At 32.8% G+C, this 143,585-nt stretch overlaps 1 protein-coding gene and 1 long non-coding RNA gene across 4 annotated transcripts; both read left to right on the top strand.

Annotated features, from left to right (window-relative positions):
* The first annotated feature begins 16,997 nt into the window (after positions 1–16,997).
* LOC146999525 (uncharacterized) lies at positions 16,998–19,122 on the top strand. Its single transcript, XR_015044124.1, has 2 exons — positions 16,998–17,199; positions 18,879–19,122. It is a non-coding gene; the product is annotated as an uncharacterized LOC146999525 (long non-coding RNA).
* A 3,017-nt stretch (positions 19,123–22,139) lies between these two features.
* On the top strand, positions 22,140–130,889 carry ohgt (E3 ubiquitin ligase component cereblon). 3 transcript variants are annotated; one of them, XM_035359469.2, is made up of 9 exons: positions 22,140–22,577; positions 49,335–49,432; positions 63,600–63,802; positions 76,500–76,664; positions 83,532–83,697; positions 84,503–84,568; positions 102,988–103,188; positions 105,768–105,961; positions 117,409–130,889. In XM_035359469.2, the coding sequence occupies exons 1-9, from the start codon at positions 22,451–22,453 to the stop codon at positions 117,569–117,571; spliced, it is 1,383 nt and encodes a 460-aa protein (XP_035215360.1). In that variant the 5' UTR covers positions 22,140–22,450; the 3' UTR covers positions 117,572–130,889. The 3 variants fall into 3 exon arrangements, with proteins under 3 accessions (XP_035215360.1, XP_035215361.1, XP_085683263.1); XM_035359470.2 differs by having other exon boundaries at positions 22,140–23,106; XM_085827137.1 differs by lacking the exon at positions 49,335–49,432.
* Positions 130,890–143,585: the final 12,696 nt, after the last annotated feature.

The raw sequence follows: 143,585 nt of genomic DNA, 5'->3' as shown, positions 1-143,585 counted from the left end.
AAGGTCAATTCTTTTGTGAAAAGGAATAATTCACAGACAGCGCTTGAAAAATTACCTCCTATTGGGATCCATTGAATTTGTTTGAAGATGCTATTGTTAAAGAGAATAAAATTATTGAATAGCACGCTCGACAGAAAAAGTTGCCATTTTTCGTAATCAATTATTGTCGAAATCTGTGGAATAATATCTGGTAGAGCAAGTAAGCTGGTATAAATTTCTTCAAGTGGTAAGGTAGTATAAAGGTTCTCGAAATCGTAGCATTGTATATGGTCTACTTGAAGTGAATTAATTGTCTTAATCACGAGCTCGTTACTTGAAATCATCCAGTTGCAATGCAGATCCTTAAAATCATAGTTATTAATCAAGTCACGTATTAAACGAAGTTTTTTTGCAAAAAGATAATCTTTTTTTTTAAGATAACTTTTGGTACTATTGGCTATGAACCTGAATTTAATATGAGACTTATGAAATTTTGGAAGCGCATAGAGATTTGCAAATCTGTTATTATAGTTCCGGGGATGTATCTTAAGTCTTTTATGTAGTGCGTTAAATTTATTGATAAGAATTTTGGTGTTGGTAGTCATTTTTTGGTAAGTGCAATTACTGTTTAGTTCTTTGTGCAGAAGGTCGAAGTAAAACTTTTTTTCAAATAACACTAAAATTGTTGCTAGCTTTGTCAATTTTTGTAATGATAAAATTATCTTGTTGTTTTTTAATTAGATTATAGAGTTGTTTCTTATTGTGCAAAGAGTTGAAAGAAGGTGTCTTGAAAAGTAAATGTTGAAATTCTTTAATCAGTGCAGCTTTCCATTCAAGAAAAGGAGTAGTAGGTAAATTGGATTTATTACTAAGATGATAAATTTATCAAGATCTTGATTGAATTATTTGAGTCAAAAATGTTTATTGATACTGAAAGTAGGACGAAATTTGGTTCCAAGTTGTAAAAGGGCTCGCAATTCTAAGTCTTCAATGATGTTAAGATCTCCGGTTATAACATGTTTGTGGAAAGGATCGACATATTTTTGGTAAAGAGGTAGTTGGCAATTACACTTGCTATTTTCTTGTACCTCGTGGTGGTTGATAACAAGTTGATCTAAGGTCTTTTCAAATTTAAAGCAGGGCTTAATTTGTAGTTGTTGGTCAGGAAGCAAGTGTTGATATTTTTTAAAAATGCTAGGTATTTTTAGTTGATCGTAAGAAGGGTGTTTGAATTGTACAGTACAAAGCAGTTTTTTGTGAAAAAAATTGCTATTTTTTAGTTTAAATTTGCAGATGTCAATAATTAAGTCTTTAATGATTTGTAAACATTGAAAATGTTGATCCATTACTCTAATCAGATTCCATAAAGTAGTATTCTTAAATGTATGTAGAAGTTTAATGGCATTCTTAGCAAATTCTTTATGTTCAAGGTAGGAATGAAGATTTTTAATTATTAATTTCAGATCTTGTGTAGAAAAAAATTTTTTTTGTTTGGAATCACTTCCTCTGGTTCTTCTGGTCGTTATATTGCTAAAAAATCTGAATTGTCCATATATTGAGACTTCTGTTTGTTTATTGGTGGTATGACTTAGATATGCATTCAGTCCGTAAGGATAAAGTGACTTTTTTTGAAGTATGTAGATGGACTCCTTAAACAGTTTAAGTTTAGTGTTCGGTACAATATCAAGCACAGTAATTTCTCTGTTATCAAAATTATGCATATTATAATGTTCTAGAATTGCAGTATGCTGACTACTTTTTGTGAGATTATTGCTGTTATTTTTAAATTTTTTAATATGGGATCTATGGTTATTAATTCTGAGGTTGAGAGGGCTTTTTGTTTGACCTATATATGTGAGAGAACATTCTTTACAGGTGATTTGGTAGATACCATTGTGTGTCTTTCATAGTGATTGTGTCTTATTAGTTTTAGTAGGAAGTGGAGTAGCATTAGCCTTACAGGTTTTTCAAAGCATGTTGCTTGTAAAACTGTATAAATGTATTAACAGATGCAGTGAAAGAAATTGCAGTACATATATATTTATACCCTTTTTAAATTGATCCCACCAGCGGCTGGTAAAATCGCTGAACACTAGGAGTTCGGTCCAAGGTTGGAATCCCGCGAACGGGCTGGTTGCATGGAAAACCACGAAAACATCCATGCATTTGTTTTCGTTTTTTATACGAGCTAGTTTTCCTTAGAATCTCCTTCACGAAGGCTACCATCGCTTTAGGCAGATAGCCTTCGAGGCTTTGCCGTAATTACATAAAACCAAAACTAAGCACTTTTTTGATCTGAATAAATATACACAAAACTGATGTAATATCTAAAAGTAGACCACATTAAAAAATCTGATAACTAATTATAAATCTTGCATTATAATATTGACAAGAATTTAATCGAAAATTATACAGGAATTTAACTTGTTTTATACAAGAGATTCTAGAAACTATTGGAAATTGACATTGATATCGGTACAGTTAAAACTACTTAAATAAATTTTTTAACTCAAAGCAATTTAATGTAAATGTTGAATTTAGGATGTGCATAGTGTGAATTATATACTGCATATTCTTAAATGCATGTCTAATGTATTACATTTTTATACACTACAAATTCAAATAAAAGTAGAATGAAATACGTTATAATTTAAAACATAAAATTTATAAATTTATAAATTACTCATCAAAACATGAAGTTAAGTACATTGATATATACATTATCAATGTACTTAACAATGTACTTACAATTTTAAATTAAAAGTATGCACCCCTTCTTTATATGTGAAATAGGAAAATACCAAATATATTACTTTTACTAAAATTTAATTAAGGCATTGGTAATGTAGAATAGATAAATAATGTAGCATCAAATGTGTTATTTCTATGGCGAAATACTCGAGTTTTTCACAAATCTTAAGAAATTAAAATATCTATTACGTACACTTTCAAAAACAATCCGTGACCTCCGCCGTCCTCAGTTTAGCTCTAAAACGACAGTCAGAAACTTAAACGGCAGCTGTACAGCTGACGGAAAAATTTCCGAAGCGTCGATCTCACACACACACACACACACACACACACACATACACACAGATCGTATTTTATTCTCGAGTGTCAAGATGTAGAAAAAATCTTTTTACTCGACTTCTGATAAAGAGCGGGTGGGGGTAGAAAGAGAAGGGGGAAAGGAGTGTGGGAGGCGGATGAAAGAGAGTGTGGTCCGCACTAGCGGCGGCAAAAAAAGGGGGGGTGTCAACTTCAGTGTCGTTATAAGATGTTGCTGCGGGTGGTAAGTTTGCAGAGTCAGTTTTGCGCAAGGAGGTTAGAATAGAAGGAGGGAGGGTTCGCAGTTTCCTCCACTATCGGAGAATGAAACTCCACGGAACAAGCGGCGTCCATGTTTGTTACTTCAAAACATTGCAATACGGTAGTGAAACGTACGTGTTTGTAAGCTGTTCTATGCATGAATTTTCCAGTAAAAATATGTTAAATTTATAATGAAATGCTTCGCTATTGTTAGTTTTTTGTTTTAAAGTTATAAAAGTGATATCTGTAATTTACTAAGTACAGAAAATCATTAAGAAATATTTCGAAATCTAAATGCATGTGCATAACATTAAAGCCTTTACAAATTATGTTTCTGCATAATATCAAAAATTTGTTTAGGTTTTATTAGCAACTTCTCTGGTATACTTTCCAATTGTTTCTTTAAGAAGTGATATTTCTGATTTATTCGCAATATTATTATAATTTATTAAAGAATAATTTTTACCTGAAATTAATAGCAGATAATTATCTAAAAAAATGGTAACATGTTGCTTTTTTTTTTTTAAATGAAAGTTTTAAATAAATTCTTTTCACAATCAACAACCTTATATCATCAAGAAAATAAATCTTAATAAAATAAAACAGATTTATGTGAATTCAATGATTTCAGTTTATGCGCGTTTCATATTTATGAATCTCAAAGAAATTACCTTGAATTAAACTGAATTACAGAAATATACCTATATAAATTTTTGGATATATCTTTTCACATGTTCAATTGTGTAAATATTTTACTTACGTTTATCACTATACTGCCCAGAAATTTGTAAGCTTATGCAAAAACATTTTAACAACAGAACAGTTTATCTTGATCAAATGCACAAATTATATTCGTAACAGTTCACAAAACTTAAGAATGAATAATAATTAATACATAAGGAAAAGCGTTGCTTTATTTAACACCTTTACAATTCATAAAAATAGTAACAATTGATTTCTTACTTTTCATGAAAATTATAAAACGAATTATCTAAGCGTTCAAATTATACAGCAAGCATATAATCCTAGCATATATCATTGTATGTTAAGGAACGAAGATACCAGCTGTAAGAAAAAGCATTAAAATGTATTGTATTTAACATGTTTCGATTATTATTAAGTCTTTTTTGTCACATCTGGAAAGAAAACAACATGACATTGTGACATTTTTTTAACATATTTATGAAATTACATAAAAAAAAGAAAATACTTACGAGTGAACAGTAATGCCAGGAATATTTTTCGAAAATCTATTTGTGCATCCATATGCAATATAAGCAGACATGCTTCAAAAAGAAAAGGGAAAAAAAAGTTACAATTACAGACTTCCTTGCACAAGTCACAGTGATAACAGTAACATGGCCGCCAAGCTTCACCGTTTGAGTTGAACCTTCCCTCCTTCTATTCTAACCTCCTTGGTTTTGCGTGAATGAATCAGTTAAGGTTGTGATTCTTATGTGGGAAGGATGTCACAAGGGTAGCGATGTTTTTCTCTGGGACACGGGGAGTGTCTGAGAGTGCTAATAAGGCTATTACTGTGGGTTCGTACTGAATAAAAGAAGTTGACCGCTAATCGTTTAATATACTCTTGAATAAGTTCCATTCGAAGGTCTTTGTGAATATAGATGTTGGAAATATACCAAGGAGCATTGATAATTTCTCGTAGAATTTTATTTTGTAGAATTTGTAATTGTTTAATATTGTTTTTAGCTACATGTCCCCAGATCGGTGCTGCATAAAGAAGAGCTGGGCGCAGTATGGAGCGATATAGAATTAATTTGTTTGTAGTAGATAAGTTGCTTTTTCTACCAAGAAGAGGTCGCATAGTAGCTGTGGTGATTTAAAATTTTTGTACTACGGACCGGAAATGGGTTCTGAAGGTAAGTTTTTGGTCAAGGGTGACTCCAAGGTATTTGGTTTCATTAATCCAGTCTATTTCTTCGTCAAATATTTCAGTGGGTGGAGGATAGTATTTCATGTTTCCTTTACGGAAAATTATTGCCTTAGTTTTATCAGTGTTAATTTTAATCCTCCAAAGGGTAAGCCATTTTTCCAGTTTTATGAGATAGCTTTGGAGTGGGTTTCTTACGGCGATAACTGTGCAGGCTTTAGTAAGTATGGCGGTGTCATCGGCAAAGAGTGAAAGATGAACAGAAGACCCTTCTGTTCATCTTTCATGTTTCTTTTGTCTTTAGGGATGTCTTGTGTATAAATATTAAAAAGGTACGGCGAAAGTGCCGACCCCTGTGGGACACCAGCATTGATTACTCTGATGGTAGAGTAAGCAGTACCGATTTTGATTCTGAATGTTCTGTTGCTGAGAAAAGATGCTATTAAGCGAATAAAATGATCTGGAAAATTGAGAGTGATTAGTTTGTAAATAAGGCCTCGATGCCATACCCTGCCAAAAGCTTTCGCGATATCGAGAAATACAGCACCGGTCGGAAGCTTGCAGTTGTAGCCTTCAGTGATAATGTTGATAACCCTAAGAAGTTGGTGGCAAGTGCTATGATGATTACGAAAACCGAATTGTTTTTCTGGGAGAAAATTCATGGAAGGGTGAATTTTTTGGATGTGGAAAAGTAGGATTTTCTCAGTAACTTTAGACAGGTAGCTAAGTAAACTGATAGGGCGATAGTTCTGTGGGAGAGTTTGATTTTGTTGCGGTTTAGCAAAAACAATTATTATAGCTTGCTTCCATGAGTTAGGAAAATGAGCGAATTTGATAATGTTGTTGATTATCTTAGGCAGGTAAGAGCGTTGATCTGATATGATCTTAGGCAGGTAAGATGCTTCAGTGCTTTGGTCGAGATGCCATCGTGCCCTGGGGCTTTCTTCGTTTGTAAGGCGCTGATGGTGTTGGCAACGATTGTTGGGATAGTCAGGAAAGTTAAGTTGTACGGAGCAGGGGTATTAAGGAAGTTATTGACCACCTGGTTGGCCCGTTCAATATGGTTATTGTCGTGCGGAGTGGGATTAAGAATTAATGTATCTTTTATATAGTCCGCAAAAGATTTAGCTTTATCTTCTTCTGTATATGAAGTTCGACTAGGTCCATGGATAGGTGGAATAGGTTTATAAGGTTCCTTGAATTTGCGGGAAATGTCAAATAGCGAATTGTCCTCTATAGCTAGGTTATTTAGGAAATTGGTCCATTTTTGGTTTTTGAAGTTCTTGATTCTTCTGCTGATTTCTTTTTGCATAGAGTTTAGTTCGTGTTTGAGTTGTGGATCCCTGGTGGTTTGTCATCTTTTACGGATCCGGTTTTTCTCTTTAATCCTATTTCTTATATCGGCAGGCAGGGGAAGGAAAGGCTTGTTCACATAAAAAGTATTTGTGGCTTCCTTTAAAGCAGTATTGATGCTGTTGGTAAATTTTGAGACTTCGTGTTCTAACTCTTCTGTATTGTTGATGCATGGGTTACCTTGTATGGAGTTATTCAGAATTTCAGAGTATTTGATCCACTTTGTAACTCCTATACTTCTATCAAGTGAGGGGAGGTATTTATTAATGGGGATTTCAAATACAATGGCGTTGTGGTCGGAAGACAGGGCTGAAATTACAGAGATATTGCATCTGTTAGTAATGTTATTTGAGATGAAGGAGTCAATTGTGGTGGTGCTATTGTACCCGTAATGAGTGGGCTCGTCTGGAGCATGAATTATAATTATTTGATTGAATGAGTTTAAATATGTCCTTTCCTTTTTTGTTAGCAGGTCCTCGGTTCCAACAGGGGTGTTTGGCGTTGAAGTCCCCTCCGACAATGATAGAAGTATTAGAATTAAGGAGGTGAATCAATTCTTGTGCGGTGGGATTATATTTGGTGGGATGTATATATTCGAAATTTTGAATTTTTTATCTTCTATTACAATTTCTACTGTGTTACTTTCGAAAGTGGTGCTGGGATTAGGAATTTGAGCGTGTTTTATGCTCCTTTTAACAAATGTGATAATGCCACAGCCTCTTCCTGTCTCACGATCCGTACGGTAGGTGTTATAATTAGCATAAAGTACTTTGAGTGCTTGTTTAAGGTGAGTCTCTTGTATGAGTATTACGTCAGGTTCAATTTCAATAATGAGGTTGGATAATTCATCTTTTTTATGGTAAAGACCGTTAGCGTTCCAAGAGAGGATTTTTACGTTGCATCTGTTCTTGAATTTATTAGCATTAAAGATGATTTCCTGTTTTTTAATGATTTCAACTACTGCGATTATTTTATTAAGAGGTGATTTCTTGGTTTTAATGTTTTTGAGTCCTTGTATCACTATTGTCCAGATTGTTTTTAGCGAAGAGAAGCCAAAGAGGTCTGACAGGGAGGATTCTGCGGTGCTGGTAGTTTCTTCTGTTAGAATTTCGTTTTGAATGGAGGTTTGAGCGATATTTTCGTTACTGTTTGATGTCAGCGGAGGAAAAGTCTTGTCTTCTGTTAGTCCAGGGATTGGTTGCTGGTGGAGGACTGGGTTGGAACTGAACTTGTTTGTTTTTTGGTCTGGCCGGGCACTTTGAGAAGTTGGCAGGATGAGGACCTTTGCAGTGATAACATATGGCTGGCTGGTTACGACTACGGGTGCATTCTATAGGTTTGTGATTGCCTCCGCCACGGACGCATACCCAGTCTCTGGTGCAGAGCAGGGAACTGTGAAAAAATCCCTGGCATCTATAGCATTGTGGAGGGCCAAGTTTCTTGCGTAATGATTCTATTGTTACGTTCATATAACCTATGCGTTTGATTTTGAATACTTCCTTATTTTCTTCTGATTTTGGTATATGTACTAAGAAAAGCGGTATTGGTTTATTTTCTTTTCTGTTTCTTAATAGTGTAATAAAGTTAACCTTAAATCCTTTGTCAAGAAGTTCTTGAGTGATGGTTTGGGGATCTGTGGTGATGGGTAAGCCTCTTATTATGACTTTTAAAACTTTATCTTCGGGCAATAAGTAGGTGTGGGCTTTAAGCTTAATTTCTTCGACTATTTTGCGAATGAATCAGTCAGAGTCTGCAGGCTGTGTTTCAAGGCGGCGTCCTTTTAAGGTGCCAGTTATCTCTTTTCCGGTTTGCTTGTTTAAGTTTTTTAAGAATTCATCCGCTTTTGGTACGTCATCTACGACAATAATTGGCACTTTATCAATTCTGCTTGTTTGGGGGCTGGAGTTTGGTTTTTCTATTTGCGGGAATGGTGTCACCTTTGTTTGGTTGGTCTTTTGGGGTGGTAGTGAACTGAGCGGCTGATTCATCTTCGTTGTCAAAATGCATGTCGTCTATTTGGTTCTCTAATTATTTATATCGATTGCTGGTTTTGAGGGAAGGCTCCTCATTGGGGTCAGAATCCGTTTGTCTATGGCGCAATTTTCTTTTTCTTTGTTCTTTGAAACCACTAGTGGATTGAAGTATGTCGCAGAAGTTTTTAATCTCTTCAAATTGTTTAGCGAGCTTTTCGTTAGAGGTTTGTAATCCGTTTATTTTTGCATTGGCCATCTCATTTTCCTGCATACGCAGTTGATTAATGGCTTTTACAAGGAGAAAGTTTAGTTCTTTTTGACCACTAGCGGTCATAATCACATTTGGGTCGTTACGGATATCTTGGATATCTTCCACCAAGGATCTGGTAGTTTCGACGTCATTGGATAAAGTAATTTTGTGACTTAATATTTGGAGAACGTTGGGTTCATCATTGAGATGTCTCATGTGAGGATTTTCTGAGTTTGGAGGTGAATTTTCCATGTTTATGTTATTTTTAGTTACAGTTATGTTTGTTGTGCCATATTGATTAATCATGTGAGGCAAATAAGTTGGAAAAAGGACTAACAATAGGCCGTACCCAAAGGTACACTTATCAGCACGGTGCATAAAGAAAATCAGAAGAAAGAATAAAATACGACCTGCTTTATCCAGCGAAGGGTGCAGCAGTGGAGTTAAGGCGATGCTTTTGCGAGGCGAAAGCCAAAGAAGAAACAACCCAGAGCCCATGAGGAGAGGTCGATGAACTCGGTGCAGTAGCGGGGGTGGCAGCAACGCAAGGAAACGGAGAGCGAAGCGATAAGACGTCTATTGTTTGAGTAAGACCAGCTACAACTCAACACTGTTTAAGTTTTATGTTTTGAAAATAAGTTCTATCGTTTCTGTAAGAATAACTGCTTCTAAATTTTTTGGAAATATCTGCAATTAAAGTGTTTTTCATATTAAATCCATAGTTATTTTCGAATCGTTTAAAATATTGGAGTCCGTGGATCAGGACTATGGATAATTTAAAACGGGAAAGAACACAATTACGGCGATATTTCACAACTCCTAAGTAAGTAAGATTGACTTGATATCCGTATTTAATATATTTAATGATAAAGCTGACAGATTGTTTCAGTTAGATAAAAAAGTTAAAGTAAAATGGCTAGAAATGGAAAATTTTAATGAAGATGAATTTTCTAATGATATGGATTTAACGGAAGGCTATCGAAATCAGTGGGTTGCTATGAAAACGAAAGTTGATTTAATGTTATCAATCACTGAAAGAAAGGGCGATATTTCCAGTGTAGTAAATGAAACCAAGCGAAATTTCCGTCTTCCTAAGTTAGAATTGAAACGTTTTGATGGTAATATTAAAAACTGGCTAGGATTTTGGGGGCAATTTAAAAAGATTCATGATGATGATAGCATTGATGCAGATGATAAATTTCAGTATCTTTTACAAGCAACTGAAGAAGGTTTATCGGCTAGAGATTTAGTTGCAAGTTTTCCACCATTTGGAGGAAACTATTACAATGCTATAGAACAGCTGAAATCTCGTTTTGCTAAAGATGAACTATTAATTCAAATCTATGTTCGTGAACTTTTAAATCTAGTTTTAACGCAAGCGAAAAGTGGCGAAAATTTTACTTTGCGGATTCTTTATGATAAATTGGAGACTCAGCTGCGAGCATTAGAGACTTTAGAGGTAACGTCTGAAAAATATGAAGCAATGTTATATCCTTTAGTAGAATCAGCTCTGCCAGAAGCTCTTATCAAGGAGTGGGAACGCACACATAACCGTGTAGAAAATAAAGACAAGATGAACATGTTAGGAAATTTATTAGAATTTCTTCGTTTGGAAGTCGAAAGTGATGAGCGATTACAACTTGCTCGATCAGGGTTTGCGAATGATCAATTTGAAAAATTTAAAACGAAAGAAAAAATTCCTACTGCAGCTTGTATTGTATCTAATGAAAAGCAAAGAGCTGAGAAAAATGACAAACATAGTTTATTTTGTAATAAGTCGTTTCATAATACCTCAGAATGTTTTAAGGCTGCCGAGATGTCATTGGAGGCGAAAAGGGAAACATTGAAGAAAAGGGGAGCTTGTTTCGTCTGTTTGAAACCAGGACACAATTCTAAGATCTGCAAAGCTTATTTAAAGTGTATTATATGTAAGAAAAAACACCATAGCATTATGTGTCCAAATATAAATCAATCAAAACAAGACAAACAATCTGAATCGGATGCACAGGTTCTTTTGTCACCAAAAAAAATCTCCAACGTTATTGTTAACTGTATTGGTGAAAATCATCAATGGTGACAAGTCCGGAATCGTTCGTGGATTATATGATACTGGTGCTCAGAGATCTTTCATACGAAAAGATATTGCGGAGAAACTAGGATTGAAACCTGTAGATCAAGAAACGATGAGTCATGGACTTTTTGGAGGCAGTGAAACTAAACAAGAGTCCCATAATGTCTACAATATTACATTACAAAGCTTGTGTTCAAATTCCAAGTACACTATTTCAGTTTTGGACGAAAAGAAGATATGTGGTGCGATTCCACGTGTATCCAATTTTGAAAAAGAAATATATACGCTTAAGTGATACAGGAGAATATGTGCCTGAAATAGGTTTATTAATAGGAGCTGATTATGTTGGCGCATTATTGACTGGGAGAATTGAGCCCATTGATAATAATTTGGTAGCTATTAAAACAAAACTTGGATGGACGCTTCAAGGTAAACAAAGAAACTACTCAAAATCTTTGGAGAGTATTGTATATGCTAATAATTTGGATTTGAGGGAATTACAGAGCCTAGATGTCATCGGTATAAGATATCCTGCAGAAGTAAAGTCAAAGCAGGTAACCGATGAAGAAACGGTAGATTTTTTCCGTAAAACTATTAAAAGATATGAAGTATGTTTGCCATGGGAAAGTGGACGTCCAGAATTAGAAACGAATAAGGAATTAGCCACTAAACGGTTAATGTCAACTATGAAAAATCTCATGCAATCTGGACATTTAAGAGAATACGATGATGTGTTTAATGAGTGGGTTCGGGATGGAATTATTGAAATTGTAGATAAAGACGAAAAAAAGGGACACTATTTACCACATCATCCTGTGATAAAAACTGGTGCAACAACAACAAAAATTCGTCCGGTTTTTGATGCGTCGACGAAAGATTCCAAAGGAAATTCCTTGAATAATTGTTTAGAAAAGAGGCCAAATTTATTAGAACTGGTACCCAAATTGATAATGCAGTTTCGGAAAAACGCAATTGGCGTAACGTCAGACATCAAAAAAGCATTTGTACAAATCAGTTGAAAATGCCTCTACGAATATTCCTCTACGCCCTGCAGCTAATGCTTCAGATTCCAGTGAAGATGATGATTCATCACCCAAAATCCCAGGTTTTGTTACTAGAGCTGGTCGACGTTCCCAATAAATAAATAATTCGACGTTCCCAATAATAAAATTCCCAATAGACTTGATTTATAACTTTTGTTGCAATTTATAGGTATCCTACAAATTGCAAGGTGGGATGTTGTTTGAGTAAGACCAGCTACAACTCAACTCTGTTTAAGTTTTATGTTTTGAAAATAAGTTCTATCGTTTCTGTAAGAATAACTGCTTCCAAAATTTTTGGAAATATCTGCAATTAAAGTGTTTTTTCATATTAAATCCATAGTTATCTTCGAATCCTTTAAAATCTATCTCGAACGCTGTCCCACCTCGGAATGAGTCGATCTCTGTAATGATCGAGACGATGACACCAGACTCGCTCTCTGTCGAGTAGATCGCAAAAAGCGACCCGTTCTTCTATCTCGACGGTGTCTAGACTAGGTCCCATCATCGCTCCACTACAACCGACGGAACGGACAATACAGAACCGTACGGTCCCTGGCGAGCGTGAAACAACCATCGCCAGTGATGACTCCAGTCCTACGAAGACTGATTTTAATCACCCGTGGCCAAGACTGCCAAGGTACAGAACCTAATCAGTAGCTTCCCAGGTTTTACCCTAAGTCGACCCCCGGAGGGGTGTTCAAAGAATTTTGCTGTTCAGACAGGCAGCGATACGAACTGCTTGTTTTAATAATTGCCTGGCGCCTTTTCGAATCGGCGTGTCGTGACCTATTGGTCACGACCTTACACCTATTGTCGGCGCGAGCCTGACTATCAGAGCGCTGTCAAGCGAGCTTCTGAATGTAAACAAAAAACACCCCATCTGGTGACCGAAGCTTCGGAACAGTGCATCACTTCTAGTGCCGCCCGATTCGGTCCATGATCCTCGTACGAGTAGGTTGCGTGTCATGAGCGCTCCGACGGAAACGAGTACCCCAGCCGAAAATGGTGCACGGATGGATATCAGCGATTCATCAGAGGCGACAACTACTACTGAGAGCTGCGTTGGTCTTCCCGCGCAAACTCAGATAGACGAAACCAATATGGATTATTACCGCGAAAAATTAATGGATTTGGAAAAAGAAATCGACGGACTTAAGACTGCGATGAAAGCGTGACAACGTCTTCGACCAGTATCGGATCCAGACACCATCACGGATATTATGAAGAAAAATCTGCAAACTCTCCAGGCTCAAGCGGCGGATATTAGAAGTAAGTGCGATTTTTCTTGTTTCTCAGGCATTGTCCCCCCAGTCAACCCTAACCTTAAACGGAAAAAATTTGAAAATAAAAGGAAAAATAGTGGTAACTCAATTATTACTGATAGTGATGGATTTAAAATTCCCAGTAAGACTGCTAAGCAGCAAAAACTTGAAAAAATTCCTGTTGTTATGGAAAGTACGAACAGATTTAATGTACTCAATGAAAATGTTGATGTTGATAATGTAAATATTATTGCTACCCCAGATGAGCAGGCAGTGCAGCAGCAGCCGATTAATAATCATACCCAAACTATCCCCCCAGTTATGGTTAACCCAGGAAAATTAACCCATGAGGTTTTTCTAAAAGAATTATCTTTAAAGACAGAGGCAAAATTCTTAGGAAAAGTGAACGGAGAACTCCTAAAAGTACTACCCAGGACAGCTGACGACCATCGGATGCTTACAGCCTTATTTTTGGAAAAGAAAGTGGAGCATTATATCATAAATGCAAACTACGCCAGACCTATAAAAGTGGTTATTAGGGGTTTATCCATAACCACAAGCACAGATGATATTGCCGGTGCCCTTACTGCCAAAGGATTTGGAATCAGCAAAGTAACGCAGCTCAGACGCCGACGAACTAAAGTCCCAATGCCTCTCTTTTTGGTACAGGTCATTAAAAATGAAATTGCAGAGGAAATATATAACGTTAGTGATTTATTATTTTTCGCGGTCACGGTGGAAAAATACATCTCCAAAAATCAGGTGCCACAATGTTATAATTGTCAAAAGTGGCACCACTCATCAGAAAATTGCCATTTCGCTCCACGTTGAGTGAAATGTTCACAAGAGCATAAAACTGCCCGACGAAAGGAAACATGGAAGAACCTAAATGTGCCAACTGCCTAAAAATCACGTGGCTTCCTACCGTGGCTGCGAAAAGTTTCCCAAAAACAGAATTAATCCCCCAAAAAAGGATAACACTGTCAAAAAAGGAATCTCTTTTGCAGATATGCTAAAAAACCAGGCGCATATGTTCAACGAAAATCCAAATATGTCAGGCCCAAAATCGGCTTCTGCTGCACAAAGTAAAAACTTTGAAAATATTAAGTTAACTGATCTCAGTAATGCATTAAAAAAACCTAAATATGTCTAATGTAAGCAAATCTAGTGAAAATGTCATAACTGATAACCAAGAGAAGCCACAAGGCTCCGAATTTTTGTATTTTATGAAAAATATCTCAGAATTCAATAATGTATTAGGAATTAACAATATCAGATTAATGAACAATGTGTTCAGAACATATTTACCAAAGTTAAAAGAATTAAGTGACCCTGTTGACAAATTATTTATGTTCTATGAAATAGTAAATGAAATTCACAATAACGTCTCAGCTCAACCATAATATGCATTTTACTTTTGTTACTTGGAACGCAAATGGACTGCTCCAAAAAGCTTACGAGCTTTAGGAGTTTTTACATGAAGTTTCCCATGATATTTTATTCCTACAAGAACATATGCTTGGCCCCCAAAACTACTTCAGAGCATGCAACTACGAGACGCATCGTTGGGACAGACTACAGAAGGCAGATATGCTCCAAGAGGCAACGCAAGAGGAGGGTTGCTTATATTAATCAAGCGCTCCATCCCTCATCATGTTACTACATTACCACAGCTTAGCAGTTGAAGCTATTACACTCACGCCAAACACCTCACGACCAATCACACTCATCTCCACATATTTTCCAATACACTCACCTACAAATTCTGTCAAGACAGATTTGCAAACCTTATTAAACACTAACAATCGAGTTATTATAGGTGAAGATTTTAACGCACACCACCGCGAGTGGAACTGCTGGGATTTTAACCAACACGGAAAAGTCATCCACACCATTGCCCAAGCGGCCAATATTCACCTCGCAGTTCCTGAAAAACCAACACACTATGGGATAGGTAGACCATCAGTCATGGATTTCTTTATCCTCAAAAACATCAATCCACCCAGTTATGTGGAAAGTCTGACTGAATTATCATCAGATCATAACCCTGTGATGATGGAAATTTCTACCGACTCCTATAGTACACCACACAAACGAACCCTTATTACGAATTGGGCAGGCTATGCCAAAGCTCTCAACAACACTCAGTACCCTATCCACACGATACAGTCGAGGGATGAGTTAGACGCCTTCACGGAAGAATTCACGGATGAACTTCACGATGCTCTTCTGAAAAACAGCAAAACTATGCGAGCAGATAAACGCTACAAGAACAAGATCATCAGAGAAATCATCAGACGCAGAAATCACACTCGTAAGCAGTGGCAGAGATTCAGATACCCTACGGACAAAGCACTATTAAATCAACTTAACCAGCAATTCAGGACTCTATTAAAAAAACATGCACAACTTGACTGGGCCAGACATTTAGAATCACTTTCCACGGACGATAATTCGCTATGGAACGCTGTTTCTAAATTTAAAAGACGCAACACTAAAATTCCGCCCATTAATGGCCCCAAAGGGATCGCATACACCGATTTTGAGAAAGCTGAGTCTATTGCAGATCACTATGCTTCTCAATTTCGCACTCACAACATTTCTAACCCCCAAACAGAACTCACAGTCGCATCACTCATCACACAATTTCAAACAAAAACACACACAAACAACACACCCTTAATTATGCCATCAGAGGTTATTAGTTATATCGAGAAGAGAAAAAAACCGAAAAAAGCCCTGGACTGGCTAAAATCAGTAATAAAATGCTTAAAGAGATGGGAGCGAAAATGATATGCAAATTCACAAAACTTCTGAACGCCATGCTCGGCCTCCAGTACTTTCCGACCAATTGGAAAACAGCCATCATCGCTCAAATTCTAAAACCAGGGAAGGATCCCACCCTGGCTACCTCATACAGACCGATTAGCTTGCTATCGACTCTAAGCAAAATTGCAGAAGCAGTCATCTTGAAGAGAGTGCAAGACTTCCTAACAGATAACAACGTCCTCATCCCACAGCAATATGGGTTCAGAAGTAAACATTCAACTACGCACCAACTCTACCGAGTTACTGAGATGATTGTAGATTGCTTCCAGAGGAGACAAATCACAGGAGCTCTCTTCCTCGATATTTCGAAAGTCTTTGACTATGTATGGTTACAGCGCCTCACGTACAAATTACTCACTCTGGGATTCCCAGATTACATCATAAACATCATTAATTCCTATCTCTACGATAGACACTTTGTCGTTCGCTATAACAATACTCAATCTTCACGGAAAGTAACTCTTGCGGGTTTACCTCAAGGAAGTTTACTTTCGCCCACATTATTTTCAATTTATACGAACGACATCCCTCACCACCCCCGCACTACACTCGCACTTTATGCAGACGATACTGCGATCCTATACCAAGATGCGTCCATGGCCGCAGTCGTACAAACATTACAAGAACACATCCATGCATTAGAGTCTTGGATGCTCAAATGGAAAATTAAAACGAACGTCGAAAAATCCGAAGCTGCTTACTTCACCAAAAAAAGAATCGTCGACCTGAGTATCACCCTCCAGATGTATGAAGTCAACATTCCCTGGGCTAAGCAAGTCAAATACCTTGGTGTCATTTTAGACCAAAAACTCACATGGGCCCCACACATCACACATATCCTGAATAAGTTTCGGGGAACTAAAGCATTACTCAATCCCCTAATTGCCCGAAACTCGGTTTTATCTATCCATAACAAACTTCATGTATTCAGATCCATGCTGCGACCAATTGTTACTTACGCGTCCCGTCTGGGGTAAGGCTCCTATATACCAGGCTGAATCATCAGGCATTCGCGATCCCAAGTGGGAGATTTAATGGCGGCTGTGTAGTTACGGTGCAACAATTTTTTGTGTTTTTTTGTGTAAAATGGGCTGATGTGCAGCTATTAATTGTTCAAATCATTCACGGAAAGGTCATACATTGGTAAAATTTCCTAAAAATGAAGAAAGGAGAAAAATATGGGTAAATAATTGCCGAAGAGACAATTGGAAACCTGGTCCAGGCGCTGAACTTTGCTTAGTAAGTATAATGTTAATTACGCCTTCATTTAGACTTTATATCTTCTCTGATGTTTATAATGTGCAAGTAAAGTGAAATTCTTGTGTACAATAACCTGAGTATCTGCTAATTTCTGTAATAATAGCTATAATTAAATTAGTCTAGGGTTAATGTACCCGTCGCCGAACATCGCCAATGTGGATGTTTTGAATGTGGAAAAGAAATTTCTCTTCTAATATAAAGCGCAGATTTTGTTTTCCTGTGCTAATTGTGGAATTTATACTAATGTAACATGAAAATCATTAGCATATTGAAATTTATTAAAAAATAAATAATAATTTGGAAAGTCAAGATAAAATCTGAATGTTTGCTAAAGATATATGTAACATTATACTATAGTTGCAATATCGTTGGAATGATATATAATTTTTTTCTTTATTTTATAATCACTGTTGTTAAAAAGTTAGATGAGTTGTTTATGCACGGTGCCCACTACTGTTTCTTGGTTAAAATAACTTCCAGAATTTTGACATTGACATCTGATGTCAGTAGAATAAATTGAATAGTATGAGACAAAATATATATAATCTAATCAATAATTGCAAGTACCATATAGTTATAATCCAGTATTATACAATTTGGCAATGGAGTAAAGATTTAGAAATGAATGCAGAACTTTCAAATAAGCACAGAAAACTTGTGAAACTGCATGTGTATTTTTCAAAAATAATTGTAGTGTTTTTAATGCATGTGTAGTGTTTTTAATGCATGTGTAGTGTTTAATGCATGCATAACAATCAAATAAATCTGCCTGTAATGATGAATTTCAAAGGCCAAGCCAAAATCCTTTCATGAATTTGATACTTCTAAAGAATGTGATCTCGTCAAATTAAATCCTCATGACATTGATAAACAGTTATTACTGATCTGTGTTACAAAACAGATTTTTATACATGATAAATAATATTTTCTGAAGCGTTATTTTGTGTTGTCATCTCTAAATAAAAAATTGCCTACAAATTCAGAAAGCTACTGAACTACGTTCTAGAGTTTTTAATAACTTTAATTGGATATGTCTGTGCCGGTGTAATTTAAAAAATTGTTGTTTAAACTGGCCTTGATGCTTTTTAAAATGCATGTTGGCACTGTGCTCCGAAATTAGGGCTATGTTTTGAATGATTAGAGAATTAAAAATTAAATATTTCAATTAGAGCAATAAACATTACTACAATTATAACAAGAATCATAGTCTGCTGTAATTATAAATGTATTTATCGGCCTAGTATCTTAAAAGTTGGGTGAAGTGAACTCTTATTTTCTTATCTATTGTAAGAGCACTATAGCAAGAAATATAAAGTTTTATTTTAGTTGTTTTTAATGTTATAGCAAAACACTACTTCATTTAATTTTTGGATAATGTTCTAAAGAACACTTTAAATTATAGGCAAAAAATAAATATTGGATAATTAAATTCTGCCCAAGCTTACAAGATGCTGCTGCTGATATGTTAGACATGGTTTGTTTATTGTTTCAGTTTTTTATAATACTGGGCCTAATTTAATTACCTGCATATTTATTTATTGCCTATACTTACTTACAGTTCATGCTTGCTGCCTTTGGCACAACCTCACTGTGTGGTTTGTTTTTTGTACTTTTATTTATTTTGTATACTTTTTTTTTATTACTTTATGTATTTACAGGATCATTTTGAGGAATCTCAATTTGAGTCACTATGCAAAGATAGAAAAAAACTAAGAAAAACTGCAGTACCAACACTCTTTAGCATTCCAAATCCACCACCATCTGTAACTGATGTCCGTGTGCATAAATTTTCCCATTGTGTTACTTCATTTTATCTAAATTTCAAGGATAATTCTTTTCATTTTTATATGGCATGTTATCAGTATAAAGGCTAGTGAAAATAAATTGGTATGTGTATATGTTTTTGAAGTGTAATGCTTAAATAAAAAGATAGTGCGTGTGTTTCTTCATTTAAACAAAATTTCAAGGATAGTATTTTTCAGCGTTGTACTGTTTGTTATTTCTCAATGTAAAGGGTAACAAGGGGAAAAAAACTGGTATGGTACATCTGTTTTTTAAGCATGATAATTTTATTTATTTCTTTAGTGATGCATATATAGAGAGAGAAGGTATTTGGTCCAACTGAAGTTATAATAAATCTAATTTTACTAGATCTCTTTCTCCCCTCAGGTGTAGAAAATTTTCAAATGCAGAAAGTTTATTTGCAGAATTAATTCATTTCTGATAAACTTATTATCATTAATTTTTTATATAACATGTTATTAAGTTACATGTTTGACTACTGTGTAATAAACTTGTATTTAGGGCAAAAAATTAACTATTTTGCAGCTGGTGACTAATATCATGCTTCTAAGAATATTACTTTTAACTTTTTTCATAATTTTTGTATTTCAGGAACATGAAACTGTTATTTTGATATACTTAAATAATAAAAGTGTGTATCTGAATCAATTAATGGATACAAATATTTTACAGTTATTTTTAGAAGATATTTGCTTCTAATAATTCATAAAGTATGTTAAAATATAGGTAAATAATTTGGTGCAGAATTCAAATTTAGGGTTTGAAATATAGTGAATCATGAGACTAAATGATTTTTATTGTCATAATTTGCCTGGGCTTAAGAATGTACTTTTCGCCCGGTGGAAATTGTCATCAAACTGTCCTGAACAGGCTTTTAGTTGATAATAACTTCCAGGCTTATCAGTACCTCCTTTTGAGTGGAGGGTATACAAATATAGTACCCAATTTAAATTACATTGTGATTGTAATAATATTGTGGTATTAAATAAGTGATTATAATTACAATTTAGATAATTGCATTGTAATTATATTACATTGTATCTGGGAACTCTTAATTTCATTACTTTATGCAATTATGTAAGTGCATAATCTAATTGCAATAATATAATCTATTCACAATTACAAAATAATTATAAATGCAGTTACATCTTAAATAGAGGCCATTTTAATACTTTTAAATTTTCGCAAGATAACTTCCCATTAAGGTTCATTTGGAGGAAACTATGCAAATACTAAAAAAGAAATTATGCTAAATTTACATATTTTGTACAGTAGTTTCTTGTTATAATGCTGTTCAATATATCTTCAATACTTTTGTAAATTTAACGACATTCTTTGCAATCACTGTGGTGCTTTAAAAAGAAGTTTCTTAGTTATGCTTTCTAATAATTATTAAATTAAAAATTAAGTATTATGTATAATAACTAGCAATTAAAAAACCTTGACTGCATGAAAATGCTGTTGCTGTGTAAAATAGAAAATAAGCTTTCTTTTATGCTTTGAAATGAATTACGTGGGGTTAAGTCGTCCTTTTACAATTTAAGAATGTGGTTAACACACATTCTTAAATTGGACAGGTTTTATCTAAATTATTAGTATAAAATATATAAACTATGACTTATTTTGTAACATAACTCAAATTACAAAATTCATTCTATATATGTTCAAATTTATTATCTTTTATGGAATAACTGTTTTTTAATTTAGGTAAAAATTGCATTTTTAGAAGTATTACAAATACAATGCAACACAAAGGTGATCTGATTGGAGAGGAAGGACTTTTTATTACGGTTTCTAGTTCGTATTTATATTACATTTGGTGAAAATCATCCAAAACACAGAATGCTGTACTTTCTTCTTCCATATATGTTATGAAATATTTCACACATTTAAAAGAAAGTGTTTCTTCAGAGTCTTGCACAATTATTTCCATATACCTCAGACTAAAATGACAACATATTCTTAAGTTATTTTTTTAGTATGAATTTACAGTGTTTTTATGGAAATTTTTGTTAAAATGTCATTAAGATAAATTTATTTGCACACTCTACGCTTTAACTATTTCCCTATTTGACACTATTGAAAGTTTTTATTCATATCTTATTTATTTTAGTCTGCTAACAAAACTAAAACATCTAAAGAATAAGTTATTTTGAATATGTTTACAAAATATACGCGAAATTTTTATTTAAGTGAAAACGTCTATATACTATTCGAGAATTAATAAATTATCCGAAAAGTTTATGTGCGCTCAATGCCGCGCGTCTATAAAATAAATCTTTAAAAAAACAGCAGACATTCAGCCAGTGTGTGCGATAAACGCGCCAAAATTGGTAGCGCGTTCCCTCCCTCGCCAAGAGAGAAAAGTTGGTGATTCAGCCTGGTTTAGAGGAGCCTTAGTCTGGGGGTATGTTTGTAAAACACACATGCAAAAAATCCAGCAATGCCAGAACATTACACTGAGAAGAATCTCTAAGAGCCCCTGGTACTTCAGAAACGAAGCCATCCATAACGAACTGAACATAGATAGCATCAGTATTTGTATTGCCAAAATCGCAAAGAATTTTTTCAACAATATTGAAAAAGTTAATAATAGTTCCATTCCCAGGCTGACCTACGACTATACGATTGAAGAAAATAAAAAGAGACCAGGAGCTGTACTCCGGCATTTATTGTAGTTGTACCCAAATTATAAATTAATTTCTAGCACCAAATTTCATAAAATTCAATTGTTTTGGCAATACTACTTCTATGGTATTCTAGGACACGCATAAGTGTCGCCATCTACATGCACTCCCACGGACAATTTTTATTCTTCGACTCTATATCCATATACTGTTACGACCATACATAATAGTTATTTAGGCCACTTATTATCTTAGCACATGATCCTTTCACTATTTTGCGTTCTCCCCATTTTAATTTCTAGTTATTATTTTATCCTTGCAAATAATTCCTAGTTCTGTCTTTAAAGTCAAATCCTCAATAAGATAGCCCCTCCCCCATCCAATGCCTGACAAGCAAGACTGTGCACTTTCTTTACAGATCGACCATTGGCGCACGTGACGAGTAGCAGTAGCATCACTTAGGTTTTTCTCGCAGCTCCTGCCATGAAGACGACTAACTCTCCGTGCTGTTTATGCGAAAGGCTCATCCATTGCTTATCACGTTCACCACTTATCACGAGGAACCTTCCTCTTCTAAGTAATATGCCATGATATGCCAGTAAAAAGATATGCCACCTCACACGTGATAGACACAGGATGTGCCTTTCCCAGCCGAGGCGCCTGAAGAAGTGCCCAGCACCTGAGCCTTCTAGTGCCGTTTGGCCACTCCCTCCTTTCTTACCTTCTATAGAAATTTCCTTATATACTTTCCACCAGGGAGCGCTGCTTGCAAGGGGGGGGGCGTAGAGAAGACATTTACAATGTATGGCAACAAATCTTTTGTTTTGGCCATTTCAAAACATTGCGACATGGACGATGTGATCGATTTGAGAATTCAGCGTATGGTAGATGGGGATGATGACAGTGACTCTTCAGAAAATTCTTCAGGTAATAATGCCAATTAGTTACTTTTCTACATGATTGCATTGCATTTACATTATGAATTTTTGTGGTTAGTTGCTACGGGCTCGGACATCTTCCGTCTTGAACGTGAACGGTAATCCTAAATCTTCGTTTCATATCACCAGTTGCCTGGATACTAATTTTAAGTATAGAAATTCAAGATGATATTTGCCACATATTGAACGTAAAAAATTCAAGTTATCAACTATCAGAAGTTGAAACAAGTGAGCGTTGAAGTTTGACAATACATTGTTTGCCATTACAGACTAAGATTGTGTGACATAAATATAATTTTATGAGAAAGCAGATTAATGGTTAGTTTCATCCTGAAATCAAGTTGTTACTTATCACAAATTGCATACAATAATTCATGTTATCGGCTCAGAGAAGTGAGCATTGACATTATTATGCCAATAGATAACATTGCAGACTAGAATTTGTGTGACATAAATATAACCTTAAGAAAACAGATTTATGGCTAGTTTCATCGCAAAAATCATCAAAAAGAAAAAAGGTACGTTACACTGGTTTTTTTATGTCTATGTTCATGGGTGTTCTTGCATGAATCTCAATGTAATGTAAACAGTTCCTTTATATACTAAATATTCAGAATTCCCAACTTTTGTTTCTGATTTTTGATTTCTGTTCGCTTTGGAGAACTGTACTAAAATTAATTTTTAATTGCAAGATTTTAATAGGTTAAATATAATATGCACATTAATTAATGCTTACTGTTTTAAAACAATAAATAATAGATTATAGTAAATAGAATAGAAATTTTAATTTTCCGTAAGTAGAAATTTTATATAATATCTAAAATCATTGATTACCTTTGAAACTGTGTCATAGCCTTATGAGGCCGAACGTATTATGATAGTTTCCAAGTATGCCATTTTGTTAAACTATTTTGAGCCGATATGATTTTAACATTTTGTATTAGGTTATATTAAAATGCCATTAGTTCATCTTGTATTTATTTTGTTTAATACAACAAAAAATGTGAAAAGATAAAAAAGTGCCCATTTATTTGTGTTTAACAGTATTTCTAATTAAGATGCTTTGTTCCCCCGTATTATTAATACTATTTAATATATTATATATATTATATACTGTGATTATGCACCAGTTATTAATGCACTTGTATAGGAGAGTAAGAATATTAGAAAGTAATGTGTATATTAAATAGTGAATCAAAACTAATTATTTATGCAAAAACTATAGCATATATGCAGTATATCCATACAAAGCATAACATTGAAAATTATCAGAATTTTTTAAATATGTGTAGAAGTCTGAAAGAAAAACAAAATAGAGCAATTTTATGTCATTATTTGCTTTCAAGAATATTGTTATGACATTTTATAGAAAATGATTGGAATGAAAAATCCTTCAATTTTTGCTACTTATGTATTACTGCAACCATCTTTGTTATGACGTTTTATAGAAAATGATTGGAATGAAAATCCTTCAATTTTTGGTACTTATGTATTACTGCAACCATCTTGGTAGAAACTGCCAAACTCTGGCAATTGTGCCTGTGACAGCTGTTTAAGTAACCATATTTATTATAGGTTGCAATATAAAAATTCTCAGGATCACTTTTTTCTTCCATAAAAGATCGCCAATCTGCGCAGCTGTGGTTGCGCTAACACGCAAGTATCAAATTTTCTTTCAAATGAAAGATTTTAATTTTTTTAACTCTTTTTTTTTGGGGGGGAGGGGGGAATTTTTTATCTATATATATGAAATAAGAAGAAACTGGTAATCATTATTAACAGCTTTTCAAATTATGCCTGTATTTCACTTCTTGAAATTTTTATGCGAAGATATTCTACTTTCTTTTTAATAAAGCAAACTGTAATAAAAGTGATAACTTTTGAAGTAAATCTTGAGGCAAAGTCTTGAAACTCCACGGTGCCATATTACTATCTAAATTTTTTGTGTACATTTCGAACTTTAAGCCTAAAATGTTTGCAAAAACGTGGTTTTCGCACGTGCAAAGACCACGTTTTTTTTTTAACACAGAATTTACGGCAAAAATCTGAAACAAAAACAAAAAAATTTAGAGAGCAAAAACATAAAGTTTCTAACCAAAAATATTTGACAAGAACCCATGTTCACTGTGATCTGTTTTAACTTAAAAAAACATCAGAGAGATGCACAATCTATGTAGCATAGGAATTACGCACACCTCGCTAAAATAAACTAACATAACAACAGTAAATTTACCATGTATGCAGCATTCCGTTTTAACTTAAAAGTTACTATTCTGTTTTGAGGGCCGTATAAAAGTTGCAGCGAAAATGTATGCGCAAAAGCGCCAAATCTAGCAAACGTGCCCATTTAACAGCGCGCCAAATCTAGCGTACGCACTGATTTCAGATTGCGTAGGTTTATATAGTTCTATATTTCGGTTGATCTTTAGATTATGGTAACTTGGCGAAAATTTGGCGACCGACTCTCCTACAGCAACCCTCTATTTTTTTTTCCCGCCGCCATTTTGTCTTCACGAAGTAAAGACATGTTTCTTTTCTTTTTATCTACTGAACACTTCTTCCAACAATCTACTAGCCGAATTACACTTATACAGAAGAAGCTAGAAATTTCATCTAACAAAACTGCTTAATCATGAAAAATATTCACTGCAAAATTGGGAAAAAGTACACAATACCATACTCCTTACGCGTTTTTCAAAATAACACATACACATAAACCATGTACACGTCGACTTATTTTTACTTAAAAAAAATCCCAGAATTACACAAAAATGGCATTGCGCACACTCTTCACTATATCCATGTACACTGCTTTTTTCTCATAAATTAGAAAAATTTCATGAAAATACATGACAATTTTCTGAATCTTTAAACCCGGTAAAAAGAACATATATGAAATTACCTGATCGCGAAAAAGTATATACCCTTTCCAAATATGAACATTTCCACATATAAAATAAATAAAATATCCAAAAACTTTTACCTCTAAATCATCTATTATATTATAAACGTCACTAACGAATTCATACCGCAAGCATTACAAATACTTAGTGTCAAATATTTAAATTATTTCCATGCACGTTTACTTCAACTAAAATGTATACCAAATTCCTACAAACATAAAATTCACAAAATAACTATCATTTAATTAAAATATCACTAAACCATGTACACGTCAACTTATTTTTACTTAAAAAAAAAAAATCCCAGAATTGCACAAAAATGGTATTGCGCACGCTCTTCACCATATCCATGTACACTGCTTTTTTTCTCATAAATTAGAAAAATTTCACAAAAATGCATGACAATTTTCTGAATCTTTAAACCCGTTAAAAAGAACATATATGAAATTACCTAATAACGAAAAAGTATATACCCTTTCCAAATATGAACATTTCCACGTATAAAATAAATAAAATATCCAAAAACTTTTACCTCTAAATTATCTATTATATTATAAACGTCACCAACGAATTCATACCGCAAACATTACAAATACTTAGTGTCAAATATTTTAATTATTTCCATGCACGTTTACTTCAACTAAAACGTATACCAAATTCCTACAAACATAAAATTCACAAAATAACTATCATTTAATTAAAATATAATTAAATTCAAAAACACTACTTAAAATATAAATAAGCACATATGTTAAATTAATAAAAATTAGCTTACAATCCTAATTACTTTAAACTAAATCATTGCTAATAACAGTTTTCCCAATAATACCAAATTACTTTGCTTCCAGCTAACATTTAGAACAATGCATAAAAATAATATCCTCAAATAATTAAAAATACTAACTTACCTAATCTTCTTCAGAATCTTGCTTACATGGTGGATACACTTTTATTATGGATTCAATAAAATCATTGAACGATTTTTTCTGCGAATTATTCCTCCACACTTCCTCTGCTAAATAAAAAGCAAAATTCTCTTTATCACAATGCCTCGGAATGGCGCTTTTTATAGCACTCCACATGCCCTCTATTGTATTGGTATGTGCACCTGTTTCAGGATCTTTAAAATAATATTTGTGGTTCACAGCAAGATGTTTAAAACCTTCATCTTCCAAACATTCATACGATTTCCAGCAATCTGAAATAATTATAGTACCCGGTAGAATATATTCTTTTATAAAACTTAATAAACAATCTTTACTTCTATCTCGCACAACCTTAAAAAACATTTATTACTACCCCTTTCAATCCCACCAAACACCCATTTTCCTTCCACTCTCCTACCTCTCTGATACTTCCGCTTCCCAAACTTACTCTCATCAATTTCCACAATAACATTCATACCACCAAGCATACCCATATCATTTTTGCAAAATTCCACGCACACTTCCCTACAAAAAGAATTCCAATCAGCTGCAGTCCTACTGCTAATTTCTAAATCTGAAATCCAATAGTCAACTGGCAATCTATTCACCCAATAATAAGAAATCAATAAAATCTCACCCATACTCAAACGACTTTCAGCAAACCACGTACCCTTCCTTACACTCCGTTTCACAAAATGTCCATTTTCACCAGATTTCTTGCACCGCCATTCAAACTTATCAGTAATATCCTTCCTTTCACACAATCTTATTTCATTCCCACATTTTGGACATTCATACTTATCCGCAATTAAACCTACACTCATGCACCATTCAACCAATTCTTTTGAATTATCACACAAACGCATTAAAAATCTAGAATTCACTTTAGACAGCGCCATACAATCCCAAAATTATTCAACCCTACTTCACACAACACACAATGAAGCTTAATACAAAATAATATACAGCCACAGATATTTTTCCAAATTCCCCCCTTTTCCGATTAAAGAACCGTAATTCGTCCATTAATATCACATGACATATCCCATGATCTCTCATTTCCCTCACACAAAATAATGCATAATCGGAACTGAGTACTACTCACATTATTACCAAAGTCCCAGGTAGTAACCTTTATCGCCTCCAAAATGTTGCCAAACTACCAGTTACCATATTCTAAAGATCAGCCTATATTTCTTAAGACACCATTGAAATACTAGTTTAATTTTTAAATCCTTTTTTGATTTAAGTTTTTTTTTTTTTTTTGATATCCTATAGATTTAACAATCTGGGAATTGCCCATGATGAAAAGTCGGCAATATAATTTTGGGTAAAGTGCAGAATCATGCTTGAATCTAATTTTGGGTAAAGTGCAGAATCATGCAGAAGTGCTTGACTCGTTTTTAAGAACTGCACATACTCGATATCCATGTGCACATCGACCTATTTTCACTTAAAAAACAATTCTAGAATCGCACAAAAATGGCACTGTGCACACCCTTGACTTTATCTATTTACACATAGAGCTATTTTCACTTAAAAAATAAAAGAAAATTGACAAAATCCGATTGTTTTTACCCTTGTAAAAAGTGGTGAACAAATAAGTGAATGATTCTGCACTTTACCGAGAATATTTTCAAAGAAAAGACATCATTCATTATAGAAAATTACATTTGAACAACCAACGAGATGAAATTATGCTTTAGTGATAAGTCGGTAGTGAAATAGCGATGCAGGCATCCATTCAGGTATGTTTAGCAATTTTTATATAAATTATAATAATGATCTGAAAAAGTTATTTACTCTTTTGCTCCCATTCAATCATGTTTAGCCTTTTTTATATAAATTATAATAATAAAAAAGTATTATATGAAATTAACCTTTCATCTAAATTAAAACATCAATCTTAGATAGTTGGCTAATCTTTCGAATATGGTAACAGGTAGTTTGGCGACATTTTGTAAGGCGATAAAGGTTACTAGCTAGGACTTTAGCAGTGCACATGGATAAAGTCAAGAGTGTGCGCAATTCCATTTTTGTGCAATTCTGGGATTTCTTTCAAGTAAAAATAGGTCAACGTGTACATGGATACCGTGTATGTGCAATTCTTAAAAGCGCGGTAAGCAGTGGGCGATTCTGCACCACTTTCTCCCAGTTTCGCACCTAATCTTTGTCAAGATTAAGCACTTTTGTTCCATAAAAGTTCTAGCATAAGCGTTATTCGGCTAGCAGATTGTTGGAAAAAAATGTTCAGGAAAAAAAAAAAAAAAAACTAGCAAGTTGCTGTAGCAGGGTTGGTCACCAAATTTTCGCCAAAAAATCGCCAAGTTACCATAATCTAAAGATTAACCAGTTATTTACTATTATACTTCCTCTTTTGCCGCAATTATTTGGCGATTTTTTATGGCCCTCGAAACCGAATAGTACCAAAAAAAATTAGCGAATTGCACAATCTAAGTATTGCGCACAAATCAACAAAATAAACTTAAATAAATTACAAACAATTGAAAAACAACAATAATGACAGAAATTTATAGGGGGGGGAAACAATGAACATTCTACAAAATAAGAACAGCAATAAAATAAAATTCACTATCAGCAAAACTCGTCAATTTCGACCGCTTTATCCTTCCTTCTGAGACACCGAGTGTACAAAGCCCAGCATACATTCGTGAATAAAATCCACATAAACACACCCGTGAACAAAAGACTCATTAACAACTCCAACATCATACCTTTTAATACTAAATTCACCTTGCACACAATCCAAAATAGGTGACTGAAATTTTGCCACCATGCCTTTCATTGCAACATAAGCCATTTCAAAAGGCCCACCAAACCACCCAACCACTCCAGCAATAAAAGTTTCAACGTGAAAAGGGTTGCCATACAAACAACATCACGTCAAAACCATTGTAGAAAACACAGTAACGTCAAAAACCAGCGCAGAATACATATCGGCACATTTGGAGACGCCATACATGTGAGTGCATATATAAGAGTAGTACTGTTAAACATTTCCATGGAAACATTTGGGCAGCCCTCGGAGATTTTTACCTGTCTGCATTGAAATTTTTTTTTCTTATTGAAAAAATAATAGGCAAAGTGCACCCACTGCTTTGTGCATTTCTCAAAACCGCCAACTTGAAAATAACAAGTCAAAGAATTGCACAAACTCGGTATCCATGTACACCGAGTTTCACTTAAAATAAAAAATCAGGGAATTGCACAAACTTGCACACTTTCTTGACTTTGTCTGTGTACACGTCCATATGTTCCATGTAAGTAGGCAATTCTGCATTAACTTGAAAATAACAAGTCAAAGAATTGCACAAACTCGGTATCCATGTACACATCAACTTATTTTCACTTAAAAAAACATCAGAGAATTGCACAAACTTGGCATAATACACTCCCCTGGCTTTGTTCATGTGCTTATCAATATGAACCATACAAGTCGGCGATTCTGCACTTTAACCAAAATAATACTAAAATTTTGTGTTACATTTTTTATACTGTTCTGTTATCGGGTTGGGATTCAGAAATATGTGTATGTATGCAAGTATGGATGGATATATGTGTTCATGTATGCATGTATGTGTGTGTGTATACACCTGCATACATACATACATTTCTGAATCCGGTCCCGATAACAGAAGAGTACCATATATTTTATGCTACTGCCATAATTTTAGGATCTAGAATTCATAGTTTTGTCTGTGAAGGTTGGCAACATGGGAGTGTGGTTACATTTATCATTTGTCTCATATTTTTTTAAGCCTCTAAGGGCGTTAGTTCGAAAAGGCTATTTATTTCGTTTTGGTATTTTGCATTGGTTCACTATAAAAGTCTGAATTATTTTTCAAATTGTTGTCACCAATTATTACAGCAATGCATTATATTTAAAGAAATTAAATAATGAAGAATATGCATGAATGTATGTATGTTTCGTGCACTGTGAAAAAATAACGGTACCTAGAGACATCAAATTTTGAATAATGTAGTCCTCCACGCGAATATGGGCATCTGGAAGTCCAAATTTGGAATTTGTTTTATTATGTATTTCATATTTTGTAAAACTTTTTTAACAGATTTTTTAATAATCTCAAAAATTTCAAAGTGTTTCATTAACATCTCAGGCATCTTTAAGTGCTAATATTTTATGTGTGAGGTTTCTTTACATTTCTTACTAGTATTATGTTGGTAGCTTAGCAACGCAAAGACATTACAATGTCGAATGACTTTGAATGTCAGTTTCTTTTTTCAAGTCCTGTTTTGAATCGCCATGGGAAAAAAAAAAAAAAAAAAAAAAAGCTCCTTTGGGCATAATATAAAATCTGAAAGCTTTCAGATTTTATGTTTTTTTTTTTTTTTTTTTTAAATTATTTTTTTTAAAGTGGACAGAGTACTTATAGCAGAGAGAGGGTTGCAATAATTCTACAAGTGCCAAATGTAGCAAACATTATAAAAGGAATTCATAGATATCTTCTCTGGAGTGCACTTTGCTTCCCTATTTGTTTAAACTTGTCTCTGTGAGCCCCCCCCCCCCCCCGAAAAAAAAAGGCTGAGAAACACTACTGTTCTAGTTTATTAATGGTCACATGGATAAGGCTGCTGAATAACTTTCATTTGCTCTCTGCTAGATTGTTTGGCTGTATGGGGTTTTCATGAATTTTTCTTGTGTGAATGTGAGGCTGTTTTCCTTAGAAAGTCTTTTTCTAAAGAGCTATCCCTTGTAATGTATAATGTTATATGCTTTTTGATGATCTGTTAACTAACTGATTGTATCTATATATGCAGTTTTACTTTCATGGTGAAATAATTACTGTTTACAAAAGCTTGTTGCGCTGGTAAAAATCTTTTCTGCATTTCAGATATCAACTTGTTTTACTTATGTTTTTAATTTTTCACTAGAATCCTTTAAATAACTACAAATTTTAATTTTGAAATCTGTTATCAGTCTAAATTAATATATAATAATGTATAAATGTTTTCATGTATTTAATTATTATTATAAAAGGAATAGTAATAATGCTTTTAATCCAGTTTTCCGTAACTGTTTATGTGTTGTTTTCCCATTGCTATGTATTACTTTCCAGAGATAATGAAGTATCTTTTTTGAGTAAGATCAGGAATAAAATGACTTGATTTTGATGACTATGGTATGCTTTTAATGTATGGGCTTTGAAAATAGTAATGAATTATGTCTCTAAAAATTTTTTAAATGTAGTATCAACTTTTATATTTTCATCAGTACTTTATTTTCTAAATATCATATTTGAACTGAGTTTTCCAGTTCTAGTTATCTAAAGTAGACCTTTTGGGAATGGCACTTGCAGCTTACATAGATGCCTTCTTCTGCTGTCTTGTCCAACTATTAGAGATCAGTGTTGCCAAATCATGCCACTTTTCACAAATTTGTTACTTTTGACAAACCTGTGATACTAAAATTTGTGTCTTTTCAACTTCATGAATTTTCTGGTATTCCATTATTTGCCTTTGCTACTCTCTTCTACCTTAAAAAAAAATTTTGATTTGTCATAAAATACATTCACGCGATGTATTGATTAAAATTAATTTATAATAAAAATAATACAATTGTACAAAGACTGAAATCTGCACGTCCAATCCAGAATGATACATATCCAGGCCAGTGGCCCCCTACTCCAAAATAAATAAAATAAGAAATAGCAATAATAAAAATTTTTTTAATTCTAGGAAGGGAGACTATAATACTTAAGATTCCTGCACGTCTGCTGTAGTGTTGATGTTGGCCAGTATCACACTTTCGCTCCTTGAATGGTTGTGGAGGGTTAGCATTTCTCTATGTGATCTAAGCAATAAGTGAAGCCTCAGTGTTGCCATGTCCACATGCCATTTTATTAGATTTAAACTGAAGATCTAAAATCCAGATTTAAGGAGACTGGGGGGGGGGGAGGGTAAAAGTATATTTATGGATACCCCTTCGTGAAAACTGGGGATTTTTGGTGGTACATGGATACTGAGTTTGTGAAATTCTTTGACTTGTTATTTTGGCTTTGTGTAGCGGCAATTTTAGTGCCAAAAATCGCCGCTACACGAATACTAAATAACAAGGCAAAGAATTGCACAAACTAGGTATCCATGTACATATTGACCTATTTTCACTTGAAAAAAATCCACAGAATTGCACAAACTAGGCATTGCGCGCACCCTCGACTTTATCCATGTACACGTCGACCTATTTTCACTTAAAAAAAAATCAGAGAATTGCACATTCTCTTTACTTGGCGATAAATGTGTGTGATTATGGCAAAGCCTCAAGGGCTATCTGCCTAAGGGGAGGGATGGCTTCGTGGAGGACTTTCTAAGGGAAACTGGCTCATATGCACGTTACACTTGGGGAAAACCACAAAAACGCCCATGCAGCCAGCCCGTTTGCAGGATTCAAACCTCGGACCGAACTACCAGTGTTCATCGATTTTACCACTTTGCCGCTAATGGGCCTTGGCAATAAATGAAATGAGAACTTTGCGATAATACAAGGGGTACCCTTCAGTGTACTCTAACCGACCCTGTGTATTCTGGATCTCAGATTTGTACTCTAATTTAATTAGACTTAAACAAAAGCTGCAAATAGAAATCCTATGATTATAGCCAATGAGCATATGTGTCAGCAGTTTACGAGGGCATTTCGAAAAGTAAAGATACACCGTATCTTATATATCGTATATCACCGTATCAGAGGAAAAGAAAAGTTTTGGTGAGAAAGTTGGCAACACAGGTGTTAATGTTGAACCGTTAGCTTTCTCCTCACGGTCGTTCGGCATTTCAACATTGATTCTGGTTGGAGTAGGTCATGTTTAACATGGCTGTGCCGATTTAGTATCCCACCAAATGCGAAGTGCGCTCCGTCATACGTTTTCTTCATGCAAAATGTCAGCGACCAGCAGATATTCACAAAGAAATTTTTTTTGTTTATGGGAACATTTTGAATCAACAAAGAGTAATGAAATGGTGTTGTCATTTCTCTGAAGGTAGGACCGATGTTCATGACGAACAAAGAACAGGTCGGCCATCTGTGATCTCTGATGCCCTTCTTCAGAGAACAGAAGAAGCAATTCGTGCGAATAGATGTCTCAAATTGAAAGAATTGCATCAGATCATACCAGAAGTGTCAATGACAACTCTTTATGAAGTTGTGACTGTCAAGTTAGGGTACAGGAAATTGTGTGCGCGCTGGGTTCCAACAGGTGGCAACCTTCTATGACTATGGGCTACAAAAGCTTGTGCACCGACTTAACAAATGTTTGGACAACGGGGGTGATTATGTCGAAAAATAATAAATAATCCAGTTAATAAGATGTAACTGACGTTTTCTAAATAAATGTTTTTAAGGAATGCGAACCATTGTATCTTTATTTTTCGAAATGCCCTCGTATTAACACAGTTGCTGGTGTTTTCCCTTGTTTAACATTTTAATGATCTTTCAGTAGGATTCTGAAGTTTAAGTTAGATTATAGCTGCTGTGTAAATTATGAAGTATGAGTAATGTGAAAAGTTTCAGCACCACCAAAATATTTTGCTTAAAATCAGCTTCATGCTTTGATTCAACCCTACCATTCAGGATGACCACCTGTGGCTTCAAATAGTTTTGTTCTTCAATAAAGCAGATCATTTTGGAAAGGTGACTTTCAGTCTAATTTTTGCTTATGTTTTCACAAATACCTATAACTTTTAGAGATGGTTAATCTGAGAGAGTTCCATGTATTCATTGTACTAATGCAATAGTACCCAACCTTTAATTGACGTGATCCAATTTAGATTTAAAAAAAAAAAATTGGTGATCCACAATTGTATATTGCACATTTAATATGTCAAAAATGTAAATAATATATAAATTATAAAAATGTGTGGTAAATATATTAAAGAAAAAGTGTAACTGTATTCCAGTGTTTTTCAACTGGATTTACTCCAAGGACCGGTAAAATATTTCAGTAGGTTCCCACGGACTGAAATGTTTAACACGTTGACGCTGGCTCGGATATTTGAGGTCCGTTCCGCGCAGTGACGCTTCAACTAGCAGCCTGCCCCATGGGGCGGCGTGACACCAATTTAATGCTTGCGCCCTAATACCCACTAACTGATTCAAATAGACCGAATTTCTAAAATTCTCACGTGGCCTGGCGTGGTCTGGCCTGCCGATAGGACCCATGGTGGCCAGTCGCATGAACTGGGAAAAACCCTAATTTTTTTTTTTTTTTTTTTTTTTTATGGCCATAAGCCTGGTTGAATGTTGTAAATTATGTTGAATGTTGTAAATTATTTTTGTGTGAGCGGCAATTTCATCAAACCTACGACTGACGATTTCCATTTGGCCAGGCACTGGAGGTCCCAATAGTGTTTGGTTTCCTGGGCCACTGACAAAAGATATATATTGCTGCGATGAGTGGCTGAGGACTGTCGTGTGATTTTCTAGAGATTGGTTTGGTTTTCCTTTGGAAAATCGCGGGCCTCGGAGTGGGCTTTGATTGGGTGAACATTGACCCGCCTCTGGATCTTCAGTGACACAATTAGAAGACAGGACCGCCCATGAATAGTGGAGAAAATCTGTGACTTTTTGGGAAATGAATACGCCCCAGTTGACACTTTTTGAATATATAGTGCGTGACCCAGTAATGAGGGACCATTATCGAACATTTAGACGATGACATGAGTTTTACTAAGTTTAGAGTTGACGGCAAGAGAGAAAGACTACTGTTAGTGTGCAAGTATTCTGTGTGAAGTGCCTGTGAGGTGCGAGGTCAGTAGAGTTCTGACATAACGAATTATCTGAGCACACATTTGTTCTGGTAAGTGTAATGGTAGTAAAAAGTTTCTTTCCTTCTAAAAAGGCGGTTAGCATTTTTCATTTTTAATTTTGCCCATCTGAATATTAGATACAATGGATATGGAAATCAGTGATTCGTCTGATGAATCTGTATCTGAAATCATGTGAAAGAGACGAAAAAGTAGAATACTTTCATCATCATCATCGTACACGGCAACTGATAGAAATACCACGGAGAAAGAAGTTTGGGAGTCTGATATATTTGACCAAGATGATGATGCAGAATGGCAGAAAATAGCAGAAAAATCTGCATCAGAGGAAGAGTATTTGGAAGAAGAAAAGCTACTGATCGAACAGACGGACTGCGACGATTCTGTTGCATTATATAAATTATTCTCCACGGACAAGGTATTTAGATCATCGTTGAAGAGCTACGCTGAACAGTGCATAGTGAATCCAGCATATGGCATGAGACAACAAGACAACATCAACAAGCATGGAACTCTTACAAAAAGTGAAATGAATACCTTTATTGGTATCTTGCTTATTATGGGTGTAGTGCAGGTACCCAAAATTCAACTATATTGGTCCAAAAAGGGAATATGTATGCGAATGGGCATATACAGAAAGCAATGAAACGCGATCGATTCTTAGCAATATTGAAATACTTGCACTTTTCCAATAATGAAACGGCTAGAACTGAGGATCGGTTACGTAAACTCCGAAATGTCGTTGATAAAATTCTTCGTACATTCAAAGATGCAGTAAAACCCAGTAAAAATATAGTAATTGACAAAAGCATGGTTCCATGGAAAGGACGCCTTAGTTTTCGTCAATATATACCAGGTAAACGGCATGAGTACGGAATAAAACTGTACAAATTCTGCCTTCAGGATGGATATACATACAATATGCATATTTATTCTGAAAAAAATTAAACAAGAATTGTAAAAACACATTCTAATGATGTAGTCATGAAATTGATAGAGGATGTATTATTCAAGGGCCGGATTTTATGTACCAACAATTTTTATGCAAGTATTCCTTTAGCCGAAGATCTTCTCACTAAAAGAACATATATTTGGGGTACAGGTACAGGTAGAAGATAGGCCAGCACCTCCGTAGTACCACAGGTAATTGAGGTATTGCTGAACCTAGCTAACTGTTAAACTTTCCACCCCAATTTTGAGCGAGGACACCCCGGGGGTGGTTCGAGGTTCTCCCGCCCCTCTTTTTTTACCATGAGTCAAAATAAATAGAAAATTTCTACTGCCGTAGGCAAAGCAAAAACAGAAACGAGGCGACATTATATCTCTTGAAAATCGGAGCAGCATGAAATTTTTAAAGTGGACCGACAAAAGGCCCCTGTGCATGCTAACCACTTCGAGATCTCACAATTACGCCATTATTTGTGAAAAAGATGATAAATTAAAACCAGATACCATTTTTTTCTTACAATAGCGCCAAAAAGGGAGTTGATATATCTGATCAAATGTGTTCCTATTATAAATGTTTACGGAAAATGGTAAAATGGTATCGAAAGTAGTCATGGAGCTAATATGCAGGACCTCTTTAGTAAATGCGTCGTACATCCACAAAAAGTGGGGAACCAAGCATTACCAAATTTTAAAATTTAAAGAAAAAATTATTGATTATCTATTGCAAAATGTTGAGAATCCCCCTAGTGAAGAATTAATAGTAAGTAGATGGAAAAAAACATTTTTTAAGTTCACACCAAGGATCTGCAAAGAAGATGAGGAAAAGATGAGAACACATGTTAAACAAGCTTAAAAGGTACACAGTATGCCATAAACAAAACAAAAGTAATGACCTTTTGTAGGAGTTGTCTGGGTAAGCTGGCACTTTGTTTAAAATGTTTTAAAAAATTGCATAGGTAACTTAAGTAGTTATATTTTGTTATATTTAATGTATTGATTAAATTATGAGTTATGTATTTTGTGTTAAATGTTTGGTTATAAGGTATAAATTTAATGTATAATGTTAAATCAATAAAATTACATTTTGTACTACATATTTTTTATATACAAAACGTGGCCCATCAGTGATGCATGCCGCCCCACGGAACAGTCTAGCATAGGCCACCGGTGGGTCAGGCCACCCCATGGAACAGACAAGCATGGGCCACCGGTGGGCCATGCCGGCGTCAACGTGTTAATAATTCGACCCATTAGCACGATTTTTTCACATAAATAAATCATCATCAATCATATTATTTTCTAAACTAGTAAACTATTGTTATTTGGTTTTCAGCCAATGACACTTTGGATTTTGGACAGATAGCTGGATATTGCGCGGACCGGCAAATATTTCTTGTGGACCAGTGGCGGTTTGCGGACCGGGGGTTGAGAAACACTGCTCTACATTGTATTACTATTTATTAAAAATTCAGTAAAATGCAATATGAATACAGGAAAAGCATATTTTAATGTCAAACCTGACACTGCACATCTTTTCAGGTTTATTGTACTCTGGTACGTATGATGTTAGGGCTACATGCTGTCATTTGCATGCTCATTTGTTATTTGACATGAATTTTGATTTTAACAAGTTCATTGTTGAAAAAACACTTTCACAATAGTGAGTTGATCCAAAGGAGGAATTTAACCCTTGAAACATTTTTTTTTAAGAGTGGATATTTTTTTCTCATCTACGAGCGCCCAAAAGTCTGTGATATTCTTTTTTTTAACTGTAGATTGGACTGAAAATCAATTTGAATTATACGAAAATCATGTAATCTATTTTTGAAATTATTTTTAAGATTGATGTGATTTTCAGAATATTTAATTGTTGCAGATTTCTTATATTTCTTGATATAGTTCTCCAAATTTTTAAAATAGCAAAAATTACATTCTGTTATAGTTTAAAGCTACATTTCTTTCAAATTTGGAAAATATATAATATTTTTAGTTAAATTTTGATTTCAGTGCATTAATACTTCATATATTCAATAATAGTTTTTTTCTTTTGCCTGAAGTTTAAGATTTAGTTTATTAATTTTTATTTGTATGACTGTAAGAAATGCTAAATATGATTACCTGCTGTGATCACTAAGTTCTTCATAAGTTTCCTTTCTGGTTTCTAAAAATTGCTTTATCTCTGGAAGTGTGGTTGTAGAACTTTTCCCTTACTAAGCCATCTAATTTCAAAATATAACATTAAAGTTCTGTACTCAGCATCAAATTCATCAGTCAGTCCATTGAACCATTCATTCTGAAGTGATCTGCAGTTATAGAATTTATAATTTTTCGAACAACTTTTGTCACATGTTCATAATATAAAATTCTTCGTACATAATGCCTGTTGCTGCTGATGTTGTGGTAGTTTGGAAAGTCAGAGCAATCTTTCATAGTGTGATGAAACCAACAGTATCCAATCTCGAAAGGTAATGCCGTCTATTGTTGTGGACATAAGTTTTTGAAGCGTTAGATTAATTTCATTGGTATGATTTTTAATAGCTTGGTATATATCCATTATGTGTGTTCAAATTAAATTACGTTTTTCATGTATCGAAAGCGTGACTTAGGATATATATTAGATTTATATATAGCATTGTTCTAACATAGGTATCTTGATAAAAAATGGGATTTTTTCTGAAGTCGCATACCAATTTTTTTCCATATTTCTATTCTACAATTCAAATTATGCATAAATATTAAATTTTGTAAAATTTAGTGTGAAATTTACGGAGAAATTCCCAAATTTATCGTGGGGTATTTTTTTCACTTTGCACCAAGAATAATTCACTTGGCGAACTTCTTAATATATAACAACCCATTTTCCTTTCCATTGTACAGGAGCGGAAAAAAAATATAATCGTTCCTACCATTTTACATTGTGCGTGAGTGGTAAAAAGTCACATCGTTTCTTCTTTAAAATAATTTTAACAAAGTGCATAAACCACATTTGATGTTATTATCGCTTTCAACAAATATACCAAATTTCAAAATGTGCCAATATATAAATTCACATATAGCTTCGGAACTTTTAAATAAAGAACTCTAATTTTTTGCACCTATGCTTAGAAATACATCTACTTTAAGATGATGGTAAAAATTGTATACATTATAATTCAAGTTTTTTTTTTTAATTTATAAAAATTATTTAATAATAGAAATTTTAAAAATAAATCATAAAAAATGGGTTTGGAATGAACCTAAATTTTGAAATGTGAGAAAAAGAATAAAATAAGTTTAATAAAAAAGAGATATTGATAAATATATATACCAAACTCAGTTAACACTGAGGAGCTAAAATTTTGAGAGCTAATTTTTTGAAAAAATACTCATGTGATTTTTTACAAAACTTGGCAGTTTGGCGTAATTTGTAAATGCGTGTTTAATGATTAACGGACAGTATAAACTAAGCTAAAATTATCTAATTCAGTTAATGTTGCAGATTGCGTTGTTCCTCAATCTTCGAATTGGATCCGGCTTATTATTTTTTGCAGACTGTTAGAGCAATTTTATAAAAGTAAGCTTGAACTTTCGATTATATCAAATAGAATTTCCGATATATATTTGCTAATATATAAAGGATCTAAAGCGAAAGTACATTTCGAAATCCGCAATCTGTTTATCAATTTCACGCTGCTCTGCGGGGTGGGGGGTGGGGCGCCAGCGCAATGAAATGGAAGTTGATCTGTCAGCACTATCCTTATCTTCAAGGCAGATGTTTTTATTTTATTTGGCTTATAATTCCTTACTAAATGTAGTATTTCATCTCGATGTACTCCGTCTTTGATATGATTTAAAACAAGTTCCTCGTCATTATAATTCACTTCCGATAGTGAAAAAAGTGACAGAGGTTATTGAAAACGAAAAAATTTTGATTGACAAATTAGTCGGTATTCTCGACATTATAGGACTTGAACAGCGGAACTTTGTAACTAAACAAGAAATTATGTCTGTTTAATAGAATTAAAGAGAAGTATTATCACATGAAAGGAAGCAACTTAAACAACTTACATTGAAAGAAATGTTTAATAAAGTAAACAAATAAATATTAAGCTTTTTCTTTTTGTAAATTTTGATACCCTTTAGATCATAATTGTTCTTTATTTCATAAATTACGGTTTCATATTTTTAATTTTGTAATTTCTGCATGCCATCTTACCAGATTTAAGCTGATGATCTATAGTCCGGAAAAATCGATAATCCGGAATTGCCGAAGTCCCGACGATTCCGGATTAACAACTTTTGACTGCATCATAAAATGTCACTGATGTTTTTGCCTGTGGCAACTGGCAAGCAAATCAATTATGATGCACACATTCTGCAATTATCATGCATACATCAAATAAGTGTATGCAAGGAATGGCATCGTATAAGGGTCTTAAAGGCTTAGGGGGCACTCGAATGCCTTGCTGAACTATATTTATATGTTTAAACTTAAAAGAAGATGGATGTATATAAGAGAATGCGGTACTGGGCATTGTAAACTTCACACCAGTTTTTGTTCCATTGTTCCAAAATTTCATACTAAAATTAATTTATTTACATATATCTCATGATAATGGTTAAAAATGAAAGAAACTTTTAATAACTTCTTCCTTTCTTTCTATTCGTATTTCCTACTTTCACAGTTTTTAACTTTTTTTTTTTTTTCAAGTTGTCAGACATGAATCTATAATAATAAAAGCAAGTGTAATGTGTCTGTCTGTCTGTCTGACCGAGCTCTCCAGCCAAATCTATCGCACGCAAGGATCTGGAATTTTTTATACAGAAGCACAAAGGGGCTGGCCACCAGACCTCGAAGCCCGATTTTCGATTTTTGAATTAGAAAAATTTTAAAAAAATTATTTATAATTAATTATCTGTCTGTCTGTCTGACCGAGCTCTCCAGCCAAATCTATCGCACGCAGGGACCTGGAATTTTTTATACGGAAGCACAAAGGGGCTGGCCACCAGACTTCGAAGCCCGATTTTCGATTTTTGAATTAGAAAAATTTAAAAAAAATTATTTATAATTAATTAATCACGGTTTTTTTGACTCAGTGATATTATTATTTGTTTTCAAATAACGTTCGATTGTAACAATTGATTTCTTTATTCTAGCGTTAGTTTGCTGTTTTGACGATACATTAAATCGATTAATTACAATTCATTTCTTTTTTGTAGCTTGTGGGGGGGGGAAGAGAGAGAGACAGTCTACATGTCCTACACTACTATTCCTGCGCTATTCACTTATCTGCATTTTCTAAATGCACGGGCAACGCCGGGCGGGTACATCTAGTAGTTTATAAACTCTTCTGATGCAAATTAATTTAAATACTAATTTTTGTATATATAATTTTAGGAAAAAATATCAAAGTCTCTTTACTTATTTAATTTTTTTAAACTGATAATGTAATCTTATTGGATACTGAAAAGAGGCTCTGATTCAAATGTCGGCCACCTTAACCCCTCAGACTTTGAGGATTGTTATTTTCTGATGACCTTCTCTGTTCAATGACATTGGCATTACTCACAAATATACGGTTTCATAAATTATTTCGTTTTCCTTAACAGTGGAATGTTAGCTCAGGGCAAAAATCCCTTCAGGGTGTTTCACATAATTAACTTACTGTCTAGAATTCTAAACTAATACTTCCATCTGAAAGAAGCAAAATGTAATGCAATACAATGAAAATACTATTCAAAAAAGCTTTTTTTTATTTTTAACTGAAGAATAAATTAAAAAAGAATACAGAATTTAAAAAAGAAAGCTATTATCACAAAAATGCAAGAAAGAAAAATGAACAGTAGTATGGTTTGAATGATGAAATATTTACTACAATACAAATGGAAAAAAATCAATATTTTTAAAAAATTAAATGAGACTATTAAAAAGAGTACTCAGAAAGAAAAAAAAAAAAAGATGCTGATATCACAGAAAGAGAAGGGGATTTGGTTAATATATATGTATACAGCTAAAATTATGATTCAATTTTTATAAAAAAATTAATATGAATTGCCAATTTGTCCGTGAAATAGCAACTTCTTGAGTTTCTCTGGATTAGAGTTAAAAGTCATCAGAAAAAAGAAAAAGTTCCTTTATGTTCCATAGTTTCTTATCTGAAAATTAACAAAGGCGACCCCTGAAAGGTTTTAAAATCATTAGTAATTTCATTTGCAATACAGCACAAAGGGGAGTGGAAGTGCATTTCTATTTCCCATCTCTTTACAATTTTTTAAGGTTAAGGAAGAAGGGGCATTTATAATCAAGAGAATTGTAAGTAGAAGGTCACTTAGATTCTAAAAAGCATTCGTTAGCTAGTGAATCTTTGCAAAGTTTGTTTGTGAAGGTATGGAAATTTTAATTTAATTTATAAAATACAATGTGTTATTTATCAATTAGACATTTGCCTCGATGCAATCCATATAAAAATTTATTAGTGTGTTTATTAGTTTTGCACAGGGAGGGTGTACATTTGCATAATATTATATAATTTATTTTAAGGAATTTTATGTTTGGATGTATATGCACAGAATCAATATGTAATAAAATAAGCCTGCTGAGATCTTTTAGAACATTCTCTGTTATGCAGTAAATAAATTAAAATTTTTATTTTCAAATTTTGTGAGAAACCTCTTCAATGAATTAAAATTAGATATTCAATCTGCTTTCAGTGCTGATAATTTTTACGACAGAAATTTGGGCAAATTTTTCTAAACAACTGGTTTTATTTATGTTACATAAGAAAGTTAAATATTCATGCCAGAATCAAACTCGGGGAGAAATTAGTAATTTTTAGCATTCATATTTTCTCAGCTATTAGTTATTATGTGTCTGCTGGTATATAAAGTAAATTGATTAAGCAAGACATGCATAAAAATTATTTAATTTTAATCTGCAGTAACAGGTGTTCAATACACATGAAATGATTCGTAATACTTTTAGTAAAATAAAATCTCAGCTACAAGAAACTGACATCATTACAGTAGATTTTATAATAATTATAAATATATTTCATAATAATTTATAAAAATTTTAATTAGTTATTTTGCTTTGCTGAACGTAGACTAATTCAATTACGAGTACAAGATGATTAAATAACAAGAAGCCTGAAAAAGGTATATTAATTTTAATTACAGTGGTATTTTATTTTTATGCAACTGTTTTGTATATTAATTTATTTCTATTAAATTCAGTATTATGATCGAATAATCAATAGACATATTTTTCAAAATATAAATCAAAAAGGTAACTAGTTACGATTCGGGTTCTTAATTTGGAATAAACTTTGCAAATTAAAAGAGAAATCTTGGTATGTTATTTGCAGTTCTGAATTATTAGAACATGTCGTGCAACATAAAATTTTTTTCATTTATTTAATCTGTTGCTACCATTTCCATTAAACCAAAATCCAAAAATTAATCTTAATATAAAACTGAAATTTATTAATATGAAGGATTCTTACAGTTTAATATAATGTGAATTGCATTGGTTCACTATAAACAGTGTATCACTTTTCAAATTGTTGCCCCCAACTATTATTGCCCTGTATTATTTTTAAATAAATTAAATGATGAGGAATCTGCATGTATGTTCCTCACATTGTGAAAAAGTGATGGTATATAGAGCCATCAAATTTTGAGTAACATAGTCCTCCATCAGAACGTGTGCCCGAATTTTAAATTTCCAATTTTTTTATTAATTTCATATTTTGTAAAACTTTAATGACATTTTGTAAAACTTTAATGACATTTTGATTAAGAAACTCCAAGATATGAAAGCCAACAGTGGCAACACTATTTGAAATAAAAACGTTTTGTTGTTATCCCCAGCCTGCGAGATTGTTGCCATTTGGAAAAATGTAAGATATTTATCTTTTTAATTAGCAAACTTGAATCTATAAAAGTGATGTGTGCCGAAAGTAAAATTCTTCTATCTTCCATGCTACAGCATGTTGCCTTTCATTAAAAACCTAAGCTATTTCAAATTCAATATGGAAGGTTACTAAAGAATAAACTAAGTGATTTAAAAGCAATGAGCAAAGTTCTTAAGATTATTTTTGTGTACTTTTTAATGTGATTGATTTAAATAAACATGTATTAAAGTCATGAGAAGTTTAAGTAGGAATATTCAATATTTTTATGAAATAACACTAGTTGGACTCATTAAAATCTTGATATATTTTTTCTTTTTTGTGGTAGCTATTTTAGGCAGAGCAGCAAGTTTGTAAAAGAATACTATAGGGAATATAAAAATGTGTATGGCAAACTCTAACGGGAATTCAAATAATATGCTGTTTTTAAATATTTTGTGATTTGCTGTTGAATTGAATTTTACATGGCAATATTTAATAATCTTAACAGATGAAAAATTAGTAATGAAATTATAGAGAAAAAATTTCTTAAACATGTTACCAAGAAAACTGAATATTGATATGATAAACTGAGAAAAGACTGATAAAATTATATAAATGTATGCCAACACTTAATACTGTATCAGGAATTCCAAACATATGCAACTTTCAAAAGCTTTGTGATTTTTGGTATTGAATTGTATGTAGTGTAAGTGTGAAGAAAATGATATATGTTCAAAGCTAAAAAGGAAAAAAAAGAAAAAAAAAAAAAAAAAGAGTGGAAGTTAGCTGGAGCAAGAGCAGGCTGGTTAGAATGTAAGCTCAGCAAGAGGATAAAAAGAACCTTAGCAAACCTTTTTGGGCAGCAATTAAAATCTAAAACCTTTCAAATTTCTTTTCCTTTCTCCCTTTTTGCCCATAGGGCATTAGCCCAGAAGGGTTATTAATTTCGTTTTGGCATTTTGTGTCAAAAACTTTAAAAGTCTGAATCATTTTTCAGATTGTTGCTACTAAATATTATCGCTCTGTATTATATTTAAAGAAATTAAATAATGAAGAATCTGCATAAATATATGTATGTTTCTCACACTGTGATAAAACAATGGTACCTAGAGCCATCAAATTTCAAATAATGTACGTCTCCACCCGAACATGGGCATCTGGAAGCCCAAATTTGGAATTTTTTTTATTATCTATTTCATATTTTGTAAAGCATTTGTGAGTTTTTTATTAAAAAATTCAACGGTTTCAAAGCAAGCAATGGCAACACTGTACAGAAAAAAAACATTTTTATCTCCAGTGCACGAGACTGTGTATCGGAAATCCTAAAGATATGCTGTTTTTAAATTATTTTGCGATATTGCTGTTGAATTGAATTTTCTGGTTTAAGTGTGAAGAACATGATATTTGATAAATAAAGGTAACACATGAAACATTGAAAAAGTCCCTTTAGCGTAATATAAAATATGAAACTTTCAGATCTCCCTTAATTAATTTAAAAAAAAATTCTTTAAATTTATAGGGGGGGTCTTAAGAAATATTTTTGCATAGGAGACTTTGCACAGGAGCTCTAGTTACACCACTGAGTCTGCTGTTCCAACTAAAAATCGATGTTCACATTTCATAACAGTGCTAGGACAACCTCTTAACTTTATTCTGTTGGTTTATCGTATTATCAAAAAGCAGTAATATATTATTTATTCTAAAATTATTTGGTTATATCAATCACTCTGGGGATTTTTCCCAGCCTTTCAATAAATTTTTTTCCCTTGAAATTATATAAATAAATTATTTTTAAAGGCAGATTTAACATTTAAAACTTTATTCCTCCATATTCTGGCTTTTCTTCCAAATATCATTTGCATATTCTACCTGTTGCATTTTATTCATTCAATTATTATGACATCTATAATTAATATAGGAACAATCTTTCTAATAGCCAACCTGCTCTAAAAATCAATGGGAAAGTTCTGGGAACATAAATAAACTATAATATTGAACATCACCTTTCTAAAATGACCATTTCCATAGAAAGTAGTGAAAATCATCTGAAACTTTGGGTGGCTTTCTTGAGAAATATTAATTTATTTTGGGTACTTTTACCTTATCCGCAAGTGAGTGCAGTGGGCAAAGTGCTAAGTCGCGAAAGCTGGCAACCCAGAATATAAAAAACATGCAACCTGTTAATGGTTGTGCACACATTGTGCCAGCACGTAATGAGTGTGGTTTAGGAATTCTCAGGAAGCGAACGATCAAATTGTGTGAAAATACATAGTTAAAAATTGCTAACAAAGGGGTTTTGAATATTAATATGAAATTGGTGTGAGAAAGCTGAATATTGTTTACGATAGCTGTTCGCTTTATTTATTGCTGGTTTAAAGAGTATACATCTGGTAAGTTTTGTCATTCTTATAGTTCTTATTCTCTCGATATGTCTCCTAATACAACTATTGATTGGTGCAGTTATCTTTGAGAAGTATGCATGTCTAGTATGGACAAAAGAATATGAAAAAAATGATTTTTCTGGTAGTAGTTCTCTGGTGTTTTTTTTTTAAGTTAAAACAAGTTGATGTAGAGAGCAGCGCCACTTTGCTGTACAATGCCCAAAATTCTGGAATTCTCTGATATTTTTTCAAGTTAAAATAGGTCATTGTGTATTTAGAAAGAAGTGCCAGTTTGCACTGCAATGCCGAGAATTTCTTAATTCTCTAATTTTTTTTTTTTTTTTTCAAGTTAAAACAAAGTTACTATGTGCACAGACCAAGAAAATAGAAAGTGTTTTATTATGATTGTTTGTTGCACTTTTAATTTAGTTAATTTGTTATTGTGTTATGAAACTTTGATTGTAAACATTATGGATGTTTGTTTTATTCAATGTTAGCTTTTTCATTATGGATGTTTCTTGCATTTTTAGCCCAAAGGGCGTTAGCCTATTAATTTCATTTTGGAATTTTGTGTTGAAAATTTTAAATCTCTGTTTCACTTTTCAAATTGTTGCCACCAAATATTATTGTCCTGTGTTATATTTAAAGAAATTAAATAATGAAGAATCTGCATAAATGTATGTATGTTTCTCACATTGTGATAAAACAATGGTACTGCGCACAAGACTGTGTGTTGGAAATTCTAAAGATATGCTCAATTTAAAATTATTTTGCAATATTGCTCTTGAACTGAATTTTATGGTTTAAGTGCGAAGAACATGACATTTAATAAACAAAGGTAACACACAAAACGTTTAAAAAAAATGTCCCTTTGGGCATAATATAAAATCTGAAGGCTATCAGATTTATTTTAATTATTATTATTTTTTTTTGAATTTTTTTCATTTGTTGCAGTTATATAATTTTTAGCACTCCTCTGTTTTTTTACATGTTAAGTTGACAAAAAAGTGGTCTATAATGGTTCTCTGCTTTCCAGGAGCACAGGGCAGATAACGGGAAAATACTATACTTTGAAAATATGAATACAAATGTGCTTTTTGAAGTATTCATTATTGTGTAAATTGTTATGTGCTGTTTATCTGATTATATGATTTTAATCTTTACAAGTAGTATTTATTCATAGGTATATTATCAAATGTGTTTTGTATTGTAACTGAAATTTCATTTGATAATATAGTGAACCTTATCATGCTGACTACTACTTTCAAGAATAGTGCCAAACAAGTGACAAGTATTTCTGAGGATGTAATTCGGCATTTGTATTGAACATTACTTCTGTAAGAAAACTGCTTTCACATAAGACCAAAATTTTCTGTAACTGTGAGTGGTCATCTTAGAGAGTGTTCATTGTAACATCTTTGTATCATCTTTGAATGAACAAATATTGTAATCTGTTTTTCCTCCTTCTCCAACAGCATCTCCAACAGCAAAGCAAAGCCCCCCCCCCAAAAAAAAAAAAAATCATTTGAGGTAAAACTGAAAACTAAAAAAATAAATTTCTAAATAATATAAGCATAATCCCAACATTATGAGATAATTCTTTTAACATTCTGCTCTGGACACCAGCTATGAATATAGTATTGTCAACTACTAACTTTTGTAGTTAACTACAAATATTCTCATACTGAATAAGAAATGTTAATTTATATGTATTGGAAATCTGGGGTAAGAACAGTGAATATGTATTGGCAGAGAGGATACTTATGGATTAGTACAAACATCATGATTCAGTTAGCAACTTTTTAACAACAACAAAAAAAAAAAAAAAAAAAAAAAAAAAAAAAAGCCAATATATACTTGTAAAAAATTTATGATATGTATATCTATTTTATATTTTAATTAGGTATTTATCTTGAAAATTCATCAATAAATCTGTTTACAGTTGGGTTTTATATCTTTTATTCTGATGGAAATCTTGTGGCAATCGTCTTAAGACTGGATTCGAAGCTTTGTTCTTAATTGTAATTTTGTGGCAAAATACTATATTCTAGCACAGATTTTACTGCAGCACAATTTTGCAAATGTGTTTTTTACTGTAGCAAAATTTTGTAAATGTGTTTTAAAATTTAGTTTTAAAACAAGAAATATCATGATTTATCTGTAAAAGCCATTAGAATTTAGAATATAATAAAAAGGACACTTAAAAAGTGGCAGTATTGCTTATTGAACTGAGGAAATATTTACACGTTTGCCACAATTAGACAAACTCTGTAAATCTAGCAACTTTTATTAAGTCGCTGGTTGCACTTTTACATAAGTACTGCAGAATGATATTAAAATTCATTTGTAAAATGATACAAAATCAGTATTTTTCACAAAAACTTCTTAAATTTTATTCTCTAGGAATGAACAAGAAAATATATATAATTTCAGTCAATGTCTGAACTGCCCACAGAAAAAGCTGATACCTGCATATTCTTCTAACTCCTTTTGGCTTCTTTTCTTTTATGCAACATAATTATTGTGATGATACATGTGCAAATTTTATGAAATTAAAAAATTTCCTGTCACATGCAATAATATTAGGTTGTTTGTTTGTATATTTTATAATTCCCTTCTTCCCATTCTAACGATCTTTTGTATTATGCAATGAACCTTTTTAAGGAAATAATCTGAGAATGTAATACAAATCTCAGTACTGAACCTTATCTCTGTAAGATGATCACTTTCACAGAAAACCAAAGTGTGTAAGTTTGTGCTAGAGAAGGTTCATTATATTTGATTTAACTTTGCCTAAATTCACTTCTTTGTTGCAGAACTGAAAAGTATGTGCTTTAGTTATAGTTTGAAATACAAAATAGAACTAATTTTAATATATGAAACTAAAATTGTTAAAATCAACATTTCTTTTTATTCAGCTTCAACACAAGAAGACTCACAAAATCAGTCTGGTGACCATCCAAGACGCACTGAGCCTAATGTATCTTATGATACATCTCTTCCAGCATTACATTCGGTATGTTTCAATAATATAAAATGCATGTATATATATATATACAGTCAAAAGTCGTTAATTCGGACACCCATAATCCGGACCTCAAAGCTAGAAACTTTCTGCTCATGCGTCGTATTGACGCGTGCGCATAAGACCTTTATGGCTGCGAATTTGCGTGTGCGCGTGCGCAAAATACATTTACGAATGCGCGTTTAATGTATAACAGACGGGATAAGCTAAGCTAAAATTATCTAATTATCTATTTCAGTTAATGTTGCAGATTGCGTTGTTCCTTAATCTTCGAATTGGATCCGGCTTATTATTTTTTGCAGACTGTTAGAGCAATTTTATAAAAGTAAGCTTGAACTTTCGATTATTTCAAATAGAATTTCCGATATATATCTACTAATATGTAAAGGATATACAAAGCGAAAGTATCTTTCAGAGTCCATTAAACAAAAAGTGGAATTGCTGCAAAAAATGGATAAAGGCATATCCTTTGTTTATCTAAACATTAACGTTTGTTTATCTTTAACGCCGCGGAGCGCAGTGAATTGGAAGTTGATCTGTCAACACTATCCTTATCCTTAAGGGCAGATGTTTTTATTTTATTTGGCTTATAATTGCTTACTAAATGTGGTACAGTCAAAAGTCGTTAATCCGGACTCGTCGGGACTTCGGCAATTCCGGATTATCGATTTTTCCGGATTATAGATCATCAGTTTAAATCTCGTAAGATGGCATGCAGAAATTCTAAAATTAAAAATATGAAACCGTAATTTATGAAATAAAGAACAATTATGATCTAAAGGGTATCAAAATCTGCAAAAAGAAAAAGCTTAATATTTATTTGTTTACTTTATTAAACATTTCTTTCAATGTAAGTTGTTTAAGTTTTGCTTCGTTTCATGTGATAATACTTTCTCTTTAATTCTATTAAACAGGCATAATTTCTTGTTCAGTTACAAAGTTCCGCTGTTCAAGTCCTATAATTGCTGTGTCGAGAACAAACACTGACTAATTTGTCAATCGAAATTTTTTCGTTTTCAATAACCTCTGTTACTTTTTTCGCTTTCGGAAGCGAATGATAATGACGAGGAACTTGTTTTAAATCACATCAAAGACCGAGCATATCGAGATGAAATACTACATTTGGTAAGGAATTATAAGCCAAATAAAATAAAAACATCTGCGCTGAAGATAAGGATAGTGCTGACAGATCAACTTCCAATTCATTACGCGCCCACTGCGGCTTCCCCCCCCCGAGCAGCGTGAAATTGATAAACAGATTTTGGATTTCAATTTCAAAACATACTTTCGCTTTAGATCCTTTACATATTAACAAATATATATCAGAAATTCTATTTGATATAATCGAAAGTTTAAGCTTACTTTTATAAAATTGTTCTTACAGTCTGCAAAAAATAATAAGCCGGATCCAATTCGAAAATTAAGGAACAACGCAATCATCAACATTAACTGAAATAGATAATTAGATAATTTTAGCTTATACGTCCATTATACATAAAACGCGCACGCGAAAACGTATTCTGCACTTGCGCACACTCATATGCGCAGTCGTAAAAGGTCTTACGCGCACGCGTAAACGTCTATGCGCATGTGTCAATGCGACGCATGCGCAGAAAGTTTTTAGTTTTGAGGCCCGGATTATAGATCATTCCGAATTATGGGTGTCCGAATTAATGACTTTTGACTGTATTTCCTCTCGATGTACTCCGTCTTTGATATGATTTAAATCAAATGCCTCATCATTATAATAAGCTTCCGATAGCGAATCAAGTGACAGAGGTTATTGAAAACGAAAAAATTTCGATTGACAAATTAGTCGGTATTCTCGACACAGCAATTATAGGACTTGAACAGCGGAACTTTGTAACTGAACAAGAAATTATGTCTGTTTATGGAATTAAAGAGAATGTATTATCACATAAAAAACGAAGCAACTTAAACAACTTACCGTATATACCCACGTATAAGTCGACCCCTCACTTCGAAATAAAAAATTAATAGAAAATAAAAAACCCGCGTATAAGTCGACCCCCCCCCTCTTCCAAAATCGATTGAGAAACTTTTTTAAGTACTACATTTATTCAAAATTATCTGAGAGAAAAAAAGTAAATATGCGATAAAAAATACCTTGGTAAATAAACAAAATCAAAATCCTTCAATGCCCGATTCATGGTCAGATTCGCCAAACATTTCATAGAACTCTTCTGTCGTCATTGGCTCGTCATTATACATATTTTCAGTCTCGAACTCTGTATTGTTACAATCACTACTAGAGTCTTCGTCGTCATTTTCACTTTCAAAAACAGTATCATCTTCCATGCTGTCTAGTTCGTTGCTAATACAACATTTTAAAAATGATTTTATAATCATTTCAGAGGTCGTTCCAAGCAATTAATTGAGCAATTAATGTAATATCGGGATTTTTAATGTTGCCTCCATTTGTAAATGTTGGTCGACCGGAACTAATCCACTCTGCCCAATATTTTCAAACATTTACTTTGAAGGGCTTATTGAGGCAGACATCTAGGGGTTGAATGAAGGATGTCAATCCTCCCGGAATTACGGCCACAGTCGTTTTTAGGTGTTTTGTCACTTCTTCAGAAAAGTGTCCACGAAAAGAATCGTATACTAAAAGAGAAGGTTTTTTGAAAGCTGCTCCTGGTCTTTTATCCCACACATTTTTAATCCAGCAGGCAAAAGCGTCGCCAACATATCCAAAATCTTTGGCTTAATCGAAATTTACTCTAGTTAAAGTATGAAACTCTGTGATTAGTTCATCACATAATTTAAGTCATGAAATTACTTCAAGTAAGTGACTTATTTGATAAGTCGTCCAATTTGAGTACGGGAAGAAAACAACTGCATTATATAAAGAAATTTTTGAACTTCCGATTCTTTTACTTTTTTATGGGCCCGCGTATAAGTCGACCCCCCCACTCTGAAGTCTTTTTTTTTTTTTTTTTTGTCTAAAATATCTTGACTTATACGTGGGTATATACGATACATTGAAAGAAATATTTAATAAAGTAAACAAATAAATATTAAGCTTTTTTTTTTGTAAATTTTGATACCCTTTAGATCATAATTGTTCTTTATTTCGTAAATTACGGTTTCATATTTTTAATTTTATAATTTCTGCATGCCATTTTACCAGATTTAAACTGATGATCTATAATCCGGAATCGCCGAAGTCCCGACGAGTCCGGATTAATGACTTTTGAATGTATTGTAAACATGTGTATTTAGGTTTAAGTATGTTGTTTTTTAGAAGATTAATTTATGTCTAATTTTTGGTTTGAGTTGTCAGACCAGCACTCAGTGTTTTCAATATCTTGCTCGGCATTCAGGTTTTTTCATTTTTTCTTGAAGAAATCCAATCATGTTGGAGAATTTGGTACTTTTCCGTCTCGCCGGCACAAATCTCGCCAAGCAGACTTTGTTGCCGACAACATACAGTATACACATAAAAAATGTTAACAAATGTTAGGCTTAAGAATTTTTTATTTTGAAGACATAAACGTTTTAATATGGTTTAAAATTTTGAAAAAAGCCAATAAATAAAGACAAATTTGTAAAAACACATTAAGAATTTACTATGCTTTCATGGTTCAACATCTTGATTTGCCGGTTCGTATCACGGGACCCCAAGTGATCTCATCTCACATAAACTGTGCTAGAAAAATCTAATTTTCTCATTAATTATCTACATTAATTTCAAGTTAAATCTTAATTTGGAATACAAGTTTAAATGCAAGAACTATTTCAATTTGTACGAATAACTTACTCAGAAATTATGTAAAACCGCAGTGCTTTACTTTGCTAGTGTATTCTCATTAGTATTGATAAATTTAGCCCTTGATTTTGCCTTTTCTATATTTTTGCCTTCGGGTCAGTGGTTTGATTGCATCCTAATTGACTTAATTCCCGTGAATGGTCTTAAGGCATAAAATTTAAGTATCTTGTAAAAATTCTGTGTAATTGTATGCCAGTATTGAAAGACAATCAATCTGATAAGAAATGGCTGCGACTTGTTTTGAAAATGAGGCGTAAAAGGTTACCAGCGAAGATATTCTGTTTAGCATCAGTTGTACCATTATTGGCGACCTTTATTGTTTGCGCCGGTAAAACGGAAAAGTACTGGGAATTTTTTTTTATATTAATGAAAATAAATTGAATTAACTAAATTGAAATATTTCTTTGAAGTATATTGGATTGAATTTCATTCTGATATATGAGAGGGATGAAACAAGATCAAATCTCTATGATTATTGTTGGTGATTTTATCGAGAAGGGCTAATTAATTTCCCTTGAAAAGCCAGCCCTTTTCCATGACATCAGCAATAATTAAATATGCTTTTATTTTTTTATTGTTTAATTTAGTTATTCTACTAGATTAAATGATACTAATTACAAAGTTTTATATCTACAATAGTTTAATCTCTTCATTTTTCAAGAGGATTATCTTTAATAAGTTTGCAACTTATAATAAGTTTATATTCATCATTTTCCAAGGGTTAATCTCTGTTAATAATTTAATTATATATATTACTTTATTGATCTTTTTGGTGGTGATTATAGAATTTGTGGCTGTGTGATTTTTCTTTGTATGTATTCTATAGCATATAAATGTAAGTTGGTTACCTGTAGAAAAACTGAAATGAAAATCTTTTATACTTTACTAGTGGTTAAGTTAAAAGTTGTGCTGAAAAATAAAAATATATAGAAGATAAAAATAGAAGTGTAAACACAAAATATAAAACATAATGAAGTATCAAAAGGCACACATAGTTAAAATGAATTTAAAACAAGATAAAATTGTAAAGGTTTACATGCTAAAAAGAATGCTTAAACATTATTGAGGTCTGAACTTTCGCATGTAATCTGTTTGATTTTTCTGCTGGATGGCTCTATCAAGCTAACTTCCTTTTATTGTTATTTTCTGCAGAGTAGCTGTATTTTTTAGAGTTGGCATTTTGATAAGAGTTTTTACTATAATTTGATCTTGTGATGATTTTTGTTGCTTCTGCAATTTTAAGACTGAATTTTTTAAAATTTAAATTCAATTACCGAGTTTATAAAGTTATTGAGTTTTGGTGTCAGTTACTGATTTTGATAAAGTTTTCTACTAAAGGTGAGCTATTTTTGTTGCTATACTGGTAAATAACCAGTCTATAAATATCATTTTTATGCTGAGCATTTCTCATTGATGATTTTCTTAGATGTTGAACAAATATACAGAGTTTCAGTATATGTATGTTCATCATGGACTGATATGGTACAGGGTCCGAAATCTGGACATTTAATATCCGGAATGATATAAAATTCAGACTTCCAAACCAACTGCAACATTTAAAAAATAATTCAATTAATCAAATTTGTGAACAATAATAAATGAAAGTTAAATATAAATAATAAATGAAATGATATAACAGAAGTTTTTCATTGTGATGACAATGCCCCTATCCTCTGTTAACTAACAAATGACAAAATCTGTAGTATGGTTCTAAATCCAAAAAATATCCCTACCAATAGCAGAGAAAGTGACAGAGAGGTTGCCGAGAAAGAAAAAATTTCGATTGACAATTTAGTGGGAATTCTTGACCTGGCAATTACAAGACATGAACAATAGAACTCAGCAAAATGTTGTATTTATCTATATCAGAGATAGCACAAAAAACAAAATCACTTAAATAACTTGCATTGAAAGAAATGTGTAATAAAGATAGATGACAAGTAGATATTGAGCAGTTTTTTTGCGAATTTTGATTTTCCTACAATCAGTATACTCTCTTCCCAGCAGGCAAGCAAGTGTGACAGATGATTTTCTCATTCATCCCTGCCCATTATGCATTGGTACTAGAGTTTTAGAACATTTTAGAAACTAACATTTTTGGCACAAGGCGATGTTATATGTCTACAGAATTTGAGATATACAGTGGTGGCCAAAATTGTGGACACTTTTGGAAATTTTTATGTTTTTGAACTTTGTATGCTTATAGAAAACGTTACGTTTCACAAAATGCAAACTTGTGTATATACGAGGGCTATCCAGAAAGTAGATTACGTTTTGGAATAAAAAAATAAACAAAGTATAGGAAACAAATTTTATTATATACAGATGAAAGCCACACTCAAATACTACTTTTCTACATAGTCACCATACAAATTAAGGCATTTATCGTAGCGATGTACGAGCTTGGAAATTCCTTCGTCGAAAAATTCGGCCGCCTGCGCCTTCAACCACTTCGTTACCTCTTCTTGCAGCTGTGCGTCGTCATCAAAACGCTGCATAGCCAGCCACTTCTTCATTGCTGGGAATAGGTGGAAGTCGCTCGGTGCCAGGTCGGGACTGTACGGCGGATGAGGAAACAACTCCCACTTAAAAGATTCAAGAACTTTACGAGTGACATTTGCCGTGTGGGGCCGGGCGTTGTCGTGAATCAACAAGATCTTAGAGCTCAACATTCCTCTGCGCTTGTTTTGAATTGCTCTTCTGAGTTTTTGGAGAGTTTGGCAATACCTTTGAGAGTTTATTGTAGTGCCTCTTTCCAGGAAGTCCACCAAAATTACACCTTTTCTGTCCCAAAAAACAGTCGCCATCATCTTCCTTGCCGACATTGTTTGCATGCATTTCTTGGGTTTTTGGGGAGAACTTGTGTGCCCCCACTGTATTGATTGCAATTTCGTTTCACAGTTCACATGTTTCACCCATGTTTCGTCACCAGTAACGATGCGATCGAGTAAAGAGTCACCATCCTTATGGTAAGCGTCCAAAAAGTTCAATGCTGCAGCCATTCGCTGATTTTTGTGGTCCTCCGTCAAGATTTTTGGAATCCATCTTGCACAAAACTTGTGGTAACCAAGCTTTTCGCTGATGATTTCGTGCAACAAACTTCGCGAAATTTGTGGAAAACTCAAAGAAAGTTCCGTTATTGTGAAATTTCGATTTTCACGGACTTTAGCATCGACTTTTTCGAGAAGTTCGGCGGTCACTATGCTGGGTCTCCCACTTCGATCTTCGTCGTGAACATTGGTTCGGCCATTTTGAAATCTTATGACCCACTGACGCACTCCACCTTCAGTGATAATGTTGTCCCCATACACTTCACGAAGCTGCCGATAGATTTCTATCGGTTTACAGTTTTTTGCAGTCAGAAACCTTATTACTGAGCGCACCTCACGGGATTTTCAATTAACGCAGACATTTCAGACCGTCACAGTATCTGAACGGAGCACAGCACGAACCTCTCACTAGCACGGCTAGATGCAGACTGAGCTGCGCAACGCTCTGACCCCAAGATGGCCGCGCTAGCCCCGCCCCTAGCGGACACAGACGGAAACGTAATCTACTTCCTGGATAGCCCTCGTAATTTTAAAGAGAATTTATTACTCAATTCAATACAAAACACAAAATTCAATTATTTGCAATGCAAAAGAAGTTAAACGATAATAGTTATCGATATACATTAGATAGTGATGATTGTAGCGAGTTACAGTTCTTACTAGGGTACCCTTTATTTTTTATTACAGCTTCACATCGACGTTTCATTGAGCTGCCAAGAGTTTTAAGCTCTTCTTTCGTTATTACATGATGCCAGGAAACAATTATAGCCTCAATTAGTTCCCTTTTATTTGATTCGCACCTCGTTCGGAGAAGTGTTTTCAAACGGTGCCACAAATTTTCGATAGGATTGAGGTCAGGACTGTTTCCTGGCCATGACAACAATTTAATGCTCTTTGTACGAAACCACTCTTTCGATATTTTGGCCGTGTGGCAAGGAGCAGAATCCTGCTGAAAAATAAACGAAGCATTGTTGGGAAAGAGATCTCTGATGGAAGGTAGAAGTTTTGGTTCTAGTGTCAATGTATTTTCTGGCATTCAGTGTCCCATCGATGACATGAAGGCGACTAATACCATCTGCTGACATGCATGACCAAATCATAACACTAACTGGGTTCTTCACAGTTGCTTGAATGCAGTCAGGATGTAGCTCTTCTCCTATTCTACATCTTACATATTTTTGCCCATCACTACCGAATAATGATATCTTAGTTTCATCACTACATATAACTTGTGACCACTGATCATCTGCCCAATTAATGTGTTCCTTTGCCCACTGTAGTCTTTTTTTTTTTTCGTTGCTGAAAATTAAGATAAGGCTTTTTTCGTGGTATTGTACCTCTCAGTTCAACATCTGTTAATCTTCTCCTGATTGTTCTTGAACTGACAGAAACACCAGCATCATTCAGATCACTTCTGATGGCCACTGATGAAATTTTTCTATCTTGGAGACATAGTCTTTTTATTCTTCTGTCATCAATAGATGTAGTGCACCTTTTTCGACTTTTTCCTTCTTTGTTTTTTATTGAATTTGTCTCCTGATATCGTAAATAAAACTTTCGGACTCCAGATGTAGTCACTGAACCACCCACCTGTCTTGCAATTTCAGCACAGGAAAGACCATTTTCTCGTAACACAATAATATTACATCTCTTTCTAGGTGTCCAATCTACTCTTTTATTTGATGTCATTGCTTCTTGACTAAATATTAAAAATTTTTACAAAAATTCCTACTTGTAATTGCAGTGTATAAGAAACAGGTCCTCCTTCTACAGAACAAAGCAAAATAATGAATTGTTTCATGTGTAAACATGATGTCAGCTTCTATTGGCAGTTACAAACATTTGATTGGTTCTCAGAACAAGAACAGTGATTGGTCAGGAAAGCTAGACATTACAAACCGCTTCATAACTTTTTTTTTTTTTATTTATATTAAAGTACATATAACTTTTTTTGTATTGCAAATAATTGAATTTTGTGTTTTGTATTGAATTCAGTAATAAATTCTCTTTAAAATGATATATACAAGTTTGCATTTTGCGAAAGTAGCATTTTCTATAAGCATACAAAGTTCAAAAACATAAAAATTTCCAAAAGTGTCCATAATTTTGGCCACCGCTGTATATCGATTTGATCTTCTACTTGAAATGACAGAAAGATGACTCATATGTGCTTGTATTTTGATTATATAAATATTAGGTGAAGGACACATTCTCAGATACAGGTCAGTTGCAGTCCAGTAGTAAATTATAAAGGGAAGAACACAGGGATGCTAGATAAAGGGGGACTGCTCTTCAGGTATGTGAGAAAATGTTGGGGGGGGACATTTAAATAAGTGACTTCTTTGCATTCAGTTTTATAGAGAGGAAAATATAGAAAAAATGATTTCTATGAAGAAATATGATTTAATACTACTAAAATGGGTTGTTGAAAGATAAACTATGAGTCAAATATATCTTTTTTGTAAGGCATGGAATAGAAGGATACATATTTATTATATCAATGAATTTGTATTGCAAATGTAATTTGAATGCTATATTATATATGAATAAAAATATCTGAGAAATACTCTTAACTAAATTGGCTTTCAACCTAGCACTTTTAATCGATTTTTAGTCATTTTTTCTCTAATACACTCCTCCTTATAGTTCAGTATAAATCGATTAGTATTTTTGGGGTTCATTTTCCTTTATTGTATGTTTGCATTGTACATATACTTTATTCATATTTGTCTCTTGCAATTCTAACATCTCTGAGAAAAAAATCAGTGTGGGAATCCAGAAAATGATTCTTAATAATGTTAAGAGTATATTATTAAGCATTATCATGTCACAGTGCTTCAGAAGAATTGTTAAAGGGAGATTAATGTTATGCTCATATCCTGGTCCAAAAATTAAAGCTGTGAGTTAGAATTAAGAGTGTTGCTGATAGGAAGCCTCAATTAAAAGTAGTCACATTAAACGTTCTTCAGTGCTTAATGTTATCATGTGGATGAAACACTTTTTCATTATTTAATGAAGTGTATGCAAACTGAAATTCAATATTTATAAAGAAAAGAAAGTTTAATCAAAATACTATGAGATATATTTTAATTTTTATACTATGAGATATATTTTAATTTTTTTGACTGCAGAACTATCTTAAGAGATTATCGGATTTAATCTTCAAATTATTCCTACATTATGCAGAACAGTGGAACCATTATTGTTAACTATAATTCACTAATACAAATCCTATATTTGTTGCAAATGATTTTCATTAGTTATACTAATGGTGTAACATTTGTAGCAACTATTAGTAAAAACAGTTGACTTTAGGGTACCCTTTGTATTATCGCGAAGTTGTTGTTTCATTTATCGCAAAGTTGTTGTTTCGTTTATCGCCAAGTTGTTTCATTTATGCTAACCTGAGTAGTTGAATGTTATGGAAAACCTATTATGAGGTAATCGTTAGCATTATTTTGGGAAATTTTGAATCATGGGATGTTTTGTAAGGGCTTTTGTGCTGTTTGTTGTTAGGAAGCACATTTCTTGTTTCATTGTTTAGACCAGTGTTTCCCAACCTTTTTTGTGCTATGCCCCATCTAATCCTCTCTAAAAGGTTTAAGCTTGCACTAGCATATACATAATTTTTAATATTTAAAAACTGAAATTTTTACGAAAGAAACTTGAATGATAGCTTTTAGGAAGAAATGACTACGAAATTTTATGAGCAAACACAGTATGTGAACTTTCAGAACATGGATAACTGAAATTCAAGAAAAAACTCATTTTAGTGAAAGTTTTTTATTTTATGTATTAGTAATTTTTATTATTTAAATTTAGCGAGTTCCTTGCGCTTGATACTTGCTGCAAAGAAATTTTGTGTCAGATTCCAATTTAGATAACTTGAGTCTCAAGTCTCCCGGTTTCATTATATCGAACTGATTTTTTTTAATTATTTTTTTTAGCAGCAAATTATTTATGGCACTAAATCCGCATTCAGTAAAATATGAAGATGGAAACGGTAACAGTAGTTCTCTTACAAATTTTGTTGCATTTGTATATCTGATTCTGGTTTCCTCACAAAGCTATGTCATCGCTCCTTTTATATTAAATAAAGTTTTAATTGACTCATCATTTTGCATTTCTGCGAGTTCTTTTTTTTTACTGCATATTTGAAATGTCAGCTAAATCCACTAGCATTGGCTGCATCATCCGAATTGGAAAATCAATTTGTTTTAAGTTACAAAATCTTTTAAATCAGCCGATAAAATTTTCAGATGATTGACAATAACAAGTATAGGGGTAGTCGCATCACATTTTTGGAGCCAATGAGACTTTTCAAACTTTTTGTGGTAAATAGTATATGCCGGACATAATTCAACAAAGATAATGAAACCAAATATCTTCCTTTTGCATCATAAGTTTTATTTGCTCCTTGAAGTTGTTTATTTAATATATTTAATTTTTCAAAGATATCAGCTAAATAACTCACAATTGCCTTGTTATCATCCATTAATGGATTTTTCATTTCAGGTTTGTCGCTTAAAAAATAACTAAGAGTATCAAATAGTTCCATAAATCTTTCCAAGCAGTTTTCTTTCGACGGCCTTCTTACTTCAGTGTGAAGTACAAGTCTCATATAGTCTTCATTTTGTTCTTCATAAAATAACTTGAAAAGACGTTCACATTTGGCCCTAGCTTTAATAGCATTGATACATTTTATAACTAAATTTAGTACTTCATTTAGAACTGGCGAATTGTTTTTAGCTACCAGGTTTTCTCTACGAATAACACAATGCACAAGAAGCCTTTTTGGATTCTCATCTTTTATCAATTTTAAGCAACCTTTTTCCTTATTCCATGCTTTACTTTATTTTACAACTATCATATTAGGAGCACCATCTGCAGTACAAGATGTATTATATTTTTTAGCTTACTATAAATATCTTTGGAGGTAGTCGTGCTTTCTAATGATTTACTGAACATTTCTTCGGCAAAATCCCCTTTATGAATATATCTCACACAAGTTACAAGTACGGCTTCACTGTATCTCAAAGTTGGTTCATCCATTTGCACCGAAACGTTTCTTTTCTTGTTTTCAGCTTTTCAACAAGTTGTATTTCAATATCCTCACTCATTTAATCTTTCTTCTGCAAACAGTATTGTTATTTAGTGGCATAGCTTTAACGTCTTTGTCATCTTTTTCTAGAACAGTTTTAAATGCTGATATTGATGGCTACATTAAATTCTCACGGCTTTTCCCAGATTAAGCGATGAGTAATGAAATTTCATAAATAGCCTCAAGAGCACGATTAACAGTTGCATTATGAACAGTAAATAGACACTTTAATATTACTCTATTTTCAAAAATTTTCCTTAAAGGGTGAAATTAATTCAAATCTGAGTTATATCAGCATTATGTTTCGCCTTAATGTGCCTCAAGGCATAGTTTCATTGATTTGTTGGTCAGGCATTATTGGCATAAAAAGACAAAAGTTGACAGTTTATGGACCGGGTATGAAACCAAATTTTAAATATGCCTCGGAATACTGACGAAAGTTTTTCTTGCTTGCACCCCTCATTTCACTAAGGGCTGAAAGAAGTAAATATAAGATCAATATAAACAAAGCTGAAAGCAGCTACTGTTGCTATTCAAGAAAAGAATAATATACCAGTTGCCATTTCTACAGTAAAAAATAAAGTATGTTGGCTGAAATGTGCGAGAAACGTCTGGAAAGCATAATGTGTCAGTTATTTAAATGCCTTTAAATGCATTTAAATGTCCATGTCTACAGCGAGAATTCTTTATAAAATATTTAAAATGTACCACAATTTAAAAACTTTTTTACATATACATCACTTACATTTTTCTTTATTTTGGGGAATAAAAAATGAAATTTCAAAAAATTTTGACTTCATGAAACATATTTAGAAAGTCCTTTGTCCCCTTAAACTCTGCATGAGCCCATTTTCGAATTGCCTCCCTTAACAGTCGCATTGCCCCCTTGTGGGGCGTGGGCCCCACGTTGGGAAACTCGGGTTTAGACAGTAGAATGGCTGAATGTAGTAAGATTAATCTGAAGTTTCTGTACGATTTGGAATGAAAGGGGAAAAGTGCATTAATTAACTGGTGTGTAAATGAAGGTTTACTTAGTAGCCATTTTCCAGATAGTCCGGAAGTACGTAAGATATTTTTTACTCTTATTTTTGTGAATTTATGTGGTGACTTTGATATACGGATTCGAGTTCGGATTATTTTAGGAAGTTTTTGGATATTGTTAAGGAATTTTGTGTGCCACAGACTGAAGACGAAGGAATTTCTAAATAAGGTAAGTGGATAGCAAACCTTTATGCAAAGTTTAATGCTGTTTTCTATCATTGTGTAAATTCTGTGTTGTAAAAAAGTTACTAATTTTTCTGTTAGAGAGAAACATTATTGTAAGAATACCTTTTGTTATACTGGGTGTTTCGTAACTCATAGGCAAAAATTTAAAGGGTGATAAAGATGCTTATTAGAAATGCCCTCATGAGTAAAGATGCATTAATCCATACACATGTGCACTGAAATCAGCCTGCATTGCTAGCTATTTCAGAAACTAGAGTGCAAAGTTGACATGTGACACATAATCTGTAGGTTTCAAGGCTTGCGCTCTCTGTACACGGTAGGAGTATAATCTTTTGTCTTGTTATACTCAGCAAACAACTGTTTGGGGTACATTTACGGCACGGGGAATCTCGTGTACTAATATCCGGACAATCTTCCACTCTTTGCAGAATGTCCTGTACAACTTGTGGCTTCTGCACACTCTTGCCATGCCCTGTATCGTGCATGCAGTGACAAAGGATCCCGTTTCTCACAGGCACTGATGCAATCGCTTGAAACAGGAAACGCTACATGTAAAGTCTTTCAACTTTCAAAGCATTCCCATTTGCAAGACCATACATAAAATGCATGTCTGCTTTTTCCTGATTACTGTCTGTCAGCATGCCTTCTGAAATCCATGCTAGAAACGACAATGTGTAAGAAAACATGTGCTTTATGCTTTTCATTTGCAGCACCATTTATTGGTTCACCACTTGCTCTCCGCCCATGCATTGTATGGTGAAAATTGTTTGTTTAAATGTTTTCTATCATCCCTTAAATTTTTGCCCATGAGTTTCGAAACACCCTGTATATAGACCACATATGACACAAGGAGTAACAAAATTGGTTTATACTTTTAGCCAGTAACGTGGATATTTTAATATCCTTTCAGCCATAACTGGTTATGAAATTTTTGTGTTATAAAATTTGCTGTTTGAATTTGTTTTGCATTTCTTTATGTGCTTTCAGTACTTAGGTAATGATTTGGAAGAACTCAGTGGTAGAACAGTTTTGGATGATGATAGCTGTCAAACAATTCCATTGCTTACTCTACCTGGTGTAGTTCTGATTCCTGGTCAAATACTTCCTTTGCAGCTGTTCAATCCTGCTACAGTTTCGATGATGGTTCAGATTATAAATAATGATCGCACATTTGGCATGATCAATTCCAGGTATAAAATGTATATTGTATGTTAAACTGATATATATATTTACTGAAGCAAATTTCAAAATCTGTAAAATTATGTAATTTCTAATACATTCTGAATTGTTTCTATGATCCTTCTTCCAAGTTCATTTGTTATTGAAATTTGTGTCACTAAATTAAATTTAAGAAAAGAATTTCTTAAACTATTTATTTTAATTTTCTGCAGAGTAGTTTCTTCTTTTCTTTCTTCCTTTAAAAAAAAATTTTTTTTTACCTGATTAAAATCATACAAAAGGCCGGGGGGGGGGAGTTCCAAATAGGAAAAGATCCTTATTCTAATCCTATGTTACAGTAAGCAGACTATCAAAATTTGTACTTGTATTATTCATGCAATGGACAAAGGATTTTACAAGAAAATCTTAGTTTTTAAGTAGTAGAGTATTTTTATATATTGGATCATATAAAAAATCTCCACACTTTTTTTTGCCACTAGATGGTATTGAAGCCCCTATATATCTGGCAGCACTCATCCAATTGGCTGAAACGAACATGTGCTTAAAAGGTGACATTCAGCTTCCATTGTTTGTGAAGATAGTTTTCTAATTTGTTGCTCATGTAAAAAGTTATACATTGATTTGAAAATGAATGAACTATCTGAAGAAATATGCTATGTAATGCTTTTTTACCATAAAAAAGGTAAAAACACTGCAAAAACATGCCGAAAAATTTGTGAAGTGTACGGTGAGAATGCTTTGAATGAACGAAGGACCCAGGAGTGGTTTGCGTGATTCCTTTCCAGAAATTTCGATGTCGAGATTGGAAGGGAATTGTCCATTATGAGCTGCTGCAACCTGCTGAAACCATCAATTCGACCCTGTACTGTGCACAACTCAACTGTTTGAACAAAGCAGTCCAGAAAGGCCGACCAGGATTGGCCAACAGAAAGGGAGTTATGTTTTATCATGACAATGCACAGCTGCACACATTTTTGATGACTCGGAACAAATTGACGGAACTTGGTTCGGAAGTTTTGATGCACCCACCGTATAGCACAGACTTTGCATCATCTGACTACCATTTATTTCAGTTTCTGCAAAACTCTCTTGATGGTTAAAAATTGGCTGACCGAAATGCCACTGAAAATCACTTGGCCAAGTTTTTCGATGATAAACCACAAATGTTCTACACCAATGGAATTATGAAGCTACCCAAAAAATTGGAAAAGGTCATAAAACTTTATTCCTCCATATTCTGGCTTTTCTTCCAAATATCATTTGCATATTCTACCTGTTGCATTTTATTCATTCAATTATTATGACATCTATAATTATATAGGAACAATCTTTCTAATAGCCAACTTGCTCTAAAAATCAATGGGAAAGTTCTGGGAACATAAATAAATGGTTAATATGTGGCTGTTCGGTGACATTCCTCATATGCCATAGTGTGTTGTCCGCTCTGGCGGCAATTCCAAGGTAAATAATATGTACACACATCAACGGTTAATATGTACTTGATTAAAGTTGATTTTCAATAAAGAAAATTTTTGTTCAAAAATGTACCAAAAAAATGCGGAGACTTTTTATATGACCCAATATGTTTAAAATTTATCAGAGAATTCATCAGTGTGTAATACTCTATGAAATTAATATTTAGAGATTTAAGCAAAGTGTATTTTTAGTATTATTTTATCAAAGCCAGTTACTTGCTCTTGTTTACTTTATGAACTCAAAGTGATCATCAAGTGCTTGATTTGGAACTGCTTGAAAAATTTTCTCCACATTTGGCGATATGAAGTGAGCGAATATTATAATCTAAGTATAGTCTAGTTATAGTCTAAAGTAAATCTTAAGTTTCCTTAGATCTCCAACTTTTCACTTTTGAGGGCCACATCAATAAATTCATGTAGAGCACATGTGTCAAATAAATAGCATAGCAGAAAATTAAAAGAGAGGGAGGTTTGCAAGACTGCAGTAAATGTTAGGGGAGTGATGGAGTTACCAATTTTTAAAATATCCAGTATTTTGTGTTTTTGTTAAAATAATGACATTTAATGGAAATTTCACTATACTTTGTACTTTTTTTAATTATGAAAGTGACATGATCTGTAATACACACCGATGTTATAAAATTTCATTGACAATAAAAAAACTTGCATTACTGACAGGATGGAAGTCATTTCAATCTGATGAAGAACTTGGCATTATTTTTGCTTTATTAAAACTTTGATATCCAGAGAATCTGTATTGTAATTTGTAAAGTTTTCTCGAAATGCTGATCTGTCAAATGTGTTCTTGTTTTTCATTTTGTGATCTTTATTGACTAATAACTATTCACATGTGTAGGTACTGCCAAAAGTAGAATGCATGAATAATGCATATTTACATATTCCTGTATTTATATTTACATATTCCTGTGCATGAATAGTGCATGTCTGCTTATTCCTGGATACTTGAGTACTAATGCATACTTAAGATAAAATAATTGAAATTCAGGTGGAATACTTTCGATGTCTACCGGGAATGGCAACACAGCCGACTGTATCATGGCCTTGAAGTGAAATCAGTTTCGGAAGGTCACATGATCAAAATAGTCGATCTCTTTCTCTTTACCATAATCACGGAGTTTAAAGAAAATAATAGTTTGTCTTAAAATAAATATAAGTAAAATTAATAAACGCAAGTAGGTCGTATGATTTACATTAAATTTTTCATAATGCAATATTTTTACAGGCGGAAAAAATATATATCTTCAATAATTTTTAAAACAATTTGTACTTCGTTTATGTAACTAAAAATATCATTGAAAATCACCACATGCGAACTTTATTTATGTAATTTTGATAAAAATGAAATCCATTTATATCCATTTTATGGATGTAAATTTTAGATTTTTATACTTAGTAAAATAAATGTTAAGGGCAGAATTATTTTGTAAAAGTTCATGCCGCTACCATCGCATCAGCTATATAAATTTTTAGAAGGCAAATACCCATAGTCATCTCTCTTCACTCCATTCACTAATAAAATCTGCATATCTCAATTTTGTCAAAACAGGGAAATGAAATACAGTTCCTTAAATGCTAGAAAATTTGAATATGCAAGATCATCATTTGAATATGCATGATCACCATGATTTATTTATAATAAAATATGCATGTAAGATGAACTTACATGCATATTATACTATAAAGAAATCTTTCAAGATAATTTCAAAGAACTAAATGCTAATTACATTCATAAAAAGACAGCCATCTATTTGTACCAGTTCCAATTTTATGTTGAATCACTTTTTCCAAACCATCCAAGAGGTAAGTGTAGGTTTTTTTAAAATGATTTCCCCAAGTTACAGGCCTATTCCACTATTAAAAATAAATTCATAAACTTGGAGCTGTACCATATACATACATGCTACATATTATACATACTCTATGCAGAAGCAAAGCATAAAAAAAAACGAACAGTTGTGAGTTATTAACTGAAATTAATTACTTTTTAAAATTTTTTTATATGAACATTTTATATTAATATTGTCATTTTTACATTTTGTATAATTATTTAACATTATTTTACAAGTTATCAAACATATTTTCTAACCGAGTTTGTAAAGTCATTCCACAAGTGCAAGAATCTGTTAATTAAAGTAACTGTATGCTGTACTAACGGTATGCAAGATAACTCATGTAAAATATTCATTTTCTTTCCTGGCATAAGAAATGTATTTTCCATGTTTTTAAGAATTTCACCAAATAAGAAATATACAATTGAAGATTTTAATAGAGTAACTTCAGAAGGAAAATTTTTAATTCCCCCTATCTAATTCTTTAAGAAAACCAAAAATGTCATCTGCTGTATCTACTGAATGAATACTTTGCAACCAGTCCTGGCAAATATTGCATTTTATCACCCTTAATTTTTTCATGGCATCACAACCTGAAACATAAACTAGCACTGCTAAAATATCAGAAGAAACATTTTCTATAAAAAAAATCATTAGTTAGTTGATTAATCAATTAATATTTGCAAAAGTAAAGATAGAATCCTCATCATAATCTAGTAAAAGGGACATTCATATTTGATGATGAAATTATAATATTGTTTTTAAAACGAAACATTTTCTTCTCACTTTCTAATAATTGTAGGTCATTTATTTAATAATTTGAACCTGTCATTTGCTGATACATTCCAAAACGTGATTCAGGAGCATCAGTTTGAAATTTTCCTAACAATATGTATTCAGCTTCATACTTTTGAAACAAACATGGAATCAATTGAATGAATGCATCTGTAGTTGTTATTAATGCCTGAAATGTTTGTGGCGATAAAGTTTCTTTTATTGGGACAGCATGTCAAATATGCGATTAGAAAGAAATAATCAAAATAAAGAATTCCTAATGTACTATTCCAAACAAATATTCAAAACAACACTATGTGAAATGTCCAAACTAGATAAAATGTATTCGATGTTATGCTAAAACGAAATACTTGAATAGGATTGAGAACAACTACAAATTTTCCCAAATAAATCTAAAAATTAAAAAAGTATAAAACGAAATATAGATAAAAAAATTATTTACCTTTTAGCGTAAGTGATTTAAAATCACTTAGAATAGCAAAATATACATCCAAAAAATCCACGACCACGAGTTCACAACCACACACTACCACAAAAACACATCGACCATCTGAATCACGTCACTTTTGCGCTTCAAGGCCATTATAGAGTTGGCTGTGAATGGCAAAAAGAACATCCACATGAAAGTCAGAAAATCTGCTTTTGAATTCTGTTCTCAGATTTGAAAATGTTGTACTATACATCATCTGAGTTCCATGTAGTTTTGTATTCACCAACTTCATCAATTTTGGAGAATTAATGGAATTCTTATTTAGCAATTGACTCTCCTTGATTCAAGGCCACTGAAACAAAAAGTGATGTTATATATGTGGTTGACTATGGCCATTATTATTTACTTTCAGCAGCTCCAGGGTGAAGAAAGCATCTACTGAGTGCAGTATCACCAATTTGGAAGCAACAAGCACTGGTTCAGAATAATGGCAGGTCACACACAGTAAGAGTGACCATGGAAAAATGGCTACCAATAATGACTGTCTAACTATCTTATATTCCAAAAAACATTGCATCTCTGGACTGTCATATTTTTCGGGAAACAGATGATCATTTACAAATTGGTGATTCCAAATCCGGTGAGACATTAAAGGAAATTGAAGAACTCTTTTTCATAACAAATAACGTATAGAAGAGTTATTAGTTTTTTTTAATAAAAATAAAGAGCCACAGTTGTCTACTTTTCTAATTAAATATCATTTGATCCAGTTTGTATATCATTAACTGTTATTGATTTAAACAGCAAAACTTATTTCATTATCTGATACATGGAAGAAATATGAAATGTAAATGAAAGAAGGATAAAGTTGAATTAAAACAATTTTATTTCTTTTCTTGCAAAAATTGAGAAAGAAAGTTAAATAAACTTCTGCAGGAACTGGTTTGTCAGCTTCAGACTCATTCATTATTTATTTATAATGCTCAAAATATTACTGATATTGAAAATAGACCATGATGAACATACATTTTTTGGTGTCTTAAACTTCGATCTGAATGCAACATACTCTAACTCAGAATGCAGTAGGAGAAATGTTTAACACATACTGTATTATATTGACTCAATATAATAGGGGATATCTCAAAGCAAAAATGTAAACCAAAGTGACTGTTATGCCCATGCTACAAAGAAAAGGCACATTAGTCTTCTATAAGTGAAATGATATGACAGAAGCTGCCACACTTACTGTACAGTTACTCATAAAAAGTAAATGATAATAACAACAACAACAAAAATTACCATATCATTCTAAATATTTGAAATGGTAAAATTCATGTAGGTGTTACAGAATGTGGCTTCAATTTAAAACATATAAAGTAAAAATTTTGTACTTTTAAATATTAATAAAATAAATAAACCTACTTGCTAATAAAGTACTTTTATAAAAATTATAAAGTTTGAATATGGCATGAAATTTGAGATGACTATACTATAAACAGTGCATAAAAGGAACTGTATAAAAATGTATTGGAGGGCTATAGGAATGGTAAAATTTGGTGAAAGCCAAGCCAGTATTTGGGGAAATTATTAAAAATGACTAATGTTTATTTCAGGTATTGAAACTGTTATCAGAGGTATCACACAGTTTCAAAAACATGTAGATATCCCAGGATTATATTTTTTGCTAGTGACTGCTTTCATAGTGCAGATATTGTACGTCACAGCTTTACAATCTGTTTATCATGCTGTTAGGTAAAACCTGCAGATGGATCTGTGGACATTGTATCTGTAACCTAAGTCAGTGTAGTTAAATTACATAGCTTTAAAATAATTTTATTTCAAATCCATTTTACTGTTGAGGCTAATTTTAATATCCAGAATGAATTGCAAAAGGTTTTCTTTTGAAGTGATTCTTGTACTTGTAATTAATATCCAGTAATGTGACTGCTATGAGAATTTAGTTTGCTAGTCTCAGGTATAACAGTTAACAACTACATTGAGCATTTTGTGTTTTCTCTGGGTTATCAACAACTTCTCTTCATTGCTAAAATGAAATTCCACACACATATGTTTTACTGTCACTGCACAAGGCACAGATTTCATATGCTTTGGCAGTTAATACTTGTTTACTCAAAACAGTTCTTTCCATGTAAGTACCCTGACAGATCACAAGGCCTTACAGTACTTGTGGAATGAGTTAGGAAATCATAAGTTGCAGTAGTAAAGTAAACATAAGTTGTTTTATTTCTGAGCTTTGATCATCCTGTAGATTCATTAGGGTTTTCTGAAGCAGGAGGCTTAAAAAATGTGTTGTGCCCTTTCCAGAACTCGAACTCTGGACCTCTTGAATATGTGTCAGGTATCCTTCCAGTTCTACCACTAAAGCATGCGGAAAGGAGGGAGAAAATACCCATGTACTCCACCTTTTAAAGGGTGAATGGGGATTAGGGGACCCAATTGCCAAATCTTGTTGGTGACAAATTATTATCCACCACTTTAAGATTCATTAGGATTCTTTGGAGCAGAAGACATGAAAAATGTACAATGAGTGCTCTTGCCAAGATTCGAACCCTGGATCTCTCAACTGTGCATCAAGTATGCTTCCAAGTGCACCATGAAGGCACGCAGAAAGGAGGGAGAAATACCTTATAATCATTTTTCTAATAATAAGGATTACTATTTCAAATCTTAACAAGCAATGTCCCTTCAAGCAGACAAGAGCATTGTCTTCTGCTCGTCAGCTTGTGACCGTCATTAGACAAATCTATTGTGCAAGCATTGTTTTGTAAATTTCATTCTGATTTGTGGGATATGTTGTTTTATTCACATTAACATTCATACAGGGTTCGTACGGTCCTTAAGAGTCCTTAAGTTTTTTGGAATCGATTTTTGGTCCTTAAAAGTCCTTAATTTTGGCCAAAATTGGTAGAAAGTTCTTAATTTTAATCATCTGAAATTTCTGTCTGTTTTTACGACTGCTATTTTGGGTGTGAATTAGCGTTTTGCAGGAATATTTTTGGTGATTCACTGACAAATATGGCTAATTTTTTAATGGTTTCATGAGTTATAATTTGTTCCTATTTGTAATATAAATAATGGTGGGATACTCGAGTTTCTGAGCAAGAAGTGAAACATAAGCATTTCAAAATTATTTTTCATTTTTTGTAATGAAGAGCTCTCAAACAACTTTCCGCTTTTGGGGATGTGAATTCTTTTATTAAACGGTTCTAAATTCGGTGATTCTAAAATCGGTTTCTATAGAAAATTTTTAATTCCAAGATCTGTTAATTTTTTGACGATTTTTTTAGAACATTCTAACATTGATAAATTTCATTAAAATAATGGTAAATATTTGAATTATATTTAAGAAATAACATTAAAATAAAGCATTTTTATTTTTCACTGTCATATTATAAAGTTCCATTTTGGCCACATATTATACAATTTTTTGAATATGAAAAATAAGCAAGGAATAATGATATTTAGCACAGTTTACAAAACATTTTTAGCAAAAGCAAAATAGCTATGTAATTAATTAAAAATGTCTTTTTAATTTTTTTCATGGTAAGAATTTTTCCCATGATCATTTCCATTTCTCAGAATGATCAGAATTCTCAGAAAATGCATCAGTTTTCTCTATAAAATTAATTTCACACTTTTGTCCTCCGATTTTTTTTTTAAAAACATTTCTGGATTTTTGCTGTTACAGAATTGGCAGAGGTAATTTTTCTTTAGGATTTTAGACATTGAAGCTTGGAAAGTTTAGAAAGATTTTAAGGCAAATTTATAGACCCACGATTCTAAAAGATTCCAGAAAAATGTGATAAAATGAAAAATGTCTCCATGGTAGTAACTCGCAGTTTCTTACATTTTGAAGAACATCTGGACGAACAATGAAAACATAATAGTTGAATGTTTTACTTCTGATTCTAGAATCGCTTTTTTAACATTTTTATCTTTCCTTTATTTTCTCTACTTTTCACTAGATACAAGCATGGAAAATATCAAAAGTACTTCTAATCTTATCGTATGGACAGGCATTATAGAAATAAATTTTTTTATTAATAAAGAAATTGAAAGCTGACAATTCAAAAAATTCATCTAATATGTCTTAATGCATGATCCACAGAGCTGGCACTAGGCATTTTGTCACCTGACGCAGTCTCTGTTTATCCTAAATTCTGCTGCTGCCTGGTGCCTTTCTAAATTCTGCTTCCAATGCCTGCTTTAAATTCTAAAAGTTTTGCCATTTCTAGATTTCGTTGCTCAGTGTGTCCCTAAATTCTAAAAATTATACCACACCAGCTCTGTGACCAGACTTTATGTATTTCATATTTCTTCTGAATGTTCGTATTACTAAAGAAATAAAATTAGCAGCTTTTTCCATACACTCTAAATGCATTTAGTCTTTTAGAATAACAGAAGTCTTTAATTAAATCCCAAAAATTTAAAGTGAAAAGGAAACGTGTTGAAAAAAGAAACTAAATATGTAAAGAGAAAGAAAATTATTCTTCAAAGATATGTACAGTTATTATTATGTAAATTATGTGTTAAACCTTTACCGTGGTCACAAAGTAAAACACAAAAATATAAAAATTCATGTGAAACTTATCCTTTGCATCTAATGCAAAACAACTTATCACTGCTAATGCTTTAGTGGCTTAATAGAACCTTAAAGTATATTAACTGAGTTACAACGTCTGGAACTCTACACAAAGCTACAACACTAACAGCGTCAGACAGAGGTCAGCTAACTTTCAAAACTTGCTAACTGTGCCTACATCAGGCCTTTCAGGTTTGTTCTGATTAGCAGGTCTCTCTATAGGCGAGCAGGAGCGGTGACAACAGCCAGTCTTTTGTTATGAATCATGCTGATTATGATTTTAATGCTCATTTTAACCTATGCTGCTTGACATGAAAATCTACTTGCTATTTACTAAACTTCTAGACTGAGCAAGTATGTGACAAAATGAGACATTAGTCACTTATCTTCTTTCAGATATGTCCAGTTATTATGAGTGCAAAATATTTTATGCTACTTGACAAGTTTCACAAAATTAATTTTATTCTCAAAATATTAATAATTATGTTAATGAAGTTATGTTTAATAATAATGTATCGTACTCACATTCAGGCACAGATATAATATATTTAATTGAATTTATTCAGTTCCCATTTGCTCATAGGTCCTTAATTTTTTTAATTAATGGTCCTTAAAAGTCCTTAATTTCCTTGTGCAGAAATGTGTACGAACCATTTCATATCAATATTTACAGTTTTATTTACAACAGCATTTTATTTTTTAGTGGTAGTGTATAAATAAAAATTTAAATAATTATATTTTGAAATAAAATAGTATTTAGAGTATAATTGCATCATACTATAATAGTGTATATGTTACCGTGAAAGGCCAAAATTGGAGAATGTCAACTTTCACCGGAGAATGTCAACATTCACCAAATACGTCGGTGAAAGATCGAATATTTCTTTACATTCTTGTACATTCAGACCCTCACCGGTGTATGTCGACAATCACAGATATGCTCTGGTGTAGGTTGAAAAGAGAGGAGTATATGTACACGCTGCCATTTCAAAAGGAAGTGTTCCATAAATAAATGCAGTTGTAAAAGCAAGGGCATCTTATGCAATTCAAAGTGTCATAATAGTTTAAGTTGTTGCAATAAATAAGATTTGAATCACATAATTTGGTAAGTTTATAACTTCTATTATTTTCCTTTCTCATTTTGAATGTACTGTGTGTTTTAAGTTTTTATTCTGAGTCTCAAGTGCGTTTTTCGCGAATGAATTACGGAGAAGGAAATATAATATTCTTATATGTTCAACATTCACCATTAGTACATGGTGAATGTCGACATTCACCAATGTAAGTCAGAAATAAGAGTATTTGGAAAATATTTCGGACATACACCAAGTGACTATGCGAATGTTAACATTCACCGGCGAAAGTCGACATTCTCCAGATTTCGGTGTTTCACCGTAACATGTACATAATATGTAATCTAATGCCTTTTATTAATTTAAATTGCATTTTTCTGAAGTTTTTTAAATTGAATATCTAAAATATATTTCTTTAAAAAATTTGTTTTTACACACTGATGTACAAAAATTAAGCAGAGAAATTAGCATAAAAGCAGAACAAGGCAGTAGGATGGACTGAAAAACCAATCAGGAGATAGACTTGTGTATGGCACAGTTGTGATGCTGAATATGGCACAGTAGTGCATGCACATGTGTGGCATGACTTGGAGAAGGAGTGTCAGAAGACGTGTCACGCAAGAATGATGTATGCTCATCCAAAATTTGAAATTTGGTGAAAGCTACTGCATGGTGTACAGTAATTTCAACTATATGCTGCTGCCATATGATATGGCTAATAAGCGATCCCGGAGATGCCATTTGGATGACTTTTTGAGGTTGGGTCATTAGGCAGTTGGAAGAAGCTTAAAGTGGGAAATGTGTAGCAGAGGAATCTGGGATCACTCAAAACATGATTTCATGAGCCTAGAGACAATTTCAAGAGGCAGCAACAGCTGTTCAAGTGTTCAGCAGAGGTCGTTTATGAGCAACAGCAGCAATGGCTTACTGATATATTGTCTTACTGGTCAGAAGAGACAGTGGGAGCTATTGCAAGGCACATGCAACAGACTACTGAATGTCTGATATCATATTTTAATGAGGCTGCACAAAATGGTTCATATGCATTACAACCAGTATGTTGTGTGCCATTAACGTCTGCTCATAGATGACAGTGGTTTCTGTAGTGCTGATAGCACAAGAACTGAATATAGCAGGAGTGGGATTGAGTGCTGTGTATGGATGAGAGCCATTTTAGTCTTATGAGAGATTCTGGACATATACCATCTGGAGTCACCCTTCCAACATCATCAAAAGTGACTGTTTTGGAGGTGCTGGAGTACCGACCTTCACATTTTCGAAGGATATTCCGGCCTCTGGTGCTTACTATTGTACCAAGGTTCTCTTGTCTCATATTTGTGTGTTTAGAGGTGCTGTGGGTCTGGACTTCCTCTTCATGGATGCCAATGCTACAACTCATTGTACAGTAGCTGTCGCAAAGCTCTTGGAGATTGAAAGATATTAAATGCATGGATTGACCTGCAAGGTCCCCAGACCTAAATCCCACAGAACACCTGTGGACCTTCTTATCAGACATTTGGCAGCACATGATCAGCTGCCAGCAATGCTCGCATAGCTGAAATTGGTGCTAGAAGAGGAATGGGGAGTGATGTCTCAACAGCTCCTTGACAATATTCTTCTCAGCATGGACAGACATTTTCATTCTTGTATTAGAGTCAGAAGTGATCATAGCCCCTTCTAAAGATTGGATTTTTGTTGCAAGATGCCTGTCATATAGATGTTTCTGTATTCTGTTCAGTTATGCTCAGAGTTACTTTTTCAATAAAGTCCCTTTTAATATTTTTTATTTCAAGTTTGGATGATTTTTGATCATTTGTTCCACATTTTCATATCTTAAAGATCTTACGATATGATTTGTGTTTATGTGTAATGCTTCTGCACAGCGTTACATTCGTAGAATGCTGCTTAATTTTTGCACATCAGTGTACTTGCTTTTTGTTAAGATTTTACATTGTTTGAAATTGAAAATATGGCAGTTATGTTGTAGCTATTTGCTGAGTTCTGTAAGCATTCTCTCATTTAGAGGTATTGCTAATACAAAAGGGAAAAAATGTTTAAATGCCAAGTGATATTGTATGAAATTTTTGGATATATCTAATTTGATTTCTAATTTAATTTTTTAATTTCCCATTTGAAATAATTAGGGCATAATTTTTTATTTAATTTCCCATTTGAAATAACAAAATTTCCCTAATTATTTCAAATGGGATTAGGGCATAAATTTTTATTTATGTGTTTAATTTTGTGACCTAAAATAAAAACAAGAGGTAAAGAATGTAACCATGCAACAGATGTTAACTACTCGTGCATTTGTAAAGATAGAATAAATTATTTTTGATGTTGGTTGTGAATGTCTGTCCTGATAAATAACTCCCCCCCTAAAAAAAATGACATAATGGATATAAATGAAAGAGTAAAATTCTAAAGCCAACATATTATAATAGAAATATGAAATACATCAAAGTACTCCTTATAATTATAGGTTTTCGGGTAGAGCTTTTAGCAATGTATTGGATCCAATTGGCACAACTGCTGAAATACGATCTTTTCGCGAAGAGGAAGAGTCATATGGAGGTAGTGTTTTACGAATAAAAGCTGAAGGAAGACAGAGGTTTGAAGTCATAGAAACTAGGAGACAATCCGATGGGTAAATATAAGTTAAAATATTCGTTATTAAAAACATTGGATATGTTTTATAAGTCTCTTAGTTTTCTTAAAATTAAACTAAATGAAGGAATGTTTGCTGTGCAGAGTGAGGATTATATTATTTAATATTTTAATTTTGTTCTTTCATTTACTTATGCCCTGTTCATTTACTTATGCAGAGCAAATGGAGCTCTTTGGCAGCTGAGGATAATGGTTCGGTAAAACCATCGAAACAAGTCCTGTGAAAAATTGCAAATATAACTGATTTTTGTTGTTTAACTTCCAAATTAAAAGATACAGTCAAAATTCGTTAATTCAGACACCCATAATCCGGAATGATCTATAATCCGTACCTCAAAGCTACAAACTTTCTGCGTCTGCGTGTGTGCATGCGCATAATACGTTTACGCATGAGCATTTAATGTATAACGACGGTATAAGCTAAGCTAAAATTATCTAATTCAGTTAATGTTGCAGATTGCGTTGTTCCTTAATCTTCGAATTGGATCTGGCTTATTATTTTTTGCAGACTGTTAGAGTATCAGGTTCAATGTTCCTTCTTAACCTTCTTCGGGAACATGCAAGAACCTGACTCGGAACAGAGAGCTTACTAAAGCTATGTTCAAAGCTGTGGGAAGTAAACAGGATACACAAGAAGGGTATACAAAACCCTTTATTTTTTTCTATTTACAATGACTTCCGTACGTCGGAATACACCGACCCGCTACTTGGGGTCAAAACGTAAAAGTATAAAAATAAAACTAAACTCTAATTTAACTTTAGACTAATAAACGTGGAAGATTGGCCTTATAATAACAGGAAGCGTATGTAGTACAGAGAACTGTGAACACTACAATACGTTTAAATTTATCAAGAGGATTAAAACCTCTGGCCTGGAAGGCAAACAGCAACTGCGTAACTTCTAAGGTAAGCGGCCTGCTTCGACTCACTGCTTCTTCTCTCTCGCTTGGCAAAAAGCCACAACTTAAATACTTGGCGTTCGCCAGACAAACTTTGCATAAATACCTTCACGCTTATAATTCTGGCCGGAAGTAGAAAATAAGAAGTGATAGTAAAGATTTAAAATAAAATAAACGTTAGTAAAACTTAAGATCCTTACATACTTCCCGCCAGAGTTAATTAGTTTGAAACTGAGGTCTAAAACGACCTTGTTGAAAACTTTTAGCTCTAGAATCTAACGCGAGGCCAATCTTTTACAAATATTTTTCGCTAGAAACTAGAAATTTAAAAGAAAGAAATTTGTTTTTACAATAGCAGCTCCCAGGATACAAAATTTTTTTTCATCTGTACTGCATCCAAACAGGAGCTCTTATTCAAATCTGGTTCCTTCCAGAGATCTGGAAGGAAAACTAGTTTAATGAAATGTTACACAATGAAATGGCAAGTAACATGTATAATTATATTTCACTTAACATTCTTATTTCATTCATGACTATTTTAATTATCTCTCCCCGTGCTCTCTGACATGTGTTGTAAAAGAACACCAAACACGAACGTGTTCTACGTGTTCCACACTTCCTCCTACAATCAAAACACTAACGTGTTAAAATTCAACATAACAAGACCTCTTAACACACCCTAATTTCAACTCTAAACCCTGAGGTACTATTCTGAAAGTGTCTAACTCTGAAGTGTAGTGTCAGAGAGCCTAACTACATCATTCAACCTTTAACACATATTCCCCATGATCTAGACTTTTTACAGTCACACAAATAAAAAAAAAAAAATTTAACATTCACTTTTACCATATCACGGTATTTCTTAACATTTAAAATAACAGTTCACATGTATATAAGAACATATCAACATGCCGTTAATTTTACACATTTGAAAACATACATTAGTAGTATAACTTCTATTCTTTTCAAAGCAAGTGCCAATTCTTTCTACATTGAAATACTACATTTCAAAAAGTCTTTCAGACTAAAACTTCTTTCTTGCTAGAATGATTTAAATAAAATTTATACAATAACTTTTTACAATATTTAAGTCTTTACACAACGCTATTATACATCAACTTTAGTTTTACGCGCGAGTAATTGAAAAACATAATACCAAAATCGGTAACAACTCATTTCTCGCTCTTTTGGCAATAAAGGTAGACCTCGCATGAGGTAAAACTTCTTGAAATCTGCCACTTGCAGTAAGAATGAAAGATTAACTTAAGTTTGCAAAGTAACATAAAATTTTACTTATCTTTGTAATATTCGGACATCCTTTTCTGGGCCCAGTCTTTAAAGGTACTGCAGATAGTAGCTTGGTTTATCCTCCTTCTTGTACGGGCTCGCCCTTCAGTGCTTTCCTCTGGAAGCTTCCTTTTTTCACCAGTACGGCCACCCTTGAATACTTTCCTTTTCTCCTCTGCTTGTGGTCTTTGCCGTTTGATGGCAGCTGGTCTTGGCGGAATCTGGAAAATGTTTGAGCAGGTTCATCTGAGGCCATACTTGTGTCTTGGGCATCCCGCATGACTGCTGCGAATTTATTCAGGAATAGATTCTTCCTAGCTTACTCGAAGATGTTCCAGCAAATGTGAGGTGCATCATGTGGTTTCAACATGATGGGGTGTCTGCTCATTTTGGACTGGCTGATTGTAGGTATTTATGCAGATCATTCCCACATCAATGCATTGGGCGTGAGGGAATGGCTCCCTGGCCTCCACTCTCACCTGATTTATCGAGCTTGATTTCTTTCTGTGGGGATGCCTTCTTGCTATTGTATATTAAGGTATTGTGTATCACAATCCTATGGAGTCTGATGTGGATTTAGGTCAAGACTCCCAGTGCATTTGACCATGTCCATCAATCAATATTCCGTCTTCGTCAGGCGTACCTGCCATCTGATGGCGCAGACTCATTTTTTGTAATATTAGACTTGTTTTAATTTTGTATGCCATTTGTACTCATGATGTCCAATAAATGTTTCAAATGAATCAATCACTCTGTTGTGTTCTTTCTGATCTTCTACCTCTACCATTCATCCCTGACGTTTCTGGTCGTGGGTTGCTATGCAATTCTCAATATGATGTGCCCTATCTCCCCTAAAAGTTTGTCGCTGCACTTTTCAGATACCCTGTATATATATCCTTTTGCTTCAGCTTCTTTCTTATAAAAAATTGTACCTGTTGTGATAAGCATCTGGTCATATTTTTGGTTGATTGAATACCACCTACTGGCATATTACTAAGGCTGATATATATATATACTGGTACTTCTCAAAATTCTATTCCTGAATGTTAGATAGAATAGCTAGCTACATGGAGCTTCAAATTCTGTTTTATTCTTCCGCATGAAACAAACATATGCTCCAGTTTCACATAGAAAGGCCTTAATGATGTTATTTTTCCATGTAAGCAAACATCGTTAGCATAATTTTGCATGATTATACAACCTGATTTATCTGTCCTATCTAATTTTATGTATACCATCTAATTTATCTCATTTCTTATTTTACTGTGAGGCTGAATTCCTTTTCAGTATCTCTCCCTTGTTTTAAATTAAGAATGAAATTGTCATCTCTGTGGTGAAATAAAAGCAAAAAATACTATTTTATTAACATTTAAGAGTTCTGTATTCCTCACATTCCTGTGCATAACAAAAATATAAGCTAAATTCCCGTAGAAGTTATTGCATAATAGCATCTATATTTTGACAAGATACCTGTATGTCTATGCCAATGCCAATATTTATATGCATATATAAATAAAAGAGGATTGTTTGGATTATGACCAAGCACAGAAGGCTATCTGCCCAAGGAAAAAGGGACTTCCTGGAGTACTTTTTAACAGAAACTTGTTGGTAATCACATTACACAAATGGCCACATGCAGCCAGCTAGTTTCCCGAAACGTGAACCGAATCGAACTGCCAGTGTTCATCGATTTTACTGCTCAGCCGTTGGTTGGGTTTACATAAATAAATAAAGTTCACTTAATTTTATGACATTACCCTTCATTTACAGTTTTTCAGTTTCAACAAAAATGTGTTTTCTTTATAGCTTCCATTTTTATTGTAATTTTTGCATTTAATATTGTGGCCTCAAACATGCAAATTGCAATGCAATCATAAAAATGCAAGAAGCAACAATGAACAGTGATATAAGTGAATGATGAAATAGTTATAATACAATAGGGATAAAAAATCAATAAATTTCTTTATTAAAAAAATTAAATAAAAATACTAAGAAAAAAGGGGCTGAATAAATATAAATATAAGCTGTTGTACAATTTTTCTAGGGGGAAAAAATGTGAATTGCTGATGTGTGCAACAAACAAATGGTCAAACATAATTTTCAAATATACATTGTTAATCAATACATGTAATTCTAAACTATGTTCAGTTGGAAAAACAAACAAAAACTGATTAGAATCTATCTTGATTTTAAGTATACCTAAGAGGTATTTGCTACCAAGGCCTATTTTCATTATAATATAGTGTTTGCAGAAGTTAGTATTCCATCTGACAATTACTTGAGCTACGAAATTGCAAGTTTGTGTTTCCCCAGTTTAGAGAAAATAGGCAGTAGAAAAGAGAAAAAAATACAATTTTTTTCTACTGCTTCTTTTTCCTAAACTGGGAAAACCTAAATTGCGAAAAAATTCCTAAAAAAGGTCTCTTATCTGAAAATTAACAACAGTAGCAGTTTTCCTTTGCAATGGCTGCTTAAAAGGTGGTGGAAATTCATTCTTGGTACCCATCTTTTTAAGTGAAACCTTTCCAAACTTTACCGTCTTTTAAAGTTTATTGTAGGTTTCTACTGAATGCAATGCAGATTGTACTTTTACATTAGCCCTTTTGAAACATGCAAGCCATTGATCTGGTATCTTAAACGTGTATGAATATGCATAAGCTATGCAACTTCAGATCCTTTAATTGTCAGTATAAGCCTATTCATCAATCAAATTTTTGGCTTTTGCATCATTTTGGATAGCAATAAAGCTTATTCTAATTTCTTATATGCAGCTACCCTTACATATTTTTTAAATTAATTTTTAATCCCTTGAGTCCAGGAGTAAATTTTCCTTTGTTCCATGATACAGTTTTTAAGACACATGAGATATATATATATATATTTTTTAATTTCACATTGAACTGTTATATTTGATTTAAATCAGTCTTATTGTCCTTTAATAATAGTTTCCATTGCAAGTAATGAGGTACAGTCAAAAGTCGTTAATTCGGACACCCATAATGCGGAATGATCTATAATCCGTACCTCAAAGCTACAAACTTTCTGCGTCTGCGTGTGCGCGTGCGCAAAATACATTTACGAATGCGCGTTTAATGTATAACAGACGGGATAAGCTAAGCTAAAATTATCTAATTATCTATTTCAGTTAATGTTGCAGATTGCGTTGTTCCTTAATCTTCGAATTGGATTCGGCTTATTATTTTTTGCAGACTGTTAGAGCAATTTTATAAAAGTAAGCTTGAACTTTCGATTATGTCAAATAGAATTTCTGATATATATTTACTAATATGTAAAGGATATACAAAGCAAAGTATAAGTCCATTAAACAAAAAGTGGAATTGCTGCAAAAAATGGGTAAAGGCATATTCTTTGTTTATCTAAACTTTAACGTTTGTTTATCTAAACTTTGTTTATCTTTAACGCTGCGGTGCCCAATGAATTGGAAGTTGATCTGTCAGCACTATCCTTATCTTCAGGGCAGATGCTTTTATTTTATTTGGCTTATAATTCCTTACTATATGTAGTATTTCATCTTGATGTATCTTTTATATGATTTAAATCAAATTCCTCATCATTATAATTTGCTTCCAAAAGCGAAGAAAGTGACAGAGGTTATTGAAAACAAAAAAATTTCGATTGACAAATTAGTCGGTATTCTCGACACAGCAATTATAGGACTTGAACAGCGGAACTTTGTAACTGAACAAGAAATTATGTCTGTTTATAGAATTAAAGAGAATGTATTATCACATAAAAAACGAAGCAACTTAAACAATTTACATTGAAAGAAATGTTTAATAAAGTAAACAAATAAATATTAAGCTTTTTTTTTGTAAATTTTGATACCCTTTAGATCATAATTGTTCTTTATTTCATAAATTATGGTTTCATATTTTTAATTTTATAATTTCTGCGTACCATCTTATCAGATTTAAATTGATGATCTATAGTCCGGAATCGCCGAAGTCCCGACGACTCCGGATTAACGACTTTTGACTGTATTACATTAACTGTCTGTAATGGTTTCCTATAATAAACACATTCCATAACAATCATGCGCGATAATTCTTACAGAAAAGATAAGCTATTAAAAAATACCTCAAGATAGTAGGCTAGTGGGCAAAAGCATTGTAAAAACAATTCTTATATAGGAGAGCAATGCACACAGTGAATTAAACTAGATTGAACAATAATTCATCAAAAATAGGTGATATGTGTATATGATGAAATGAAAACATAGTTTTCATTTAAATGATAGAAGGGAGGATGGATAATTTTTTTTCTAGAGGCATGAAGTAATTGGTTTATATTTACAAGCTTTGTAAGGGATATAAATAAGTTTAAAAGGTATGTCTGAAGATACTGTGAGTTGAAGACTCCCCATTGGATAGTTACTGAAATCTCTTAAATGTGGCCAGCATGTTTTCTTGTATATGATAATATTTTGCATTCATTATTCAATTTTTATTGGAATTTTTAAAGTTTTATGAAGCTCTCAATTGATACAGTTATGCTGGTAGGTAATTTTTATTTCTTCATGGTTATCAGTTACAAATGTTTAAGAAAAATTATATTTCAGAATTACAGTCATTGTGCAGTATTAAAATATTTTATATCTTTTTATTTAAAAAATTCATATGACAATAATGATTTTATTTCAGTATGATAATTGGTAAAGTGCGTATATTACCAGAGCTGTTTTTGGGAGACCCTGGAAAATGTTGCAAGCTGAGCAGCTTAGACAAATTTAGGATTCCTCCACCGAATTTGCTGAAGAAAAATACTGAATCTCAATGCACTTATGGTTTGCATCATCAGTCACACAAGGTTTTTAGTTCTGTGTTTTTCTAACTTAAGTACTTAGAACTAATTTATCTGTATTTATGATGTATCCAAAAAGTAATGAGAATGGTTGGGGGGAGGGAAGAACCCTTTTTTTAAATTTAACATACATATAGTAACATTTTTTTCTATGGTAGCATTTTTTTTTCTACTATTGAATGGATACCTTAATTTGTTCTCAGATCTTGAAGTTCAGGATATTATGCAGACTTTTCATCAATACCGCTTTTCCATTTTATTTTCGAAAGCTTTGTATCGCCTGGATACTTGGACTTTGAATAAAGGGCATAAATAAAAAGCATACATGAGCTGTCTTATTGCAATTTTATAAAAGAATAAGCTGTCTTCACCAGCTGCAGTGTTTCAGATTCAGATTTGTTTAACTTCACTCATACCTTTTTCATGTTAATTTATTAGAGATTTTTGTGGATTTTCACTTGTAATGAAAGTCAAAATTTCTGTGCACTTTGCTAACTTACAGCGTGCTATAAATTTGTGAATTCAGTTGAGAGATATCAAGCATAAAGTGTACCTGAGTCTCTCTAGACTTGCCTCTACCCTCATTTTCCTTTCCTGGTTCTTTTTGTATAGCACCCCCCCCCCCCCAAAAAAAATCATTCTTGTTACTGTTTGGATTGGCATATATTAGTTTGCTTGTAAAAAATTATAACATATTGACATAGTGTGTTTTATATATGGAATGTATTATAATGTTAGAAGGTTTTTAAATATGTTTTAGCAAACCTGCATATTTGAAGAATTATTAATATGTAATAATATATCTTTTCAGTATAACAAGTATGACTTTGCAAATTATACCTGGTTTCCACCATTTGTATACAAGTTGTATGACCCAGTAAGTGTAATACTCTTAAGTGTACCAATGATTAAGTGCAATTTAAAATTTTGATTATGTTTTTTCTTAGTGATAGTTAAGTGCTATGTTATATTAACTTGTGTAGTTGTAAAAATTGCATATTCTGAAAAACAAATGTTATAGTTACTAATTAGCAACAGAAATTAGCACATTATGCTGATATCTGTTGCGAATTTGTATTTTAACAACTTGTGTAATGTTTTTAAAATTTATCATAATGTGTGTTGAAGTAGTTAATAGGCTGTGTCTTTTATAAAATTATAGTATATTTTTTAAGCATAAAACTTATATAATAAACACTGTAATGCTGTGTAAAAAGAGAGCAGTTAAAAACTGACATGTTTTGAATATATTTCAAACTTGATTGATGTGTATGAAACTTATCAAACTTGTTTGATATTATTCTATAAGAAGTTGATGTTATGCTTGTGAGGGGAAAAAGAATGTAGTCATTTTTGAGTGTAATGATCTCAGTATGTACTCTTTTTTAACTCCTTAAATTATCCAGTCTGTGTTATATTTGTAACATACAAGACATTCTATAAACATCATAGTTAAAATGAAAAAATTGAATGAAGTGTGTTTAAGAAAATGGGTGGTATCTTTGCATGACATATTATATTAAAGGTGATGTTTATTTATTATTTCTGGCATTTCAGTTTATATTTAAAGGATTTTTACATACAGTCAGATGTTTCATCAATATTTATTTATTTTTTAGTTTTAGGCTATTATTTTTATATTTTGTGATTTAGTAATTAATTATATGTGAAAGGCAAACCAGTATAAGTTTTATGTTATTATTTTTCATATTTTATGATTTAGTAATTATATGTGAATGGCAAACCGGTATATAGTTACATAGTGAAGGTTTGGAAAACTACAAAATTCGAATGATGAATCTTAAATAAGAGTCTGTAAGAACCCAGAAATATTTTTTTCAGAATTGATATACTTTTTTTCTGTTAAATTTAATGTTGATTTTTTAACAAGATATTTTGCATATTCTTTCTGCTTAATAATTAAAATAATCATTGCAAAGTTACCGCTGTTGCATCATTAGATTTCCAAACTATCTTCTATATAATTGGATAGTTCAGAAAACATCTCAAATTAAGTTTGTTCAACTGGTTTTGTTGAAATCTAATTTACTACTTTTGAGGATTTTTTAAAATTGGTTAATTTTGTGATGTTCCATTATTTAAAAATTTTTGTCTTCATAATTATCAAATTGGATAAATATAAATGCATACCTTTTTATATCAATTAGATTGATAATGGGAAAAAGAAACTGTTCTGCATGAGTTGTGTAATATATGACATTAGAAAACATCTTTAACCCTTTCGTGGGCCATTTATTTCTCTTTTGAATTTCTCCCATTTTTTTATGTTTTATTATCAACTAAACAATAGCATTTAAGGAAATATATTTTTTTTTTCCAAATTTTTTGTTTACATTTAAATTCTAGGGGTGGGAAGTATACTTCCTACGGGACCTTTTATGGTCATAGAGAAAGTTCAATTTAAAGGCGATTATTTGCCGTGAAAAGATGAGAAACATGTTGCAATGCACAAGGATACATCACATACTGCACACATATAGTGGGTCCTCTTTTCTTGGGCCTTTGTGCTACATTTCTTACATCGTCTATAGTTGGAAACCATCTTTGGCATATGATTTCCCACTTTGGCTAAGCGTATATCATCCGGAATTGCACACCTTTTTGCTTGGAAGCTAGCAGGACGGCCTTTCCTTTTTCGAGGAATATCCATCTATTAGTTGACGAGCTAATGCTATAACGGAATGTTAGCTGGTCTAAACTTCTGTTTCTCATGTTTACTTGCCACAGTATAAAACTATTTATGATGCCAAGATCAATAAGAAAATCAAAAATACGATGCCACCATTCTAACCATCTTCTTCCTATTTGGTATCTTTCTTTTCTTTGATCGAAGCAATCAACCCCTCCCATGATATCGTTATATACTGCAACAGCTTTAGGGCAAGGTATTTCTGTTTTAGTACCATCCTTTTGTGTACGATTTACAGATGTAATAATCGCTGAATTGTGTGCAGTAGTCAACAATGTAACAGCCTTTTTGTCCATCCACTTTATTGCAGCAACACCTTCCTTAGTTAGGAACACTGATTCCCCTCTTTGTAGTTTGTTATTAGCCTTCAGCAGTGGTGGAAGATCCTCCCTTTGCGGCTTGACAGTCCCCACAGAAAACAGATCACTTATAAGTAGACTTTTTGCGAGCCTAAAAGATGTCAAATAGTTATCATAGGCTATAAGATGACCTGTCTGTTTCACATCTTCCGTTAGTTTCGTTTGTTTCTCCTAAGCTCAATATTTTACCCTTATTATCAGAAGTTTCTTTTCCACAATAAATTTCAAATTTTTGAATATATCCAGTCTTAGAGTCTGCTAAACACCACACCTTGTAACCTCTATTTATACATTTATTGGCATATACTGCTTCAATGAAGTTCTCCCTTTGAAAGCTATCATACATTCATCTATTCATAATGTTGATTAAGGCTCGTAGACTTTAGGTATGGAATCATTGAGCTGTGAGAGGATTGGTCTGACTTTATCAAGTTTATCATGCTTAAGTTGCCCACATGGATTTGGGCTGTTATCGTTTACATGTAAAATCTCAGTTAACTTTTTTGAACCTCTTTGCGATTATTATTCTTGCTACTGATTGAACATTGAGAATAGGGTCTGTGCTGCAGTAGTTTTTCAGTTCAGGCAATTGATGTTTACCCATGAGTATATGCATACCTACCCATGCTTTCAATTTTTCTGATGTGATTTCTTTCCAGTTCAGGATAATGTCTTTTTGTGGTATGACCAATCTCTTTCTTTTCTTAGGCTGCTTTGCATATGAGTTTCGTCAACAATATTCTGTAAAATTTCCTCGGTAAAAATCATGCAAAAATAATCCTTTTCTTTCTCAGTAGAATTGAATGATATTTTCAAATGTATTTTCAAAAATATTCTAATTTTTCCAACATACCTATTGCACGTGGCTTTTATACACAATGCAATAGCATTTTCACTTTCCATCCATTATTTATAATTTAATATTAGATAGTTCTTTCTGAAATATACAAAATAAGAGAACGTTATTATAATAAAAATAGTGTTTTACTTACATTTTTAGCAGAATATACCAATGCAAATGTCAAATCAAAACAGGTGTCTCAGTGGAACAGATCTCACACAACGCGTTCGAACTTTCAAAACAAATGTCGTAATTCTGTTTTCAATCGATTGAACACAGATGGCAGCACAATACTGAAGTGGGAATTAGAGTTCCCAACGTTATAATACCAAAGCCAATATATTATAGTGGGTTTTGCGCTTCCCACAGGATCATGTAGGTGGGAAGTAATCTTCCCACGGCCCACGAAAGGGTTAAACATTAAGATGACAATAATGCTGCAAATGTTCATACGGATTGTCAGTTAGATATGTTATACCAGTTAAATATGTTACTAAAAATTAAATAAGATTAAAATTAGTAAAGAGTCCTTAAATCACGTAAATATTATAAGCCATACAGTTTTAATTTGAAAGGTAAACTAAGGGATTTTTTATCACACCAGGTGGTAATACTTTCTGCAAAACCGTATGAAAGATGAGTTAAGGATTTTATCTTTCAGGTAGTAGCAGTACTTTCAATGTTGTGAAATTTGCAAAGAAGTATGTAATATACGGCTTTAAAAACAACTTTTATTTATTACAATAATACTGCAAATTTCATAATTATCAGTTTAAATTATGATAATTTGAAATACAGGATAACTCTTGTTATTTAAAAAAATGAAGAAACTGTATTTCCATTCATCACACTGTGGAAAGATGACTGCACTCAATCAATTTCACTTTGAAGCTAAAATTTTGAAATTTTTGTTTATTTTTATATTTTATGTGAAATTAATAATGGTATAATTTTTAAAAGCAGTGTGTTGTCAATATCTAAAATAAAATACTTTCATTTTTTGCACATTGGCATTTTGACATTCAGCAAAACATAGCATATTGATCTTTCAGGTTTTAAAAGCTTAGTGATTTTAAAACAATGTCTATTAGCATAAGTTAGTTAATTTATCCTTAAAATTTAATCTGTCTATTAATTAACAAACCAAGTGATTTAAAAGCAGTAAATGCATTTCTTAATAATATATTTAAAATTTTTTAAAATTATTTATATGATTGATTTAAGTCACGGTACATCTAATTAATTTTTATGAGTAATTGCAATTTTTTCTTTTTACTGTTTATAAGATTTTTTTAACATTATGTAATACATAATTGGTGTAGAATCTTTGTTTTCCTAAAAAAAATTAAGTGGTCTTTTTATATGGTAATGAAGGGTTTAGGTGGAGTTGTTTTGCCTAGCTAGACTTATGTTAATAATTATAAAAAATTCTTCAGTATCAATTATGTTTAGCCCATTCAGTCTATCCTGTTTTTCAAATTATCATAAAAATCCTTTCTTGATCTTTTTCAATGTTCCTTGAGAAAGACCTTACAGTTTCATTGAATAAGCTCTTTAAAAAATTACTATAGAATTAATTTATGTAATTGCTACAGAACAACTATTTTGTTGCTTATCTCTGATTTTTTCAATAATAATAATTAAAGAAAAGAAGCACATGACATTTGAGCTAACATCAGTACTGCCATTGCATGCAAGGGGGTATTACCAGAAGTAATGAGAAGGTCTGAAGGAAAGAAATAAGATGATCCATATTCCATTCTCTCTAATTGACAGACAATAAGATATTTTTATACACTGGAAAAAAACAAAAAAAAAATACTTAAAACATTTTACTCCATTCCATTCCTTTTTAGAGCACAGTTTAAATACATTAATACAGTGAATTCTGTTGCATCTAAAATGTTAATTGTTAAACTGAAATGATTTTTTGGTACTATTTCATTTTAGCAACCCCAAAATATTGCAGCGAAAATATATGCCCCAAAGTGCCAAATCTAGCAAACGCACCTATTTAACCGCACACTAAATCTAGTGAACATGCTGAAACGCATAACTTTAGATAGTTCTATATTTATAAGTTGCCATTGAAATACGGTCAAAAGTCTTTAATCCGTACTTGTCGGGACTTCGCCGAATTACGGATTATCGGGTTTTCCGGATTATAGATCATCAGTTTAAATCTGGTAAGATGGCATGCAGAAATTATGAAATTAAAAATATGAAACCATAATTTATGAAACAAAGAGCAGTTATGATCTAAAGGGTATCAAAATTTACAAAAAAAAAAGCTTAATATTTATTTGTTTACTTTATTAAACATTTCTTTCAACGCGCGCATGCGTAAAGCATACATTATGCATAGTCGAAATTAGAAAATTGAAACCAGAAATTTGATGTGTATTCGTGATATTTATAATGATGAGGAATTTGATTTAAATCATATCAAAGACGGAGTACATTGAGATGAAACACTACATTTAGTAAGGAATTATAAGTCGAATAAAATAAAAACATCTGCCCTGAAGGTAAGGATAGTGCTGACAGATCAACTTCCAGTTCATTGCCCCCCCCAAGAGCAGCGTAAAATTGATAAACAGATTTCGGAATGGTTAGAAAAACAAAGGATGTGCCTTTATCCATTTTTTGCAGGAATTCCACTTTTTGTTTGAAGGACATTGAAACATGCTTTTGCTTTGTAGATCCTTTGGCAGCTCCAGAATCGGAAATTCTTTTTGACATAATCGAAAGTTCAAGCTTACTTTTATAAAATTGCTTTAACAGTCTGCAAAAAATAATAAGCCGGATCCAATTAGAAGATTAAGGAACAACGCAATCTGTAACATTAACTGAAATAGATAATTTTAGCTTAGCTTATACCGTCCGTTATACATTAAATGCGCATGTATGCGCATATATGCGTATATGCGCATATATGCATATATGCGCATGTGTACATGCATGCGCAGAAAGTTTGTAGCTTCGAGGTCTGGATTATAGATCATTCCGGATTAAAGACTTTTGACTGTACTAGTTTAATTTTTAAATTTTTTTCTAATAACGCTATGGATTTAACAATTTGGGAATTACCCAATGACAAAATGTCTGTTATAGAATTTTTTCAAAGAACAGGCATCATTCATGATAGAAAATTATGTTTGAACAACCACGAGATGAAATTATGCTTTAGTGGCAACTCAGTAGTGAAATGGCAGTGCAGGAAAGAAACTTGTAATGAGAAGAAAGGATTAAGAAATCAAAATTGGTTAAAAAGAGCGAAAATCCCGTTCCTTATAACCATTAGGTTCATCTATTTTTGGTGTCAGGAGATGACAGCTATTGAATGTGAACTATAGACTGGAACAGTTACTTGAGTGAGGTGTGTGCCGCAGCTTTATTTACTCTGCCTGACTTAAAAATCGGTGGATAGGGCAAAATTATTGAAGTAGCCTTTTCAGGAGAAGAAAGAATAACGTTGGGTGGGTTATTCCGCCACAATGTATTTTCGGTGGATTATGCAGAGAATCAAATGAATGTTTCTTCTTAATCGCTGTTCCAGAATGATCGGTGAAAACTTTATTGAATGTCATAAAAGAAAATATCGCAGAAGGAAGCATTATTTATATGAAGGAAGCATTATTTATTATTTATAGAAATCATACAAGTCAGATGAACTGCAAAATGTCGGTTTTGAACATTTTACTGTCAATCACAACTACAGTTTTGTAGACCCCGAAAGTGAGTGTCATTGACAAATAGTAGAACGGCTGTGTTAAATGGCGTAATAAATGTCACACTGCTCGACAGCATTTTGATTATTATTTGTCCGAGTTAATGTACAGACGCATGCACAAAAAACTGAAATATTCTCTGCTATGTTGTAAGACCAAAAAAAATGTATATCACCCGTTTACTTTCAGTTATGTTTAGCCTTTTGTTTATAAATGATAATAACAAAAAATGTATTTACATGAAATTATACTTTCATATAAACTAAAACAATAATCTTACATAGTTATTTACTATTATGTTTCCTTTCTTGCGTTAGGGTTACCGTAATTATTTTTGGCAGCATTGGCATTAACAGTAGTTTGGCTATTTTTTACCGCCCTTATAAAGAATTGTACCGATTTTTTTAAAATTAGTCTAATTAAAAAAGAATATGTGTGATTTATTGTTGAGAGCATTAGATTTTTAATGAAATTACAGTAGTCGAGCTTATTAAAATGATTACATAGTTTTCTCTTTTTTATGATAACTATCTTAGGTAGGCCTTGTAGGTAGCTAGTGTAATTAAAAGTAAAGATTTGCATATACAGTCAAAAGTCGTTAATTCGGACACCCATAATCCGGAATGATCTATAATCCGGACCTCTAAGCTGCAAACTTTCTGCGCATGCGTCACGTTCACGCATGCGCACAGGCGTTAACGAGTGCGCATAAGACCTTTACGGCTGCGAATATGTTTTTGCGCTTGCGCGTTTAATGTGTAACGAACAGTATAATCTAAGCAATTATAAATTATTTAATTCAGTTAATGTTGCAGATTGCGTTGTTCCTTAATCTTCGAATTGGATCTGGCTTATTATTTTTTGCGGACTGTTAGAGAAATTTCATAAAAGTAAGCTTGAACTTTCGATTATGTCAAATAGAATTTCCGACATTTATATATTTACTAATATGCAATTTGTATCTACAAAGCGAAAGTATGTTTTGAAGTCCGAAATCTGTTTATCAATTTCACGCCGCGGATCGGAAGTTGATCTGTCAGCACTATCCTTATCTTCAGGGCAGATGTTTTTATTTTATTTGGCTTATAATTCCTTACTATATGTAGTATTTCATCTTGATGTATCTTTTATATGATTTAAATCAAATTCCTCGTCATTATAAATATCACGAATACAAATCAAATAGTTTTCTGGTTGCAATTTTCTAATTTCAGCTATGCATAAGGTATGCTTTACGCATGCGCACGTTGAAAGAAATGTTTAATAAAGTAAACAAATAAATATTAAGCTTCTTTTTTTGTAAATTTTGATACCCTTTAGATCATAATTGCTCATTATTTTATAAATTACGGTTTCATATTTTTAATTTTATAATTTCTGCTTGACATCTTACCAGATTTAAACTGATGATCTATAATCCGGAAAAATCGATAATCCGGAATCGGCGAAGTCCCGACGAGTCCTTACTAAGTGTAGTTGTTAAAAAATTTTATCAACTTTGTACTATTAAAATTTTTTGATCATTAAATAGATAAGTGAAAGTTCACTTACCTTCTAAATAGGGCTGCCCTGAACTGCCTGCTTTTCCTTCTTGTAGGTATCCGTCTCTATGATGAACTTCGATTCACTTCGAAACACAGCTATAAACTTTTTAAGAAATTTTAATTCATATGAAAGATATCTACAAAATATTTACAAGTTATAATGATTACAAGCATAATTTATACGGAGACGGTCTATCGTTATACATCTGTTAGACGCGTCAGCCGTTCAACTGATTACTTTTAGTCTCTTTCGCCAGAGGGCGTTCGTGGAAGTAAAGTTCTAGTAAGCAAACGCGACACTCCCACCTTGAAGTCCAGTATCAGCAGAGGATGGACCTCAACTGACCTGTAGTTCGTCTTTTGAGATTTCGTCATACGTCGAGTTCTGTACCTCACTTGCACATCTGACTCAGGTGTAAAGTTGAGTTCAAGAGGTATGAGGTTCTTAGTAGGTCTTATAATCTCCCCTTGTGCAATTTTCAGTTTCACTAATCTAATGTGTCCGTCGTGGGATGGAAAAATTTCCACGATTCTAGCTAAGGGCCAGTTTATCCTTTTTTCGTTGTTGGACACAATTACAAGATCACCAACTTTCACAGAAGATGGTTCGCGGATGAATTTTGAGCTTTGTTTTAGTTGCCCTAAATATTCTGATCGAAATCTTTTTCGTAAATCTTTTCTCAATTTGGCTCTGTAAAGGTATCTTTTATTGATGGATTTAGAATCCAAAAGATCTAATTCAGGAACTCCAGTCTCTGGAATTTCTGTTAGAAACATTGCTGGGGTGAGAGCTCTTAAATCCTTTACGTCTTCTGACAAATACGTGAGAGGACGGTTGTTCATAATGCTCTCGCAGTCACAAATGATTGTCAACAATTCTTCGTAGTTCAGAGAAGATTTTCCTAGTACCTTTCGAAGAATTCTCTTTAGTACTCCAATTAATCTTTCCCACCACCCTCCCCACCATGGCGAGGAAGGGGGGATAAATTTCCACTCAATTTTCTTAACTGTTGCATTTTCTAAGATAGAATTCCAATCTATGGTCTTAAACAAATTATTTGATCCAACAAAATTGGTTCCATTGTCGGAGTATACAGTGACAGGTCTACCCCTTCGAGCGATGAATCGCCTGAACGCGTGCAGGAAACTTTCAGTTCATAGAGATGAGACTAGCTCTAAGTGAACTGCTCTATATATTGCGCAAGTAAAAATGACGATCCATGTTTTTTGGCCTCCTTTTAAAATTAAGGGACCCGTCAGATCAACACCAATAATCTCAAAAATTAAAGCATATCTTATTCTGTCTTCAGGTAGTGGCGCTTGAGGAATCTTATATGAATCAGAGTCGAACCTTCGACATCGTACACAGTTTTGGATAACCTTGCGTACGGTCTTCCTACTCTTTATGATCCAATATTTTTCACGCAAAGCGCACATAACGAATTGTACTCCAGCGTGACTTAGCCTTTCACGTTCAGATTTGATCAGTTTTAAGACTAATGGATGTTCTGAGGGAAGTAAAACTGGGTAACGAAAGTCAGCGTCATCGTCTCTCTGAAAGATACGTGTCTTCACTTTTATAAGGCCATTGGAGTCCATGATAGGTTCTAGAGCACGTATTCTTTTATCTTTCAATCCTTCGAAAGATTCTTGTTGGATGAGTCGGAAAACCACTGTTTCAGCTCCTTTTAGTTCTTCGACTGAAATTCTCCCATGAGTTCTTTCAGATGGTGGTGGTGTAGCATTTTTAATGAATCTAAAGATCCAAGATACGACCTTTATGATCTTTTCGAATTTTGAAATATTGTCAAAAAGTTTAAATTTATCTGTATTCGTGTTATTGCTGGCTGAAACCACAGTTCGTTTTCTCTCTCCATTTACTATATCGAAGTCAGGATGTTCTCCATCTGCAATAGGCCACTCTTCTGGAGGTCGATAAATCCATTCTGGTCCTTTCCACCATTCGGATTTCCTCAATTCTTTTGCAGAGCAACCGCGTGATGGCAAATCCGAAGGATTAAACTTTCCGGGAACGTGATGCCAGTGATCTGGGTTACTCAGTTTTCGAATCTCATTTACTCGATTGGCTATAAAAGTGGACCAATTTTCTTTCTGTTTTATCCAAAAGAGAGCATTTGTGGAATCCGTCCAGTAAAAAACTGGAACCTCTTTTAATTTCAAGTCTTCTCTTATTGTATGAGAGAGCCTGGCTCCAATAGTGCAAGCGAGTATCTCTAGTCGAGGTATGGTGAGTGCTTTTAGCGGAGCAACTCTCGCTTTAGATTGTATCAATTGACAAGTGACTCCACTCTCACCGCTGTGTCTAAGAAAAATGCAGGTCGCATACGCGTCCTTGCTTGCGTCCGAAAATACATGCAGAGTGGTACTTTCGTCTATTTTGGGAAGCAATCTAGGAATTTTGATGTCTTTCAAATATTTTAACTGAGATGACCATGTGAAAAATTTCCTAGCTAGATCATTCGGCAGATTAGTATCCCAGTTAATTTTCTGTTTCCAGCACTCTTGCAGAATCAGTTTAGGCATGAGAGTAACTGGACTAGTAAACCCAATTGGGTCAAAGATTTTACTCAATTCGGAAAGAACAGATCTTTTGCTCAATACAGGGTTTTCTTCATATTTTACGTGACAAGACAAAGTATCGTCAAACAAGTCCCATTTCAATCCTAATACTGACACAACATCTTCATAATCTTTATCAGAAAGGTTTAGAATTGAAGTTTCATTTTTAAGTCTATTATGTTTCCATCCTCTTAGGTCAAATTTTGCAGTAGCCATTATTTCCTTAGATCCTTTGATAAATGAGTTTAATTCTTCAATTGATTCCACGCTCGCTACGCAGTTATCCACATACATGGCTTTCTTTAGCTTTGAAGCTATTTCCTGATGATGTTTTGGTACATTTTCCAAATGGTAGTTAATTGTGGCAGCGAGTAAAAAGGGGCTGGCGTTTACGCCGAATACAACCCTTCGGTGCCGATATATAGTCAGTTTTTCAGGCTGTCCTTTCTCCCACCATAGGAACCGGAGAAAATCTCGATCCGCTGGGTTCACACCTATCTGAAGAAATGCTCTTTTTATATCCGAAATTACTCCATACTTCCCCTCTCGAAATTTTGTCAAAATTTTGGGGATCAATTCAAGATAATTAGGACCCTTTTCCAAGCAGTCGTTCAGAGACACCGAATTTTTCTCCTTTGCGTCGAACACTGGTCGAATTTTCCCGAAACACGGGTCTATGTGGCAGATAATGCCCTTTGATCTTCTCTGCCTCCGAAATATAGACAGGTTCAATTATTCCCTCTTCTACCCAATCCTTTAAAACAGTTTCGTAGGCTTCTAAGGAATTCTTTGTCTGAAGTGTTTTCACGCAAGACTTCAGACGCTTTTCTGCAAGGATTCTATTATCTGGCAACTCAGGATGAATTTGAAGCCACGGAAGTGATACCTGATACCTTCCAGCGTCATCTCTTTCTAAAGTACGGATAAAATAATTTTCTGTAGCCTTTTGTATTTCTTGTTTTGTTTGCGAAAGAGCTGGTTCAGTTATTCCGATAGAATCAAGAGACCACAAGTCACAGATTTTTCTGTCACTAATGTGTAGTGATAAAAGAACTTCATTAAAATTCTTTCCCTTTACCTTCGTTCTCCCTAATATAGTCCAACCAAGTTGTGTATTCATCGCTACTAAACTCTCCGTTACGTGTTTTATTTCCCCTGTAAAGAGTTTTCCGGCATAATCTGCTCCTACAAGCATGTGTATTTCGTTAGGGTGTTTTTCAAATAAACAAGAATTCTCATTAGTTACATCACTGGGAAAAATTTTGTAACCTCTTAGTTTCTTTAAGCATTCCCTATCCTCCAATTTTGATGCGTCGAACACTGGTCGAATTTTGGTAGTCGAATTTTCCCGAAACACGGGTCTATGTGGCAGATAATGCCCTTTGATCTTCTCTGCCTCCGAAATATAGACAGGTTCAATTATTCCTTCTTCTACCCAATCCTTTAAAACAGTTTCGTAGGCTTCTAAGGAATTCTTTGTCTGAAGTGTTTTCACGCAAGACTTCAGACGCTTTTCTGCAAGGATTCTATTATCTGGCAACTCAGGATGAATTTGAAGCCACGGAAGTGATACCTGATACCTTCCAGCGTCATCTCTTTCTAAAGTACGGATAAAATAATTTTCTGTAGCCTTTTGTATTTCTTGTTTTGTTTGCGAAAGAGCTGGTTCAGTTATTCCGATAGAATCAAGAGACCACAAGTCACAGATTTTTCTGTCACTAATGTGTAGTGATAAAAGAACTTCATTAAAATTCTTTCCCTTTACCTTCGTTCTCCCTAATATAGTCCAACCAAGTTGTGTATTCATCGCTACTAAACTCTCCGTTACGTGTTTTATTTCCCCTGTAAAGAGTTTTCCGGCATAATCTGCTCCTACAAGCATGTGTATTTCGTTAGGGTGTTTTTCAAATAAACAAGAATTCTCATTAGTTACATCACTGGGAAAAATTTTGTAACCTCTTAGTTTCTTTAAGCATTCCCTATCCTCCAATTTTGGAATATATGAGCATATGGTTTTTTGGCTCAAAACTTCCATTTCGCATGTGAATCCTGTTTCTAGATTATTTAACTTAATCAGATACTTGTTGTGATTTTCCCTTTTTTCTATTCCTCCAAAAAGCCCATGAGTCACACTTTCCTGACCTAAAGATTTTAGTTTTAATTTCTCCGCAAGAAATGTGCTGATATATGATCTGCTACTTCCGGTATCCAGAATTATTCGTGTAAAATTGCTTTCACCATCTCCGTAAACATTGGCAATTAAAGTTTGCAAGATTACACTTTCATAGGATGAATTATTCGTTAAGGCCTTATTTTCAATTTGTTCTTCCTTAATTTCTCCGTTTTCGGTTTTAAAACACATTATAGTGGCATGTCGTTGTTTACATAATTCACACCTTATTCTAGAAGTGCAAATAAAACTAAGATGCCGTGGGCGTAAACAGCGATAACATATTAATTTCGCTTTACATTTCTTCCTTTTTTTCTCAGTAGACCATAAAGATGCTTGTTTACACGTTAAAGACTCGTGATCAGAAGAGTCGCAGAAAACACATGGTGTTTGTCCCCCCCGCAAACTTGCGTTCGTTAACTCCGAAGCTGTGTGTTTCGCAACAGGTCTGGGTTCACTCAGTTTGTTATGCTTTTGCGGCGCGGCCTTTGGCTGGACCGTCTGGAATGTACGTTCCCGCGCAACTAACTGTTCAGAAAGAAATTCCACTAGGTGATTCGAATCGTAATTTGATTTCCGAACTGTTTTATTATACTCCAAAACCAAATCTGGTGGCAATGTTTTAAGCAAAATAGGTGTTAATAAAGCTCCATATGTTTCTGAGGTCATATTTAATGATTCAAGACATCGAATATGTTTCTGTATATAATTGAATAACTTACGGAAATTTTGAATGTCATTAGAATCCTTTAGAGGTCTTATTTTCAGTAATTTATCTATATGGGCGTTTATCAGTACATCTTTATTTCCAAATCTTTCTGTGAGGAGTTTAACTGAAGTTTCGTAATTTTCTTCGGTTAAATCGAAACCGTCAATGGTGTTATAAGCAGTACCTCCCAAAAAGGATTTCAAATAATTAAATTTGCTTATAGCGTCAAGCGTTTTATTTTGATGTATGGCTGATGAAAAAGTGTTCCAAAATGTCAGCCATTCGCAGCTCTCGCCATAAAACTTCGGAATCGTAAGTTTAGGAAGCTTCACATTATGACTTTCGATTTTAACGTTTTCTATAATACTTTCACTTAACTGTTCAGTGCTTCGTAACACATTAAATTTTTGTTGTTTTATATTAATTTCTTTCAATTTTTTTTAGCCTTGTATTTAAATGTAGTTATTCTTTCACGATATTCGTCAACACCGTTTAATTCCTGGTCAAGATAATTTATGTCTATTAATTTTTCTATATCGGCATCTATTTGTTTTAACTCGTTCGATTTTTCATTTAAGAGTTCTAAGAAAATTTCTAGTTCCTCTGCATTCACTTCTGTTTTTGGTAATTCAGTTTCGATTCGGCCAATTAATTTTGTAACGGCAGCCTTTATGTGGCCGCGTTTCCTTTTCAATGTATCGATGAATTCCGTCATTATTTAATATTCAACAATTCAACAACTATCAGCAATCACTAATTATTTATGCTTATGTATCCTCTATATAACTGACATCAATTTAGACAGTTTCAATAGTTAGGAAAATAGCAGTTACTGGCAGTCCCTGTTCGGGCGCCATGTTAAAAAAATTTTATCAACTTTGTACTATTAAAATTTTTTGATCATTAAATAGATAAGTGAAAGTTCACTTACCTTCTAAATAGGGCTGCCCTGAACTGCCTGCTTTTCCTTCTTGTAGGTATCCGTCTCTATGATGAACTTCGATTCACTTCGAAACACAGCTATAAACTTTTTAAGAAATTTTAATTCGTATGAAAGATATCTACAAAATATTTACAAGTTATAATGATTACAAGCATAATTTATACGGAGACGGTCTATCGTTATACATCTGTTAGACGCGTCAGCCGTTCAACTGATTACTTTTAGTCTCTTTCGCCAGAGGGCGTTCGTGGAAGTAAAGTTCTAGTAAGCAAACGCGACAGTAGTATTTCATCTCGATGTACTCCGTCTTTGATATGATTTAAATCAAGTTCCTCCTCATTATAATTCGCTTCCGATAGTGAAGAAAGTGACCCACAGGTTATTGAAAACGAAAACATTTCGATTGACAAATTAGTCGGTATTCTCAACACAGCAATTATAGGACTTGAACAGCGGAACTTTGTAACTAAGCAAGAAATTATGTCTGTTTAATAGAATTAAAGAGAAAGTATTATCACATGAAACGAAGCAACTTACATTGAAAGAAATGTTTAATAAAGTAAACAAATAAATATTAAGCTTTTTCTTTTTGTAAATTTTGATACCCTTTAGATCATAATTGTTCTTTATTTCATAAATTACGGTTTCATATTTTTAATTTTATAATTTCTGCATGCCATCTTACCAGATTTAAACTGATGATCTATAATCCGGAAAAATTGATAATCCGGAATCGCCGAAGTCCCGACGAGTCCGGATTAACGACTTTTGACTGTATTGTTTTTTAGTTTGCTCAATTTGTTAAACGATTGTTAGTTATAATTTGAAAAATATTGGCCATATGTCTTATGAAAGGTCACACAAAATTAAATAGAATAGAATTTAACATAAATTATCAAATAAATATTTTGAAAAATGGATAAGAGAAATGTAGAAATATGTCTTAGGAATAACATTTTGAAATGTTGATAATAGTTGCTTAACTTGCATATCAGTATTCTCAAGTGCCTATCTTTATTGTTGTTCAAATAATGTAATAGTTCCTTAAAATTGTCAACATTTTTATAAATTTTGCCTTCTGATTGAATAAATGTAATGCTAAAAATAACAGTTTAAGAAATAAAGACAATATGTAATCAAACTATAAAGAAATACTATCTAAATGTTAAAAATCTCATTACATAGGTAACAGAAGTTGCACCAATTGTTTTGTACCATCTTTATTTAATATATTACAGAATCTCAGGTCTGGAATTATCAGGATTTTGACAGTTCTGGATTTTAGATCATTAGTTTAAATCTAGTAAGAGGACATGTAGACATGGAAACATTGAAGCTTCACTTGTTTAGGTCAGTTAGAAAAATGCTAGCCTCCCACAACCACTCTATGGCTAAAAATGTGATACAGGCCAACATCAAGCCAATGTCAGTGTATTGTCATTGGCCATAGTGCCTGTTCCTAGCCAGTGAGTGTTTGAAAATGAGATGAAGAACTCTCTATTAGACAGGAAAAAAATCACATTTATGGCACAACTGCTTCCTTTTGTTGAGTATTATATTCTCCATTTCTAGACTTCTGTATGGTAAGAAAGGATTTTTTTTTTTTTTTTTTTTTTGGTCCAGCTGGTCCAGATTTCAGACTTTGTTCTTTAGTTTAGTAAAATTGCCTTGAACTTGCCTTCAACTGATGAACTGATGATCAACAGTTTAATGACTTAGGTAACATATTAATTAAAGCTAATGCAAGGAATAGTTTAGAAGTCAAACAACAAAAACAGAATTCATAGCGGTCCTTACAAGTGCTTATAACTCTTTATATTTGAAAATAAAATATAAAAGCACTTACAGGTGCTTATTTTTTGCTTTTAGTGTTTTTTTTTTTTTTTTTTTTTTTTTTAAATGAACGCACATTTTTTCCCCGTACCAAAGTCGAAACTAAATAAACAACTTGTTATCCTTATATGGAAAGTCAGATGGTGAATCATACTCCCAGAAATAGCTTTTCACCTCTTTCTCTGCATTAACATAACCTTTGGTACGCGCGAGTACAGACAGGTGCACGTCATTCTATTGGTCTTACATTGGTCAAACTAAGAGAGCCTTAAAATTTCGTGTTAAGAAACATGAGGCATATGTTAGAGGAAAGGAAGCACAGAAGTCTTCTGTTGCCCAGCATTGTTGGTCTTAAAATCACACTTTCAATTATTCTGCTGTCAAAATTATTCAAAAAACTTATTCCATTGGTGAATTAGATTTTCTAGAGGCATTTCACATTTAAAAAAAATTTCCTGTTCTAGTTGACGACTCTAATTCCAATCCATCTTTGCCTTAAAGGCTGAAGCCTTTAAGGAAATTATGTTTTAGATCTAGTTTCATCAGCAGATGGCACCAGTAGTTTAACTCATGTCCAGCCATTCTTATCTTATCTAATCACTGTATCTTATCTCTTTCATTTATGCTTTGGCAGCTGAGGATGATGGTTCGGTAAATTCATTGAAACTTGTCCTTTGAAAATATAACGCTGAATTTTGTTGTTTGACATCTAAATTAATACGTGTTCGGCATGTTATTGTATCTTAATTAATGCAGGTAAATCTAGAAGCTGTTTATTTGAAAAAGCAAGATTTTTAAGAAAAAAAAGCTTGTTTATTCTTATAGTAGTAAAAGTATTGTTACTTTAGTCCTGCAACTCTAATAGTTAAATGACAAGTTGTCTCTTTGTTTGAGATATAATATTAAAGTCTTTGAAGGTTTTTAAAAGTCTTTTTTTATTTAAACAGAACCTTGAATATAAGATCACAATTTGGTGCTGCAAATAACCACAGCTTGTTACAATGCAAATTAAAATACGAATAGTCAGTTCAAATTAAATGTTGATCTGTAGTCAAAGACTACCAGTTAAATACTAAGCTATAGGCTGCTCAGTAATTTACTGGTATGCAAGTTTAAAGTATCAACAGTGAGAGAACAGTCGAAGACTACCAGTTAAATACTAAGCTATAGGCTGCTCAATGATTTACTGGTGTGCAAGTTTAAAGTATCAACAGTGAGAAAACACAAAGCTATGATAGTTACAGTTAGCTAGAGCTGACAGAATATAAGCACATAGCACACATGCCAGAAACACTCTCTTTCTCGAGATCCAAAAACCTCAGCTTAAGTAAATAATTTGCATTCTGGTGAGGAATATGGAAGGAAGAAGTTAGAGTACAGATCTAAATCATAATAACTAGTTAGTTTAAAATAGGAACCTTGTAAAAGGTAGCAGTTGATATTATTCAAAGTTTAACAGTAAATGAAGTGATAGTATTTGAAAGTTCAGTTCAAAAGTAGCCAACATTTAAGAGGAAGTTTGTTGTAATGAGCTGACATGCTAAGGGTTAATTCAACATAGAAATTCATAAACGGTTATTCAACATGAAATTCATATTAATTCATACATTTCTTGACTAAATTTTATTGAGCAATATATGAGTGCTCATGAATTTAATTTCATTATTTCAAATTTGTTGCGGTTTTGAAAATGTTTGTTGGCATTATTGTAAATGCAGTCAAGTTAAGGACTAAGGTTATTAAGAGCTATAATTGCATGTGAGTGAATATTCTAACAGTTTGATTGTATATTAGCAATCATGAACAATGTAATTTATCAATTTTGTATTTTTATTTTTTAATAAATATTATAATATATCTATATATATTTGTGCAGTATATACTTATGCAGAGAATTAAATCAAAACTTCAAGGCTGGAACAGGACACTGAGGTCTGATCATATGCCTTGCAATCCTAAAGAGTTTTCTTACTGGGTTGCAGCTAATCTTCCTTTAGACGATAACCAGAGGTTGACATTGCTTGGCATAGATGAGGTCACTCAAAGGCTCAGACATGAACTTAAAATTTTAGAAGAAGTATGAAATTTGTATTGTTTTATATTACTTGTTTGTGAAAGTATCATATTCATTCACTGAGAGATTGTTTTAATTTTAATATTTTTAGAGTTTTGTAGGATGCATTTTAAACACCATGAAGATGTGTTTGTTGTTTTCAATAAATGGATTTTGTGTCCTGGCAAAATAAAAATATTGCCACTCGAGTAAAATATTTTAAGTGCAGTATTTGCAATGGCAAGGCTTTGTGTTTCTGGCAGTGGATACGGTAGTCAGCTTTTCCCATCAAAAGCGAGGAGGTTAGAATAGAAGGAGAGAGGATTCGCAGTTTCTTCCACTATTGGTTAATGAAACCCTACAGAACAAGCAGCGTCCATGTTTGTTCTGTCAATACAGTGCATTATGGCAGTGAAACGTCTTGTTTCCAAGCTGTTCCATGCATGTATTTTCCAGTAAAAGTATGTTAAATTTATAATCAAATGCTTCGCTATTGTTAAATTTTTGTTTTGAAGTAATAAAGATGATATCATAATTTATTATGTACAGAAAATTATTGAGAAATAGTTCGAAATCTATATGCATGTGTATAACATTAAAACCTTTAAAAATGATGTTTCTGCATATTTCAAGGATTTATTTAGGTTTTATTAGCAACCTCTTGGGTGTACTTTCCAATTTTTACTTTAAGAAGTGATATTTTTGATTTATTCACAATATTATCATAATTTATTTAAAGAATAATTTCGTATATAAAATTTAAGAGATGGGAAGAAAAGTTATTTTATTTTAGTATGCTTAAATACTTCAGCTTTAAGTTGTAATACACTAAAACAAAAATATTATATTTAAGCAGATATCTGAAAAATAGTCACAAGTTGCATTTTTTTAAATGAAAGTTTTAAATAGATCCTTTTCAGAACCAACAACCTTATAACAACAAGAAAATAAATATTAATAAAATAAAACAGATTTATGTGAATTTAGTGATTTAGTTTATGAGTGTTTCATATTTATGAATCTCAAAGAAAGTGCCTTGAATTAAGCTGAATTACAGAAATCTACCTATATAAATTTTTGATACGTGTTTCCACATGTTCAGTTGTGTAAATATTTTACACAATTGAAATTTTTAACAACAGAACAGTTTATCTTGATCAAATGTACAAATTATATTCATAACAGTTCACAAAACTTAAAAAATGAATAATAATTAATTTATATTTAATACATGCATTAAAAATGAATAATAATTAATAATAATTCATAGTGACAGTAGTAACATGGCCGTCAAGATTCATGGTTTGAGGTGAACCTTCATTCCTTCTATTCTAACCTTCTTGATCAAAAGTGACTGCAGGTTCTATGGCAGCCTTTATAGTATCAACAATAAATCCAAATCCCTCCATGGGATAAACTGTAGTCGGCAGAACTCACGACGTTGAGGGGGCCAAACTAAATCTGCAGTTTCTTGTAACATGGTTTATTCAAAGTTCAGCCGTCACTATAGAGTCTTGTATTCTTACATAACATCAAATGTATGAGAAATCTTAGACCAAAAGCGAATTATCGCTGTGTATTGTAAGGGCTACAGGGAAAGGGTGTAAAGAACCCTTTTATTCGACTCAAATAAAAGTTAACAGATGGCACCACTCATGCTTACAGAAGCCAACAATTTTGGCTTAAATCAAAGAATATAATGAACTAAAACTAAGAAAAATTAAGTTAGCCTAACTGCTGCTCACTTAGAATAATGCACAAGCTGGTTGTGACAACCTAAGGTTCGCATAATAAGCTAAATTGCGAGAATTGTGCTATGCTGCAAAAAACGTCTCATGAGAAAATCAAATTAGCAACATAAGCCTCAGCAGACAGAACATGCTCTCATTCTACCCTCTAGAAACCTTCCTTTAAATACTCTTTTCTTTTATCTCATTCAAGTATCATGTGAGCTAGAAATTTACATTCTGGCATGAAAATAGAAATGAGGAAGATAGGAAAGTGATTTTAACTTAATATAACTTAACTAAAGGACTTGAATGAGACTTTATACATTTCTATCACTTCAACAAGTTATGCTGGGAAACAATGAAAAATGATGGCTCCAGTAATTTTAAGCTCATGCATATAGGGAAAGCAAAGCTTTACAGCCAAGGTGTTATTTACAAGTTTAAAATGTAGTAACAGAATTATTGAAAAATCCAAAAATTATCTGAACACTCAAAATAAAAATTAAGAGTAATATTTTTAATTTATTACTTACTTTAATCTAGTTTTTTTTATAATAAATGTTGCATTCATTCTATATTTATTTTCATATGCTACTATTATTATGGGAGAACTTAAATTCACCAACTGCTACTATTATTAAGGGGTACAGGGAGTATTAGTTTAATATTTTTATACTTAACATTGTTATAACTTACTGACCAGTATATTTGTATTTAATTCAAGTAATTAAGATACTAGATTTCTGTTATGATATGTTATATCAAAAGTCATTTAAGAATTCTTAATTAATCAAAAGTATGTTACGTTGTTTTTTCTTCATTTATAATTCTTTGTTCACAGTAAATGAAAAATTATATAGAAAATCCTTTCAGTGTTCAGTTCTGTGCTGTCGAGACTGTCTCAATGTCATTGCACTTCGTGAAGATATTTTCAGCATGTCATTACAAGGGCCTCAAGGAACATATGTTAATCCCAATGGCTATGTACATGAAGCTGTTACTGTATATAAAGCTAAAGGTCTTCTGGTCAGTGGTCGACCATCGACTGAACAAAGTTGGTTCCCTGGGTGAGAGAAAATTTTCACTTTCTTTTTTTCTGGTTGATAAGTAGATATATTTCCTCACTTAAATCATATAAATTTTCTTTAAGATAAGAAATCATATCCTTTGCTTTTTTTTTTCCAGTTTGATTCCAAAGCTGTTGTATATAACACTTAATCAAAGACATTTTAATTTTAGTTAATGTTTTGGAATTTATGTTTAATTTCTTAACTGTAATTTGGTATAAAATGTCTAGCAACATTTGTCATCGTTTGTGTTTGATTCAAGTAGAGAAGTCTGCAAGTAGAGAATCACAGTTGAAACATTTTTAAGTGTTTCAACTGAACAAATAAACCTCCTTGACAAGCTCAACAAGCCATGAGCTTGTCAAGGAGGTTTATTTGTTTCCGAATAATTTATCAATCCTCTTTCATTTTAATAAATCCAGCAAAAATCATTATATGCACACAGAATTTTTTAAGGAAAAATCATTATTTCAGGAATCAGTAGAAGATGGAACAGATGAATTTAATAAATTGCCATATATTAATATTTTTATACCAAAATAATCTACAAGGTGATTACAATTAAGGCTCTTATTTAAAAATGCTCTAAAGTAGGAGCCATTGTACAGAGTGACTTGAATATACTGAGCAATGGAATTTTGTTTAACAAAGTAATAAATCTTTCAATATGCACAAACAGATGACAGTGTACTCTTCAAAAATGGAAATTCTGTTAGCTGGGAGGGGGGAGGGAAAAAAGGGTCAACTAGGGGACAATGGCAATTAACAACATATGATTTAAGATTTCATGGAAACATACACTGAGGAAGTCATGAACCAAGTAAGAAATATGACTAGAAATATTACAACTGAATAATCTAGAAATACCTACAATTTAAACAAGAAATATGCTGTAATGAATATGCTCCACCTTATTCTGTTATGAACTGAAAGTATAAAATAGCATGTTTTACAACAGATTGGAATGTATATGTAGCGATGCTGTGGGTGTGACATATAATCTGTGCCTTCAAATCAGCAAAGACAGCAATTTGAACACTGTATGCAACATTTTTAGGTGCCTCTAAAGCCAGAATTGACAAGAGTCAAGGTTAGGAGAACTTAATGACCAAGCTGTTTGAAAATGATGGCTGATAATCCTGTCATTTCTGAAATGGAAATTCAACAATTATTTCACTGTTGTCACAAATGTGCAGAAGAATGACATCTTGCATAAAAATTGAGCTAATCCATAAATTTAAGCTGTTGAAGTGCTGGAATGATATGGTTGTATGAAAGAGATTCATACTATTGGTTAGTGATGAAAAGGTAATAGAAGACAGAAGACCCATTTTCTTGGAGGGGGGAATGAGTGAATGATAAATGCTACCATAAATCTGCACCACATGGTGAGCTTTGAAGGATAAAAAACAATGATTGCAGTTGGAATGGATTCTCGTTTGCCCTTATTCTGCAGTTGTGTAACAGTAGTACATTGGAAGTAGAAATGAGCTTCATCTCTCCACTGAATATTCCATATCCGTCCAGTGTCTACTTCCATCCTAGCAAAACATTGTGGGGTGAAAACTTTTCGTTGTAGCAGTTCAGCTAAAAACAGTTGCTGAACATATATAGTTTTGTATGGAAAATATTAGAAGATGTTTTGTAAAATTTTGCTAACCATACTGACTGGCACGTCTAACAATTGAATAATTCTTCATACATTGCAGCTTCCTATGCCACTGCTCATCTCTTCCTGCAGTGTTGTAGCCACATTTTCTACTGATGGTGTTGCTTTTCTTCCTGTGCCAGGTTTTATGTCCAGTGATTAAAATTCAAGAATCATTTTCCGTAGGCAGTTTGCAGACACTAAACTAGCTCTTAAGCACATTAATGTCCAGAGCTTCCCAAAAGCAGTTAATGCACAGTCACCATTCAGGCAAAAAAGAATCCTGAGCAGATCATGATCCTTCAGTGACAAAATTATGACTAGGCACTCAGACTCAGTAACTTATGGGAACAGGTATTTAGTGTATGATTTTGTATTATGGGAATTTAGTGTATGAGGCACATATGCATATTAATTTCCCACACAACCATGTAGCTAATTAGCAATTCTTATGGCAAGAAAAGTTCCTGTGTTTGATGAATATTTAATTGTGAATTTTGGGAGTATTTTTTCTCAATTTGCCAAATAAATTCCATTGTTTACCTTTATTTACTGTATATTCTGGTGTACATGGAGTATAATGAAGGAGGTGAAATTGGTATTATCACTTTTTTCAGAAATGGTTCACTTTTTGTCGCATTATTTATAGAGGGCGCTGCAATCACAAGTGGTTCGTCTTTTCGTAGTATTTGACATAGGCAGTAATACCGAAAATATTGCAGTATCGTGAAAATATTGATTTTATATCAATTTCCATTATTTTTGAAAATGTATCCAGGACTCTCTTTTCTTTTCCTTTTATTGGATAGCTCACTATGGCAGGGTGAAGACCATGATCCTACCTTTTGTAAGCCGCTGTACTACTGAAGTTTTCTCTTAACACTACACACACACCATGATAATGACTCCACAAAATTTCCAACTCAGACCAATCCTTAAAACTGAATTATGATTATGAACTGTTTGTAAATATGACTGAACAAAATTTCCAATTCAGTCTTTAAATCTTGTTAATTGAAATTTTTATTTTATGCATTTCATTTTTTACATGTTATTCAGTATTTAACAATACATTAATACGCAGATACTATATCCAACTTTCGAATACAGTGAAACCTGGTTACAACAATATTTTAGGGACCAAATAAATATATTGTTGTAGAGAGGCATATTGTTATATCAAGGGCCCACATATTTTGAGCATTTAATAAGAGTTTTTTTTTTTTTATTATTATTAGTTTAAGGTGCATAACATACTACTTTTAAGTCTATATTTAGAAGAAATTAATTTGTAAAATACTAATAATAGTGGTTTAAATACTAAAAAATAAATAAATAAGATAAATTCAGAAAATAAGCACAGAAATATTCACATACCTGAAAACACTTTTTATTGAAAATAATCCAATATTTTTGTTTGTTTATTGATTTTTTTAACTGTTAAGTTCACCAATACTGTATGCATTGAGTCTAGTGCACGAAAATGTTCTTCATTTGTCGACGGAAGGCTTGAAAAATATGTCCGTAGAGAATTCACAGATTGAAGAGCTTCCTGGGATGACAATAAGGAGTGCGATGGATCTGTATTATCATCTTCATCATTGTTTCCTATCTCATCAGTAATTTCAGAGAGAATATCTTCATCAGTAACTCCTGCGAAAACCATAAGATCATCATCTGCCGTTAAATAGTCTTCTATACTAATTCCAAACTTTTTACCGCTTGTTTCCTCAAGTTGGGATATGGATTTTTTGATGTGCAAAACACATTCTTGATCATCTGAGAGATCATTGTCTATGGAATTTTCATCATTATCAGATTTCTTATCTTCCATAACACAAAGACCGGCCTTTTTCCAGCAATTCCGAATGGTTTTTTCTGTTACTTCCCACCAACTTCCAGCAATATTGTCACACGCTTCCTTGACATTTACAGCTTTGAAAGGGTCTTCTACTTTATTTTCAAAGTTTACAAGTATGGAGTCCACCAACCGTTTTCTGTAATATCCTTTGAAACACTTAATTATGCCCATATCAAGAGGCTGTAAAATTGAAGTGCAATTGGCAGGGAAAAAAGCGATTTAGATATTTTGTAGCTTTGGAAATGACGTGTGAGCACCACAGTTATCTATCAACAAAACAATTTTTTTTTCTTTCTCTTCTTCATTTCATTGTCTAACTTCTGTAACCATTCGGAAAAAAATTTAGACGTCATCCAAGCCTTCTTATTTGCTTTATACTCCACGGGAAGAATTTTCACGTTCTTAAAGCACCTTGGCTTCAATGATTTACCAATGACGAGAGGTTGTATTCTATGTGTTCCTGTGCTATTTGTACACAGAAGAACAGTCAGTCTCTGCTTTGATTTCTTCCCTCCATAACACTTTTCACCCTTGAATGCCAATGTTCAATCGGGTAGGAGTTGGAAAAACAGCCCAGCTTCATCTGCATTATAAATGTCTTCTGGAGCATACTTTTCTAAGATTTCTTTCATCTTGTTTTGCCGCCATTCATTTGCGTCGTTTATTGGGGCTGACTTTTTCTCTCCGTGAACTTCTTGGAAAGTTATTCCATGACGATCTCGAAAACGCATTAACCAACCTTTGCTAGCTTTGAAAGTTTCATTCCCTAGCATTGCTGAAAATTTCCATGCTTTTGCACATAATAAAGGTCCATTTATTGGGACATTTGTTGCTCTCATCTCTTGAAACCACTTTAAAACAGCAGCATCATTGTTTTCATTTGTCGCAACTTTCAGTCGTTTTCGCTCTGGGTTAATTTCATTTGAAGTTACAGCATCTTCGATTTGCTTTCTCTTCTTTAGGAACGTTGCAACTGTAGATTGCGATAATCCATGTTTCTTAGCCGCATCAATCTGCTTCATTCCCTCATCAATATCATTGATAACGTTGAGTTTATCTCGAAAAGATAGTTGCTTTTGCCCTGCCATCTTAGGGAACAATATCGCGTGAAAGAAAGAAAAGTTTAAACCAAATGTTTCGCGTAGAACTTAAAATTGTTAAAGACTATAAAACAACCTTTGAACTCACTTTTCAGTACGTCACTTAACAACACCCCGCCTCCAACTCCCCCTGTTCCTCTTGGCACTTGTTCTGTGACAAGGTGACCAGACAGGTCTAGATGTCCTTAAACCTTACCAGAATTCCAAAGCTTACTGGGAAATGAGACTAGGCATACATTTACACTTCACCTCCCTCACCCACTCCAATTCCCAAAAGGGTGGTCTTCATCTGTTTTGAAATCTGAACAATAGCTATTTATTCAGGGATAAGTTGAATATCCACAATGAGTCTTAATAGACAGAAAAAATAACAAAAGAAAATAAGAAAAAGAAAAAAAAAAAAAAAAAAAAAAAGCATTTGAAAATCAAAATATTATTATAAAGGGAGAAAATAATACTGAAATTTAGATTGAAAAAATCGTTTTACAGAGGTTTATTGTTCTAGAGAATATAGCAATATTGAGGGGAGATTAACATTAGTTTATATGCAAAATCACCGGGACCACAAAATATTATTGTAGTAGAGGGAGTTATTGTTGTATCGGGTATCGTCGTAGCGAGAGTTTACTGTATATGTAATTCTAACTTCCATTCATTAATGTAATTTTATAAAAAATATGTTGTTCAACAGTACACCCTTCGGGGAAACTTCAGGATATGCCTGGATACTGCACATTTTACTTGCAATAATATGTTAATTAAAGATCTTGAAGACACATTATTTAAATGTCTATTGTTTTCAGCATGCTGATTTGAATATTGAAAAATTGAAAATATTGCCACTTGAGTGAAATATTTGCTGCAAGCCTCATGAGCTAAGGATCAAATGAAATAAATGCACAGCTATGTCTTGAATAATGATGAAACACTAAATTTATAATGAAATAATTGCATAGCAAAGTTTTTCCTATTTTTTATTTTACCATTTTGAGCAACTCATTTTGAATATAAGATTTTTATAGTTTATATATAATTTAAGCATGGTGAACAGCTCAATGTCTGCATACATATCCTTTGGAGGAAAAGAGTTTGGCACATGTATTTTTAAAATACAAAAGATCTGCATTATTTTTTAAGTTAAAATACTGCATTTATTGATTAGAAGTTAGTTCAAGCAGGACAAAATTAAAGATAGATTGAATTAGTTTCAATATATTTTTTACTGTTTTTTTACTCCTTACATTTAATTATGAATAATATAAAGCGAGTTCATCATAACCAAGTGTTCAGAGTACTTAATTGAATTCAAATATGACTGCTATTTCAAAAGCTTGTCATATCAGTTTGAAACATAATTCAGTTCTTCTCAAATAACAAAAATATGGAAATTTTTAAAAGAAAACAATAAAAATATCAAAATCAAAACTGACATCTGATTCATAAATAAGACATAGCTCATTATGACAGTAAAGAAAATTTACTGACTAAGGCAAAAAATTCTACAAGCTTCATTAAAATTTCACCACAGTTTATATCAAGCTGTGTATCTAGGCATTTTACAAAATGAGAGACATGAAGAACCTATTCTAATTAAATTTAACATATATACAGTAAGTATTATTACTAGAAGTATGATTATTTTTCTAAGGGGACTGAAAAATACCTTCGAATTAATCAATCATAAAAAGTACTACAAGCCTTACAGTATGAAAGCAGCAAATTAATTTTATGATTTGAGGAATAAAATACAATCATTACTGAGAAGAATATTATAATATTGATAATAACTCAATCCATCACATAAAAACATGAACATTTCTCCATCCGTTAGGAAGCTTAGCCGCCTGCTGACTCAATAAATGTTTACATTTAGAACTGCTCAGATGGAACAGCAGTGCCATCTAGTGATCGTGACATTTTTGGACCTGTTTTTCTACTAGGCAGTTTCACCTCCTTCATATACTCTGCGCTGACATATAATAAAAAAGAGGACCAAAATTTATGGTTGCACATTATATACCAGGTATAAAAATAATGACTTAAAACTATGGAAAAAATTGGATTTTTACTTGCATGGAAATGCTACTTATTTAAAAGAAACGACATACCTTATAAAATTAAACATTTTTATTACTGGATAACATGAAGATTTTGTGATGTTCATCTTCCATATATCTTCATGCATAAATATTGAGTTTATTTTCATCTTCACCATCATTGTTATTTTGATCCATAAATAAATAATCATTATCCATTCCATCTTTCACCAACACCAAACATCCTTGCTGCAGCATGATTTCCATTTCGTAAAATGAATGGCTTTGCATTTGAAACCAGCATTGTGTTTGTTTCTTTTTATGGGAGCCTTATTTACTGTTAAAAAGAGCACTAGATCAACTGTATTTCAACTAAAGTGAATGTGATTTACTAAAGCTTTCGATTTTACTTCAAAATCACGGCGTCAAATGACTGCAGAAAGAGAAAACTTGCAACTCCTAATTCCACAAATTCATTCGGGTTGGAAGTGCTCTGCAATAGCATTATTTTGGACATTTGCACTGAATACAATCCACCTTCTTTACTGGAGTATTTGGCCCACCAGCAGCCGAGCAGTAAAGTTGCTGAACACTGGTAGTTCGGTCCAAGGTTCGAATCCCGCGGACGGCCTGGCTGCATGGACGTTTTCGTGGTTTTCCCCATATGTAACGTGTATATGAGCCAGTTTTCCTTAGAAAGTCCTCCACGAAGGCATCCCTCCGGTTAGGCAGATAGCCCTCGAGGCTTTACCATAATCACACACAAACACAATTCCTGGAATATTTACTTCCTCAAGCATTTAACCCACGCACATATTGTTCCCCTTATTGCTTGTCAGTGCAGTTTTACCATTGTTCGAAAGGCTAGGACGAATCTTTGAATAAGTGGTCTCAAAAGATAAGAGCATTGCACATGTATCTTTCAGGTTTTTTTCGTTAAGAATTACGTGTGCGTTATATGGTGAATATACCTAAAAATTAGAAAAAAAAAATTTTCAGTTCATTCTGACCAATGTTGTTATTTTACAACCAGAACTTCTAGTTTTAAAACCAGAACTTTAATGACTCTGCACTTTAAAATCACTTCCCATATTTACGTGTGTGGTGTATTGTATTTTAACAAAAGTTCGTTACCACTAAATGCAGTATATTAGTGTGTGGATATGCTCATTAAATGCCTGTATAAAACAATGGTTAATCTATGACAGATGATGATTGTATGGTGTGGAGCACCTTTTTATACGTTCTAATTTTAAAGAATGCTGATCTCATCTTTTTTTAAATTCATAATTTTATGTATATAAACATACTTTTGAACTATTCTCATGTACAACTGTTTACAAAAATGTGTAACATGAGCCAGGTTCCCTTAGAAAGTCCTCCAAGAAGGCATCTCTTTGCTTAGGCAGATAGCCCTCGAGGCTTTGCTGTAATCACATAAACCAAACCAACCTTGCGCCACCTTCTTAAAATAGATGTATTTCTAAGGATATTTCTAAACATTCTTACAAAAAAATAGAATTTTTAATCAAAATTTCTCAAGAAAAATGTGAATTTATAAATTGAAGGGTATTGAAAAGTTTGCTGTATTTATTAAAAGTGTGATAACACCAAATATGGTTTACACACTTTCTTAAAATTATTTGAAAAAATGAATGATACACCTTCTTTCCACTCATGCTCAATGAAAGGGAAAGAAAAATAGGTTACGATAAATTAAGAGTTTTGCTATGTGAATTATTCTTGGTGCAAACTGAAAAAAGTGCAATAAGATAAATTAAAAAAAATTATTGTTAAGTTTTGCACCAAATTTTACCAAATTCCATATTTAAACATAATTTGAGTCATAGAATCGAAATATGGGGAAAAATCAGTATGCCATTTCAGAAAAAGTCCAATTTTATATCAAAATACATATGTTAGAGCAATGCTGTATACAAATCTGGTATATAATGTAAGTTGCGCTTTCAAGACATGAATAAATTTGCCATGACAATTTTGTCAATTGGCTCAGTGGAATGGGAGATACAGAACTGACCTCCCCCTCCCCCTTTTTTGTGTGTGTTTACATGTTGTACATATATATATATGGAATGTTAAATAATATTTGATTTATTTAGTATTCATAGACATTGACTGGCAAAATTTATCTGTTTCTGAAAATCAAATAATACCTGTTGTGTGTGCTTTCATTTTAAATGTTACACTTTTATACAAGATAAAGGTCTGGAAATTACTTTCTCAGTTTTCTGCATAGTTGCTTTTAAATTAATGCATTTAGAAAGCTGTTAAGCATCGGATTCTAGTAGGAAAAGGAGTATTTTGACATAACCTCCAAACTTTTTCTGAACAGTATCCTTCAAATCATCATTGTCATTGTAGCATGAATCAAACAGATGCTACTTTGTGTTTTAAAATAAAGAGAAATCACTCGATGCCAAGTCTGATTAATATAATGGGGGAGAAACAAAATCAATGTTTGTTGAACAAATCTCGGAAATCTGATCTGTGTATACTAAAACATTATTGAGCAAAAGCAACACTTTTTAACTAAGTTTGTCATAGTGTTTTACCTTCGTGTAAGGCTTTTTGGGAGTTGAATCAACATTTAGCATTATGAACAACTTTTGTTTTGCTATTATTTTGTATCTAATCAGTAAACAATGGTCTCTCTTAATTTCAGAAAATGGTGTCTAAATTTTTTTTCTGTCATATTTCTGGGCTCTGGGTGTATGAGGTTGGGTAGATCTGTTGTATGTCCTCATCATGCTTTCTCATTTCATTTTTGAGTCATAGTAATGAAGCAATGTTCCATCTCTTAACTACATTTTAGCCAGTGGCAGATTGATGAAATGGGACCCATCTCATTTGAACATATTACCACAAATTGCAACCATGCATTTATGAATATAAATTAGTTCTGTCTTTTCTTTTATCAAGATATCAGTCACTGTTTTATGCATAATATTTGTTGTATTAATAGATATCACTGATTGGAAAAATTTAACAGCTTCTTAAAAATCAAATAACAACACTTACTATGTGTGGTTTCCTTTTTATACTTCCAAAGGATGATGCAGTCATTTCACTATGTTTTTAACATCCCACAAGCATTACATCATACATATGCATAGACTATCATAAATCACTTCAGTACAGTGAACTGTCTCTAAGGAGACCATGTGAGGTACCAGAAGATTTAGTTCTTCTGTGTTGATCAAAGATGATATTCAATGTTAACATTATGTTCTCCTAAGTATTGATCACTTTTTGAGGTAATAATGTTAAGGAAGTAATTGCCACTAGAAGTTTTCTTGTATTTATCTCACTGTTTTTTCTATTTCCTTTATACTTTATGAGTTTAATGAAAGATATTTCCTTTATACTCAATGAGTATAATGAAAAACTTATGTCATTTTTATATCATTTGTCTGTAGTGTGTAATCTAAGTGCAAATCTTCAACTATTTCATGTTCATGGAGCATCATTGCTCTTTTAACAGTGAGCTACGACATAAAATTTTGTTGTTTCTTTTCCTTCTCATACATATTTTCCATTGCATTACAGTTTACATTTAACCCCTTCACGCCGACTGTCACGTCCATGTGCCAGCAACCAACACACTCACCTCCCGGCCGATGCGCAGGCGTGCCAGAGCATTTTCCCGTTCACTACCGACTGTCACGTATGTGTGCCAGTGTCCTAGAATGTTTGAAAAACTATAATTTCTGCCACAAGACGGCACTGTATGTCCATATGGTTTCAGATACATGTACATTAGACCACCTACTCGAAATGAGAGAAGCATGACTCACATCCACGTGTTTTTGATTATATAAACAAATGGGGAAATAAATGTTTCCGAATGGCGTGATTTATGACGTCTCTTTAAATCGCACTTTTATTCGCACGTGGTAGTTGTTTACTGTAAGTAGAGAAGTTTTATTTGCGCTAAAGCATTGGGTGTTTCGGTTTGCAGTTCAGTTTTTAGAAAATAATTAGATCTTGTTAGACGTGAATTCTTTCTGTTTTTACTGTTGCAATGTCGAAGCGTTGAAAATGTTTAACAGAGCATGAAATAGCAGAAATGATGCGAAATATTTCAGATATTGATTCTGAAATTCTGATATTTATTTTGAAAGATTAACTGAAAGACATTTTCCAAAACTTTGTTGAGAAGAGACTGATAAGAAAATGAGACAATGATGCTTCGTTTGTTCACATTCCCGGAAAAATCCTCCAAAACGGCAAATGAGTTATTACGAGTGCAAGGAATATAACGTAGGACTGTGTGTAGATCCCTGTTTTCAAATTTTTCATACGAAAAGAGAATTTTAAGTAATATATTTAGTTTTCAGATGTATAATGTTAAAAGTTATAAAATGGTGAGTAATGAAAATAAAATGTGTAAAATATGCATTTAAACAAGAAATAAGGTAATTAAAGTATATAGTATAAAAATATCTATAAAGCATAAGCCGTTTAAATACTCTATAGAGCATTATTAAACAATGCATTGATACTTCGGAAATTTCCTGGATTTAGGCTTAGTAGCAAAAAAGCCCCCGGCCCTGGACAGACGCTCGCATAAGACACTGCCGTCCTCCGCGATAAGCGTGCGTTTGCGCTACCCGGTACGAAGGTGTTAAGCCTTTTCATTTCTTACATTAAAATTTTGAATTAAAATGTGACTATTGTAGATATATATCTTATTCTTCACTATGTTTATATTTTAAGAGCTGTAGTAGAATTATTAACTTAACTGTTCATTTTTGTTATTTTTTATTTTATATTATTTTTAGATATGCATGGACTATAGCAGAATGTGAGCATTGTCATTGTCATATGGGATGGAAATTTACAGCTGTAGATAAAAGTTTGAAGCCAAGTAAATTTTGGGCACTTTGCAGATCAGCCACTCGATTAATCGATTCTGAAGAGTCAGCAAATTTCTTAGCTGTCTGATAAGCTAAATGTGTTGTCATCTTGTTAAATGATGACAGTGTAATATGGTAATATGATGCTAGTGTAATATGACATTATTTATTATTTGAGCATATCTTATAGATATTACATGGACAGTGAAACAACAAATTTTATATCTTTAAATTTGCTGCTGTATCTTACGTACATACTATGCTGTCTAACTTTTGTCCTAATAATAGTTTTCCTGTGATATTATTAATGTAGATTATGTAACTTTGGTATAATTTTAGAATCACTGTATAAAATAAATTACACAACGCACCACAAAAACTGGGAAAAATAAGTTAATAAATAAATAAGAGACATATAAAAATAGCGATTTTATTTAACAAATTATAACCGTTGTATTGTTAAGTTGCAAGTCCTTCCAGTCGTTAAATTCCTTTCTTCTTTTCCCCTTTATTTATCATAATTGTTATTGCTTATAAGTGAGGTAAATTGATATTTTCACAGTGTTCCTCTTAATCATCAGTAAGTATGCATACTTTTGCTTTGGTGACGAACAGCAGTGTTAAGTATGTGGTTTATGCATGTTGAGTGTATTGAAGATGCTAGCTTCTAATGCAGTTGTAAAATTGTTATGTATATATATTTGTAAGTTCCATTTTTATTTGAAATTGTATTAATGTACAATATGGAGAATTGAATATTATTATTTGCATCAGAATAAGTTCTTTTATTATTGTTTATATTGAAACTGCTTAGATGTTCTTTGACATTTCGGTTGTATTATTTCTGAAGTACCCACTATTAAAATCATAGGTAAATTATAATTTTTTTGTATTGTATCTCTAATCAGAAACTATTTTTTTTTTAATTGTTAGGTCTTATTTCCTCAAAATAACTATATAATTTATTTTATTTGCTTCACTGATTTGTTTGTATTTTAACATCTTAACAATATACATTAGTAAAGAAAAAAAGGATGAAAATATTCGTAAAAGCAGAAATATTTTTTTAGTACTGTTTTATCATTGATAACAGTATGCTGTACAAATTGTCTTCTTAATTTAATCTAGTATATAGCAGGTATGTAATATTTTTTGAAGATTGAATTTCTTGGCTATGGGGAAGATCTGGAAAATAGAAATATTATTTTCATAAACTGTGGATGTCCTTTTCATAATGTATGAGCATTTCAATTAAAAAAATAATAAGGTTTTTATAATGAAATTATTTCCAGGAGAGAATTGAAATTGCAATCCAATCTCTCATAAAATGATAACCAATTTATTTCAGATATTTTATGATAACAGAAGTGTTACTTATTTAACTTCATCTACATCTGAGAGGTTCTTAAAAAGAAATAGTGCATTTCTGTTATACTTTATGAGGAACTCCATTGTACTTTTTAAGTGAAATTCCATTATATTATTTCTATTATACTTTTTTAAATGAATGGAGTAAGAATTAGAATGATAGATCGAGAGTATTATTTATTATTTAGGTAATCTGCTTTTTTCATTGTCTGCCTCATTTCTAGCCTTGAAACTTCTTTGATTATCGTACTTCCATTTTCATCAATACTTTTTTGGACAATAAGAGAATATTTCAGAGAAATTAATCATTTTATATGCTATGATATTAAATTTGCACAAAGAAAAGGAAATTTTATTAAAGATATTAAAAGCTTTTTTAATATCACATCTCCATATACCACAGCATCTGTGCCTTGTAGCATTAATGTATTATTGTGCAAGTCCTTGCATATTTTAACTTGCATTTATTAATTACAATAGTTTATTTTTCAAAGGATTATATAAATATTTAATGAAATAATTATATTTGCTCAAATATCAGAATTACATCGTGAAATATCTGGAAGAGAAACTATTTTTATTTGCTGACTTTTGCCAGAAACTTTAGAATATATGCCTAATTAAAATTTCAGTTATAAGTTTTAAATTCTCATTCTGTTTGTTTTTAGCTGCTTAGGATTTTTATGGATTTATGCAAGTATATCATTTTTATGCAGAATGAAACCTTGTGTAACTAATTTCTGCTTAATTGCAGGCTAGATTTATGAATAGAGAAAGATAAAATTGAATCCCAAAATTAAAAAGTAATTGTATCTAATTTTTTTAAATATTTTTTTTCACCTTTTAGAAGTAAGGGCATGTTTTATGTTTAAAAACAGTGATCACAATATAGCATATCCAAAAATAGTGAGTTGTGAAATCTCTGCCTGTGAGATGACTTTCATATATACTCAGAGGTGATATTAAGTACCATAATTTTGGGTAAGTAAGTCACCCTGGCATAACATGTGCATAACTAACTGAAAATATTAAAGTTCATTGGATAAGCTGCAATGCTGTATACACTGGAGCAAAGCATTTCAAATTGATAGTAAGAAATTCAGTAATTTCTTTGCTGAATACTATTCATTTTTTCAGTAATTCCTTTCCATGCTGATGTGATCACCATTTATAACATTTACAACTTAAGTTTAAAAATTAATATATAAATAAATAAAAAATAAACAATCACCTTACGTTTAACTTGCTAAAAACGAAATCTGCTGGTTTCTATAGACTTGCTATAATGTTAAATTTATATTTATTTTAGCAGTTTGAGTAATTTTTGTTTATCACCATAAATTACCATATTATGAAAAACGAATACATAAATTAGATAATTGAACTGAATTATATATTCAAATAAACTACATTTATTTATACAAAACCTTCAAAATCCAACTCATCAATATCAGAATTGAATAAACAAATGACCTTCAAGATCACTTCTTTCAACTTCGCTGTTGCAATTTAATGAAAGCTGATATGACAGTATGAGCTTGTACTGATTGCCATGCTTTATTGACCCATGTGAAGCATTTTTCATCTGTTTGGAATTTGTGAACACTTCTATTGCTTTCATAGTTTTTGTTTGAAAATTCTAATGATGAAGAGATCCAATGACTGTAAAAGTTTTGCAGTCTCACATAGTATAACTGAGAATCATACTAAGTTTTTTTGCTACGGATTTTAAAGTATCCCTTAAATGGGATCTCATTAAAATCCAGAATGATGAGTCCCCGAGCTTGGAGAAAAGCACTTTTCCTTTTCTGATAAATTTCTTTCAGCCAAAAGCAACATCATTTTTTCTTACATCCATTCTGCTTTTTTGTTGGTGCAAATAGTGGCACTTTTAGAGATGTTTCCTTTCAGAATTGGTTTTCTTTTGAAAATTATTGAAGGGTTTAATCTCACTCCATTGGTGGCACAAACCAAAATAAAGGTTAAAAGATGTCTTTCCATATCTGGTTGTTAACACAGAAATAGTTTATTCACCTTTTGAATGAACAGTTCTGCTCAGAGCACAGTTAAAAGTAATGGGCATTTCACACCTATTAATTATATGCCATCTATTCAAATTTTGTTCTTTAATTTTCTTAGGTGTGTACTTTTAAAAAGTATATTTTTTCAAGCCTGTCTTTGGGAAGCTTTTGTCCAAATTTTCTTTTGGCTCTGATGAATAATTTCTTTCATTTCATAAATCTGAAACAAAAATCAGTTCTATCGACAAAGCTTTTAATGCCTATTTGTCAACCAACTACTTTTGCTTGAAGGTGAATTCTAACTTTTGACATGGATAGTCCCTTTTCTCTCTGCTCTGTTGTCCATTTCTCTAAATTGTCTTTCTAAGCTATGACACCAGCTCGGCAGGATCTTTTATTCTTAGGCTTTGATATTTTGATATCTGTTAATATACTTACTGGCTTTCAGCTGGAGATGGCTAACCTAACTCTTACCAGTTCTGCAGAAAATCTATTATTTGGAACTGACATAGTAAGTCCACAAAAAAATGTCTCCATATGAGAAATCTGTAGAGAGAAGAAAATTTGAAGCATGTTGCTCCTGTATGTAAATGCCTTACTGAAGTGTCGGGAGGAAAGGTGAAGCAAAGAACATGTATGTAAAGTCCCAATCGCATTATGTTTCGGCTATGCGGGACTTGACGTCAAAAGGGACAATTCTCAGAACTTTCACAATTCCAGGAAACTCATGTAGCTATGTTACCGTTTTCACTTACTACAAAGACTTGAATGCCAAACATTAATCAATTATCGCTCAGATTGGGCTCACGTGAGGCTTCAGAAGCAGAACTTTCATCTGATTGGTTGTCTCTACCCGGGACTAAGGTCCAGCCGAGACATTTTCGGTTAGGTTTGAAAAAATCCTGTGTAGCCGCAACATTGTTTCTGTAGCTAGGCAGGGCTTCACTTAAGGTGGGGCTCTTTTTTCTAGGAATCCTCCCGTTTAAACCAGTGCTACCGCAAACTTGTTTCTCAGAAAAGTCCCGTCTAGTAGGGACTGTAGCCATGTGTGATAACCTCTTAAGAAAACTTCCATAGACGTAATGTGAACCAGTTAGCTACTGCACTGCTAAATCATGGAAGGACTAATTCTTGTCGCTAAATCGCCAGGTGTACGGGAAATTGAGAATATGGTATAAAGAGCTCGATTCATTATTTGACATATATTTTTTACAGTGATTTAAACTCGAATTTTCTTTTTGGGTGAAGTTTGTTCAGTGGCCATGTGATCATTTTGATGAATCCAGAGAAAAATAGAGAGTGGCGCTAATCAACTAAGTTAACAAACTATTTCTTGAGATGATTCTTCTATTTCTTGATTACAACAAATGCATGATATAATATAGAAAGGAAAGTAACAGACATAATTTAACACTAAATACCGTAGGAATCTGTTTTTATAAGAACAAAATCAAGTAGTCGATTGCAGGCTGCCGGTAGCCAGGAACTGCTTGGCTTATCAGCATGCAGTTGCAAAATACAGAGTACACAAATGCAAAATTCATTACAAAAGTAGAAAAAAAATACTTACAAAATATGTACTATGACCCCTCAAAATGTTTGTAAAAAAATAAGTTCCATGTAGAGTCATGGAAGAGTCACACAGGGGCATGCAATTTAAGTAACAAAATTTCATCTTCAGAGAATTATCACCATGCAGTTGTCCTGTACTCTCACTGGCTGGCTTGTTCAGCTTGTTGCTGGCCAGAATGTGGCAGATGAGCAGTAAATGGTTGGATAATCTTATTCTCTCCAAGACCTTGTATGCCAAGATATCTGTAAAATTGCTGGGCTTATTACTTAAGCTTTTATTACAGAATTTTTCATTTAACTTCGCGATCTTAATCAATTCCATTTTCAGATCCGAATATAAGCTCCTATTTCTGATGAAATAAGGAGCATCTGTGATTATCTGAAAGACCTTGTTTTGCAGGTCCTAGAGTTTTTGTAATCTCTTCGCTGGCATTTTTTTTTAGGCAAAAGACGTGTTCGTAATAATTGGCTGGACAACTGAGATGTAGTTTTTCTCTTTAAATTTAGAGAGGTATTCTCAATTATACTTAGACACTTTCTCTAATTATTCTTCTTCGAACTTCTGCCAAAAGCAAATCTCATAAACTTGAAGTTCTCTAACAGCAGCACAATTTCCAATTTCTGTTGCTTTCTTCATTGTGGAATGCTTCAAAGCAGCTGTATAATGTTTTCTTCAAATAGGAGCCATAAAAACAACAATAATAATTTTAAAAATTCAACGAGCATGAACAATAAAGTAAGCAAGCCACAAAGCAGTGAGAAATGTATAAGAACTTGGTGAACTGGCCACAGAACTTTGCGAAGCGGTCCTTTAAAAGGGGGGATGGTCATAGGAAAATTCAGACAAAGCCACAGAGTTTTCCAGAAAGTACATCAGTTATGGTGTCTTTATACTAAGTGCCACCTCCCGTAGGTAGGTGAATTTCATGTAAGCTCGAATTTGTTGCACTGCCTTAGCACAACCTGAGTGCTCATATCGGGCTAAAATGTTGCAGCAAATTCTACATTAACCATTTCACTTGTGCATACCTTACACTATAAACTAGGAATTTTAAAGATAGAGGAAAAATAAAATTCCTTCAGGTATGCTTCCCTGGCAGATACACGGCAGGCCTAAATTTTCATCTTTTAAATGCCTATAAGCCGTGACTTTGCAGGGTATCAAAGTAGAGCGTAATGGGTTTAGGGGAAGATGGGTAGAAAATTGGTCGGGTATTTTACCATTAAATTTATTAATTATGTAAGAAGTTATTGGTAAGTGGATAAGGCATCCATAACACTCTGTCTTGCATTTGAACTCCTGTCAAAATTTGCATCATTTTCAATAAATTGGTCCATAATTTCTGTTATAGTATTCAAAATGGTTTTTAGAAACACTGTTGAAAGTTCTTTTTGCGCTTCTTCAGAATCACTACTTTCAATATTTTTGTGTTCTTGGTCCGCTAATTTCTTGAGCTCATCATTAGAAAGACTTGCTGCTGTTTATTGCACACTTTCATCGACATCTTCCACGTTTACCTCATCTAAACCTGTTTTGCTAATTTCACTATTTCTTCCACAATTTCATTCATATTGACAGATTGTCCAATGTCACTGCCCTTGCTTAGATCTGACCAACTGTTCTTCCAAACTCCTTTCAAACATTTTTTAGTTACCTCATTCTAAGAAAGGTTTATATTTTCTACAACATTCATGATACTGTAGTTTTTCCAAAACTCTCTTATTGATTGTTTCTCTTCTCCATCTGTTTTTTCAAACATCTGTCTAAATTTTCAAGTAATAAGCCTTAAAATTTGATATAACGCCTTGATCCATTAGTTGGATTAAGGCAGTTGTGTTAGGCGGCAAGAAAACCACTTTGACTGTAATGCATATTATTAAGTCAGATAAATTCGTTGGATGGCTGGAGCATTATCAATTAAAAGTAGTGCTCTTGATTCAAGTTTTTTAATTTTGTGATAGCGTTTAACAGACGAGCAAAAATAAATTCCAATTCTGGAAAATTTTCATAGTTATCCATGATTTTTCATTAGACTCCCAAATTACAGGTAAAGTTGATTTGGATATTTCTTTCATCACTCTTGGGTTTTTGGAATGATAAACAAGTAGTGGTTTTAATTTGAAATCTCCGCTTGCATTACCACCCAGTAGAAGTGTTAAGTGATCTTTTGCAGCTTTAAATCCTGGTGCATGTTTTTCTTCACGAGATAGAAATGTTTCCAAAATAGGCCTGTTTCATCAACATTAAAAACCAATTCTGGAGGGTAGTTTCCTTGTTCAATTATTGTTTTTAATGTCGCTGGGAATTCAGCCGATGCTTTCATATCACCACTTGCTGCTTCTCCTGTAATCTATATGTTATGAAGATTATTTTGAGGTTTAAATCTATTAAATCATCCTCGACTTGTAACTTGTGTTACTTGCCTCAACCTTAATGTAATTAAAAATTCTTGCTTTTTCCATTATAATAGATTGGTTTAGTGGCATATTGAATTCAATTTTATTGTCAATCCTTATATAGAAAGTCGTAACCATTTCCTGTATTGTATTATTTCTAGAACGGCAATTCTAGTTGCAGAGCTTGTAGTTGCAGTTGCCGATGACAGTATTTTTTCTTTATTCTTAAGAATAGTCCTTATTGTTGAAGTTTTCAAATTCAATGCAGCACCAATTTGAGATTGACATTCACCATTATCTAATCTTCTAATCACTTGCAGTTTCTAGTGAAATGCTTTTTCTTGTTGCTTTATTTTCGTGTTTTTTATTATCACCCATGATAAAACCTAAGAATCATAATATTTGTCAGTATATCAATCATTATATTATATAAATTTATACTTACAATAATGTCAACAAATGTGCGAAACGATAAAAATACGTTCGTATAACACTGCAGGAAAGAAGAAACACAGATAAACTGCTTCAAATATCGGGATGCCTAACGCTGTGTGCAATTTTGGGGAATCCCACAATTCAAATAAAAGAGTGTTAAACCAAAACAGCGTTAAGCAGGGTCTTACTGTATTTAATACTTCTTGTTGAATAGGAGCACCATATAATGTTCATTGGCATTGTTAGATATGAGATAACTATTTATTTTAAATAATATAATTACCGTATGCACTCACAGTAATGTCTGCACTTACTAAATTACATCACTAAATTACATCACTGTTTTACTAAAATTACATCACTAAAATGCAGGTGCTAACATTAAATGGGTCGTTCAAATGTTGCGCTTTTTCTCGTGAGTAATTTTGAGTGTAAATTTTATTTCAAACAGCCAAGTTAAGTTCTAAGTGGGAGAAAATGGCATAACTAATAAAAATATCAAATTTGAGTTGTCTAATATCTACCTAAAATTTACAAACTCATTTTCTCCCATCTACATATATAACATAAATTACTCCTTTACGTTATCAACACTCGGCACATATTAATTCGCACAGGAGCACAATATAGAGGCACAAATTAACTAACACTTGCAATTTTAATATTTACTTTTACACAAATTAAATAAGCTTTGGTTCCTTTAATATCTTGCACACAGTATTTTTAAAAAATTTGTTCTGACTTGCTGTATGAAAATCCATTTCATTTCATCATTCGCCACAACCAGCCTTCGCTTCCCTTGAATTGCAATGTAGGAATGTTTCTTCTCATGCCTCAGGAAATACTGTTTTGTAATAAAATTACTTCCCTCCTTCTTCTTTGGAGCATTTGCATATTTCAAGCTTTCTCTTTTCATTTATAGTATCATTGGAATTTGTGGTAGTTAACAAGTAGCGTGCTTGGAATTGGAAAATATAGAAGCTATACAGCGGCTTTTAAACTAAAAGTCGTAGAATTTTCACAGGAAAATAGAAAAGAGCAGCAGCAAGAGTATATATAAGGTGAACAAAAAGTTTGTATGCAACTGGAGCAAACAGCATGATTAACTGGTGGCAATGAACAAAGCAAAAACGTACGTTTCATGGTTCGAAATGTAAGTTTTTGAACTTGGGGGGGGGAAAAACGTGGTAACGTATGTTCATGATATGCATGCTCAAGGGTATGCAGTAACACAGGAAATGGGAAGAGTGCTTGCTCAGGCTGCTAGCTGCTATATTTTCCACTGTATAGCTGCTATATTTTCCCATTTCAAGCACGCTACTTTCTAACTACCACAAATTCCAAATGATAAATGAAAAGAGAAAGCTTGAAATATGCAAATGTCCAAGGAGGAAGGAGGGGAAGTAATTTCATTATAAAACAGTATTTTCTGGAAGCCAGTGTGGTGAAAACATGTTTGGACTGCCTTCATTTGTTATTGCTTCTACTGAGTGGATTGCTGGTGCTGATGTTATGACTGAATAAAAGCTGCAGCAGAATGCAAGGAAAGTCTCTGCTTTCCATCCTGGCACCAACCAAAGACAAAACAAATGCATATTCTTTCTTTAAAGGTGTTTATTGACTAATGTTATTGACTGAAAGGAAAAAGGCGATGTTAAAAAAAATATGTATATATATATTTTAAAGTAAGAAATTCTTTATTTTTTGGGGTGTGAACATTGTGCGGGTCACTTTTTTTTACATAAATTTTATCTGTAAATTTGAGGTGCGGCTATTACACGAGCATATACGGTATTGAAACATATTGGAAAATGTTATATAATATGTAAATTTACCATAATACTTACTTTTGCTTATATTCATGTTTGGATTATAGTGTTAATGTAGTTCCCATAAGGCTGAGCACATATTAATTTGGATAAACAGCTCTACTGTCACAGTAAAGGTTTGTAAATATGCATTTTTATACACTAGCACGTTTAAGTAAGAATTTTAATAAATCCAATTTAAAGATAAATTTCAGTATCTACCCCTCTTTTTTGTATTTTTCTGTGCGTACATGTGTGCAGTCTCCAGATGCGAGTGTTTTTCAAAATATGTAAATATGTTGTGATTGGATATATAATGTGGTAATATATAGGTATGGTATAATTGGATAAAATGTCTATTAGAATAAATAAAATTATTGGCATATTTTTGTAATATTGAATTGACTCTTCGTTTCTCTGTTGGCTAAAATTGACTGTGAGGGATATATATACATATAGCTGTAGATGCATGTGATGCACTGAAGTTGAAGCTTATCATACTTACTGTTCTCAACCAAACAATGTATGCATATAGCCTTTTTATACACATTGTGAATATTAGATGGGGCTTATATACTATCCTTATGAAGCTATTGCGTAGCATCTGAAACTGAAAAGTTCATTAATTATTTTTTCATTTGTAGTGCTGTATAAAGTTCTCTATGAAAATATTTCAATTCCCCCCCCTTTTTTTAGTGTCATTTCAAAAGCCCATACAGTTTGTAATCAGATAGATAAACTTAACAGTAAATATTAAGCATAATTTAGAATACGTTAAATATTAAGTAACAATGTATATAACAGTAAATAGGAAGCATAGTTTTTTAGTTCATAAATGAGTGTAAGGTTAACATGAATACTATGTATATATCTGGAGGACATATATATTACCATATTTCATGTAATATGAAAGCAGTGTCTGTTGCTTTTATAACCTGTAAAAATTCAATTTTATAACATGGTTCTGTGTTAAGATAACTAAGATAGACCGAAATTATGGTTTTTTTATTATTATTAATTATGGTTCTGTGTATTAGTTAATTGATTATGACAAAGCACATGAAATATCTGACTTTAAAAAGGGGATGCTCTTGTTTGAATGAGAGCTGACTAAACAGGAGAAATAAGGGCTTTCTTAAAGAGAAATTGGATCATATTCAGTTTACTCTTAAAAATTTTGTGTAGTTTCTTACTTACTATAAGTTGAACCTGGAATGAATTACTACTCTTCAGCAATCAGCTGTTGGTAGGTTAATTATGTATGTATCTGATTATTTTTTTTAAATAAATTTTGGTTTAGAACTTGAGATCATTTTACAGTGTATTAATAGTTGCCTATTTCTTTTGTTGTGACTGTTGTTATAATGCCAATAATAAAAATATGTTGCAATAAAGGCCACATAAAATTGTATTAAATAATATTTTACTGTTCATATTCAGTACAGAGTGCACTAATATATTTTTAAATAATGATAATTATGCTGTTTTTTTCCTAATTTTTTTTTTGTTGTTATTGGGGAAATGCTTATTAATGCTGAGATATCTATTGCAAAATGTTGCATATGTATGAATTGCATTAAGTTGGCTTTCCTAATGTAAGTTTGTAAATAACAAATTTGTGCCTGATATCTGTTGAAGCCCCCATGTGATAGTTTCAGCCTCTGCAATATTTAAAGTAGACATATATGACTAAAAGCAACAGTTGTAACTATCAAATCATTTTGTTTTGAATGATCAGGATTAAAATATAAATTTTATAAACTCCCTTTCATGCAACCACTTTTATAAGAAAAAAGCATTTCCGAGAACATAAGTAAAATATGGTGCTGAACTTCATTTGTCTAAGATGGTCACCTTCACAAGTAATCAAAATCATGTGGAACTTTAATTATCTTCGAGAGGTCACTATATAGCAGTCATTATTTAGTGTATATATTACAGTTTATTTAAAATCATGCTTTGTGATGACCATTGATGGGTTTTACATATTTAGTATTCTGTGGAGGTGGTTATTTTCAATATATCCTCAGAGATATTGGTTATCTTCACAATTGGTCTTCTTAGGCAAATGACTATCATGAGAGATTTCACTGTACAGCAATACCTCATGTAGTCTTGGTAATTAGTTCTGCAATATTAACCTGTTTAAAACCAAATTTACCAAGGAACTAAATTCATACAAAAATTAATTGGTTCCAAAAATTTTTTTCGTCTTGTTTTTCAAAAAATGAAACATGATTAATGAATCCAGCTGTTTTTGTTATGAATAATTTTTAAAAATGAATGAATTATGATTTAAAAATTACAATATCGATGTTAGCACAGTTTTCTTCTTTGGCCTTTGTATTTTTTTTAGAGTAATGAACTGCATTGTTTGGTAAATTGTAAATCTATATTCAGTATTGAGATTAACTTTCATATGTTTGGACAAGCTGTTTAACCGTTTCAAAAACTTTTTTTTAGTTGCTCTGCTATTAATTCTTGTGCAGGCACTTCAACACAGTTGTCATTGTTCAATTGTCCTCTCATTCTTCATAGGCTCATTTTTAATCTATGTTCATACATGTTAAGTAAATTGCACAAAAAGTCTTGACTGTATAAAAGGGAGGGAAAAAACCCATCATTAATGTATTAAAAATACTTTAGTGTACTAATATTTTAGAATTTATTTTTATTTTCTTCAATTAAAATTTAGTTTGCTTTGAAATTTTCAAGCTGAACTGTAGTGAATTCAGACTGATTGAAGCCAGATTATGCAAAGTGGTGTTGTATAGTAATTTGAATGCAATATGCAGTTTTGCTCTTTTTGTTTTCTTTGCTTTGTTATATGAGTAAACTGTGATTTTTTTAATGCCTTACTCATTAAAGCAGTGTAATTTTTTTTTTCTGATTGTATGAAAATTATATTGCAATTTACAATATTCTACATATGAAACATGCCAATGTAAAAAACTAAAATGGGCAAAACAACAACCTATTTTAGTGTAGATTTTAAATAATACTTCGAGGGTGATCAGACATAGATTCCTTTTAAGGGATGTGTCTTATTGCCCTTGAAATCAGTTGTAGTTTTATTTAAAATCTACATCAAAATTAAACTGATTTTTGCCTGTTTTTAAGTTTATATGATTCGTCAAATTTTTTGCATTTGCAAAAATATTTGGGGAAATTGGCTTAAATTTTAACATGTAGGATTTAAAATTCCAGATTTGTAGTGCTGTAGTTCAGTTTTTGACTCCAGTTAAGCATTTATGATAGACATGAACTTCACAGAATTGTTTTTGAAGCATGTAATTATTATGAAACTGTTTATTTTAAGGTGTCTTACTGTTGAAGTAAGCTGTGCTATTTGATATTGCTCTGTTAGGTCATAAATTATCTGTTTATAGCAGTGCTCACATAATTTATGGTGTTAACTTTCAGAAAATATATAATGATTACACCAATTATTGGATGTACATAGGCATTGTTGATGCTTTTGGTAACAAAAGTTGTGTGCATTTTTTTTTTTTTTTTGCATTTTAAGGACATGTTGTATTTAGGAAAACGGTTTGTTTTTAGGCAAATTCAGATTCTGATATTTAATAAAAATATAAATGCTTTAAAACATCACCAGATAATATTAATTTTGACTATGGCAGGCTATGTTATGGTAAATAAAATGCTGTGTATGTATGTTTAAGCATTAGTTTTCGTAAAAAGTATTCTGTTTTATGTGTTTTATTGATTTTTGAGTTCTTGTAATTATTTGTTAAACTTGTATAAAGAAATACTTGGTCATTCAAAAATAAAATTATGCATGATATTTAAGTTTTAGATTTCATATTAGCTGTACATGTAAGTTAATACACTAAACAAACTTTCTAATTTTGCAAGACCAAAAGTTTGTTAATTTAAGATATTAAAACAAGAATTATTGTAGAGAATTGTTTATAAGTGTAAATAAAAAAACAGATTTAAATGTATAGTTTGATAACTATTTCTTTTTAAAATGACTGAAATATATATAAAACTATTTTAACAGTACTGGTTAACAGATAAAAATTTTATCTTTAGAAAACACTCATTCTTTTTTAACTCTGTTATTTTTCTGTTATCTGTCAGACAAATTGCAGATGGACCTCCAGCCCCCCCCCACATACAAATCATAATTTAATAGGATTTACAGTACAATAAAACATTACTTTGCCAGCATATTTAGAATTATAATTCTGATGATAAAGATATCTGTTTTAAGGAGCATGATTATATATGGTTTAAAATCGGAATCATCCATACTTTTTATATTCAGATTTTAGATCATCAGCTTAAATCTAGTAAGGTCATATATAGATATGGCAAAACTGGCGTCTTTACATACTGTTTAGGTCAGTTAGAAAAATGCTACCTCTCTCTCCACAGAATCGACACTAGAGGAGAACCATCTGATGCGGCTGCATCAAGTGTCAGAATTAGTGCCAGGAAAAATTTTAGATATATAAAAGCATGAAGCAGCTAAAAATTAGGGGTGGTAAAATTTTGGGAATTTAGGAGCAGCAAAAGTTTTAGTTTAGGAAGATGACAGGGAGCAGAGTTTATGAGCTGCAGAGCCCTAGGCAGCAAAATGCGTAGCCCCCCTATTACTCAAGTGTTGACAGTGTGACTCTACCTTCCATGGAAAATCCACCAATCAACGAGTTATGGGTCAGAGTGCAATACTCTAAGAAGTGGGAGAAAAGTAGCATTTATGGCACATTTGTTTCCTTTTGGTATTATATTTTCTATCTTTAGACTTTTGTAAGTTTTTTTTAAAATTATTATTACTACTTTACTTATTGCATTTTATTAGTAGGGCTATTAGTCTCAAATTGGGATTTTTCATTTGTTCATTATAAACAACGTATCACTTTTCAGATAGTTGCCACCGAATTATCTCCTTGTATTATTTTTAAAGAAATTAAATAATGAAGAATCTGTGTGGTCCTCAACATGTTCACCTGGAATACTGAATTTTGATTTTTAAAAAACTTTTTTTTTTTTTTTTTTTTTCATATTTTGTAAAACTTCAGTGAATTTTTGATTAACAAATTCAATGATTTGAAAGGGAGCAGTGACAACACTGTTCGAAATAAAACATTTTTGTAACCAGCACATGAGATTGTTGCCATTCAGAAAAATGTAAAATATTTATCTTTCAATTTTAATCAGCAACTTGGCTGTATGAAAGAAAAATATTGTTGCTGCCAGAAATAAAATATTTTTATCTTCCAAGTGACAGGGTTTTGACATTCAGTAAAGCCTAAAATACTTTCAAATTTAATCTGGAAAGTTATTGAGTAATAAACTGATTTAAAAGTTATAAACACAATTCTTAAGACTACTGTTTTCTATTTTTAATGTGATTGATTTAAATAAACTTGTATTGAGCTCATGAGAGGTCTAATTAAAAGTGTTCAATAATTTAATGAGATTACAATAGTTGGACTCATTAAAATCATTATGTACCTTTTATATTTTATCATAACCATTTTAGGTGGCTGGCTGCTTAAAATGGTCATCATAAAAATATGTATATATATCTCTAACACTTTTGAAGGTATGCTGTTTTTATAAATTTTGTGATTTTGCTGTTGAATTTTGTGTGCCGTAGTATGAAGAACACAATATTTAATAAAGTTAACGTATAAAAAGTTAAAAGTACAAAAAGAAATTTTTTATTCAACTTAACTAAGAAAGCTGAATATTGATATGATGAACTGAAAAACACTGGAAAAAATATAAAAAATGTATACTTAATACTGCATCAGGAATTCTAAATATATGCTGCTATGCAGCTTTTAACAATTTTGTTGTTGAACTATGTGTCTAAGTGCAAAGAAAACTATGCTGAATAACAAAGGGAAAAAAAAAAAAAGTTTTATCTGGAGTGAGTGCAAGAGTAGACTGGTGTAATATACAGGCTCAGCAAGAGTGTAAAAAACTTAAACCTTTTTTGGGCAACTTAAAATCTTTTTGGGCCTTTCAGTTCTTTTTAAATTTTTTTTTGTTTGTTGATGATTTAGATATTGAATGTCCGAATTTTGAACTTTATACTTTATTACATAAAACTACACACGCACACAAAATGATGCATAAATAAATAACCAAAAAAAAAAAAAACTGTTAAAAAATTACCCTGCAAGTTCAATAATCATGTGATGTCACACATTTTATGAATAATTAAGCTAATACTTAGCAAAACTTTCTGTGAATCCTTAGAAGCTTAACAAAAATTATCTCTATATTTAATTCTGTGCTATTACATGTATACAGTATGAGATATAATTCAAAAAAACATTGCATATGAAGTAATAAATATTGTGATATGCATGATAGTTTATTGCATTTTTATACCAGTTCTGATAATTGAGTTTGGTGAATGACGGTGTAAGATGCATAAGCTTCAACCAGTTGATTGCAAAGGATCCGCTGTATATATCCATAATACAGTTCTTTCTCCATGATATTACCCAGCTGCATTCGTTCCTTGTCATGAAACAGTGTATGGCTTCTAGAGAAGTTGTAGCTCTCTACAGTCCACTCGTCGAATCCTGCAGACTTATTTTTTGTTTTCGTACCTGAAAGCATCCTAACAAAAGAACAATTTTCAGATACTTTCTAGATACTGAAATCCATGTGACGAGGCTTCTCTATGTGGTGCTAAAAGAGGACGTTGTCCACAGTGTTCAGGAACTGTGCAATCATTGTCAAAAGTGCATTGCAAATGACAGACATTTCTTCGAAGGATCATAAAATATTTTCCTGATTTAGGTAGGAATCTTTTGTATGAACACATTCACCGAACTTTATTATCTTACCTTATATATTGTTACGGTTTTTCTTTATAGAAAATTCTGACACCAGTTGTTACATTATTTTCTTCCTTCACGTTCGTACGGGGTTTGTAGATATGGAGTGAATAATGACGACACTGGATGAAGTATCAAAACACCCTTTATTTATCAATATTAATCATGACAGCTCCAAAACACTTTTACAGTCGTCGAAGATCTACTATAAACACGCTGGAACAATCAGCAACACAGCCTTCACACTGTCAGGCAATAACGGTTGAGACAGCTTCCTGCAAAGCTCCCGACTCTGCTTTCCGGAGTACAGCTCCCGACTCTGCTTGGTTGGTCTCGGAACTCGACGTACTCTTGAGACTCTCCACGCTACAACTCGCAATGCACTCGATGACACACGAGCACAGCCCCCGACTCTTCGGGTCAGTCGTTCTCGGAGCTCAACACGCTCTCTCGACAATGCACTAACTGCGCTACACTAACGGACTCCTTCGGTGCACTCGATGACCCACTCGGCACTCGCTGCCCGGCTGTCAACTCGATTGACTCGCTAGACGAGACACACTAACTCGATACTAACTAACTCGCACTCTAGATGAGGCACACACACATTCGCCCTCTCGACGAGGCACACTCTCTATACTAACTGACTGACTGCGGACCAGTATATAGCTTTCGGCTTGTGTTCGAGAACATTCTGGGCTAAATCGGTAAGAATTCGTTCCAGAAGGTTCTCCAACTGTCCATGGATACCATGGACGGATCGCATTTTCAACGTATCGCAATTTTGTCGATAAAATGTCGCCAAATGGGCAGTTTCTCACTAAATGTGCCAAACATTGCAAACATGCCAAACTGCCCTCTTTTCTATTTTATGGCAACCCTAAAACTGCTTTGCGGGGAAGCCATCTTACCGTGCCTGAACATTTCGTAACAATATCTCTCTCTCTATATATACATATACACAGCATGATTCGCCACTCCAGGTACAAAAGGTGTACATTGTTTTATTCATCAAAATGTAGCAATTGCAATATTAAGACAGGTCACAGAAATTTTTCGAAATTTCGGCCACCATCTTCAACACAGACCTGACATCGGCACTGCATGGAATCACATACGTTTAGAAATATTCTTTGTATCTCTCGGATTGGCCACAGGTGCATGCACACTGTCTATGACCGTATCGTACAACAGAGCAGTGGTTTCCAAACTTCTAAGGGTAAAAGTTTACAATTGGGTACCCCTTGTTTATTGGCGATTCTTTTTTGACGCCAAGAAGGCACAATTTCAAGATGGCCGCTACACAAAACCAAAATAAGAAGTCAATGAATTGCACAAAATCTATGTCCATGTACACATCGATCTGTTTTTACTTAAAAAAAATCCTAGAATTGCACAAACTAGGCTTTGCGCACTACTTTAAGTATGTCCATGTACACATCAATCTATTTTCATTTAAATAAAATCGGGAAGCTAAAACAAAGTTAAAACTATCATGGCGACCAGAAGTAAGATTTCATAGCCAAAATTAAAAAAAAAAAATTGTCGCCAATCGAAGGGGCACCCAATTCTACACTAGAGCGCTTCTAAGTATCACATGCCCATTTTAGGTCCTTGGGCCGTATTGCCATCCGAAATTCTCACGAATATGTATTTTATAACATGTTTGGAACCCTGTTATGCAGTTTCTTAGCAACCTTTCGGCCCCTAAAATTTTTTTGGAGATCCTAGTATGAAGACCACTGCAATAGAGCTTTCATGTGACCTAAAAGGGGGAAAAAATTGCAGGAAGGTTAGGTCAGGCAATTGTGCAAGTTAATGAATGGGATCAATCTACTGTTGTCCAAATGTGGCATTTAAGTGTTTGTGATTATCTCGGCTTGTTTAAGATCGGATTAATTAAGAGAGCTGATGAAATTAGGGACTAAATTTAGACCGGTCTACAACATTAAAAAACTTAAACTGCCTTTTTAATATTGAAAGTAACCTCTATTAATATATTATTGGAACAGCTTCTAAACTTAACCTAGACATTCATAGAATTCTACCTAGAAACTTAATCTAACTAGATATTTGATTGCGTTTTTAAATAGAACATTCTTAGAAGGGAAAGTAAAAGTTTTTAACAACAACAACAAAAACAACAACAATATATATGTATATACATATATATAAATAAAAATAAACTAAGTTACAATTTTCAGGCGATTTAAATAGAAACAAGATTTGGCACAAAATCCAAGGTCTTAAACAAAAATTTAAAATTTACTGTTACTTAAATAGACAAGGTAGGTAATAACTTCAGTATTATTTGAAAAAGATATTACAACCAACTAATAGAGGCGAACTTAATCAACCCATTACTTACATAAAATCCACTGGAAAAGAAATCTCGATTATAAACAAAGTTTTTCACTGCAAACTTAAATTTCAATTCCTAATGAAAAAACAATGGATTTTTCTGGCCTCTACGCTCTTCCCAAATTCCATCAAACATCACTTTATATTGTTAGCAGAACTAAAAATTTTAAAAAGAACACTGACTTCATATTTGCATAACAACTTAAAAAGGTTTACGACTTGATTTTTAACTCTGTTAAGAAAGAAGATAATTTTTGTTGGAGCATTAATAATATTACAATTATTTCTACAATTAAAGAATTAGAAATTAATTGTTATGATTTTGAGAATATGTTTATTACTATACTCTCACAAGAAATTTATAATGGTCTATTGCAGCTTCCAAACTTATTTCCAGAAATGCTTTCAATAATTACAATAAATAGGAAATTTACCCCAAATATACATTACTTAACAACAAAATTATTAAATTTAATAACACCATTTTAAAACAAATAGATGGCCTTCCTATGGGGTACGAACTTCTCGACACAACTTTTTGATCTATACTTGTTTACTAAATTTCAATTTAAAAAATCTCTTGACCAAGCAAGTTTAAAACTTTTAGCAAGACAAGTCTTCCACGAAAATGTCCTTCCTCTTACAGAGATAGCCCTCGACTCCTTTGCCATAATTAAATAAACAAAATCAAACCAAACCACAACACATTTGTCACAAACACGGAAATAAGTTACATTTTTGATTTAGCATTAAATACTCTGCAGTTTAACTAAGTATTTTAATTGGAAATGTTTTAATAAATAATTCGAATTTTTAAAAAATTACTTGCTCTTTACGATGGTAAGTGCTTATTTAGCTATTTGAAAGATTTAAAATTTTGATTGCTTTTTTAAATATGAACTTTCGGAGTAAATTCGCAATAATCTGCTGCCGCAATTAATTCTTTTAAAATCAACTTTTATTATTCTACCCTGTGTAGCTCAAAACACTGATTCAAAGAGAACATGATTTTACGTTGAAAATGTTTAACGTTCTTGAAATCATCAAAACACATTTTTGTTGTTGATTTGAATCCTAAAGGTATAATGAATTTAGAATTCCATTTTTCATTTTTTCCCCATTTTAAACCTAGTTAATAAATTATCCTTTCCTCTTAAAATAAGTCATTCCCCCTGCACCCCTGTAGTCGAGTACATAAGGCTGCTAAAGTTTGTTGGTAATTCAACACGTTTACGAATCCCAACGAAAGGGCTCGCTGCAGTTACCATGGTGTGACCTATATGAATGGTAAATGGCTGTTTAGTTTCTCTGAAAACTTCTTTACCATGGTATTCTCCTTTAAGTTGATGCTCTCTAGTATTTTGCCGTATTCAAATAAATAGGAAAGGCATATCCTAGGCATATTTCAGGCATAAAAGCTGTTCCTAGGAAATAAATATTTAGTTCTATGCTTTTCGTGTTTTCCGTCAATATTTATGACCGTCAATCTTATCTATTCGCTTGTAGCCGAATAGATAAGATTATTAGATGCTTTTAACTTATACCAGGATGAATTCCCTGCTGTGGCTGTATGCATAAGATATTTCCCAATGTGTAACATGAATACAAGTTAATTTCTCTTATAAAGCCTTCCAGTAAGTGTTCATTCTAAGATGTCGATCCCAAAGTAGTTTTTAGTCAATCGAAAATGTCATATTTTTTAAAGCACGGTTTAATGGTAAATATAATTTAACTTTGTTTTTCATGTTTCATCTCTCAACCTGTTAACACCCGTCATCGATTACCCTGTGTGATTTATATGCATTAAATTTTATGAATCTGATAGGTAGCTAGCGGCTAATTTTCAAAGTCACTTGCAAGAACAAACATTTTCATTCTGTTTCTTCACACAACTGACTTAAAGTTCTTATAATATCTTTATCAAAATCAGATTTCTTTTAAAAAATATATTCTTTTATATCAGTTACCTGAGAATCAGCGGAAAGAAATTTAATATATTTTCCTTTGTATTAAGTATCTTATAATTAACAGAAATTTAATAAATTCGTTTATTATCAGTTATCTTACAATTAAGCCGTCAATCTGATGTAGTGGTTAGTGAACCTGACTGCCGTAGCGGCAGTGCGACTTTGCTAAGTTCCGCCCCCAGTTTTGATGGAGAGCACCTCGCGGAAACGGGTGCAAGGGTTTTCCCACACCTCTTTGCCTACCAGCAAACTCTCGAGAGAACTTTCGGCTCGCCGCATATTTAGAGTGTCTCCATGCCGCAAAGTCACTATACATTTACAAACATCCACACCTTCTCCAGGATTCGAACCTTCCAGGAACGACTATGACGGTATAGTGGTTAGGGGAGTCTACTGCGGGCTTTTCGGTACCGCAGTAGACTCCCCTAACCACTATACCGCCATAGTCGCTTCGAATAGAAATTCAAGTTAGAAAAGGATAAATAAGGATTGTGTAAATTTCTTTTAAAACTACAATAAAAAGTTAGTATTAATATTACTAAATTCTCTAGCTAGAGTGAAACATGACTTTCCTCAGGTTCTTACATGATATGTAATACAAATTAAAAGCGAAACCAATGGCTGTTAGATTAATACTAGGTAATCATATGTTCAATCGATTAGTTCAGAAATACTAAAGAAATAACGTTTGAGTCTAAAACGTACATATTTAAAAAAAGAAAAAAAAAATGTTGCTGTCCTCTTTCAGTGATATAAATGAAGTATAGGCTAAAATTAAATAAATAAATGGTTATTTCTATAAACTACAGTAAATTAACACAAAATGCTTTTAAAAAGTCTATGCAATGGAAAACAGTGATCTTAATACATTTAAAAAAATGTTCGTACGAAGCGCATTATACTTTTATGATCCTGTCTCTAAATTCATAAAATACAATGAAAAAATGATTTACTACGTCCGCATATTCCGTTGTTATTCAAATCTTTTTTCCTTTTGAGATATAACATTTCTGAACCTGAATTTTCAGAAAACGGAACCATGTATTTAACTACTTGTGCCTAGGTGTAGAAATACAGTAGTCAAAACGGAAGATTTTAATATAAATAATGTATTATAGATAAAAGTATGATTAAAAATACTTAAATTATATAAACATTTAATTAATTTATTCGTTCATAAATATTATAACAGAAGTAATAAAATTATTTTTAATCCACAGTTTGTAAAATTGGTTGTTTTAATTGTTGGTTCCTGAAATTGTAGTGAAATTGTTGGTTTGTTTTATTTTCATATATGCAGGAAAAATATTCTTGTTCATGTTGCATACTCAGATGCTTATATTTTGTTGTAAATCTGACATTTTCTTCTTCCGCTTTATATTTCACTATTGCTGTTTGGCTTGGGAATAAGTTTCTCAGTGGATATACCGGGTGGTTATAATTAAACTTTTTCTATAAACGACATTCTACAGCGCAAACGGGTGAACGGAATGGAACGAAATTTTGTGTGTACACGAGATGCGCTCACGGAAATTTTTTTTTTTTTTCGGCGGGGGGAGTTCCAAAATGTCCACCAGAGGGGGCCTTTTCGGGAAAAAAGAAATTTAGCACAATAAACGACCAAATCGGAATACAGAAACAATATTAACATTTATTGACTAGTTTCTGATCACCTTGTCATCGAACCAGATTAAGTAAAGGTAAGGAAGACACAAAAACAATTCAGTTTGCAGAAACAAGAATAGATTAGGAAGAAATTGCACAAGAGGAGCAGTTCTTAATCGTGCCCAGGACGATGTAGGGAAAGGTGCTACACGCGACCACCCTCATTCACCTGCAAAATTTCAAGTCGATGTACAGTGTGTTCAATAGCAGATCGTTAGATCCGGCGAAAGTGGTAGCCATGGATTAGGAAAGGAGCGTCTAATAACACGTTCCTCTGTGATGTGTTGGAGCAATAGCGCCTTCACGGACCCATGGATATGTGGAGGCGTACCATCCTGCATGAAAATGGTCTATGTAAGGACCCGGCTTTCCTGTAGTTGCACCACAGTCGTCTGCAGCGTGTCACTGTACCAACGGCCCGTAATGGAACATGTGACAGTCCCACGTTCACCGATTTCCTCAAAGAAGAATGGAGGAATGCTGCTGTGAATCTACCCCAGACAGTGACCTTTAGAGACTATAGGGGAATTTTAGTGTGGATCCGCGGATGTTCCATAGCTCAAATACGGCAATTCTGTGTTTTGACTGTCCCATTGAGGTAAAAATGAGCATCGTCGCTCCACAGAATATTCTGAGGCCATGACAGATAAACAGTCATTCTGCTGAGAAAACTGACTTAGAATGAGAGACGTTGTGATTTGTCCTTATTATACAGCATGGAGGTAGGAAGTAAGATGGAGTCGCCCTAAACAAGTTTCTCCGTACCCTGCTCTGAAGCACCGGCGATCCCTACGTGGTGACCAAAACATTGGGTCATTTACCATTGAGTTCTATGGGATTTGACGCGTTCGGGTGTAAATATTTTGCAATTACGTCGCAAATATACATATAAATGTATATATTTTCTTTTTCTACAACACTTCAGAGTCCTAAGTATGTGAAAACAACATATTTTTAAACAACATTTCATTCTGAACGGAATTAAATGCTATACTTTTCACAGGACAGTTTTCTCAGAATGGTTTAATTTGAATGAAATATTTTCACAAGTTTTCGTTAATTACATTAGAAAAAAAATTAAGGTAATTCAATATTATTCGGTTAAGGTACAAAAATTAAGATCAAAGTTTATTGTATTATTAATATTAAAATTACGCATTATTTCTTTTCTATTTATAGAGCTTCTTCCTAAAATACTTTCTTAAATATGACATGATTTTTTGGCTTCTTTTAAATCGAAAAATGTAAGTCAATTTATAATTAATGCTCTATTCGGTTCATTTTAAATTAGAGAATTATTAGGAATTAGCGAAATACTTTAAATAAGTATTTCGCTAATTCCTAATAATTAAATAGGTATTAAATAGTATTTGACTTTCTCTGAACATTTCTGAAAGGGAATAAAATAAGTTTTTTTTTAAGTATTATTTAAAACTTGTAACTGAGTTATTATAAAATGTAAAGGGAATAATTCTTTTAACTATGCTTATCAGATTTTTTTTTTTTTTTTTTTACCCTTCATTTCAACAATACATATTCCAAAACTCTTTATTACGTTCTTAAGTGCGCATCTCATAGCATTTGCTTTACAATACCTTTTAACAGATTGCTTTCCAATACGAACAATTCTTGCTTAAATAGGTTTATAACGTATTTGTCAACAGGATTTCAATTTATGTTTACAATTCAATATTAAGGTCATTATATATTTAGATAACATTTATAATCATTATAAATTAGATACATTTAATAATTAGATTTCTTCACAGTACTTTCACAGTTGTTTATAAGTGAATAAATTCTTCATTTCAAATACATTTATAAATAATTTAATGAATATTTAAGTATTTTGTCAAAGGCAGATACATGCTTTTTGCAAGCACATGCATAAATACCCATACATATTTCCTATTTTTCATTTCCGGCACGTGCAAATCTTTAATTTCTGTGCATTCACTATATTTTTCGTGTAAAGTAATTTACACTAATTTAGCATACACCCGAAAGTTTTACATAAAAAATATATATGAATATAATTTGAATGAAAATTATAAGTATTATTTTTAATACCCACTCAAAAGGTCAGTTTTTCTTCAAAATTCCTCCGCGATGGCATCTCTCTCTTTAGGCAGATAGCCCTTGCATGCGTTACTCTATTTAATAAAAACTTAATCTGACCTATGTGCCTAATTACAAATATTTTAACATGCATAATTTTATATTTATAAAACGTGTAAGCCCAAAGTGATCAGTTTTTCAGATATATAAAATTAAAACGATGGGTTTAAAATGAGCAGCAGTAAAGCCTCTCCTCTAAAAATTTTTAAAAGGTACATGTTACAATAATATATGGATGTGAAACAAATTTGTTTTATTTAAAACATTTTGACGTTTGGAAAATAAAATAAAAGTAGCGAATAGTCTATCAAGGGTATCGAAAGACGTATACAATTTTAAAATGTACCGTAAGGTATTTTTCATTCTTTAAGCATAACATTTTTCTTAAAATCTATATTTTTGTAGTGCAACAGCTTAGAATTTTATAAAACAAATTCATAATCAAAATCGCGCTGTTGTTAGTTATCGAAAAATAACCAAGATGTGATTTTTGCGTAAATGTCAGTAAACTATACAAATTGCTATTATCCATCACACTATGAACGTTTCTTTCATGCGAGAGTGTCCCTTTTTCGATTTTTATTGAACTGTCGTGTGTCGAAATACTATCAGAATCTTGTCAAGCGAGCTTCTGAATGTAAACAAATAACACCCCGTCTGGTGACCGAAGCTTCAAAGCAGTGCTTCACTTCTAGCGCGGAATGGCCCCTCCTCCCTTTCCTACCTCCATGTTATACAGCCGGAAACATCGACTTAAACATCGTCTTTCTGTTCTTCCCAAGCATACAAATATCGACATTTTTCTCCTACAACTGACAGCTTTTCCCGGTTTTGCATTTTATTACTCATAATTCTTGTTCCGGATTGTTAATATTGTTTCTGTATTCCATTTTGGTCGTTTATTTTGTTAAATTTCATGTTTTTCCCGAAAAGGCGCCCTCTGGTGAACATTTTGGAACTAAAATTTATTTTTCGAAATTCCGTGAGCGCATCTCGTGTATAGCCATATAGAAAATTTCGTTGCATTCCGTTCACCCGTTTGCTCTATTTCATTTATAGCCGTTTATAGGTTAAGTTTAATTATAACCACCTGGTATTTTGAGTATTTTTCCGATACGTGTGCGCATTTTCCCTATATGTCTGAGTCTTTTCTAATAGTACATATGCAACTTAACGGATAAAATCTCTAGTTATACAAAAAATATTTTGAATATTTGCTTAAATTGAAACGAAAGATGCATTTCATGTGGAGAACAAAGCAAATTTGCCTTATAGAAAGTCTTGTAAATGAATCTTTTTCCTTGGTCTTTTACATGCCATTCCGTTATTATCAATAAGGTTTATTGCGTTCCTATCTATTCTAAAATGTGTGAAGTATTCCTATTTGAATATCTATGTTTGAATTTATTTAGTTGGTTTCAAAAGACGTGTATTTTGTTCAATGGTGATTTGATTCAGTGTGTGGGAAATGAGGATTGCTAACACCGACCGGTTCCAAGCACTTACCACTATATCTTCTTCATTCTTTTTTTCTTAAGACAACAGCCTGTTAAAGGAGAAAAT

Source organism: Stegodyphus dumicola, chromosome 1, assembly GCF_044657685.1.
Source record: "Stegodyphus dumicola isolate Sdum_Otavi_A_Nest chromosome 1, ASM4465768v1".
Classification (NCBI taxonomy): domain Eukaryota; kingdom Metazoa; phylum Arthropoda; class Arachnida; order Araneae; family Eresidae; genus Stegodyphus; species Stegodyphus dumicola.
The sequence above is the reverse complement of the archived record's forward strand: the minus strand, read 5'-3'. Positions and strand labels throughout refer to the sequence as shown.

Bases quoted from the DNA above. Each gene is read 5' to 3' on its own strand.
- ohgt (XM_035359469.2), top strand. From the start codon at position 22,451: ATGTATGGCAACAAATCTTTTGTTTTGGCCATTTCAAAACATTGCGAC. The intron at 76,665-83,531 runs GTAAATATAAGT...ATTTTATTTCAG, and splicing joins ACTAGGAGACAATCCGATGG to TATGATAATTGGTAAAGTGC. The intron at 103,189-105,767 runs GTATGAAATTTG...AAATCCTTTCAG, and splicing joins AACTTAAAATTTTAGAAGAA to TGTTCAGTTCTGTGCTGTCG.